Source organism: Notechis scutatus, chromosome 2, assembly GCF_049901735.1.
Source record: "Notechis scutatus isolate UNSWTSFEM ecotype Mainland chromosome 2, rNotScu1.2, whole genome shotgun sequence".
Lineage (NCBI taxonomy): Eukaryota > Metazoa > Chordata > Lepidosauria > Squamata > Elapidae > Notechis > Notechis scutatus.
This window is the reverse complement of record NC_142010.1, coordinates 74,574,862-74,719,040: the sequence shown is the minus strand read 5'-3', so window position 1 is coordinate 74,719,040 and position 144,179 is coordinate 74,574,862. Positions and strand designations below refer to the sequence as shown.

General features: G+C 36.4%; 1 long non-coding RNA gene across 1 annotated transcript; it reads left to right on the top strand.

Annotated features, from left to right (window-relative positions):
• Window positions 1–25,854: 25,854 nt before the first annotated feature.
• Window positions 25,855–119,544, top strand: LOC148132087 (uncharacterized). The gene is made up of 3 exons (XR_015747290.1): window positions 25,855–26,014; window positions 27,447–27,607; window positions 119,294–119,544. It is a non-coding gene; the product is annotated as an uncharacterized LOC148132087 (long non-coding RNA).
• The last annotated feature ends 24,635 nt before the right edge of the window (window positions 119,545–144,179 follow it).

The window sequence follows — 144,179 nt, the reverse complement described above, 5'->3', positions numbered from 1 at the left end:
GTAAACTGCTTAGAGAGGGCTGTAAAAGCACTGTGAAGCAGCATATAAGTCTAAGAGCTATTGCTATTTTATCCAGGAAGATCTATCCCCACTCTGACCCTTCAGATCTTCCAATGATGCAGCCATCACTACTATAATCAAAGTAAGTGATGGGCTGGTCATTAATGCATATTGTTTCTATTAAGGAAAAATAGAGAGCAATGCAAACACCCTTAACTGAGATGCTAATGTTTTCCTTCCTTTAGGCAGGAAATTCTAATTTTCAAATGTAATAGGTGAAAGATTAAATCTCCAAGATCTGTGTCACAACTGTTAATTGATCCTAGTCATACTAAGAAAGAAGTTCTAGTATGACAGTGATCTATCTGACTGTTGATGACAAAAGACTAATTCATGTGTGTATGAAGAGAAAGAGATCTTGTCTACCTGCTTGGTTCCTCTGCACCATCTGTCCATCCTTCCTTCCTTCCTTCCTTCCTTCTTTCCTTCCTTCCTTCCTTCCTTCCTTCCTTCCTTCCTTCCTTCCTTCCTTCCTTCCTTCCTTCCATCCATCCATCCATCCACCCCTCCATCTGGTAGCTGCCTGCCAGAATTTAGCATAATCTTTTGTTCCTCTATCTGCATAGCACCATCTTTTGATTCTGAAGAGATGAAACTCTGCTAGTCTTCCTTTGCTAGCTACCTTTTCCTGTGTGTCCATTTTGCCATGATGAGCTAGCAGAGCTGAAGAATGCAGTCTTCCAGTAAATAGGTATAATTTCTACTGTGCCAACTATCCTTCTCCTAAACTTTCACTGTCTGCCTGTTTATCTATTAGAATTTGCCATATATTTTTTTTGTTTCAGCCTCCCAACTTTAGTAGTATGGCACAGTGGTAGGATTCATTTTTTTTTACTACTGGTTCTGTGGGAGTGGCTAGGTGGGTATGGCCAGGTGGTTATGTGATTGGATGGGCATGGCTATGTGGTGTTTTTTTCCTTTTGTGCAGCACCACCCGCCTGCACTCCATTTTTTTGCTGCCGGGCCTCAGGAAAGCCTCCTGGTGAGGTAAGTACAACAGCAAGGGGACGGCCAGCTGTGCCACGTGATTTAGACTAGCTAGAAAGCAAGAAATTCAATGATTTCCTGCTTTCTAGCTAATCTAAATCGCATGGGACAGCTGATCATCAGAAATACTGGTTTGGCTGAACTGGTAGCATTTTTTTTACTACTGGTTCGCCCGAACTGGGTCGAACCGGTAGAATATTATCACTGGTATGGCACCTTTGCTAGTCCCCCATTACCCCACTGCCATTGCTTATCAATGCAGCCTCTCTTCAATTTACCCACCTGTTTTGCCCAGTACACTACCCAATTCTGACAGGCACTCTGTGCCATCCATCTCCCTCTGTTTACTCTACTAATTCTGCTGCTAACTTGCCTATCTCTTCTATTTGGCACAATTTTCCAACCCTGACTGGACAGCCCTTGTTTTCATCTAGCTGCCAAACCCAATGCTTACTTCTGCCCACCCACACTATTCTATAACCTGTCAGTATCTATTCTGATACTTTGGCACCATATTGCAAACTTCTTGCCCTGCCCATTTTTGCCAGTCTGTTAGGCAATCTGGCACCTCTCTGTAATAAAGATATAAGAGATAGACATCCTGTCAAAATAGGACTTCACTATTTTCCAGCAAACCTCAACCCTGAAGTTCAATTACATTGTAGTGGGATTTGCTGTTTGGCATTCTTCTGGGTTATTTTTAAAAAGGAAGTAAGCTATCAAACTTAAAGAGGGCTTGGCATCCAAAATAGCAAAGGCCAGAGGTAAGAAATGTACATATATCAATCTCTCATAGGAGCCATAAAAAACTGCTTACTGGCCCATTTGATTATTGTGTATGATCTGTCAATCATAAAACTTGTTATGGCTTGGGCTAAATTTAAATATCAATAGTGAATAAATAAGGAGGCACACATCGGGTAGAGGTAGAATTAGCAGAGGCAGAAAGTGGCATTTCCATCTTGGGATTGGTAACTAAAACAATGAATGGACTATAATCTACAAATGAAAGAATTATTACAATGATTTGGAGACAGAATCTTATCTCCCAAATGTGCACTGCTAAGAATGGCTGCAAATGTGGTCACAAGACTAAAAGAGGCCTGGGCTTTCTCAGCTTCAGCTTCCTTAGACATGGCTCACCATGTTCCTTTCTTGTCTCTTTCGCAAGTAGAATGTTACCCTTCTGTGCTGGTTGTGCCAATGAGTAGGAGTTCAATTCACATTATTGGAGCAAACTTTACATTTCAATTCTGCAGAATTGGGGTATCTTGAAATCTTTCAAACAATGAGTGGAAAATGCCAGGCTAACACAAGTGTTGGCCCTAACATGTTGCTACTTTTAAGAAGATGGTGTGCATGGAGAGACTGCAAATAGCACTTGCTATAGACCTATCTCTTTCTAGGCAGGCTCTGCCTGTCTTTAAATGTGCCAACCTATTAACTAATTGCAGCAGAAGCATTGCTCCCAAGCATAAAAAGCACTACTGTAATCTGAGAATTGCAATTGGCCCTGATCTTCTTAATTTTTCAAAAATCTTGAAATGTGCATTGCTTTTACATAGGCTTTGCTTTTAATTTTTAATTGATTTTTGTATGATTTATCAGTCTGTAAGTTGTTTATATATTTATTAGCCAAATACTTGATAAGATAAAAAGCAGACTATATAAATAAAGAAAATTAATCATTGCCATAGACTACTGCCAATAAATTACAACTCTGGCACAATTATGCCCTGCCCAGAAGAGGTGCAGCTTTATAAGATGAGATGAGCAGTACACAATCAAAATAAAATAAAATAATAAAAATTTCCAATCCAGCCTAGTAGCTCTCCTCACCACAAAGCCAGGGATGAAGGGGAGTGACATATAGAATGAAGAAGCTTGACAAACAATTTTGCCAACCTCTTGCAGTAAACTCAATGGGTCAGAACATAGTTTTGAAATTTTTATTTTTAAGTTATAGTAAGAACTTTACATTGTTCCAGCACAATTTCTCAACTGAGTTTTTTCGTTAGAAAATTGGGAAGCTGCTTTACTTTCTTTTCTTCATTTCTGCCATTTCTGCCTTAAAAGAAGTGAAGAGAAATGTTTCAAATATTTATTTTAGTAAAACCCTTGAAGAAACCCTTGGAGGTTTAATGTTCTTTGGAGTCTACCATTCCTGCTATTTCCATCTCGCTTAGCTCTAAAAATGACACATCACTAGGCATGTTGATACTTCTCCATTACCCACAGTAGTGGGTAAATCTTGTCAACGTAAAGCCTGAAATGTGGAGTGGCTCAATTTTTCAAGTTTTAAGTAATCAAATCAAATCAAATCATAACTTCGTTGAATCTCAAGTATCCAAATCAAATTAGCGTTGATTTGCACAGAGATATTATTTTGTTTCAATGATGAAAAATGGAAAGGGAAACTGGCAGAATCCTTATTGATATCAATTATTTTTATTACAGAATATTAAAATTGATGAAATTTAATACTTGTAAAGATCTCTTTGAAGTATTTTTATTGAAGGACTTTTCCAACAGAATTAAAAATGGTACAAATTTTGAATTAAAAAAAGAGAAGAATGTGAAAAAGATATTTTTAAAAAAGGAACATAATAAAAAAGGGATTCTGAAAAAACGGCTTTCCATCTTCTTCACAGCAGTTAGAGATACATTAAATGTTATCTCTCCCTCTCTAAAGTTACATCATGATTTTCTTCTTTCCATAGGCTTCCTTTTTAATCTTCAAACTCAAAAATCACGAGTTCATTTTTCTTTTCTTCCACAAAAAGTCCATAAGGTGTACCATCCGAAGGGACCTAATTCAAAAGCTCTGTCAAAGGAAACCACATATCCTTGAAGGTCTGTCAAAGCAATTGGTACTGTCTTACCCAGCAAGGGTGGAAGAGGTAAAGAAGCAGGGGAATCCATCAATCAGGTTTAGTAGTTGGACAGAACACCTAGTCAGTATCATTCCCTGACTGAAAACTAGACTGAAATCTGGATTGCCATGTTTTATGTGGACATCATTTCCAGTCAGTTTCAGCAGAGGAGATAAGCAGCTTTAAGCTGCCACATGAAAACATCCAATAAGGCTTGTTCATCCCTAGATATATGCTTCTCTATCACCTATTTGATGATTTCAGCCTATACAGCCAATAATATAAGATTTAGATACTCGAGCTTTTTTCCTCCTTTTTTGCCGTTAGTATATCTGTAATTGTGAAAGCATATTATGAGCACTTTAAATCTGCCATCCTCTCTGGTCTCCCATAATCCTCTCTATTGCCCCTGAACTCACTTTGAAACAAAGAATGGTGGGCAGCAGCCATCCATCGATTTATTTTCTAAGAATGGGACTGAAAGGCATTTTAGTATAAAATCTAGCCATGCTCTGCTTCAAATTTTAGAATACACTAGATAATGCATGACCCCTGGGATTATCATTTCAGCAATATTTCTGTCATGCCCCTGTTGGAGTCTGAATCCAAGGAGGAAGACGAACAGCTGACAAGGAGTGGGAGTGTGGCTCCATTGGCTGTGGAGGAAACTGGGGAAGGACAAAGCTGGGCAGAGCAGGGAGCAGATAGAACAAGGGAGTTCAGAGGAAGACCCAGGCCCACCCCTCTTCATCCTAGGGCACACAGGGAGGAATGGAAAAGAAGAGAGCAACGTGGATTGCGTGGCTTACGGGGGAGGAAAGGGCCCTGATTCCCTTCATTAGCCACACCAGGGAATGAGAGTTTAAAAGAAATGCATGCTAAGTGCAGCGGCTGCTGGGAGCAAACGTGAGTTTATCTTGTGTTGACTTTAGTTATCTGTATTCCTGGCATCTTCCCAGCATGTGGAGTTATTGCTGTGCCTTCACGTCTAGAATTCTTGCTCCTGCCCTGTTAAACTAATTACCTCATTTTGCCCTTGATTGGACTTATATTTACAGTTTTTGTTGACCACATTTTGAACTTGATTCTCTGCAGCCAATGGCTGTTCCTGGGAAAGTTTTTCTCCAGCCAGCAGGTAACCAGGACATTGGGGGCAAAGTTGGAGCTAATAAAGGGACTCCTACTGATTATCTGACTGTGTTGTGACTTTGTGCCACACCCCAGGTCATCACAATTTCCTTACCTTCCATAATGACAGAACTTCCAATCTACTTGAAAAGTTCTTAAAAATCCAGGGAGATATTCAGACTGGTATCTGCTTTGAAAGTAACCCATTTTGACATATATTGCACGAACATCAGGAGTTGATCACATGAAATGATTTATGGCATTTTGTATTATGTCATAAAAATTTTCATGATAACTTTTGGTCATAAAATTTGATACGTTTCCATTCCAGAGGAGTCATGGGTCCATATTTTAGATGTATTTTGTAAATTAGCCCATTTGAGGTATCTCAGTTCAAAATCTTTTGTCTTATGAAAATGTTTTGTCCTTTGCACTGTTTTGTCCAGTTAAAGGTTACAGTATGAGAGTTTTCATGGTATATAAATTAGCTTCCATAAGCTAATCTATATATTAGATTATGCAATCTATACTATAGATTATGCAACCAGTCAGCTGTTTTTCTTCTGTCTTTATAAAATGGAAAAATAAATGTCTTTTTATTCCTAAACAGATCTGTACCTTCTGTTTTCCAAGTAATATCTGTGATTAGGATAACTCAGCATGAAATCTATTATTGACTATATTGAACAAGTCCCTAGCATCTAATTGTTCTTTAACATAGGAGATATTTGATTAACGTTGAAGTTTGCAGTAAAAGATGTGTGTGTCAAATTCAGTATGGATTCACATCTCCATAGAGACAAACAAGTAAAGACCATGACCAGGAAACCTTTGCTAAGTCTCTCTGGTGCATCACGAGCCCCCATTGCCTTGAAATACCATTTGGAAACTACAATTGGTGCCAGGTGTAGCAGCCTACAGGTAGCCAATTGCTTAGTGAATGTTCAAAATTACAATGGCACTGCAAAAAGTTACCTGATCATTTTTTACACTTACAACCATTGCAGTATCCCCATCATCACGTGATCAATATTTGGACATTTGCTTCATAGTTATGTTGGTTTCATGTGATCACCTTTTGTGACCATCTGACAAATGGGGAAGCCAGATTCACTTCACAGCCTTAACATCTGCACTTATTCACTTAACAACTATGGCAAGAAAGGTCATAAAATGGGGCAAAACTCATTTAACAATTGTCCCACTTAGCAACAGAATTGTTGGACTCAATTGGGATCATAAGTCAAAAACTACCTGCACTTGCTAACTTTCAGTAAATGTCATGAACATATTATCATATGGATGGGATTAACATTAAAGAGAAAAAAATGGTAGTTCTCTGGTACCTTAGCTATGGAATTCCTCAAATGGTATTATCATTGAGAAAATCCTTTTCTTTCTACCACTTAAAAATACTCTCCAAAGCAAGTTCTGTCTGGGGAAATCTTTCATTAGCATTTTGTTTACGTAAAACTCTATTTTGCAAACAAATGATTGCTTTTTTTTCCCCCTCCATCATTTATAGCCATTAATGTAAACAAGCTTTTGAATTTAATTGGAACTCTGTTTTTGAAGAGTTAAACTTTTTCAGATCTGCCTTCTGTGCTATTTAAATTGCTGTGATAGATGCAGTCCATAAATCAGGCTTTGATAATATTTCCATATTGCCCTTGCATTTGTGAAATGCATGTAGTAGTTTTGATAGTTTGGTTTTAAGAATAGAAACAGTGCAATGCACTGATTAAGCTTTCAAGTTGGAACATGAAAAATCCAAGTTGAAATGCACCCATGGCCACAGAAGCTCACATCTTTCTCTACAGTCTACTTCACAGGGTTGATTTTGTGAGAAAAATAAGAGGGTTTATTTATTTATTTGGTGTATGATGATGGCACAGTTCACTTGGAAACTACAACATTAGTACATAGTACTTATTTGGCTGCTGAAGAGTGCTAGTTTAGTTTGTGCTCACCTGCTTATCCAGGTTGTGCCACAGGGAGTGAACTAGCTCTGTACCAGAAAGATGAGTGGCATCTTGCGGCAGCATCTGGGGCTTTCTCTCACTACTGATGTCTCCTCGCAGTTGGGCATCATATCTGGGAGATCCAACACCAGCAGCATGATGTCTCCTCGCAGTTGGGCATCATATCTGGGAGATCCAACACCAGCAGCAGTCCAACCATCTGCATGAAACTCCCACCACATTTCCCACCAAAGTGGTACCTAGTTATCTACTCACATGCTTTCGAACTGCTAGGAGGTCAGAATCTGGGGCAAGTGATGGAAGCTCACTCTGCCACATGCTGCAAGGACTCAAACTACTGGAGCAGGGACAATCTCCAACATCTTTAATAAGAAGAAGGAGCACTATTTATGCCACTAGGAGCAGGATATGAATCCATCAACCAGTAAAGTGAAGAATAAATCATTTATTACTTTCTGCCAGGGTGCGTTCCTCTGCAGTCCCATGATGTTTTTCAACTCTTTATTCTGATGAAAAGTAAAAAAATTAGCCTTTTTATCAATATCATCAGTTTGTGAGTAAGCCCATGCCAATAAAATTCTTCTTTAGTTCATGTACTAGGTAATGGAATATTTTTTCTTGAAATGGACTTTGTTTAATGACTCCCAATGTTAGTATGCTAGCCCTTACTCTGTTTCCAAAAGAATACTGAGCAACAGCAGAAACGCATACACTTTAGTGTGAGATTTTTCAGATATGATGGGTTACAGTTTTCATTGCCCCCAGCCAGCCTGATTAACATCTATAGTACATTGTGAAGCTCAAAACTTTAGTTCCTGCATTCTGAACACCTTCAGGGCTATATGAATATTTTTGTTCAAAACCTAAGTTTCATTCAAGGTTAAGGGGTGACTAGGGCCTACTGTCCTTGTGTTTACTGCTTAGGTTATGATGCTTCATGTTACAGTGAGTGGCTTCTATTAATCTTCTATAATAAACAAAAGTGATCCAGTTGGTACAATTCTCAGGTACTGTTTTCCAGGTCAAGTAACATTAATTACACTTTACTGTATATGCCATTGCCTCATTCTTATATCATTCTCCAACTACTTGATATAAATTACTACTATCAAATAATGTCATTGGAGTCTTTATTTTATTTTTTTGAGTTGCCTATCAAAGAAGTAGACCTTTCACCAAGAACCCTTTCAAAAGTCAGCTACTATTTTAATAAATGTACTTCATCTAAATTTTTTATTTGTGTTGTTTTTAAAGAGAAATCCTGTTTGTACCTTTTTTGATCCATGTTTTCTGTTTTAAAAAAAAATCACATAAAAATTTTAGGTGAAGTTTTAGATGGCCTTGTAGCTGACTTTTGCAAGGTTTCTTGATGAAAGCTCTGCTTATTTGATAGGCAACTCAAAAAAAAAAAAGAGACTGCTTTAAGAAATTAATTTTATTTTTCAATCAGTTTTATCAGAATGGGTTCTCCATTCATACTCTTCTATCTTTAAATATATATATATATATGAAAAGAAAGACATTTTTACTCACAAAACTAATTTCCCCTTTGTGAAAAACGGAGGTATGGAGATAAAATTCAAATTGTATCTGTGTTACGGCTAAAGATTCCATTTCCTATCCCTGAAAGTTTGTTCTAAATTTGTCTGGGGTTTGTCTACACATGAAAGCCTCACAATAACTAGCCATGAGAATAATGACTATAGGTAGTTTTCAACTTTCAATCATTTGTTTACTGACCATTTGAAGTTACAACAGCAGTAAAAAAAAGTGACATAGCCATTTTCTACACTTATGACTGTTGCAGCATCCCCGTCGTCATGCAATCAAAATTTGGGTGCTTGTAGCACTAGATGCTTGTAGTGTCCCAGGATCAAGTAATCACCTTTTGTGACCAACTGACAAGTAAACTTAACGGGGAAGCCAGATTCACTTACCAATGATATTACTAATTTAATAATAGCAGTAATTCACTTAACTATGGCAAGAAAGATCCTAAAATGGGGATCTTAAGCACTTAAATTTGGGGGTCAATTGTGGTCATACATTGGGGATTACCTGTATCTAGTCTCACCTGGATTTTTACAAGCAGCTCCTCTTCCTCTTCCCACTCTCCAAATTAGAATCAGTAGAACTCTTTATTGACCAAGTATTATTGGACACAGTCAAGGAATTTGTCTCTGGTGCATAAACTCTCAGTGTACATACAAGCAACAAGTGATAATCATAATTATAAAAATACAATCATCATAAATCATAGATACAACACACAGTGATAGTCATAGGATACTAAAGCAATCAACATAAATCATAACTGGATACTAAATAAAAGCAATTAACACAAATCATTTACAACACCAAGTTATAGTCATAAGAATCTAAGGAAATAGGTAATAGGACAGATGAGAAGGATAATAAGTAATACAACCCTACTAGGTGGTTTGACATCCCAGAGCATAGACAGTGTTGTGGGAATTAGGTGTTTAGCAGAGTGATAGCAATGGGGTAAACTGCCTTTGTTTCTGTTTGTTTTAGTGTGCAATGCCCTATAATATTGTCTTCAGGAAAGAAGTTGAAACAGTTTATGTCCAGGATGTGAGGGGTCTGTAGATATTACCATTTTGAGTTACTCCAATAAGAATGCATTGGTGTATCTCCTGCTATTATTCATAATATAAATACAGCAGACAAATCACTTGACAACATGAATGTTATTCTCAGTTATCACGGATCAATCCCATTATATCAAAGCAATTAAGACAATGAAAGCTGCACTAAAAATACAGATGCATTTAGTACATGTTGGCAGTTACTTTAATTTGTACTTTTCTCCTTATTTAATGTGGAATCAAGAAAAACCAGCCTGATTGTCTTGGGATTATTATTATTATTATGTTTTGCTTTACTTTAAGTTGTTTAACCTTGGATTCGTGCTTGGATCATATCAACAAATAATTCTTAAGGATAAAACAAGTTAACAAGTTGTCATCCCACGATAAATGAATGTCTCAACAGCCCTGAAATTCTTGTCTTGTATTTCAGTGAAGGAAATCACCCTGCATATTAATTGGATAAAGGTTTTTCCACCAAAACATGCCTTTTTCTTCAAAGTTTATGAAAAGGAAAGCAACAAATAAATCATTTTCCCACAGTTGTCACCTTGCACAGCAAACGCCAATGGAAGAGTTTATATATAGCTTAAACTGGTGCATTTCCTGTGAATAAAATATCAAATTCTTAAAATAAATGGGTTGTCCTTGACTCATTATTCAGTCCTGAGATGATTTATAAACCAATTATGTGAAGAGTTTTCTTCCTTTTCATCAACTTTATAAATTATAGGCCAATTATGTAAAGCGGGTGTTTTTATTTTTACTACTCAGTCACAAAATGACTAAGAATGTAGATTGTGTCTAAGAGCAGTTTACTCACACTAGCAAATGCTCGCATAGCAAGAACCACTTTGGATATTATTATTCTACTTTATCACCCTTGGTGACAAATATGGTCATGCAGTGGGCTTTCTGTACATCCAACATCTCAAAGATATACATATTAAAATAGATTTTTTCATCTCTGCGTGCACATTTTGTTAAGTATTATGTGCCTGTTTTTTTTAATCATGTAACCATTATGACCTCCATTGGTTGTTTACAATTTTATTTGGTTTTCACAGCTCATTTTGTGTCCTCATTCACTGGTTTAGAGAACAGCGCATATATCGATAGGAATGTGGGGTCAAATTTTATGTTTTATTTAGTTTATTGTAATTTCTTTGTTGTTGTGAGCTGCCCAGAGTCATTGAGTGTTAGGGTAGCTTACAAGTTTGATGCATTATTTTTATTATGCTTTAATATTACAGAGGTCATGGATGAGATTCTTACAGAACTGGGAACTGAGTTTTCTCAAAAGTCATTTAGGATCCATATTTAATCGTTAATTATAGTTGAACTGAATGAATGAGGGATGATTTTACTTCTTACATGATTTTAATTTCTGATATTCTTTAATTTAGAATGATTTATCTATATTTATCTATTAAAAGAATTGTGTCATTGACTACATATCTGGTTTATAATAGAATGGTAGGGTTAATGCAGTCTGCATTACAGATTTTTATTGTGCTACAATTTCTGATCAATAAAATAAGATCACATAGTTTATTATAGTATTTCTGTCAATGATGATAGATTATCATGAACTCTAAATTAAAACACAAATATCATGAGGTACAGAGCTGATATTGTTTGGAGTGGCATAAAATACCAGTAAATAAACAAATAAACAAAGTTTATGAATCTCTTGTACTGAACTTTTATATGTTGCTTCTCTCCATATCAGAATCTGAGCTTCAGGAAAGATTTATAAAACCAAATTTCCTCTTTTTTACTGTTGCAAATACTGTTGTATGTGAATATGTATAAGTGTATATGTGTAATTATTTTTGTGATTGGTCTTAAATAGGGAAAATATAAAGCAGAGATACTACCCTTTTATGATTGTGCATATGTCTGCAGACGGATTCTGTACTCTAAAGAAACATGTGCATTTTAAAAATACAGTTCTTGTAGATTTTGATAATTCCTAGCCTCTCTAGCAAAATATTTATTTTCTGGAGATTATCTTATAATTCCCAATATATATATTGTAGCAATATATAAATTTGTACCATTAGACGATACCTTCAGTTCAGGCGTGGGTTTTTACCAGTTCTGTCTCCCTCTGTAGAACCGGTAGCTCTGAAGAGCAGCAGACATAGAACCGGTTCTATGTCTGCTGATGTTTTTGCCCACCCGCCCATCTGGGCTCTTACCTGATCTTTATTTCCTGATTTTTCAACTTCAGCTGCCGAATGAGGCACAGCTGCAGTTAAAAAAGCAGGAAAAGAGGGCTGTTTCAAAGGCTGCTTCTCTGCATGCAGTGTGCTGATGACGATTTACAGGCACGCAGCTCGCAGTGTGTAGGGAAGCTCGTAAATCTCGAACCGGTAATTAACCCTGTCGTATCCCACCCCTGCTTCAGTTCCCTTCTAAAATCTTCTGGTGCACAAAATTATGACACAGTTGCCATAAATTATTTTCAGGTTGAAAATTAAAACCTATAATCAGGGGTGGGATTCAAATTTTTTAACATGATGCTGATGTCTCAAACCTGGGTTGCTGACTTTCCAGCTGACAAGCCCAGCGTCTTATCTGCTGAGCCACAGTGCCACCCATTTATATCTATAGCCAGTTACAAATGGGGCTGATTTAAGTGGCAAGCAAGTGCAAAACAGTCACCTCTGAAATGAGAAGATGGACAGAATTCCTTGCAACATCTGAATCATTTTAAATGAAGTGTCACAAACACAATCTTAGTTCAGATTTACCCCAAGCATTCCCATGCTACCCTGGAGAAGTTTCATCACTAATCTAAAGACCACCTTACAGACCAATATATTAACTCTTGCATCCTACCAACATGAGGCATACTGACACACAGTCAGAGTAATGCCTATATTTGAACCACATAACAAGTTTCAAGAGTGCAGATCACACATACTGAGTCCAAGTACATCGGAGGGGTACCTGTATAAACCACAAAGCTGACATTATCTGTAGTGTGTCAAGATCAGGCCTATTTGTCAAGATTAGGCAACATTGGCTAATTTTGTTTCCTCCTGCCCTGAATATAACTAACTTATAATAATATTTAGCACAGCATTGACTGGTTTAACTTATTTCCACCTACTGGCTGGCCCTGCTCATCCTATCCCATCCCTCCCAGGAATTTCCGTGCAATGCAGGTAAATGCAGGGCTCATGTGGAGGCTCTGGGAGGGGGGAAATGAGCCTTCCGTAAGTCCAGAAATGGGCCTGTTTCCAGCTTCCGGAGGGTCTCCAGAGCCCAGTGGAGGCTGTTTTTGCCCTCCCAGAGGCCCAGGGGAGGCCTCCGGACTCTTGGAAGGGTGAAAAATGGCCCTTTGGAAGTACTGAAAGTCATGAAACGGGCCTGTTTCCAGCTTCCGGTGGACCTCCAGAGCCCAAGGGAAGCGGTTTTCACCCTTCCAGAGGCCTGGGGGAGGCCTCTGGATCCATGGGAGGGCAAAAATGGCACACCGGAAGCCGTAAACAGGAAGTTACAGTAGGCCACACCCATCCAGCAACCAGGCAGTGTATCAGTTGCTGGGATTTTTGAGTCCCACCCCTGCAGAAATGGTGTAGGGTCTCCTGCTTGGGTGGGGGGGTTGGATTAGATGACCCAATTCTATTATTCTGTTCTGTTCTGAGTTAGGTAGCTCCTCAAGCCCTTATAAACAGAAGAACATCCCCTAAACTGACATCCCCTAAACTCCATTGAAGATGTTACCTAGCCTGATAATGAAATGTTCAGAAACCAACCCACAAGCTTGGAGAATAAACCTTCACCCTCAGTTAGGTAGCACTTTTTTAGATTGACAAATATCTGATGAAGCTGTATCTGATGAAATGTGTCAGTCAGATAAGGGGTTACTAAACTCTTGATTTTTGCCACCTTGTACTAATACTCTCCTTTTAAAAGTTGTCTCAAAGAACTCTCAAGCAAAAACAAGTTGTTTGAGTTGTCTCAGACAATTCTCAAGCAAGCTTCTTTCTGGAACTGAGGATCATAATCCAATCTATCAATCCATTTGTTTCAGTAGCCAGATTCTACTATTTTTGTTGGTGTACCTGCTGTTAGAAACAGGCTAAAAGTTATAGCAATTGCTAGTCTAATTCACATTCCACCTGTCCTTCATTCTCACACAATGTTGAGTCAACCTTAAAGCCATTAATATTAAATCATTTATTTAGGAACAGAAAGACGTCATTGTGTAATCATGATAGGTTTGTCAACAACATAGTAGGATATTAAACACTTTCCCCCTGCTGATAGCTGATAATGTCAATGTGTAAATGTTTTATAATTACCTTATGAAATATTCAGTGCTAATTTAATAACCTTACATTTGATGGGATTATAGTTTTCTGTGGGGAAACTGTATCAGTTTGGGATGCAGCTGCAAGTTATGAGAAAATGCTGAAATCGTTGATTTATTTGCCGTTGGACCAGAGACAGAAAGAATAATTAAATGAATTTTTAAAAAGCAGAAGAATATTCTACTTTGACTATTTTTAACCACTGAGATCGTGATTTATCATCCATCACAAAACAGGAAGAAAACTTCCCTATTTTGACTTCTGACACTGGTTTGAACAGAGCACCTTGTGAACATTCAACTTCTGCCTTTTTATTTTTGTGCAGTTCCTCTAGAATAGTCTAAAGCAAGATTCCCAAAATGGTTAATATTCATTCCTCAAAGGTTGATGGAACTATCCATTCTTTTTATTCTTGTTATTCTTGTTTATATCATTCATAGTACTATTCGTAGCTGGGTGGCCTTGGACCAGTAATTCTCTTTCAGCCCAATCCAGTTGTTGTTTGGTGAAATTAAGAGAAGGAAGGAGAATTAGGTATGTTTGCTGCATTGAATTACTTATAAAATAATAAAGGTGGGGGAAAATCTAATATAATCAAAGCTAAAGTAATAAAATAGAATAAATGTTTGGAGTTGCTGACCAACCCTAAAACCTCCTGAAGAGGTCAATAAGTTGAAGAGTGTGAGTCCCCTAGTTTGAAGTGTCATCACTCATAGTCCTAATGATTATTGTCCTTATGTCTTAATTTATTTGGAGAATGAAGAATTGAGAATACTGGAACAGTGGATTTTAGGAAAAGAGAATTAGTAGTAGCCCAGTACAACCTTTAGGAGAACACATTCTTGCCACTGTTCTTTTTTTTAACTGCACAAAGAGGTTAATGTGAAAAAATTGTGGTTAAAGCATAAAATCACCACAGGTAACAAAAATTGTATCTTTATATTCACTCCAACTCATGCTTTGGGCAATAGAGTGATGATAGTTTTCATATGTTATTCGGTAGGAAGAACTGAAAAGAAATGCACCAGTGAGTCATTTCTCCATTTAAAAATATATATATTTCGGCAAAAATCTGAGCAAAGGAAAATCTCTCTTGTGAAGCTCAACTGACTCCACACAAATCACACATCTCCCTGGAAACTGCAGTGAATGCTTTGCTGTTTAAGTGGGCTCTTTTTGGAAACAGAGAAACTACAAAATGGAGAATTTGCAAGCCTAGGGCTGGTCAGTAATTATGAAGTAACCCTCTCTCTTTTTTTATTAATTCTATTCCTGTGTTCCTTAGGTCATTCTGAAATAGAACAGAGTTACTTATTTAAATGGAAAAAACAACAACCCTTGAGTGAAACACACAAAGGCTCTTTAGAAAGATTGGTCCATGCAGAGGTGGGAAAAACTATTTGGACTTCACTCAAAGTCGCATAACATCCTGGCTTGCCCTATTGTATGGCTAAATAGATAAGAATGGTGCAATGCTACATTTCTGCTTCAAAATGAAAGGCATCTATTTAGCTATCCACTCTAGCTGTACACTCAAACTAATTTGTATGTTGTAAATGAAAAAAATAATAATTTCTGAGTCATCTTTTAGCCCAGAAAGAGGTCCCTTGGCAAATTACACTGTACAGTTTTAAACAATGTCTCAGCTGTAAACCCCAGCATGGTAGAATTTAGAGCTACTAAAAAATCATCTTTAACACAGAATATTAACAAACATTTTTACAGTACGGACCTGATCCCTAAGATTGTGCTTGCAATTGTTTGACAGGTTAAATCTAGCTGCTTGCCACTTTGGGGCCATTGAAGCATCCCAGTCCATCCTTCTTCAGTAGTAGATTCAGATAAATAATTTCAAGTGGGAATGTTTAGTAAATAAAATGCAATAATTCTTTCTTTCCTTTGTACTGGGAGATCTAATAGTGGCTTTGCCATTTAATTATTAAGGTCTTTGTACAGGCTTCTATTCTGTCCAGCTCTTATGATTCAATGAGTTTTGGAGAGAAAAAGAACTTGAAACATATAAAGTAAGAATCGTATCAAAAACATCTATTTCCTCTTCTCTCCCTCTCTCCCTCCCTCTCTCTTCCATGAGAAGAATTGACATGACACCAGAGGTGGTATTCAGCAGGTTCCGACCAGTTCTGGAGAACCGGTAGCGGAACTTTTGAGTAGTTCGGAGAACCGGCAAATACCACCTCTGACTGGCCCCACCCCCATCTATTCTCTTCCTCCTGAGTCCCAGCTGATCGGCTGGGTCTTCTTTTGTTGCCCTGCACAGGAGAACAGAGCTGGAAAGCAGGTTAGTGGAGTGGGGAGGGAATGGGATTTTGCAGTAACCTTCCCCCAAGAGTGGGGTGGGAATGAAGATTTTGCAGTATCCTTCCCCTGCCATGCCCACCAAGCCACACCCACCAAGTTATGACACACCCACCAAGCCATGCCCACAGAACTGGTAGTAAATTTTTTTGAATCCCCACCACTTGGATGTAAAGAATTTCATTAGCTCCTTCATGTCTACATTTAAAAGTGAACATTCCTAATGTGAAAGCTGGGCAATCATATTCATTGCCCCCCACCAAGATCTTAAATAAATATTTCACAGATTTACAGACCATAGATGATGAATGGCTGCCAGCCAAAATTCAAGTTCAAACCTTTATTGTCAGTGTGCAATATGTGTACAATGAAATTGAATGACCCTTCCAGAATTTGTGAATATCTTTGTTCATTAAGTGCATGGTCAAGAACTGTCGAATAATACATGTGAATATAAAACATAATATCTACATTCTCACACAAAAGAACAAAACTGGGGGCAGGCAAGGAGGAAAGAGGATCTGACTTGGATCTATAGTACAAGTCTGACCTCCGGTGGTGGATTTGTTTAAATGATGAGTACAATTCTATAGTTTGGAATTTTGATATTTTAAATACTTACTTGCCCTAAAGGAATAAAAGTCTAATAAAATGTCTGATGTTTTGCACTTTGACATCACTGTATAATTCTTGCATAATATAATTTGTCTTCATAACATTTTGGTTGTTAATTTCTAGAAAGTATCTAACATACAGCATAAAACTGATGCTGCTATCCCATGCCTGGTGGTGCATTCCTCTGTATCTCTTCATCTTAAATAATTTAAATGACTATGTTTCATCGTTTATATTGATTTCAAATAAATATTGTTTATCAATTAAATACAATCAAATAAATATAAATATGTTTGTGTGCATTTACCAACCAAAATTGGGATAGGCAAATCTGTTGTTAAGTGGTATGGTCATAAATTGAAACAGCACATAACCACAACAACTTACAATGTCAGTTCTAATTGCAACCATGAAGCAAATTACCCATGGTAATTAAGTGCAATATCATGTTAGTGCAGTCTGTGACTTCCTGCTGGCTTCCCCATTGACTTTGCTTATCAAAAAGCATCTGTGAAGGTTGCAAAAGGTGTCACAATCATGTGATTTCAGGATGCTATGACTATTGTACATGTGTGTTGGTTGCCAAAAGCCAAAATCATGATCACATGATTGTGGGGACACTGCAATGGCCATAGTGTCTAGGACTGGTTGTAAATCCCTTTTTTCAGTGCTGTGGTAACTTTGAACAGTCACTGAACAAGCAGTCAGTAAGCACACAAACACATACACACATGCACAATATCCAGGGGTGAGATTCTACCAGTTCGGATTGGTTCAGGAGAACTGGTAGTTCCAGTGAATATTTGGCCCCACCTACCCGCTCCTGCTCTTTCCTGTGCTTTATGTCGTTGTTTTAGAGCACAGCTGATTCGTGTGGTGGAGTGGTTTGCCATTCCTCAGTTGTTGTATTCACAGGGGCTGTAGTAGATGGTTAGTATTAGAGCTAAAAATGGGATTTTTAAAACATGGAGTGTGCGCTCAATGTGTGCACTCATTGAACCAGTTGTAACACTGGTTGAATCACACCACTGACAATATCTATATATGATGATGATGTGCCATCAAGTAATTTCCAACTCTTAGAGATCACAAAAATAGATTTCTCCATCGTGATCCATTTCTAGCTAGTCTTGTCAAGTCTCTTAATAGTGCACTCATTTCTATTGTAATTAAGTTCATACACCCTACTCCTGGTTGTCATCTTCTTCTCTTTTGTTCCTTTCCCATCATTAGAAACTTTTCCAGAGAGCAGGGGCTTTACATAACTTGCCTGAAGTAGGATAGTTTAAGCTTGGTCATTTGTTCTTTGAGTGAGAACTTTGGATTGATTTGTTGGATGATTTCTTGGCTGCCCATGATGTTCTCAAGGAGTCTTGGTGAGAACAAGGATTCAATTCAAAAGTTCAAACGTTCACTTCCATAGAATGCCATAGGGAATTTCATGATTCTGATCTTCACCCAAGCTCTCACATACACATACAGTACTTTCCAAATCTATGACTCTGCATCTGTGTTTGTGTGCATATATGTGTATAATATCTAGCTTATATAGGCCTTCCTGACTTTGAAGCAAGAACGGCTCATAGTACAATGTTGTATTAACCTCCTGTTACTTCATACAATAGTGTAGTAAGCTGAGGTATTGGGGATGATCAAAGGGGAAAATGATTAAACAAGGTCATGCCATCCTAACTCAATCTCCACCCTTCAGCATAATGTTTCATGACATATAAAAGGGGCAGAGTTTGTAATGATAGCTTCCAATCAGGGATGGGATACTACTGGTTCAGCCCAGTTCGGGTGAACTGGTAGCTCTGAAAATCAGGTAGCAAACTGGTAGCAAACTGGTTCACTCCGATGATCAGCTGTTGTGTCCACCTGCCCACTCCGGCTCTAGTCTGTGCTTTATTTCCGGGTTTTCCAGCTCAGCTGTTTCGTGCGGCATAGCCGATTGCCATGTGTCAGCTGTTTTACACACAGGGCTTGCAGCAGAAGGTGAGTTACAAACGCTGCATGCACAAAGCATGCACTCACCAAACTGGTTGTTACACCAGTTGAATCCCACCCTTGCTTCCAATCCTATGAAACCTCTGATAGTAGGTAGGAGAATGGGCTGTTTCATGAGTCATCAGTGACATACATTGAAAATGCCCTTGTGTGACCCTGGAAGGAGGCAAATTTAGCAAAAATTTGCATAAAAGTGTAAGACTGTCAGAAGCAGAATGAATAATGAAAATCCTTGTTATTGTGAGGAATCCATGGAGGAGAGATGGCTTATAAGAATGCATAATGCAAATAATTGAAGCGGTTGGATGTTGCTGAAGGAAGTGGGATCATTCTTCTGATTGCACGACTTTCAGGGATCTATAAAAGGAGAAAGTCCATTGATTGGAAGCACGGCATAAAGGCAAGTAGTGTTAACTTTATTCCTTTCTTTTCTCTGCAAACTTCTTAATGTAGTTCAAGGCCCTCGTTATCTACTGACTGGGACAGAATTTTGCAAGTGACCTTTTTATCTTTAACAGATATGAAATCTATTTACAATTAACTTAATGTGGAGTTCAGCATGGGAAGTGATAAAGAATTAGAAATAGCAAAGACCATTGCTAAGGAATGGATGAGCGTGTTGCAGGTCCCTTTTCAGTGGCATAGCCAGAGGTGCAAAAGAAATTTGTCATGAATTTCTTTTGATCCAAAATGCCATAATCTTCTAAAGTGATATATGTTGCAACACCACTCACTGTTGTTTTGAAACAACAGCAGAAACAAGCATATTTTCTATTTACGATAGAAAAAGAGACAGACAATCATATCATGACATTATACCAGACCATGGAATATTTTGTTCCTTTTTTTAAAAAAAGCTAATATACTTTATTTACCTGTTTTCAACAGTAGACATGCTTTACAGAATAAAAGAAAATGATCCATTGTGTGGCATTGCCAGGCTTTTAGTAAAGAATGTTTTGTTAAATAGAGGTAAGTGCATTTAGCTTTTGTTATTTTTATTTTTCTCATGGAATTTGCATGGAAAAACATTGGGTTAGATTTGAGGCACACGACCTGATAGAGAACAAATGCACTTTGTTCATTTAATCTGCTTTTATCATATAAACAAATTCCAAAGTGCAAGTCAATTCTTCTTCTGGCCAAAGATAATGTCCATAGGCTAACTTCAAAATTATGTTAACATTCTACACAAACTCCCTTACTCATCTATTACTCATGACATTTCAGATCCTTCTTTGCATTTTTTCATATATGGGAAACAGTGATCAATGGCCAGTTTCTTCGGCACCTGGAAAAATGGCTCAAAACAATTCAGAATAATTTACCTTTACAGTTTATGAATAGAATAGAATAGAATAGAATAGAATAGAATAGAATAGAATAGAATAGAATACTTTATTGGCCAAGTGTGATTGGACACACAAGGAATTTGTCTTGGTGTAAATGCTCTCACTGTACATAAAGAAAAGATACATTCGCCAGGAGCCGAGAATCATAAGGTACAGCACTTAATGATAGACATAGGGTACAATAAGCAATCAATCATACTAGGAAACAGTCAATATAAATCATAAGTATACAAGTGACAAAGTTACTGTTAGGGATAACATTGTTTTACCCTAACTGTTTTGGGTAAAGATAATAAAATGATGAATCATGGTTTGTCAGATAAAGTGTATGTGACTTTAAGCTAAAGGAATGTAATTAAGGGTGCAGCTGTAAAAGTACTATATAAGCAGCAAGGCACTCTCTGGCTCTTACTGGCTGGCTTATTGAAGACTGCATTCTTGCTGGATCGGGGAGGAGAAGAAGTGTTGGATTACTTTGAAGATATTTCTCAACGGAGAGAAGATAAGTTTTGGACAGATTTATTATATGTGTACTGACACTGGCTATTCGACACGGACTTTGCAATTAGAGTATCCTCGACAAGACTTGACTGAATTTGGTATATGACTAATGGACTGTTTATAATGACTATGCTATAATTCTTAAATGGAATAAACTATATTTTTGGTAGCACAAGCGTATCTGTATTTTTACTGCGTGTTAACTAAGAAAACTTATCTCACACATTTACCTGTCTTCCTATCTGACTTCGCTGCACATTCTGTTTAGTTTGTTTTTCCTTAACACCCGTTGGGGAATCCAGGCTTAACACTGGTTATGGGCCCAGAGAGACTGCAAAGTCAGTTTAACTAAGATAATAAACAGGTTTATGTAAAAAGTGAGATTTTGTGTTGTTACACATTACAGTAAACAGACAGCTGTGCTTTATCAATTATAGTTTTATATCCATATAGTGAAACATGGCACAAGTCAGTCTACAAAGTTTGTCCCTTATATCCAAGCTGGATGGAACAAACTATGTTTCATGGTCTATGAAATGTAGTCTACTTCTACGAAGAGAAGGTCTGTGGAACATAATAGAAAACCCACCAAACGTAGAAGAATGGGATCCTGAAGATGAGGAAGATAGTAAAAAGATAGAAGAATTTAAACAGAAAAATGAGCAAGCACTTTGCATCATAGGACTATCATTAACTGATCAGCAGCTTGTTCATATACGTGGAGAGCAAACAGCTGTTGGGTGTTGGCAAAAACTGAGGAGGATTTATGTTCGAGATAACGTTGGTGCTCACATAAATCTTACACGGAAGCTTTTCCGCACGTATCTTCAAAAGAATAGTGATATGCTGAGTCATTTGAACACTATGAAAAGCATTTTTCAAGAACTTCATGAGAAGGAATTAATTTTCTCTGAGCTACACCAGGTCTACATAATTCTATCTTCATTAGATGAAAGTTTTGATGACTACGTAACTTCCCTTGAAATATTGCCTAAAGAAAGCCTAACTTTAACTGATATCACTGGCAGATTGATTGAAGAGGCCAGAAGAAGACTTGAAAGAGATCAGTTAAGGAGGGAGCAACCTCAAAAGGAAAATAATGAATCTCCTACTGCATTCGCAATTAAAAGGTGTTTTAATTGTGGGAGGAGAGGACATTTTGCAAGATTTTGTAAGAAACCAAAGCGCCAGAATGCAAGCCAGAATGCTGTAAGCCATCAAAGAAGAAATAAGAATTATGAGTTAGCAATGTATAGTAATGGAGTTGTAAAAAATAATTTATGGGTGGTTGACAGTGGTGCGTCCCACTGTATTACAAATGATAACAAAAAATTTGTAAAAATGTCCATGAGTTCACAACATATCTCATTGGCAAACGGATGGAAAATGAAGGCAAAAGGTCAAGGTATAGCTCATTGTTCTAGTATAAATGAGAACATAAAAATGTTATATGTACCTCAACTTAAATTTAATTTGCTTTCAGTTAGAATGTTGGTTAAATTAGGATACATAGTTACCTTTAGGGGAGATACTTGTTTAATTGAAAAAGAAGGTAAGAAAATTACTGCATCTTTAAGAGGTGACTTATATGTGTTAAATGATAATGGTTTAAAGGTGGCTAACACGGTTTATGAAAATAAAAAACCTCATAATGAATGTATTCACTTGTTACACCGAAGGTTAGGTCATTTAAATTTTAAAATGATTAAGAGAACTGTTCAACTATCTAAAGGAATAAGTTTGAAACCTTGTAATAAGTATTTGCAATGTTCTGCTTGTAATCAAAACAAAAGCAAAGTTATACCGGCAAATAGAGTTGATGGATTTACTACCAAAGAGCCTTTAGAGGTAGTATTTGCCGATATAATAGGTCCTAAAAAGCCAAGTGTAGGTGGTGCTAGATACATATTAAGCATAATGGACCACTATTCTAGGTATGGTTTCTGTTTTTTAATGAAGAGAAAAACTGAAACGTATACAAATTTCTTTAATTGGTTAAAATTTGCAGAGAGGAAAACTAAAAAGAAATTAGTAACTCTTATAACAGATAATGGTACGGAATTTACAAATAATAAATTCCAGAGTAGACTTAGAATGGCAGGTATTCAACATAAAAAGTCTGCACCATATAGGCCTCAGCATAATGCATTTATAGAGAGACGAGGCCAAACACTGCAATCAATGGGAAGGACAATGTTATCTGATTCTGGATTACCTGACAATTTGTGGGGAGAAGCTATAATGTGTGGTAATCACATATTAAACAATGTTGTAAATTCAACAACAGGTGAATTACCATTCACTCTGTGGCATGGTAGGAAACCTGATTTGAGTTATATTCACACATTTGGTGCGCCAGCATGGGTGCATATCCCTACACAACTCAGGCACAAAGGACAACGTAGAGCAAAAAGATTAATTTTTGTTGGATATCAAGCAAACCATAGATCTTATAGATTCTGGGAACCAGGTACATCTAGAGTATACTGCAATGCTAGTGCACAATTCCTAGAACATATAGGATGGAATAGATTAGAACAGGATTCAGATAATGATGTTATTATAGAACACTACAAGAGGCAGAAAGAAAAGACTAGTTATAAGAAAAGTCCAATTAAAGAAGAAGTCCATGAAGAGCAAATAGAACCAGATCAAGAAGAAATAATTGATCAAGAAGAGATAGATAGTCAAGAACAGGAAATAAAAGAAAGTCCACCTGTAAGTCCAGTTATACCTAGACGCACAACGCGTATAACCAAACCACCTGATAGATATCAGGCCAGTATTGTTTGCCAAGTAAATAAAGTTCCTACTAGCATAGATGAACTTAAGATGTATCCTGCTAAGGATCAGGAGAATTGGCAAAAGGCAATGGAAAAAGAGTTAAATTCTTTAAAGGAAATGAAGGTTTATGAAGAAACCAAATTACCTCCAGGAGAAAAATCCATTGGGTGCAAATGGATATTTAAAGTAAAGACTGGAAATAATGGGAAAGTAACTTATAAGGCTAGATTAGTAGCACAAGGATTTAACCAAAATGTATTTGATTATGATGAGGTATTTGCACCAAATCTTAAGGCTACAACTTTAAGAGCAGCTTTAGTATGGGCAGCTAAGAATAATTATATAGTTAACCATTTAGACGTAGAAACTGCATATTTGCATGCACCATTGCAGCATACAATATATTTGAAAAAACCAGTTGGTATAAAAGATAATAAAGTAAATAGCAATGATTGTTGGAAACTCAAGAAGAGTTTATATGGATTGAAACAATCTGGCTATGAATGGAACCAATATATTGTGAAAGAATTAAACAATATAGGGTTTAAATCTGGTTTAGCAGATCCATGTATGTTTAAAAGAGAAAATAATGGAACGGTGTCATTATTGTTATTATTTACAGATGATATTGCTTTGATTACTAAGACCAATAATGAAGCTACTAAGATTATTTCATTATTAGCCAAAAGGATAATATTAAAGCATTTAGGTGAAATTAAAAAGTATCTAGGATTGACAATTAACAAAACCACAAAAGGATTTAAGATATCTCAAGAGGATAAAATTTGCCAATTAATTAAATTGTATAAAATGGAACTTTGTAAGCCTGCAAAGACTCCAATGTCAGGAAATTTGCAAAATTGATGCTCAAAGTCCCAAATTTGATAAGACCATATATCAATCTTTGATTGGTAGCTTATCATATATAAGCAATTGGTCAAGGCCAGATATAGCTTATAGTGTTAATCAGCTGGCACGATTTAATAATGATCCACATCAATGTCATTGGCAAGCATTAAAGAGAATTTTAAGATATCTTAAAGGAACAATGCACCATGCATTGTATCTAGAGCCAAAAGGTGATTTGAATCTTAGTGCCTATGCAGATGCAAGTTTTGCAACTGACATAAACACTAGAAAATCAACATCTGGGATGGCTATATTATTTGGTAAGACTTTAATAGGGTGGAGGTCAATCAGACAACAGCATATTAGCTTATCAACAATGGAAGCAGAATTTTCATGTCTGTCATTACTATGCACTGACTTAATTCTGTACAAACAGTTATTATTAGACATGGGTATAACTGTTAAAGATTCTATTATTGTGTACGAAGACAACCAGGCAGCTATACAATTAGCTACTAATATTGCTGTAAAGACTAGATCAAAGCATACTGATTTAAGATACTTAAATGTTAGAGAATCTGTGAAAAATGGTTTAATTAAACTTGAGTACTGCATGACGGAAGAAAATATTGCAGACCAGTTTACAAAAGCACAAGGTGTTGTAAAATTTAAAGAGAGTTGTGACAATTATGATTTGAAAGTGTAAATGGATATATTATTGTAATATTTATTATTATTACCCAAAAGGGGAGAATGTTAGGGATAACATTGTTTTACCCTAACTGTTTTGGGTAAAGATAATAAAATGATGAATCATGGTTTGTCAGATAAAGTGTATGTGACTTTAAGCTAAAGGAATGTAATTAAGGGTGCAGCTGTAAAAGTACTATATAAGCAGCAAGGCACTCTCTGGCTCTTACTGGCTGGCTTATTGAAGACTGCATTCTTGCTGGATCGGGGAGGAGAAGAAGTGTTGGATTACTTTGAAGATATTTCTCAACGGAGAGAAGATAAGTTTTGGACAGATTTATTATATGTGTACTGACACTGGCTATTCGACACGGACTTTGCAATTAGAGTATCCTCGACAAGACTTGACTGAATTTGGTATATGACTAATGGACTGTTTATAATGACTATGCTATAATTCTTAAATGGAATAAACTATATTTTTGGTAGCACAAGCGTATCTGTATTTTTACTGCGTGTTAACTAAGAAAACTTATCTCACACATTTACCTGTCTTCCTATCTGACTTCGCTGCACATTCTGTTTAGTTTGTTTTTCCTTAACACCCGTTGGGGAATCCAGGCTTAACAGTTACAGTCATACAGTCACTACTGGGAGGGGATGGGTGATAAGGAGTGATGACAAGATTAACAGTAATAGTAGTACAAACTTTGTAATAGTTGAACAGGGTTGAGGGAATTATTTGTTTAGCAGAGTGATGGCTTTTGGGGAAAAACTGTTCTTGTGTCTAGTTGTTCTGGTGTTCAGTGCTCTATAGCGTAGTTTTGAGGGTAGGAGTTGAAACAGTTTATGTCCGGAATGTGAGGGGTCTGTAAATATTTTCACAGCCCTCTTTTTGACTTGTGCAGTATACAGGTCCTCAATTGAAGGCAGGTTGGTAGTTCTGCAGTCCTAGTTACTCTCTGAAGTCTGTGTCTGTCCTGTTGGGTTGCAGAACCAAACCAGACAGTTATAGAGGTGCAGATGATAGACTCAATAATTCCTCTGTAGAACTGGATCAGCAACTCCTTGGGCAGTTTGAGCTTCCTGAGTTGGCACAGAAAGAACATTCTTTGTTGTGCTTTTTTGATGATGTTTTTGATGTTAGGTGTCCATTTTAGGTCATGTGATATAGTAGAACCTAGAAATTTGAAGGTCCCTACTGTTGATACTGTGTTGTCTAGTATTGTAAGAGGTGATAGTATGGGAGGGTTTCTTCTAAAGTCTACCACCATTTCTACGGTTTTGAGTGTGTTCAGTTCCAGATTGTTCCAGTTACACCACGAGGCAAATTGTATAACCTCCTGTTTGTATGTGGATTCGTCATTGTCTTGAATGAGACCAATCACTGTTGTGTCATCAGTAAACTTCAGTATTTTAACAGATGGATTGTTTGAGATGCAGTCATTGGTATATAGGGAGAAGAGAAATGGAGATAGCACACAACCTTGGGGGTCCTGTGCAGATTGTACAAATATCAGATGTGATTCTGCCTATCTTCACCTGCTGCTTCCTGTCTTCCTGTTAGGAAGCTTATGATCCACTTACAAGTGTGTTCAGGTACCGCTAGTTGGTTTAATTTACTTAGAAGAGTGTCTGGAATGATGGTATTGAATGCTGAACTGAAGTCTACAAAGAGGATCCTTGCGTAGATATTTGGAGATTCAAGGTGTTGTAGGATGTAATGCAGAGCCATGTGAACAGCATCATCTGTCGATCTATTTGCTGAGTATGCAAACTGCATGGGATCTAACAGTGGATCCGTGATGGTTTTCAGGTGGGACAGCACAAGCCTTTCAAAGATTTTCATAACTACAGATGTTAGATCAACTGGTCTGTAGTCATTCAGTTCCTTGATGGAGGGCTTCTTTGACACTGGGATGATGGTAGAACATTTGAAGCAGGAAGGAACATAGCACATCTCTGGTGATCTATTGAAGATTTGGGTGAAGATGGGGGCCAATTGGTCAGCACAGACTTTTAAGCAAGAAGGAGTTATCTTGTCTGGCCCTGGTGCTTTTCCTGGCTTCTGTCTGTGTTATAGATCTTGCACTTCTTTTTCTGTGATCACTAGGGGTTGTGAGCCCAACGGATTGTTGGGAGGCTTGTAGGAGGCTTGGCTGTTGTTAGTGTGTTTGAGATGTGGGTTGTGGAGATAGGTGGCTGTAGTTTATTTTCAAACCTGCAGTAAAACACATTCAGGTCATCTGCTAGTTGTTGATTTCCTTCTGCCTGGGAAGGAGGTTTGCTGAAGCCAGTGATGTTTTTAAGAGTTTTCCACATGTTTGCTTGTTCATTTGTTGAGAATTGATTCTTTGGCCTTCAGAGTGCTAATGACCAGATGTCTGCTAAGGAATATAAATCCTTTCATTCACCACCTCTCAGCCAGAACTAAAGAAGCTTCTTGGATGAGAAGTAAAATATTTTCAAGGAAAAAACAAAAAAAATTCAGTTGCTTTTTGAAAAGCACCTTTGGGACATAAAAAGGTAATGTACACTAGAATTAACAATCAGAATAGAAAATACATGCTTGCTATTTATTTGCATTTATTCAGCTGCCCATCTCATAAGAAACATCTCTGGATAGTGTACAACAATCCATTGTTAGTCAAGCAAAAATCACAAAGTTGCTATGCAAACTAAGAACAGCAAGCATTCTTATTTATCCCAGGAGGATTTATGAATGCTATTCTCTCATTATTCTCTCAAGAATAATGAATGGATAGGAACCATTATTTCTAGTTCAGCCTTAAAATTTGAAAAATTTGTTTCAGAATTTCAAAAAAGACTGAAAAGTCAGCCCTCCCTGATGAAACATCAGAATAATCAATATTTATAATCAATCATTGGAAGCCTCCTGAAGCTACTTTGAGGCCTCTGCAGAGTTGATAAAGTGGGTGCCAAGCCTACCTCCATAATAACTACATGCAAAGTAGGATTGCCTTTGGAACAATTTATTCTTGACTCTCTAACCCTTCCTCCTTCCTTCCCTCCCTCCCTCCCTCCCTCGCTCCCTCCCTCCTTTATCTCAATCATATCCTCCCCAATAGAAATTTGTATTTGACCAATTCCTTTTTAGAACTTATTTATTTATTTATTTATTTGTTTGTTTGTTTGTTTATTTATTTATTTATTTATTTAATTATTTGATTTGATTTGCCAATTGTTTACAAGATAATAAGTATAAGTGTATACATAGTTGTGAATACATGAAATGGGTACATATAAGAAAAATAAAAGAAGAATAAGAGAAACAATAGGACAGGGACGGTAGGCACGTTGGTGCGCTTTATGCACGCCCCTACAGACCTCTTAGGAAAGGGGTGAGGTCAATAGTAGACAGTCTAAGGTTAAAGTTTTTGGGGTTTGGGGAAGAAACTACAGAGTCGGGTGGAGTATTCCAGACATTGACCACTCTATTGCTGAAGTCGTATTTTCTGCAATCAAGTTTGGTGCGGTTAACTTTGAGTTTGTATCTATTGTGTGCTCTTGTGTTGTTATGGTTGAAGCTGAAGTATTCATTGACAGGTAGGACATTGCAATGTATGATTTTATATACCATGCTTAAATCAGACCGAAGACGGCATAATTCAAGGTTTTCTAGTTCTAGAATTTCAAGTCTGGTGGCATAAGGTATTCTACAACGAGTAGAGGAGTGGAGAACTCTTCTTGTGAAATATTTCTGGACTTTCTCAATTGTGCTAATATCAGATACGTAATGTGGGTTCCAGACTGATGAACTGTATTCGAGTATTGGTCTAGCAAATGTTTTGTATGCTCTGGTTAGTAGTGTGATATTACCAGAGAAAAAGCTACGTAGGATTAGGTTAACAACTCTTAATGCCTTTTTGGCTATGTAGTTGCAGTGGGCTCTAGCACTTAGATCATTAGAAGTGAGTATTCCAAGGTCCTTTACAGAGCTTGGGTCATCAACAAGATCTTGACTATTCAGCTTGTATTTTATTTTCTGATTTTTTTGCCAATATGTAAGACAGAGCATTTATTTGTTGAGATTTGAAGTTGCCATTTGTTTGACCATTCTGATACATAGTCAAGATCTTTTTGTAGGGTAGCAGTATTGTCTGTGGTATTGAACAGCTTTACATCATCAGCGAAAAGAACGCAATTGCTCTTAATATGATCACAGAGGTCATTTATGTAGAGTATGAAGAGAGTTGGTCCTAGAACACTGCCTTGGGGGACACCACTATTGATAGGTACAGAATTTGATAGGACGCTCCCAATTTTGACCATTTGTTGTCTGTTTGCCAGGAATGCTTCTATCCAGTTATTCAGTTGTCCAGAGATACCATAGGATTTTATTTTTAGGAGTAGTTTGTCGTGTACCACTGAATCAAAGGCTTTACAGAAGTCTATGTAGATTGCGTCTATTGCTTTGCCCTGGTCGAGTTGTGTCGTCCATATGTTTTTGCAGTGTAAGAGTTGCAGATTACAGGATAGTTTTTTTCTGAAACCAAATTGTTTATTGGAGAGTAGGTTGTTTGTCTCTAAGTGGAGGATGATGGATTGGTTAATAATTGATTCCATGACTTTACAGGTGACGCAGCATAAGGAGATTGGTCTGTAATTTTCAAGTAGGCTTGGGTCTCCCTTTTTGAAGATGGGGATGACTGTGGCTTGTGACCATAGGTTAGGCAAGGAGCTGGTCCTGAAAGATTTTTCAAAGATTATGCTTAGAGGTTTGGCTATGGCAGTGGATAGTTTTTTTAAGAAGTAGGCACATATTCCATCCGGTCCAATAGATAGAGATGGTTTTAGATTGCGTAGTGCTTTTTCAACATTGTCTTCTGTAAAATCGATATGTATTAGATCATTGTTGTTATCTGCTTCAGATATTAAGTTTTCTTTTTTGACTGCTTTCCAAGTTTCTTTTATCAACATCAGTTCAGTCTATTTTGTGTAATAGAAAGGTTGGCAATATGTATTAGTTGAACAAAGAATAAATACAAATAACAAAAGGGAAAAAAATTTTGAGGAGAGAATCAGAAAGGGAAAACTTTTAAACAGAGTGGGGGGACTGTCTTCAGAATTTCTTCAGTACAGGTACCAATATATAGAAAAGTAAGTTGTCAACTCATAAAATATTTTTCTGGTCTTTTTAGAGTTGCCAACGGAAAGGGAGGGGGGAGAAGTGCAGCAGTTTGCAAAACTGAAACTGCATTCCATAAATGTTTTCAAAGATAGTAACTAGGTGACTGAAGTTTCTGCCATGCAAAATTGTAACTGGAGAGCATGATTGATGACTCTTGGCTATGGATGTGTCCCACTGGAGAATATGAATTATGATACACCCAGGGAGTGGGGGGAAAACCAGGGTCAAGGGTGAGAATGAATTATGTGTCTCAGAGTCGGCTATATCCAGGCAGTGCTGGCATGTTAACTCCCAATAAATCCTTTTTAAGTTTTGGAAGTTTGGCTTGAGACTGATGATTTAAATGGTGGTAACTGCTGGAATCCTGACATGAGTCTTACTTTAAGCTAAAACAAAAACACAAAAACATCATTAAAAAATATACAGTAAAACGATCAAGATAACATTAAAATTATATATTACAAACATCTTGCTCTAGGTTTAAGCATAAAAATATAATTTTCACATCCAATAATTAAAATAAAAATACACAATATTTCTATAAGCATAGCAAATCTAATAGTTCAATCCTAAAATCAAAAGTTTATTACTATCTTTCTAAAGCAAATGTTCAAATGTTATCTCCAGATAGAAACAGAACTAGATAGGCATTTGTCTTTCATCAAACTAGTCAATTTTGCCGTCACTGACAATTCCCTGAATTTCAAAAATCCATTCTTCATCTGTGGGAAATTGTTTATACTCCCACCTCTGTGCATATAAAAAATCTTGCTGCCATTGTTGTATGTGTGAAACAAAATCCTATATTTTCTTTCAATCTTTTTATCCACAATACCTAAAAGAAAGCCTTCTAGGTTCAGTTTTACATTTTAATTTTTTTGAATCAAAGAACATGTTTGATCCCAATACTTCTTGGCAGTCTTACATGTCCACCAAAGATGAAAAAAGTTAACCTTTACATTGATTGATCATATTGATTTCTGTTGTGGTTCACCGGCAGCCAGTGCAGATGGCAGCAGAATTGGACAGTGGGGAAGAACGGGGACCAGTCAGGGAGTCTGGAAAGGACTTGGACGAGGGTCCTGCATCTGATGCAGAGATGGGGCCAGGACTATCTGGGAGTGGGGTGCTGCCTTCGAAGCCTTTGGAGTCTGGCAGCAGTGAGGCAGAGGACCCAGGGGGTCTGTTCCTAGTGTGCCTGTGCGCAGAGCTGCTAGAAGGCGAGAGCAGCTGAAACAAAAGGGGTGACTTGGGAGTAAGGCTGAGAGGTAATTGCCCTTCTCATAAGGTATAAGGCCAAGATGATGATACCTTTGCAGGAAGCAAAGTAGTTTGATCAGTTCAGAGTCATTCTGAAAGCTCTTTGTACTTCAGTTGGGGTTTTTTTGTACTTCGGTTGGTTTCTTTTCTAGTTCATTTGATACTTCTGTTTTTGGTAGCACTTCACAGAACTGAAAGGTGTGTGCTTATCTCAGGGGACTATTTGAGATTAATTCCGGCTGGGAATAAAAACAATTCCCAGCATTGCAATAAAATAAGTCTTGTTTTTAAAAGACGTGTGCGTAATTACGGTTTGGAAGCCTTGGTCAGAACAACTTCCAACACCTTTTAAATATTCATTTATACTGTATGTATGATGCAGTGGTTAACAAATTTGATTACAAAATAAGAGAAGCTAAATTCTAGTCTCACCTTGGATTATTTTGGGGGAGGGGGGGGCAGTGGTTTCTCACTCTAAGAAGGAATTACTGCCAAGTCATTTCTGAAAAACATTTCTTCTTTATGAGAGAATGAAACAGCTAGACATTCTCCATAATTCTGTCATATGACCTACATACAAACATACATATAGGAAGATCATCTTTTGAGAGATCAATATACTTTAAACAGAACTTCCAGATATGCTTATCTGAGACTCTTGATTAATTTTAAGGATAATTTAACTACAGGTAATTAGATATAACTTAAGATACAAAGTGTTACTTTTGTGTGCAGAGAAATCACTGAGCAGATTGCATCTCAAAATAATTGATTGCTTTTACTTAATTCAAATTAGTGCATAACTCATAGGAAGAAGGAGGAGGGAATCTAAAGTTCTCTTTCTTTAATGTGCTTTAGTGAATTCTCAAGTTTTATATCTTGCCACGTTGCAAATGAAAAAAATTTGAACTGGTTGACAAGATGCTTTTTGTCTTGCCATCATCTTGCCATGATTCTGCCTGTTTGATCCTGAAATACTCCCACGACATTCAACACCTATGTTTAGAAAAGAGCTCTTAGTAATCTGACTGTTCTGCTCTGCTGTTTGCAATAGGGCACTGTGCATCAGCATTTCGATAGGGATATTTCACTTGAACCTTCGTGGAAATGAAAAACCTTTTGATGATTTGCACAGGCCTAATAACCTGGCCACAGTGGTGGGATTCAACTTTTTTTTACTACCGGTTCTGTGGGCATGGCTTGGTGGGCAGGGTATGGCTTGGTGGGCATAGCTTGGTGGGTGTGGCAGGGGAAGGATACTGTAAAATTTCCATTCCCACCCCACTCCAGGGGGAAGGTTACCATTGGTTCTCTGAACTACTCAAAATTTCTACTACCGGTTCTCCAGAACTGGTCAGAACCTGCTGAATACCACCTCTGCTTGAAAGAAACAGAGAATATTATCAGCATGCAAGGATCTATATAGTAGTCAGGGAGACTACCTAGATCTTTATATTTTCATTTTATCATGATGTTACTTTTGTCCCTTATTATATTTCTTTCCAGAGAAAAGGGCATTTGTTAATTATATACAGGGTGAACAAAATTAAGGCCTCATAGACAATTATTTTAAAGGGTTGACATTGTCTTCTAAGCATTTCCTTACTTCTTTCAGGGATGGCCTTTGAATATTCCTAAATTCAACAACATTCCTATGGGGTAAATGTTAATTTATGAAACATATTGTAATGGACTTATGGGCATGGACTTTTGGAACACCCTGTATATATTCCCAATCTCTTGTTACCAAAAAGCAGTTGATGCCATAGAAATTAGGATATCAAAGTTCTGAGTCAGATAGCATGAACTCTCTGTGTTCAACAAATTGACAGCAAGATTATCTGGAGCCGGTGTAGAATAAAGCTTCACACAAGGTTTTAAACAATCAAAGTTGAGTGATGAAGCTCACAAGGTGACAGTTCTAGCATATCTCTGAGAGTAATCATGAGAAAGACTCCACCATCAAATTTATGTTTGATAACAGGTGGTTTTGTATAGCAGCAATAATACAGAGGGAAACCCTAACATTAGGAGTACCATTTTTATGTACTATAAAATGGCTAGCACTTATAAATGAAGGGAAATCAAGCTACTTAGGAAATAATATAATAATAGGAAGCATGTTACTTAAATTCGTCTACAGCTAAGAGTGTTGTAGATGGCTTTATAGCAGTGTTTCTCAATCATGTCAACTTTAAGATATGTGGACTTCAACTTCCAGAATTCCCTAGCCAGCATGATATGATATGATGAGGTTCACATATCTTAAAGTTGCAAGATTGAGAAATACTTATCTAAAATGCATGGTCCTTCATTATGCAGTTCCAGAGTGATTCAAATGAGAATCTGAACTACATTGTTTAGTGTTAACAGAGAAAAAGAGCTGAATTTAGAATTTTTAAAACCATAAAAATCTTATCAATAGAAGGGACAGATCAAGTAAGACATGAAAAGTAAGTATTTTAGATAAGAAAAGGAGATCAAGAGAGAGGAGATTATCCTATAGTTTTGCTAACTATATCTGTATTTATTACCCTTAATAGGTTTATAGTTTTATATAGTTAATAGGTTTATAGTTTCAGAAAATGGATATATGTAAATTTCCTTTAATGTTAGGAGGTGATTTGCTCCTTATTTGAAAGGTACACTGCACTGTTTTGTGTCACAAACTCTCTTCATTTAAACTGAACAAGAAATGCCTTATATTTTTATTCATTAATGAAAGGTCATCTGTTGTGAAAAGGTAGGACTCACTGCTTAGACAGTCGTATGCTGAATCAATGAGAAGAAAGTCCAGCAATATTCATGCCCACTTTTCTAGAGTAGCATTCAAAACATTAAACATTTTACATCATTTCAATTTAAATTGAGGAACTACTCATATCAGTTTTTAATTTGATTTTAAAGATTTGGAGCAACAGCAATAAAAAGAGAAGAGAAACTTCATGCCATCAAAAATATTGATCTCATTTATCACATTGGTTTCATTTATACTCATTATTTGAAAAACAAATAGACATTCTACAAAACATAATGTTGAGCCCTGATCTGGGGTTCACCATATTTGGGTCTGGACAGACCACAAAAACCTCGAGGCACTATCTCTGGCCTTGGAGCTTTGAGACATAACATCTTTATCAAGAAAAAGACACCTGGTTTTCAGTCCTTATGGAGCTCACTGGTCTAGCAAGTTTTCTTAATAAGTTGTGCTCCCTTTATAAGATATATTAAAGTGAAACATTAGCCTCCAGACCCTTACCATTTTTATTGCTTTTCTCTAAACTCTTTCTAAAGACCTCAGCATCTTTTTGTATTGTGGTGACCAGAATTGGGTGCAGTTTTCCAAGTGTGGCCTCACTAGTGCAATATCAAGTGTATACTATAAAGGCATCCTGTATATATTATACAGTATAATACCATTCCCCATACTCTTCCTCCTCCCATTGTTGTAAACCATTCTTCTACTTTGGAACTTGTGTTCCTGTAATAATTTGTTCCAAGTTTCTTTTGCTCCTTGTCATGTAGTCAAACCTTTAACTTTCCTATTGACTTTCACAGAATTCTCAAGTTCTCAACTGCCAGACTTTTGACTACCAATCATTCTTGCTTTCAAATTACACAACTTTCTGTAATAAAGATGCCAGTTACTTAATTTACCAGACAAGCAACCTCTGTTTGAACTCTTTAGGAGCTTTTATTGTTTTCTGTCTAAATAGCCAAATCTCATTTCAATCTCCGTTATTATCTGAAGATTAACAGCATGTCAGTAAAAGCTCTCAGATATATAATTGCCTTATTTTCTGTTTTCATCATTCTAAAGACTTGCATAGCAAGTTATCTATAAGCCCACAATAAGCACACAATCAACTACCATGCATAAAATCAAATACAATTATTTTTTGAAATTGCAGGCATTTCAGTAGCTTTTTAAATGTTTCTGTATACAATTCAAAGAGCTGTTCTTTTATTCTACAAAACCCTTCATGCCTTGAATCCTAAGAAGAAAAATTGGTAGAAAGAAGATATAGGACAATTTTTCTGACTGACAATATTCTATTGAATGTACTTAAGTGAATGAAAGAGACCACAGAGTTGCCTACATATTTATTTATAGAATAGAATACAATAGCAGAGTTGGAAGGGACCTTGGAGGTCTTCTAGTCCAACCTCCTGCCTAGTCAGGAAAGCCTACACCACTTCAGACAGATGGTTATCCAATCTCTTCTTAAAAACTTCCAGTGTTGGAGCATTCACAACTTCTGGAGGCAAGTTGTTCCACTGATTAATTGTTCTAACTGTCAGGAAATTTCTCCTTAGTTCTAAGTTGCTTCTCTCCTTGATTAGTTTCCACCCATTGCTTCTTGTCCTGCCCTATTCCATTCTATGTGACGGTAACTCACCCAAGCCTGGGAACACATCACATCTTGAATGCTTTGGAGAAGGCTGGAATAATCAGAGCCACCAAGTCTCAAGGTATGGTGTTCCAAAGGGCAGGCATTGTGACAGAAGAAAACTGACCTGACCAGAAGAGACAATATTTTGCTAATGACCCTTCACAACCTGGGACTCCACTGAAGCTAGTGATGAGGCAATCCTTATTCATAGGAATCAAACTTCCCAGCCAAGTATGCTAAAGTCCTGGCAGTCCAGAAGCTCAGTATTCAGATTCCTCAAGATGAAACAACCATCCAGGATTTGCAGCTTCCAAATGGCTTCCCGATTGACTTTGCTTGTGGAAAGCCACAGGTGGTCACAAGTTACTATCACATGACATATTTTCTAAATGACCTGCAAGTTTTGCCTTATGTTGGGAGTGGGGAGTGCCGGGAATGTAGTATTAAGTGATGTAGTCATGTGACTCATGCTCTATGATGGCATTGCTTATCAATGGAAATCCCAGGCTCCCCATTGTTGTTGCTAAGCAGGGACTACCTGTGTTAGAATTAAGTGAATGTGAAAGAGCACTGTATAAGAAAAAGCTCAACAGTTCTTAATTTCATTTTGTTAATAGTGCAATCTAACAATCTAAACAGATTATTGTTTCGCCATGGAGAAAATTTCTTAGTGCTTTCTTCATTATAAAAGTAAACATTCAGTAAGGAAGCCCAACGGGACAAGTTTGAAATGATTCTTTTCCTGGATGTTATTCCAAACTTTCAATAAATTGCTGAACTTTAAATAATAGATAATTTCTTGAGAACTGTTTATTCCTGTGTATATGAACCCAAATATATCTGTGCAGCTGCTGTGGAATATCTGACTCTTCTATTAAGGTGATGGAGGCAGCTTAATGCATTCTGACGTCAGTGTTAGGCAACTGGCTTGAGAGTGCAATTTGAAACATGGAGCAGATGTTAAAGCAACTTTTTAAACTCGCAACAGATAGAATCATTGTATTTCTGTTTGTAGATAATTTGATGGAGGTGAGTCAGGAGTAATTCATGGGATGCTCAAAAGGTCTCATGACTATAGATTACCAGCTTTTAATCATTGCAGAAAAAGGGACAGTGCTTCAAAACAAATCCATCTTCCTTTTCTTTCTGATTGAGAACTGGTTAAGCCAATTTTCCAGTTACATAACATTTTTACATGAAAATGCTAAGTAATAATTCATTTCCTACAATGGAGAATTCACTTTAATAGAGAGATCTCTTTCTTCCTTATTGAGGCAGCACTAATGGCAGCACTTTAAAGATGTTACTAGGCAACTTTAGATTAATGACAACATGAGAACATTGGAGAAAGGGTTGTAGGTAATAGGCGAGCTCATTTAAAGATTTTAACCTTTAGTATCATCTCAAAACAGGATGTAGCACTCATATAACATTTGTTGAAGTCCTTGAAGTTTCTGGATAAATTCACAAGTTTTATAAAAAACGGTTTCAAGCTGAGCTCTTATGGAAAAAGCCCCTGTTTAAGCTAAACAGTTGAAACATATCAAGATTTGCAGTTTTTGCCATCAGTTCATTAGGAAGGAGCTTTCTTATTATTATGGGTAGGTTTGTGCAAACTAATAAAGTCCCTGTTGAGAAGAGCTTATTGCTCTGACTAACAAGAATCTTGGATTGCAAAGAATTCAACAAAATGTATATCTATCTATCTATCTATCTATCTATCTATCTATCTATCTATCTATCTATCTATCTATCTATCTATCCATCTATCCATCCATCCATCCATCCATCCATCCATCCATCCATCCATCCATCCATCTATCTATCTATCTATCTATCTATCTATCTATCTATCTATCTATCTATCTATCTATCTATCTATCTATCTATCTCTATCTATCTATCTATCCATCCATCCATCCATCCATCCATCCATCCATCTCTCTCTCTATCTATCTATCTATCTATCTATCCATCCATCCATCCATCCATCCATCCATCCATCTATCTATCTATCTATCTATCTCTTCTATCTATCCATCCATCCATCCATCCATCCATCCATCCACCCACCTACCTACCTATCTATCTCTATCTATCTATCTATCTATCTATCTATCTATCTATCTATCTATCTATCTATCTATCTATCTATCTATCTATCTATCTATCTACCCATCCACCCACCCACCCACCCACCTACCTACCTACCTACCTACCTACCTACCTACCTACCTACTATCTCTGTCTAGCTATCTAGCTTCCTAGCTACCTAGCTACCCAGCTATCTTGCTATCTATCTCCTAGCTAAGTTGAAGTTGTTCTGATGTTTTTGTAAATTTTTCTTTGCTGTTACATGTTACATATTTTTGTATATTTATTTAAAAATCTTTTTTAAAAAAATTGTTAGCCCTCCAGTATTGTGTATTTGAAATGGGTGGCCATATAAAACTGCTAATTAAAATGAATATAATATTACAAGTTATATAAAACTGAAAGAAAAAAGATTAAGAGAAAGAAAAAGCAGATCTCCAAACTCAGTAATGATCATCTTCTTGGACATTGGCAAGAGAATATCAGTTCTACTAGGAAAAAAGTCACCTACTGCAGGGAGGGGATCTGCTGGACCAACAGACATGACTTTAAATGGAGCACTGATCTTCCTTGCCAGAACTGCTATTTGCTTCTGAAATAAGAGTTGTGAAATCTGGAGTATCCTTAGGTTACAAATCATCTCATTCCAGGAGATAGTAACCCATTCCATAACTGAAGACAGAATATCAATAGTTTTTCTTGACTTTTGATCTTTATCTACTTTGTCTTGGCCAGATTGAGTCTGAGACTGTTTTATTTCCTTCCAGCTCTTGTAGCCTCCAGACACCGAAAAAGCATCTTGACAATAGCAGAAGTAGCTTGAATGCATCTCTTGTTCTATTCAGGGCTGAGTTGTTACATTAATTATCTTCAAAACAAGCTCTCCATTTGCAAACTTCTTGCATTACACGTCATCCAGTTTCATGGAGACTACTTAGACCACAATAGATTTCATATGTATCCATGAACACTGAACAATAAGAAAGCTGAACAGCATAGAATTCAGTTCCAAATATATATAGTGATATTCTGTCTTCAATTATGGAATGGGTTACTATCTCCTGGACTGAGATGATTTGTAACCTAAGGATACCCCAGATTTCACAACACTTACCGTATTTGCCGGCATATAAGATGACTTTTTTGCCCTGAAAAACATGCCTCCAAGTGGGGGGGTCGTCTTATACGCCGGGTCGTCTTACACGCCGGCAAATAGTAATTGGGAAGCACTGCGGCTGCCCGTGGCCGAGGCACTTTTGCGCACCGTGGAAACGAATTCCGTGAAGCCGAAAGGAGCAGCCAGCCTTCAGGCCGATGTAGGAGGGCCTCTTTCTCCCAGCTCCCAAGGAAACGAGGCACCCAGCGGCCTCCGCTCGCACTGCCCGCGCTCCGCTCGCACCGCCCGGGCTCCGCTCGCACCACCTGGCCTCCGCTCGCACCGCCCGGCCTCCGCTCGCACCGCTCACACCGCCCGGCCTCCGCTCGCACCGCCCGGCCTCCGCTCGCACCGCCTGGCCTCCGCTCGCACCGCCCGGCCTCCGCTCGCACCGCCCGGCCTCCGCTCGCACCGCCCGGCCTCCGCTCGCACCGCCCGGCCTCCGCTCGCACCGCCCGGCCTCCGCCCGCACCGCCCGGCCTCCGCCCGCACCGCCCGGCCTCCGCCCGCACCGCCCGGCCTCCGCCCGCACCGCCCAGCCTCCGCTCAGGTATCTGGCTGGGGCTGTCAGGAGTTGTTACCGCTGGCGCGGCTTCGCGCGGCTCCAGTCCCGCGTTGCCTCGGGAAGGGAAAGGCAAAACCAGGAGCCGCTGCTGCCATTGCAAAGCGCCGCCGCGGCTCTTCCTTTTTGCCTTTCCCTTCCCGAGGCAATGCGGGACTGGAGCCACGCGGAGCCGCGCCAGAGGTAACAACTCCTGACAGCCCCAGCCGGATACCTGAGCGGAGCCCGGGCGGTGTGAGTGGAGGCCGCTGAGCGCCTTGTTTCCTTGGGAGCTGGGAGAAGGAGGCCCGCCTACATCGGCCTGAAGGCTGGCTGTTCCTTTCGGCTTCACGGGATTCGTTTCCATGGTGCACAAAAGTGCCTCAAAAAAAAGTGCAAAAGTGGAAGGTGTGCGGAAGAGGGGGTAGTCTTATACCGTGAGTATATAACAAACTCTATATTTTGAGTGGAAATGTTGGGGGGTCGACTGAACTTAGTGTATGACATATGGACTGTTTGACTATGCTATAACTCTTGCTGGAATAAAAACTATTTAACTTGCACAGTGTATCTGTCTTACTGAGTGTAAGCTACTACAACGTTTTGTCTCACATATCTGCCTGCCTGCTAGACTGCCGTTGCACGTTCTGCTAGGGTGTATATCCCTAACAATAGATATAGATATGGATATGGATAGAGATAGAGATAGAGATAGAGATAGATGGAAAAAGCTTAGATAGAACATTTATATAATCCCACTTAATCATACCATTCTGTGGTCTGGCATAGTCAAATCTGGTTATGACAAAAAATTCAAAAGTAGAATGTACCACCCACATGCCTCAGCACTTATGTATCAAGTATTTTTTCCTATTAGTTTTAATCTGTTTTCATCTGAATCACAAAAAGAACATGGAGGCAATAAGATAGTGAGTCATCATCAGGCAAAGTTCTTGCAGAACTATTAAACATCTCTCTCTTTTCCTTTACTTTCTCTTAAAACCACCCATGTATGCATGTAATTCCTTTTCAATGTTTTGCAATTTACAAAATTGCAGGAAAGAAGTAATAAATAGTAACCCAAAGAAATTGAAGAAATGAGATAAAAGAAACAAAAATAAAAGAAACATGGCTAGATATAGTTTATACCCACAGCATTTCAGATATCTTTCCTCACCTTTTTAGCTTTGCAAACCATCTTTGCTTCCACCACATACAAACAAAAAAAAACCCCACAATTTGATATATTACTTTTCAGTTCCATACTCCAGATTATATATTATATAGTCTATTCTAGCATTCATTACTTCACTTTCACAGCCAACACTATGTCACTGATAGCAATACAGTTTGGTGCTCTGTGAAGGTGCTGGTTTAGAAACCAGGAAATTGGGAGTTCTAGACTTATCTTAAGCATGAAAGCTGGCTAAGTGATTTTGGGCCAGTCACTCTTTCTCAGTACAATAAGGGCTGTTGTGGGAAAAATAGGAGGCAGAAGGAGTATTTATGTACATCTGCTACCTTGGATTACTTATAAAAGCAATAAAGGTGGGACAAAAATCTAATAAATAAAAAATGAATAACTAAACAAACCCACAGTCATATTTTCAACAAACATCACAACATCTCTAACATTACCACTAGAATTTCTTAAATGTTTCTCTATAAATAGATTAAACATGCAATGAGACAACAAGTATCCATGTTCACTTACTTCCATGCATACTTTACTTTTGGAATGTATTGCTCTTACTGCCCGCAGCGATCAACCTTCAACTTCATATCTGTGCAAAACATTCCATAATTCATTGCCTATTTTATGCCTTCTCTAAATCTCTAACAAATGTGCAACATTTTTTTTCCTTTTCACAATTCTGCTTTGGTCTGCATACTCCTTCCAAGAAGAAAGCCATGCTGGGGTCTCCATATTTACTCATTGTCACCCTTTGAGTTGGAATGATGCTCAGTGCAGTATCTTGTTAAGGCATGAATTATTTTTATACTCACTCTTGCTGTCTTTGTAATGAAGAACAGAAATCATATTCTTCCAGTTATCAGGTGCAGACGTAGTCTTCAAGCATATATTGTGCATGTTGCCTCTTCCCATGAGCAAACCACATCCATACTTTAATGTTTTTCAACTTACACAGTCCAGCCATTTTTCAACAATCCTAAAAAATAAATAACTTCATGAGTTCCTTCGTGTACTTTTCATAATAAACGCCTGTTAGGGATATACACCCTAGCAGAACCTGCACGGCAGTCAGGCAGGCAGGCAAATATGTGAGATAAACGTTCTTGTAGCTTACACTCAGTAAAACAGATACAATGTGCTAGTTAAATAGTTTATTCCAGTAAGATTTATAGCATAGTCAAACAGTCCATATATCATACACTAGTTCAGTCCGTCCGGGGATTATTCAGTTGCAAAGTCCAGTGTCGAAAAAGAGGTCAGTAAACTTACAAATATCAGTCCACTAATATATCTCTTCAGTAGTAGAGATATGAAGAAGTCAAACCTCCTTTCTTTCTTCAGCAACAGCAGAGAACACGCAGTTAACAATCCATCATCGTCAGCAAGCAATCCAGTAAGCCAGCAATCAATCAAGTTCTCTTGCTCCCTCTTATGGCGATTTACAGCCGCATCCAAAATTACATGCTTTGCAATTAAAGTGACACACTTAAACTCACTATCATAGTCTATATATATTATTTTACCCAAACTACGTTAGGTAACCTATGTTATTCCTAACAACGCCTCTATATATAACAAAAGTTTTGAAGCCTTGTTTTTGTAAAACTTCATCAGTTAGTCATTTGTTTATCTTTACATCACATTTGTACTGTTGGTAGCACCCTCATATCACAATTTCATTATTATTCTTTCTAGTGTTTATTTCTTCTTATGGTGAATACAAATGTGTTATTTAAAAAGTATGTCAGTTCACAGATAGTACATACCCTACTCATTAATAAATAATCATTAATCATCATAAATAATTATGATAAAATGTTCATCATTCAAGTCTCAGAGTTCTCAAGCTGACTTCTTTTTATTGAAATACATACAAAACAGAGGTGGTATTCAGCAGGTTCTGACCAGTTCTGGAGAACCAGTAGCACAAATTTTGAGTAGTTCAGAGAACTGGCAAATATCACCTCTGACTGGAGCTGGTATCCTTCCCCTGTCACGCCCACCAAGCCACGGCCACAGAACTGGTAGTAAAAAAATTTGAATCCCACCACTGATACAAAACTCAATCATGTGCATGCAATGCATCAAGACAAAATCTAGTGTGTGTACATATGTAAAAGTTGGGGTGTACGTGTGTGTGTGTTTGTATAAATAAGAACATTAACAACTTTATCAAAATCATTTAGCTGCCATAATTTCAGTTTTATATGCTTAATAAATGCCTATTTATCTAAATATATTATATTGTTCTTGGAGAATTGCCAGAGATTTCTAGAAGTGGTATATTTTGTTTTACAGAAGGAAAGTAAAAAGCATGTATTGATGAACTAAATAAATGAGTGAACAGAAAATCCATAATTAAGCTAATTGGAATTTTTATGTTCCTAAAAGTTGCTAAAATAATAAGCATAATATCTATACCACAGCAGTAGCAACAGCACCTCTTTCAGACTTTACTCTGCTAGTGTCAATGATTTTTTCTAAGAAAATACAATGTAGAATTCAACAAATTTTCTTTTTACTCTAAATACCAGATTGGCAATAGAAGTGATGAACTAGGTATCCTTCTTTTAAAAACATTTGATTGGAACAATGCTTTCTCCTCATTAATGTTTCTGGAACAACATTGCATCACAATGTTTCCATGTTTCCATGGCAACATAGCAATTTACTTGGTGATTGATTGCAATGTCTGTATTGCTCTCAAATTGCTGAAAAGACTTAGAAAAGATGCTCAACTTAGAAAAGATGTTGCTACTTTTATCTTGTGTGTGTGTATGTGTGTGTGTGTGTGTGTGTGTGTTCTACCATTGAAAACTGCACTGCATTTTTATTTCCACAAAACATTCTAATCTCAGTCTAATGTTAAATTTAGTGGAAAAGTTTCTAATAAATCATTCAAAGGAAATATTTTTATATTTATCAAATATTGTTTCAGTATTTTCAATCCTCAAAGAATAAGTTTGCTTGCTTCCTTGCTTGCCTTTTTATTCACAGCAAACACTTCTATGCTACTTTGGTTATATAACTCTGGGTGGCTTTTGAGTATACAGTACAGATTTTATATCTGGTCTACTTATAAATAACATATAATAATGACAGAAACAGATCAAATTTATGAACCAAATATGTAAATGGTGTTGGTTTTGAGTTGTAGTTCTAAGGTCCTTCCCTAAAAAAAGGCTTTATACTAAAATATTTCTAATAATGCTATTATTATTATTATTATTATTATTATTATTATTATTATTATTATTATTATTATTATTATTATTATTATTATTATGTTTATGTTTATGTTTATGTTTATGTTTATGTTTATTTTTTATTTTTTTAAATTTTTATTAGTTTTTAAAACAAACATAAACAAACAAAACATAAAAACATCAAGCCATCTTCCATATATATATACATACAGTGTGCCGGTTGGTTTACAAATTGTTTTGTGCTTCCATTTTGTAATCTTCAATTACAATTACATTGTATATAATCTCGTATTTTCAATCAAATATTAAATACATTAATATCATTATTAATCAATCATTTGACTATACTTTTATTCATTCATGTTTTACGAAATAATCATATTTTACTTAATTTGTTTTATGATAGTTCATATTATCATCCCAAATCTATCCTAGAATCGTTTTGTAGATATAATAAGAAAAGAATACATCTTTATATATTTATTATTTTCTAAAAGTCTACATATTTCATTACTATATTTTATTGTCTAACCATTGATAGAATAGATCCCAAATTTTATAAAATTATTTATCATCTTGTTCTCTAATTTCAAATGTCAATCTACTTATTTCAGCACATTCCAATATTTTCTTAATGATTTCCTCCTGTGATGGTGTTTTCTCATTTTTCCAGTTTTTACCAAATACAATCCTAACCACTGTTAATACATTTACAATAAGGTATTTCAAGTCTTTACTATATATTTCAGGTAAAATTCCCAATAAAAATATCTCTGGTTTCAAATCTATATGTTTTTTTGTCATTTTTTTTCCAACCATGTGTGGATTTTAGTCCAGTATTTTTTAGCATCCGCACAAGTCCACCACATATGGTAATATGAGCCAGGTGTCTGATGACATTTCCAACATTTTTCGGATTTATTCTTGAACATTCTTGCTATTCTTGTTGGGGAAAAATGCCACCTGTAAAACATCTTATACAAATTTTCTTTATATGCTGTTGACATTGTCATTTTATAATTTTGAGACCACAATTTTTGCCATTTCTCTAAATCAATCCCATATCCAAAATTCTTCCCCCAAGCAGTCATAGTTTCTTTAACTTGTTCTTCTTCTAGTTTAATTTCTAATAAATATCCATACAATTTTTTAATCACCTTTTCATCAGTACCTGTCAAAATCTTATCTAAGTCAGTCAGTTTATCATAGAAACCTTCCATTGTAGAATCTTTATCATACCTTGAATGTATTTGTGCATATGAAAACCAATTCATCTTTATACCTTGTTCCTCTAGTTTTTGTATAGATTTAAGTTCACCCTTTTAATTCAATATTTCACCATATCTAACTGTTTGTTCCTTTTTGTATATTATAGGATAAGAAAAAGCTTCAATAGTCGATAGCCAGACTGGAATTTTCAAATAACATTGTCTTTTAATCTTCTCCCAGTTTAACCACAGAGACTCCCGTATATAATATTTTCTAAAATACCCCTGTTTTTTAGTTCCTTTATACCATAAAAAAGCATGCCACCCCAACAACAGGTCATGTCCTTCTAATGTCAACAATCTAGTATTTCTTAATGTTATCCATTCCTTAACCCACATCAAATTTGTAGCTTGGTAATACAACTCCCAATTAGACAAACCAAATCCTCCTCTTATTCTAGCATCTTGCAAAAGTTTTAACTTTATTCTCACTTTCTTACCTTGCCATATATATTTCAACACAATTTTATTTAAATCTTCAAAGTAGTCTTTTCCAAGCCTAATTGGAATGGTTTGAAACAAATATAAAATTCTGGGTAATATATTCATCTTGATTGTTGATATTCTCCCTATTAATGACAGTTGTAAATTTTCCCATTTCGCCAAATCTAGCGCTATCTGCTGTTTAAGTTTGATATAATTATTCTCATTTAGTGTACTGCATCTTGCTGTCAAGTATATCCCCAAGTACTTGATCTTATTCGTGACCTGAATTTTCAATAGGTCTGCCAGTTCTTCCTTTTGTCCTGATAGCATATTCTTTGTCAAGATCTTTGTCTTATCTTTATTTATTTTCAAACCAGCCACCTTTCCATATGTCTCTATCTTTTCTATCAATTTTGATGCTGTTTCTAGTGGGTCTTCTAAGATGAAAACCAGATCATCTGCAAATGCTTGCAACTTAAATTCTTCCTTTTTAATTTTCATCCCTTTTATATTTTTTTCACCTCTAATATTTCTATTTAGCACTTCCAAAGTTAACACAAACAACAGAGGTGATAGTGGGCACCCTTGTCTTATTCCTTTTCTTATATCAATAGAGTCTGTCAGTTCTCCCTCTATCATTACCTTTGCCGTTTGCTTATAGTATATAGCTTCTATTGCTTGGATGAATTTTCTAGCAAAACCCATCTGTTCCAACAATAATAACATGAATCGCCAATTTACATTGTCAAATGACTTCTGTGCATCTAGAAATATCAGAGCCATTTGTTTTTCAGGATGTGCCTCGTAGTATTCCAAAGTGTCCAAAATTACTCTCATATTATCTTTAATTTGTCTCTTTGGCAAAAATCCATTTTGATCAGGATGGATAAAATTATTTAAATATTTTTAAGTCTTTCTGCCAATATTGAAGCAAAGATTTTATAGTCTGCATTTAGTAAAGAAATGGGTCTATAGTTCTTAATTTGTAATGAGTCAGCATCCTCTTTAGGAATAAGTGTAATATAGGTTTCTGACCATGATTTAGGTATCTTCTTTTTTAACATAACTTCATTCATAACTTCTAACAATGGAAGATTCAACAATTCTTCTGTTTTATAAATTCTGCCGGAAGTCCATCTGGGCTTGGTGCCTTTCCATTATTTTGCTTCTTGAGTGCTTCAGTTAACTCCATCATTGTTATATTGCTTTCTGACATTTTTCAGTCTCTTTAGGTATCTGAGGTAAATTAGCATTCTGTAAATACTGTTTAACTCTTCTCTCATCAATATTCTCTTGTGTATATAATTTCCCATAGATAGTCTCGAATGATTTTCTTGTTCTCTTTACTACCATAGCAAACTTGGCCTTGGTCATCTATTAATTGCAATATTTTCCTTGATCCTCTTTCTCAATTTATATGCTAACCATCTACTTGTTTGTTTGTGTCTTCAAAGTAGTTCTGTTTAGCACCTCTAATTTTCTTGCTAATTTTTCTTTTTCTATTTGACCCATTTTGTGTTTAATTATATCCATTTTGAACTTGATGTCCTTTTTCTGTGGCATTTTCTGTAGCTCTTTTTCAAGTCTTTTATATACTCATCTTCTAGGCTAGAAGCTAGCCTTTTTATAGTATTCCTTTTCCTTGTATAGTCTATTATCAAGCCTCTAGCATATGCCTTTATTGTGTCCCATACATTCTGAATTGATGTATCTTCTTTTTTATTTTCTCTAAAGAAAAAGGCCAATTCCTTCTCCATCCACTGTGTAAAGTCTTTTTCCTTTAAAATAGTATTATTTAACGTCCATCTAGATCTTCTTTTTTGTCCTTTCCATTTAATTGTCATTGGATTGTGATCTGCCCAAGTACTTGTTTCAATATTTATTTCTTGAATGTTAGGTATTAATTCTGTTGACATCCATATTATATCTATTCTGGACCATGATAAATGTCTATTTGAATAGAAAGTATATTGTTTAGTTTTAGCATTTCTTTCTCTCCATGTATCTTTTAAGTTTATTTCATCTACCATTTAAAAAAAAGATTTAGGGAGAGTCTTTCTGTTTTGCTTTGTTGTTTTCTGTGCTGTCAAATCCAATTTGTTATCTACAATTCCATTAAAATCTCCCATCATAACTATATTAGCATAGTCCAATTCAATTATTTTCATATGTAATTTTTTATAAAATTCTTCTTCATTATCATTCGGGGCATAGATTGCAATCAAGAGTGTTTTCGTATTATTGTCCATTATTTCCACCATTAGTATTCTTCCGTCATCATCAGTATAAATCAATTTCGCTGGGATGGTCTCTTTAATATAGAAAACCACTCCTCTTTTTTTGCATTGTGTCAAGGAAGTAAATATTTTCCCTAATTTTGGCTGTATCAACAATTGTTCATATTGCTTTTTAATATGTACTTCTTGTAGGCAGATTATATCAAATTTTAATTTCTCTAATTTATGGAAAGTTTTCCTTCTTTTAACGGCTGAATTAAGTCCATTTATATTAATTGTAATCATTTTTTTCTCTTCCATGGTTATATTTTATAATTAGGTTTGGCATCTTAGTTCATGGATCTTAGTTCATGTTGTTCTTTGGCTTCCTCCTTTCCACCTACTGCACCTTCTTCTTTTTCAGTCGTCATTTGGCAGTCCTCTTGGAATTCAATTAGTGAAATTTCTTTTTCTGCCTCTTCCTCTTTCCCTCTGAAAAATTCTGTGTAAAATGATTCAGCTTTTTCAATTGAGTCAATTCTATATCTCTGTTCTTGCCATGTGAACATTAAACCTTCTGGAATCAGCCATCTATAATTCACCTCTTTTTAAAGTAGCAATTTGGTCAAGAATCGGTATTCTCTTCTCATCTCTCTCACTCTTCTGGGTACTTGTTTCAAGACCACAATCTCCTTGTCTTTGTATTTCAATGTTTTCTCTCTTGCCACTTGCAATATTTGCGTTTTAATGGCTTTCTTTGTAAATCTGATGTGAACTTCTCTTGGTAAGCTATTTCTCTTTGCATATCTTGTGAAGACTCGATAAACCTCATCTATTCCATCATCATCTCTTTAGTTATTTCCAAAGCTTCAGCCAAAATTTCTATCATTATCTCAGCTAGGTTTTGTCCCCTTTCTTTCTCTATGTTTTGGAATCTGAGATAAAATTCTGATCTGTCCATCTCCCATCTCAGCATCCCACTTTTATCTTGTTCAACCACAGTTAATCTGCTATCAATGTCTCCAATCTTCTTATCTCTTTGTTTATCTTCTTCTTCAATTTTTTGGAATCTCTCATCATACTTCATCATCATTTGTTGAATGTTCTCCACCTGTTCTTTGTTCAATGTTCTCTGTTCTCTTTTCAATATTCTCTGTTCTTATTTGAATATTTTGAATTCCTTGCATAATCATCTGCAGGGTCACTTTTTCCTGTTCCTTTTCTTGCTCTAACATAGTCTGTATTGAACATTGTCCTCCAGATGGTGAAGAGGAAGAAGCAGAAGTTGAGGAACCAGGGGCTGTTAGTTTCCTACTCATTTCAAACAATTCAAAATCTTCAGATTCTTTTAGACCTTAATCCACTTATGAAATAACCAATTGCAATTCCAAATAAAAATGGTAGGAAAAAAGAAACCAAATAGTAGTGATAATAATAATAGTGATGATGATAAAATTTCTTCAGGTTCTTGTATACCTTAATCCCATCGATTGGCTAGATAGCAGTAAAAACTCAAAAATGGTAGGAAAAAAGCATAAACATACGCAAAAAAGAAAAAAAATGTTAAATCCTGAAAAAGGCAGAAAAGTAAAAGGTAAAAAACTAATAAGGAGGAAAAAAAAGTTCTTCAGGTTCTTCAACACCTTAATCCAATTAAGAGGTCTCAAATATAAAAGGATGCATAAGAGAGAAAAAAGGCCAGAAAAATAAACAAAAAAAAAAAAAAAAAAACAATATGGAAGGTAGATGGAAAGACAAAAATACCAGGAAGGGAGAGAGAAAAAAAGGCTACTCCCTTAAAAAGAAAGGGAAGGGAATCATTAATACTAAAGCTTTTCCTTTAAAATAAAAAGCAAACGTAGAAATGTAACTTCCAATGACAAGAAAACAAAAACAGAAACAAGTTCCAGAGAGCCAAAAATCTAAATAGCTATTACAAAAAGTAAACTGATGAGGAGGGGTAGCGCAGCTTAGAAAAAATAAAAAGAGCACATTGCACTTTGTTTAATTATCCAAGGCTCTTGTTATAACTCTCTTCTCCACAGACTTATCACCTTTTCTTTTCCTATAAGCTTCAATACCAGACTCCAGCTGTTGATAGAAACCCAGAAGAGCACTGCAATAATACTCTCCCATGCTCTTCTCTCTATCTTATCAAATAGCAATGTCCTTGAAAAGAAGTTTCAGTTCTTTCTCAGCTTTGTCTGGTCAAAAGAGAAATAGAATATTTCCAAGCCTCTAGTTGGCAGTGTAACAAAGTTTCTTTTGCTTTCACTTTCCCCCTCCTTTTCCAAGCAAAATATAATAAGAATTAATTAAAAAAAGAAAAAGATATTTAAAAAAAATAACTAAAAGGGAGTCTCTAGTCTAAAATATTATAAAATCAAAAAGGAGAAAAAAAATAGATGAAAGAAGAGAAAAAAACCAGTCCAGTTTCAAAATATAAGATCATGTGTAGAAAATCCAGCAATAAGAAAAAATAAAAATATTACTTTGACATTCCTGTTTAAAATCGCCGATTAATCACTTCTGTCAAAACTTTTACAGATTCTTTCTTTTCCTTAGGGTGTCCTTTCAAAACTTAGAATAAAGAAAAAGTTCTCACCAAACCGGCACACTCTCTCTTTCCATCCTCTTTCGTTTCGGAGCTGTCCCAACTTCAGCAGCTTTAATGGCTGCCTCTTTCCCGCTGGCAAAAAGAGCTTCTCCTGGATCTACCAGGGACTTTGCGGTATCCCTGGGATCAACAGGATGCGCTGTTTACATTCACCATTTCTTCGGGATGGTTTAGATCCAATTGGACCGTCCAGGAGCAAAGATATCGGCAGCGATCTCAGACCTCCAAGATCGCATGCCGTATTGTCGCGACGCCAGCTCCGCCCTCCATAATGCTGATATAGCAATAAACCAGATCCTTAAAGGCATACAAATAATGTCAAAGCCAATCCACTTAAATTCCATTTTAATAAGCATAACATAGACAAGTTAAGGCTAGTGACCAAAAAGATGGCAGCAAAGAAAATGCATAAACCCAAAGCAATGTTAGTCCAGTAATCTTTGACTGGCAGTTTTTAATGAGATGTTAAAACTCATTGGCTGGCTACTCATGTAAGTATCATAAAATGCATCGACCATTTAACCCAATTCCTGAGGACTTTTTATATCTGGAAATGAAGTGATAGCATTGTATAGTTTTTATTATACAATGCACCAATACAGAAGCACCAGAAAAGCCATCAGAGCTAAGCAGTTCACACACACAGTGCAATTAGGTGTATGGAAGCAAATTTGGCTTCAGTTTACAATTTGCTCCAGTGGGAAGATTTGAAGAACCAAAGCAACTCTTCAAAGCATTGCATAGTCTTGGTATTTGATAACATTCTCTGTGGGAGACCCATTTTGATGTAGTGGTTAAGGCATTAGGCTAGAAACTGGGAGACTGTGTGTTCTGGTCCTGCTTGAGGCCCAAAGCTAGCTGGGCTAGTCACTTTCTCTCAACCCTAAGAAGGAGAGAATGACAACCAGGGGTGGGATTCTGCCGGTTCGGAACAGTTCTATAGAACCGGTTGTTATGATTCTACACAGTTCAGAAAACCAGCAAATTGTGCCCCTGGCTGGCTCCGCCCCACTCCACCCACCCCTCCCCTCCCCTCCCCTCCCAGGCAGTCCTTATCGTGCATGCGCAACATCGTGTATATATGCCCTTGCCCCGCATCATTCTTAGGTATTATTTTCCCCTCTCGACAATCATGTTCTGATATCAGCTGTGCGCTGGGATCCCTCACTGGCTTCCCTGAGGCCCAGGAGGCAAAAAGGGGTGCGTGGATGGGTGGACAGGTGCTGTGCCCCCCGTGCCCTCCAGTGCTCCATTTTTTGCCTTCCTAGCCCCAGGGAAGCTTCCTGGAAACAAAAACGACCCCCCCCCCAGGAGGCTTATCTGAGGCCCAGAAGGCAAAAAAATGGAGGGGCTGCAAAAAACAGAAGCCACTCAGTCAGAAGGCCATGCCCACCTAGCCACGCCCACAGAACCGGTTGTTAAAAAAATTTGAATCCCACCCCTGACTTCTGAAAAACCTTGCAGGGATTTCTCTAGAGTCTAGACAGTCTCAGAACCATACATGATTAAATGGAAGGCAGAAAAAAAAAAAATACCTCAATTCTCTGTGGGCCACAACCACAAGATGTCACTATAGGACAAGTTGTTAACTTTCAGTGGCTTCAGTCTGACAGCAATAGACCATAACTGATGTGAAGGGAAGAATACAATGAAAACTGATGGGATGTAGGCATATTCTCCAAAGTCATCAGAAGATCTTTTAAAGAAAACGGAGCGTGGAACGTGATGGAGTGTGCGATTGTTTTCAGCAGCCAGCCTGCAGTATATGTTGCAGTTCCTGAACTGTCTATCTAGTTTTTAAAGATCATTGAAAATAGATTCCTATCATAATTGATCTTCTGGGAGACATGGAAGACTGACTACCTCTATGTAGCTGTTGTTGTGAGGAAAATAGGAGGACAAAAGTGTGTTGGATATGTTCACTGCCTTAGCTTATTTATAAAAATAAATAAAAATGGGATATAGATAGATAGATAGATAGATAGATAGATAGATAGATAGATAGATAGATAGATAGAGGTAGAGGTAGAGGTAGAGGTAGAGGTAGAGGTAGAGATAGAGATAATCTCTTGCTGTCTCTTCTAAAGCTGACTGTAATGAATTAATCAATCATTTCAAAGATTTAACTGATGATCAAGTTCAAATTATCGTATTTTGGACACATTATGTAAGGACATGTTCTCTTGAAAAGTCCATAGTATGTAAAAATATGGACGAAAGGGGATGACCAGCAGCATAGTAAATGGACTTGAATATAGCAGTGATGAGTTCATTGCTGAGTGATCTGAAGGTTCAGGCTGAGAATAAATCATTCCGGAGAAGAGACATTTATATGATTGTTAAAAATCAACCGTGGCATGATAGTATATGATCACTTAATGAAACAGTTAAGGCAGATCCTTTTAGGCCCCCATTGGTTATCTAATGTGGAGCCATTAAATCCTATTTAAGTGCAATTGGTCTTCTAGTTGTGCATTCACTATACTGTTCAGCTATCACAGAACTAAACTTGTCAGTTAGAATGTCACTTTGCTAAAACTGTGATAGATTATATCTACAATATTCTCCTTGTCCACTCAAATAGTTACCTTGTCAAGAAGGTAGAATTCTTTGCTATTGTCTCACATGGTGACACTGTTTTCAGGGACCTCTTTTATTATGTGTTCTGATCAGTGGTGGGATTCAATTTTTTTTACTACCGGTTCTGTGGGCGTGGCTGGGTGGGCATGGCAGGGGAAGGATATTGTAAAATCTCCAGTCAGAAGTGGTATTTTCTGGTTCTCGAAACTACTCAAAATTTCTGCTACCGGTTCTCCAGAACTGGCCAGAACCTGCTGAATACCACCTGTGGTTCTGTTGTCTTTCAGGTTAGTTCAATCATCTTTTTTTTTCCTGCTTAGATAAACCAGGGAACATATTTGTTCTTCTCCAGTCCTCTAAAATCCCCCAATATTCCAAGATTACTAAAGACAATTGACACAGGTCGACATTCTTTTCTGAAACTGGAAATGCTCAGGTGAGCAGATGTGATAGCGATTATAGAATCATGAGATTGGGTGTGCTTATTCCAGCCTTATTTCCACCCACAAGCCAAATAAGGCTCAGAGATGATTAGTAAGGATGGGAGAGATAAACCGTGTGTGTTCTAAAATTGTGCTCCCAATATTTTTTCTTTGTTGGATATTTGCAAACCTTCCAACACTAACTTTAGTGATGGCCATTTTGAGTTGAGTTCTCCTTTAGTAAAACATAATTCACCCAGCCATCAAACTTAGAACGTTTCACTTCGGGGCGGGGGACAATCTCCCCCCTTTTTCTTTATTATTTCAAATAATGCACTGTCAAGAAACCTTCAAGAAATTGGAATTTCAATAAAACATTTATTAGTGCAGTTTCTTATTCATTTATCAATATTGCAAGACAGCTATTCCAGGTCAAATCTATAAATAAGACTTATCAGCTCACAGACATTTCATTTCCTTCCTCAGTTTTAGTGAGCGTGGAATTCGTTCCTTGTTCTTCTAGACATCCGATTAGCTACTATGACCAAGGAGGTGCCTCTCCTAATTTAGCAGAGCTGTTTATATGTTTGTTGGTGTTGTTTTTGACAGCCCACATTGGGAAATTCAATTAGTAAATATTTTGATTTATCAATAATACTTCCAGAAAATATCTATCTCACGGAAGCACTGCTTTTCCTCCCACCACCATGGATAATGGTTCAGTTCTAGTTTTTTGTGCATTGTTAGTTTAGAATGAGGAGTTTCAATTACAGGTAGCCATTGACTTATGACCACAATTGAGCCCAAAATTTATGTTGCTAATGAGACAGTTGTTAATTGGGTTTCCCCCATTTTACAATCTTTCTTGCCACAGGTTAAGTTGTTAAGTTAGTAACCATTGTTAATTTAATCTGGCTTCCCCATTGATTTTGCTCCTCAGAACGTCACAAAAGATGATCACATGACTTCGAGACATTGCAACTGTCATAAATATGAACTAGTTGCCAAGCATCTGAATTTTGAACACGTGAGGATGCTGCAATGGTCATAAGTGTGAAAAGCAGTCATAAGTCACTTTTTTTTAGTGCTGTTGTGACTTTGAATGGTCACTAAGCAAACTGTGGTAAGTCGAGGACTACCTGTACATAACCAAAAATAGTTGTGTTTTTGAAGATCAGTTTCACTTAATTAGTATAAAAATGCAGTCAATAATCTGAAATTAATTACTACACCAACAGCTGGAAAGCAATTAACACTCAAACCTTCCTTTCAAACTTTTTAAAAATAGTCTTATTTTCTTCTCTCATATTCATTAATTAGGAATGTAACTGTAGGACAAATGCTGTCTTGTTGCTGAATTAACACATTGTCATCCACATTTCATTCAATTGTTTTCTCCAACATAGCAACGGATTACTATTTTGGGCAAATGAAGGCTTTGACTTGAATACCAATTCATTATTCCTCTCTTCCCTGCCTCCCAAGAAACAATGGATTGAAAAAAATTAGGTTTTTCAAGAAAAAAAAAGTTTTCTTTCAGTACATGCTTCATCCCTGGGGGGTGTTAAGAAAGGACTGGACAATCAGTTGTTTGAAATGGTATAAGGTCTCCAGCTTGAGCAGGGGGTTGGACTAGAAGACCTCCAAGGTCCCTTATTCTGATTGGGTTTGGTTCTCCATGATGTCAGGCTTAAATACTAATACATATGGCAAAGAGGAAGAACACAGATCATGGTAAAGAGATATTGTTAGGAATAACATAGGTTACCTAACGTAGTTTGGGTAAAATAATATATATAGACTATGATAGTGAGTTTAAGTGTGTGTCACTTTAACTGCAAAGCATGTAATTTTGGGTGCGGCTGTAAATCGCCATAAGAGGGAGCAAGAGAACTGGATTGATTGCTGGCTTACTGGATTGCTTGCTGACGATGATGGATTGTTAACTGCGTGTTCTCTGCTGTTGCGAAGGAAGAAAGGAGGTTTTACTTCTTCATATCTCTACTGCGAAGAGATATATTACTGGACTGATATTTGTAAGTTTACTGACCTCTTTTTCGACACTGGACTTTGCAACTGAATAATCCCCGGATGGACTGAACTAGTGTATGATATATGGACTGTTTGACTATGCTAAAAACTATTACTGGAATAAACTATTTAACTAGCACATTGTATCTGTTTTACTGAGTGTAAGCTACATAAACGTTTATCTCACATATTTGCCTGCCTGCCTGACTGCCGTGCAGGTTCTGCTAGGGTGTATATCCCTAACAGATATAATAAATCCATTTCAATTTTTGGTGAGTAAGAAGGGAGGAAGTTTAGCTTCTTTCTTAGTAATAACTTCCTGGGTCACCCAGTTGTACTGTTAACAATAGATTCGGTTTGAAACTTACATGGTCATTTGGGTTATCAAGTCAATTCTTCAGTGTAGGAAATAAATTAAAATAATCTTTACAAAGAAAAAACCAACCTTGGCTTGAACCAGTGATGAGATTCAAATAATTTAACAACCAGTTCTCTGCCCTAATGATTTCTTCCAACAACCAGTTTGCCAAACTGCTCAGCAAGTTAACAACTGGTTGTCCGGAAGTGGTGCAAACTGGCTGAATCCCTCCATTGGCTTGAACTCATCCAGTGAAAGTTAGGCCACCAATACATTCCACAGTTAACCTACTTTTCCTCTAAGGATTTTTTTATTCAGCTTTCAACAACAATGACAACCAAACCTACCTTTCTATAACTTAAGTCCATTGTTTCATGTCCTGCAAGGTGAACAGACATTAATATGTATGATTCTATGTGATAAGCTTTCTGAAATATACTTATCAACATTTTTCACTCATATATGGCATGTGTTTTGCACACACACACTCAGCCTTCTATCTTTTTCTCACTTCTAGGCTCTTGTCCGACTGTCCTTTTCTGCATCTCTTCTTTCTCTGAACCCTTCTTAAATTTTAGTAGCCAGAATAGGACACAGTACTGAAGAAGCATTTGAAACGGAAGATTTTTTTCAATTTGATTCTGTTAAAATCATTCTTTTATTTTCAGTCCATTTAAATAGGCTACCATGAACATTGTGTGTGTGTGTGTGTGTGTGTGTGTTTGCTTCTGGAGTACAGTCTCATCAAGTTTCTGTCATTTGCACATTTACTAGGTATTCATTCCACTTTTTCTTCCAATTATGAATAAACATTTTGAACCATAGAGGACTGAACTTTTGCACCATCCTTTTTTTTTTAAAACAAATTTTATTGATTTTAAAGACAAACAAACCATCATTAACCATTAAATACATAAAACCTCTTTCCATTATTAATTTTACAAGTCAAGTAAAATATTATTTTATACAACATAATTCTGTTTTACACCATTTCAATATGGACATATAGATATATCTAAACAAATTTCTCATTATTTCTCTTTTCGTATTCAATTTCATTATTATTATTATTATTATTATTATTATTTTCTATATTTATCCAGTTTATAATCATCATCTACATTTCTCTCTGACTTGATTACCACTATTCTCATCCAACATTCCTCCAAGGTTTTATTAATTCTCAAACAAAACATGAACACACAAAACACAAAAATATAAAACTTCTTTTAAGAAAGTAGTTTGGCCCCAGATTACCTCTCTTTGTATGGACTTCAATTAAATTCGTGCTCATCTTATATACCATTACCTATCTTATTTACCATTCTATATCTTCTATATAACTTCTCCCGCTTTTCACGCTTCTTATTTCTATTTTATTTAATTCATTTTAATTTAAATCATTGTATTTGTATTTTTTGCCCATTCTTTCCAAATTATCCATTTATCTCATTCCCTACAGTAAGAAAAAAAAAGGATTTCTCCTGAAATCACTGATCAGAGTGTGATGCCTTTCTATCCTCCCCTAAATTAATATTTAAAATAATGCCTAATACCCAATCTGATTCTGCTTAGTACATTCTACCTGCTAACCTTTAAAAAGAGAAAAAAATAATAATAAGTCCATAATAATTAATATAATTAAATAATAAATCTAAATGTTAAATCTTATAACATTCCAATTGTCTATTTCAAAGGACAAGTGCTACAATAATGAGTTTATAATAAAATCAAAACAATAGTCAATTAAACTTTTTAATTAAACTCAGTATTTTAAACATTCCTTTTAATATTTTGTTAAATTTTAAAATCTGTCATTACTAAACATTTCAATATTTTGGTCTTTTATTAATTCTTATAACATTCTAATTTCCTATTTCTAATACAAGTACTACAATACCATCTTATGTACCTTGCAGAATCTTCTTTTTTAAAGAAATTATACATTACCCTTTATCCCTAAAAAAAATTCCTTTTTTCCCATCTTGTTTCATACCTTTGTGGCTTTTTCCTCTCTTTTCCCTTCCTTTCTTATCCCACCTGGCCTTTTTACCCTCCCCTCTACTAACCTCCGCCTTTTTAGCTTCCCCTCTCTGTTGTATTCCTTTTTCCTTTTGCTTAGTAACATTGAGTTGATTTTGCATCTTATTTTTCTCTTTCTTAAGTGTTTTTTTAAGTCTTAAGTCCTTCATTTTCCTTCCTTTCTTTCTCTTTTCTCTCTTAATTAAATTTTTAGATTCATTGAAGATGGCGTCTTCTTCTTCTTCTTCTTCTTCTTCTTCTTCTTCTTCTTCTTCTTCTTCTTCTTCTTCTTCTTCTTCTTCTTCTTCTTCTTCTTCTTCTTCTTCTTCTTCTTCTATTTCCTCCATCTGTTGTTGTGTTTGCTGATAAATAGCAAGCGCCATTTCTAAAAAAAGGAAGGCTTCTTTCACAGCGTCCTTGCTTTCTTTCTTTATTTCTCCATATTCCTTTCTAAGTTCATCAACAGGTAAAGCCATTGTGAATCTTTTTTTTTTGTTCTTCTTAAAGCAACCAAGATGTTTCAAAAGTTAAAACAATTCCCCAAAATCCCAGAGACATCAATCAGTCCAGACAAAGCACAAAGTTCTCACTTTCTCTTTGGGGTGGTATCAGTAAAAAGGAAAAGAAAAAAAGCCCAATCTGTATTTTAGAGCCTTGTTACAATTAATTCTTAGTCTCAAAATCTTCAAGACATCTCCTCCAGCAAAATCTTAATATTTTTTTGTCCTCTCCCTTCCCACTTATAACAAGAAGCCAAGTTTTTACCTTTTATAAAAAACAACAGGTTTCTCAATGGCCATTTATTGATTCCATAGGGAAGGAGAGTAAACTTTCCATTTCAGCACCTCAATTTTGCCGCTTGAAATTCTCCTCTGGAAACAAAGTATCGTTCAAGAAGTCATATTTTTCAGGATTAGACGCCTCTTAAAATCCTGGGTCAGCCAAAAAACTTTCTCTGAAACTTTCTCCTCTCTTCCTCCTGCTCAGTCTTACCCAGCTGCCGGCTTCTTTGTGGCGGCCATTACAGACCGCCGCTCGACCGCCTTGAGAAAAGGGGGTTTTGCCGGCTGGAGAGGGGGTCTGCAACACCCCCAAACCCCTCACCAGCTCCCCCTATCTTCGGCTGCCTCTGCGGGGCAGCCTTAGCCTCCAGATCTGTCAGGATCGGAGGCACCAAGACGGCTAGCGCCGCAGGGATCGCGCAGGATCGCGAATCCCTGCCGCTGGCGAAGCCAACAAACCGGAAGTTCCTGAACTTTGCACCATCCTACTTGATATCTCACTCATGAGGTACCAATGATGAGTAATGATTTCTGAACCAGTTCTACCCATGGTTATTTCTGAACCAATTCTACTAATATTCAAGCCCATTTAAACCAATTTTGCTCATCTGGCTTGCTAATCAGAAGTGTCATGCTGAGTGCCTTGCTGAAGTCAGAATATAGATAATGTTGATACTATTCCTCAATCTTTAAAGGATGTTTTCTGATTAAATCAATGCCACAAATTTGTCTTGAGAAAGTATGATTGACAATACTTTCTTGACAATTAACTTTTGATAATTAGCACACTGTTTTAAAAAATGCTTTCAGGCCAATCTTTTTATGATTCTGTCTAGAATCCTTCAAGAAGTTGATACCAGCCTGAATAACTTGCAGCTTCTCTACCATGCTTTTCCTAATTTTTGAAGACAGACACATCATTTGCTCTCCCATACTCATCTGACACTTCATCTGCTCCACAATTTCTCAGTGATAATGTGTAAAGATTCAAGAGACAGTTAGCTAATTTGATCAGTATGCCAGTATTAAACTGATCTTGGAGATTTAAATTCATTCAGTGAAAATATTTATTTCTTCATTTATTTATCTATCTGTAGATTACATTTTTGAACTGCCCAATTCCCTCAAAGATGCTACTTGCTTTGATTTATCTTGTTTTCATACTTAAAACTGAACCAGAATAAGAATTGAGTAATTCTGCCTTTTGTTTGTAGCCAGTTATTAATTTCCCATTCTTCCTGAGCTCCTGGTGTGCTGATTTTATTATTTTCTTTTTAATTTGAATACCTCTGAAGAAGCTCTTTTTGTTAGTCTTAACATCTTTAACCAATTACTACTCATTTAAGATTTCCTGAAAATTTCTCTACAATTCCAAGGAGTATGTATGCATAAATCCTTATTATTCTGACTTATGAGGCTTTCTTCTGTCCTCAAATCTGCTTTTATATAAGCATATTGGTAATTTGATTCTCCTCTATTTCTCCTCTGATGTCTCTTGATTCTTGTTGCTACTGTTGCCTACTAAAAGAGCTTCTTTGTTTAACTGTCTTCTTTATGAAAAATCACTTCCATTATTAGCTTTTGTTGTTCTTTCTTTGCTTTGATGAATCTTCATCCTTTCTTGATTAACTGAAGCATAACCATTTGCTGTACCGCAAGGAAATGCTATAAGGTTGCAATTATTGAAAATATATCCCAAAATTTGCAATATATTGCAAATATATTTTAAAAAAAAAACCAGGTAAGAATTCAAACAAGTCACAAGCACTAAAATACCAACAAAAGATTCTTGTATTTTCATCTTTATTTTTACTTCTTAGCCAATCAGCAAAGTATACTGTCTCAACACACAGAAACATTTGTTACAGACTTTCTTTTAAATGTAATCTTTTGAATTCCACTGGCAAATTCACATTATTTTAGTAGATTTGCACCCTGTATCCTGGCTGCCTTATTTTTCTCTTCCTGTACCCATGCAAATATGTGTTTTCCTATGGCTATGTCCAGACCATATATGAATGACAATCTATAATATTTGCATTTTGCAAGAAAGATAATCCTTGACTAACTATCATTCTTTTAGTATCTGTTCGAAGTTAAAACAGCGCTGAAAAAAGTGACTTATGACTGTTTTTCACACTTAAGGCCTTTGCAGCATCCTTGTGGTCAAGTGATCAAAATCTGGAATCCTTGACATCTGACTCACATTTACGATGTTGCCATATCCCAGGCCCATGTGATAACTTTGTGACCTTCTGGCAAGTAAAGTCAATGCGGAAACCAGATTCACTACTAACTGTATTCCAACTTAACAAGAGAGGTCATAAAATGGGGGCAGAACTCATTTAACAACCATCTCGCTTAGTCGCAGAAATTTTGGGCTCAGTTGTGGTTGTAAGTCCAGGACTGCCTGTGTCCTCTGCCTTCACATTCCTCACTGGCTTCACATCGTGGATTGGGCTACTTGTTTCATTCCCATTTTCACTCCCACGGTGATCTTTTAAGACTACCTAAGGATGGCTTTTGTGTTGGATGATTAGAGTAGTCTGAAATTCCAGGGTTATTTCAGGACAGAGGAAGCTCAGTAAGAGACACATTAATTTCCCTAGGCTCAGCTAGAACAGGAGAATGAGTCCTATAAATGAGAGATTGCCAACATCTGGTCTATGACTTTTTCAAGTGAATCCAGATAAGTCATGGGCCTAAAATGATTCTCCTGTGAACTCTTGAGAGGTAATTTCATGTCTTACATCAATTGCCTAATGCATAATTTTAGGTTAAATGCAAGCGCCACGTAGAGGGATGGAAAGCAAAAGCATCTTGCAATGTTCTGCATTTGCAAGGAGTTGCAGTTAAATTTGAGCACAAATCTTGGAAAGGGACAATCCTCTGAGATAGTGAAACATTCAATTTCAGGGTGCTTTTAGAGATGAATAGGCCTTTAAAAATGTTTCAAAATCCCTCTGAAAAATTATAGCATTTTTCCAATCCTCCCCTGAAATAATAATTGGAAGCAAAAAATATGAAAACAGTGATTTCTGCTTGATAGGTTTCCCCCCATTCTTTATTAAAGGAACATGAGCAAGAAGTTACAAGCACATTGTGCTCGCTCTGGAAAGTAAACTGCAAAGATGATAATTACACATGGTAATGAAATTAAAGAGTTTGCTTTATGGTTTATTAGTAAAACAATGGACTCTACTCCGCATACAAAAATAGAACATATTTACTTAATAGACTTGCTCACCTCTTAGGAAATGCTTTGTAAATATTGTTTCTATTCCCAGAGACAACAATAGCTGTTACCCCAGCTATTTTTATGGACAGGGGCATGGCATTTCAAACATTTTGTCAGCTTCTGTCTATAGATTTGTTATTTGCTGAGAACAAAACTCCTTTAAACTCTGCAATTGTAGAGTTCCCTTGTGATTTAGACAAGGAGATTGGAGAAGAGCTGAGAAAGAATTATTGAGGAAGAACTTTGGGGAGAAAGTTATAATTGTTGGCTTTAATGGTAGATCTAAGGCTGTGCAGATCTTTAGGGAAGTGTTTCACTTACATGGAGTCCAGAAGAAAGCATTACTGTGAAGGTCTTTTGCAAACCAATATGGCAACTACATTTCTACGAATCTGGTAAATTGGCCACCCCCCCCCCTACTTCTTTTCCAACAAAGCTGCCTCTGTGTCTTGATGAGGCAATTTGCAATGTTTTTGTAGTACAAAGCAGCCTTGCACAGCTGGATCTTTTCTATTTTCTGGTCTAATCATATATATCGGTGCCCACATATGAGAAACAGAGTGGGGGGGAGAGGTGGTAGGGAGTGTGTGTGTGTGTGTGTGTGTGTGTGTGAGAGAGAGAGAGAGAGAGAGAGAGAGGGAGGGAGGGAGGGAGGGAGGGAGGGAGGGAGGGAGAGAGATTTACTTACTTCGTCTTTGTACTTTGTATTAGAAACTTCCTGTAAAACATTAATTTTGCTATGCCAGGAGTCTCAAGACACATTAAATGAGGGGCAACCTCAAGTAGGAGGATTCTAATTATGGTCATGGATACTAAAGGTGATGATGGAAACATTGACTCCACATAAATATATTGAATATATATCTAACTAATATATGGAGGCATTCTTCTGAAAATGATTGATGCAGATTGCCTTGCAAATCCTGTAAAGTATACAGGTCTGTGAAGGATTCAGTATATTGAATCTAAAATAATGTATCATTAAACCAATCTAATTTTCAAATCATGTTGAAGGTAATAAGAAGACCAAATCCTTTGATCCTTACAAGTTAACTGCTCCATTGTCTCACCCTGGATTTAATTGTACTTGGAGCCCTGTTACATTTTCTTACCTTACTCAGAGCCATTTGGAAGCTAGTTTGGTGTATTTTTAATTGTTGCTTTTGTGCTGTATTCTTTTTACAAACCTGTCCATACCAAGCTTAAGAATGAATTTCCCCTGCTTCAAACTTACTCTTTATATTAACTGAAATTAAATGCATTAATCGATATTTAGCCATAAATATACCTCCAAATTGTTGTGTGCCAATAATTTATATTACTTTTTACTCTCTTTTTTTTTGGCCATTCTTCCCATTTCGTAGAGGTTATAGGAGTGGAGATTCCACAATATGTTACAAATACATTCTAACCCAGGGATTCTCACATTCTTTCCTGGGCTCTCCTAAAATGACAGGTAAAAGTTGTGATCTTGTCATGAACAAAACAATGATTTATATAAGGTTAGCAGTGGGTAAGAAATAAATATACCATTTTTCTTTTTAATAATTAAAATTTGATTTCTATGTCAAAGGAATTCTCAATTTTTGGAGCTATCCAATCCAAAGGGCTCGTGGAAGCAAAGCAAGCACCAAGCCCATTGCAGGGAGATAGGAAAGCCTGTCCAAACTCACTCCCACTTCACAAGAGTGAAGTCTACAAATCATACAACTAACAAAACCTATTTTTTCTCCACCCTGGAAAAAGAACCACATTTGAAAAACTTGTATGAATAAACTTTAGGGGAGCGGTATATATATATATCTTTGGAGGAATGTCATTCCAAAGGACAGGATCTATGACAGAAAAGTCTACATCTTGACTCCCATCAGGTGGCATTACTTAATTGATAGGACTTGGAGCATGCCTACTTTGCTGGATCATACAAGGTTTGGCACCAATATGGAAGTTCCTTAAGTAACTAGGCCATATGCCATGAAGGGCATTGAATTTGATTGGGAAGCCTATTAGTAATTAGTGCAGCTCATAAATAATAAGTGTTTAAATGGACCTACAATGACAAACCCACAACTGACCAGCTTTCACATGGTTTTCAAAGTCAGTCCCATTTCTAGTAGATTGCAATCATTCAAATGAGAAGTAACCAAAGCATGAGTGCCAGATATGGCACAACTGGTCCACTAAATTAACTTGTGCAAAGGCCTTCTTGACTATAAAAAGGTAAAGGAATTCCTGTGGATTTTACTCCACTAGTCGTTGCCAACTATAAGGGACATGCTCATCTCCATTTGCTTCATTGAACAGCACTGTCTGAAGACTTTTCTGTGGTCATGTGGCCAGCAGACATCATGGAGTGCTGTTACCTTTGCACCAAAGTGGTACCTATTTATCTACTTGCATTTGCATGCTTTTGAACTACAGGTTGGCAGGGGCTGGGGGAAGGACGGGAGCAACACCTCATTGCATGGCACTTGGGTCTTGAACCTGAGCTTCTGGCTTTCTAGTCAACAAGCCTAGTGTCAACCACTGAGCCACTGCTTTGCCCCCTTCTTGACTATAGCTGCCACTTATTCCATGAGCAAGAGCTGTAAGGTCTAAGGAGACACCATATTGAGCACCAATCCCGAAGCACTTCTAGATATTTAAGAAAATAGAACCTAAGGAGCAGATATTTAATTTTTAATCATTATTAGTGTCATTTTTGTTAATTTATTATTATTATTATTATTATTATTATTATTATTATTATTATTATTATTATTATTATTATTATTATTATCCTGTTTTATTAAAACTTCCTTGAGTACATGCCAGATTAAAAAGAAAGCATCCAAAGAATTCCTAGGAATCCTCTATTGTTACATTAAGGGGCAATAGCAACAGCACTTGGACTTATATACTGCTACACAATGCTTTACAGCCTTATCTAAGCAGTTTACAGAGTCAGCCTATAGCTCCAACAATCTGGGTCCTCATTTTGAACAACCTTGGAAGGATGGAAGGCTGAGTCAACCTTGAGCCCGATCAGGATTGAACTCCAGGCTGTGGGGAGAGTCAGCTTGCAATACTGCATTCTAACCACTGTGCCTCCATGGTTCCTAAGATCCTAAGCCTAATGATGAACTTATATGATAAATATATTGCTTTTACTTTTATATGCTCAAATAGCCACACACAAATAGTCCTTGCTTAATGACAATTCATTTGGCAGCCTTTCAAAATTTTGACAGAATGAATGGCATTTACACCCAGTCTTTGATATTATGGCTACTGCAGTTCCTCCATGGTCCATGATCAAAATTCAGGCATTTGGAAATCCACCACCATTTACAACTACAATGTGTGCTTCAACTTTTCCCTACCCACCTATCTTCCCACATCTCTGCCTTTTGGGTTCCCCAGTGTTCCGCAGACCATTTCATCCCTGCTGCCCTGCATTTTGCCACTCCTTCTGCCTCACTCCCCTGCCCTCCGTCACCCCTGTAACCCTGCACCCCACCTCCTGCTGTCACACCATCTCACATTATGCTGTTTTCAGCCAGCCTGTGCTCTGCCATCCCTGCTGCCTTATGCCCCACCACTGCTACAGCCCTGTGCTCAGCCATCCCTGTTTCCCTGTACTCTGCCACTCCTCCTGCTGCTTTGTGCTCTGCCACCCTCACTTTCCTGCCCTTGGCCTCTCCTGCCATCCTGCACTCCACCATTCTTGCCACCCCTGTCACCCTGTGCTCTGCCACCCTTGCAATCCCTCCAGGACATTAGCTGTCTTCTTTTCCCTCGTTGCTGACAAGGCATGCCTGGTTTGTCCCTTTGCAAGGCAGCTGCTGGCCTCACAAGACCTTCTTCTTCCTGAAGTTGTTAGAGTAATAGTAAACGCATTACTATCAATAGTATATTAAAGCAGGGTCCCCAACCACCGGTCCGTGGACCGTACCGGTCTGTGGAACAAGTCCTACCGGGCCGCTGGCTTGCTGGGCCATCATCTTTTTGATGAAAAAGTGCTTCCGGTGAGCTTTTCCGGTAGAAAGCTCACCAGAAGCACTTTTTCATCAAAAAAATGGCGGCGCAGTCTCCGGTGAGCTTTTCTACCCAGAAAAGCTCACCGGAAGCTCTAGCGCCGCCATCTTTTTGATGAAAAAGTGCTTCCGGTGAGGTCACCGGAAGCACTTTTTCATCAAAAAGATGGCGGCGCCTAGCTAATGCCGGTACCGGGCCGCACCATAAAAAAGGTTGGGGATACCGGGCCGCGGCATAAAAAAGGTTGGGGGTCACTGTATTAAAGCACACATACACACTTAAAATGGGCACTGGAAGGAGAAATTTGCACTTGATTTAGAGCAATAGATTGTGCAGTATATTGTGTTCAGGGTTTCTCTCTGTGTCTTCAAAAAATTGACAAGAAATGAGACTTTAAGCTGTATGGACTAATTTCAGAATTCTTCTGTTTATTAGATAATTTTCAAAGCTATCCCTCCCCCTCTTTTTTCTATAATCATGATTATAGATTTCACTGAGTTATTCTGCCTTTGTGCAATTAGTTTGGCGTAATAACATTTAAAATGGGTGTTCACAAAGCACCATCTTATAGCAGATGGTAATATCTACATGACACTGAAAAAAACTAAGTGCGGTCTACCACACTTAAATGAAATAGCTTTGAGAAATCCCAAGGCTGTAGCTTAGACTGAGAAGTTGATAAAAATGTGATGCTATTAAGACTGGAACTTTAATTCAGGTCATGGCCCTTGCATTTTAAGAGATAAGCCTTATTTTGAGATGTGGAGTCACTAAGTTATCTCATTTTCTTGGAAAGAAAGGCATAGCATTTTGCTTGCACTGTGAACAAATTTATAAATAGAGTCTTTCCACGGTGCATCCATTGCTTGCTTGGCTTGAGTTCCTAGCGCAATCTCTAATGAAGAAATGAGGGCCAGAGCTCCGAGCTAAACATTGTTTCAATCTTAGTTAGGTCAGGGATCCCCAGCCCCTGGCCGCAGCCACTACTGGGCCTTGAGCTGTTTGGAACCAAGCTGCAGAAGTGATAACAGATAACAGATAATCAGAGTTGGAAGGGACCTTGTAGGTCATCTAGTCCAACCCCCCTGCCCAAGCGGGAGACCCTACACCATTTCTGACAAATGGCAGACCAATCTCTTCTTGAAAGTCTCAAGTGATGGCGCTTCCACAACTTTCAAGGGCAAGCTGTTCCATTGGTTGATTGTTCTCACTGTCAGAAAGTTTCTCCTTATTTCCAAGTTAAATCTCTCCTTGTTCAGTTTCCATCCATTATTCCTTGTCTGGCCTTAGGGTGCTTTGAAAAATAGCTTGACCCCTTCTTCCCTGTGGCAGCCCCTCAAATATTGGAAGACCTCTATCATGTCTCCCCGGTCCTTCTCTTTACTAAACTAGCCAAGCCCAGTTCCTGCAACCGTTTGTTGTATGTTTTAGTCTCCAGTCCCCTAATCATCCTGGTTGCTCTTCTCTGTACTTTTTCTAGAGTCTCAACATCTTTTTTATAATGTGGTGAGCAAAACTGAATGCAGTAGTCTAGGTGTGGTCTTACTAAGGATTTATAGAGTGGTATTAGTACTTCCTTGATCTTGACTGTATCCCTCTGTTAATACAACGTAGGATTGCATTAGCTTTTTTGGCTGCTGCTGCACACTGCTGGCTCATATTTAGCTGGTTGTCCACTAAGACTCCAAGATTCTTCTCACAGCTACTGCTATTGAGCCTGGTTTCACCCAGTCTATATGTGTACTTTTGGTTTTTCTTGCCTAAGCGTAGGACTTTACTTTTCTCTACATTGAATTTCATTTTGTTAGATATGGCCCAGTGTTCTAGTCTGTCAAGATCCAGATGGATCTTGAGCCTATCTTCTTGGGTGTTAGCTATTCATTCCAGCTTAGTATCATCTGCAAATTTGGTAAGTTCCCCTTCTATTCCCTCATCTAAGTCGTTAATGAAGATATTGAAGAGTACTGGGCCTAAGACGGAACCTTGTGGCACCCCACTGCTTAGTTCCCTCCATGTAGACTTAGACCCATTAAGGACTACTCGTTGAGTACGGTTTGCCAGCCAATTGTGAGTCCATCTAGTGGTGGTGCTATCTATTCCACTTTTTTCTAGCTTACTAAGAAGTAGGTTGTGGTCTACTTTGTCGAATGCTTTGCTGAAATCTAAATATATTATGTCCACAGTATTTTGCTGGTCTACTAATTTAGTCACTGTGTTGAAGAATGAAATAAGATTGGTTTGGCATGATCTGTTCTTAACAAACCCATGCTGACTGCAAGTTATTACTTTACTTGTTTCTAGATGTTGGCAGATCTGTTTTTTATTATCTTTTCCAGTATCTTCCCAGGTATTGATGTTAGGCTGATTGGTCTATAGTTTCCTGGGTCTGTTTTTTTTTTCTTTTTTGAAGATGGGAACCACGTCAGCTCTTTTCCAGTCCTCTAGTAGTTCCCCGGTGCTCCAGGATTTTTGAAAGATGTGGTGCAGTAGTTCTGAGATGACCTCTGCCAGCTCCTTTAAAACTCTGGGATGTAATCCATCAGGCCCCCATGATTTGTTTTCATCAAGATCAGACAGGTGTTCTCTTACTATTTTTTTGCTTATTTTAACTTTTATTTCTGGTCTGTCTTTTACAGTTATGTTTTTGGTGGGTTGAGCTATAGTTTCTTTTTGCATGAAGATGGATGCAAAGAATGAGGTAAGCAGTTCTGTTTTCTCTCTGTTGCCTGTTACTTCCTTGCCGTCTTCTCTCTTTAGTGGACCGACTGTTTCCTTGATTTTTTTCTTGTTATTTATATGTTGGAATAATCTTTTTTTTATTATCTTTGACTTTTGTTGCAAGTCTTTGTTCATTCTGAGCCTTTGCTATCCTGACTTCATCTTTGCACATTCTGGCTATCTGCCGATATTCTGCCTTAGTTGTACGTCCTTCGTTCCATTTTTTGTACTTGTCCCTTTTTTCTTTCAATTTGCCAGAGAGATCTTTGTGCAGCCAGGCTGGTTTCTTCTTGGATTTCTTGTTTTTCTTTCTCAGTGGTATTGTGCTGGTCTGGGCTTCTATGTTCATACTATTTAGAGTTTCCCAAGATTCTTGAGTTGTTTTACCCTTTAGGATTTTCATCCATGGAATCTTTCCCAAGTTCTCTCTGTGTTTATTGAAATCAGCTCTTTTAAAATGCAAGACTCTGGTGTCATTATATTATGTTGCTTGTGTTTGTGTTATGTTGAATTTTAGTATGACATGGTTACTCTCACCCAAGGTTCCTGCAGTTTCATCTCCCTCTATCGCTTCTTCTCTGTTTGTAAGAATTAAGTCCAGTATGGCTGTCCCTCTAGTTTCACCCTCTACCTTTTGGACAACAAAGTTGTCAGCTAGGTTGATTAGGAGCTTATTTGATTTCTCACTTGGTGCAGAATTAGTTTTCCAATTGATATTAGGATAATTGAAGTCTCCCATTACTATTGTTGTGTGTTTCCTGCATATGTTTGTTAGTTGGCTGGCAAAAAAAGACATCTATTTTTTCTGCTTGATTGGGTGGCCTATAATATACACCTATGGCCATGTCATTCTTTTTTTCTTTTATATTGACCCATGTGCATTCTAGGAGGTTTTCACCTTTGGTTTCATGCATTTCTGTAGCAATATAGTGGTCCTTTACATACAGTGCAACTCTACCTCCTTTTTATGGGGTCTGGGTTTGTTTGTTTTTATGAGCCAGTGTGTGCATGTGCACATCCCAACTTGCACAAGCAGCAGGCAAGCGCATGCACGTGTGCTCCATTTCTGTGAGGGCAGGCATGCATGCCCGTGGCACATGCAAATAGAGCTGTGCATGCATATGCTCTTGCCCACTGCTTGTGCAGAACATCCCCCCGCTGGGTGCAAAGCCAAAAGGTTGAGGAACTCTGATTTAGGTAATACATTTATGAGAAGGAGACATGATAGGGCCCCATCTACCTAATCATTTGACTTGGATCAGCTTTTCCACATTTTAACCAAAGCCAGCACTTAGGAACTTGTGGTACTCATATTTCTCCCAATTTCATAGGAGCACTTACACAAAAAGGCACCATCAGTACATTATGGAAGGAAACTAAAACATCCCTTTTTACATTATTGCTTTTCATGTTGTCTTTACAGCCCTGGAGACAGTCCAATTTAAAACTTCATTGGCATTACCTTTTTCTAAGAGTTTCCCTGTTTAAAAAAAAAAGATACTTTGGATAGGCTGCCATCAGCCTGGTTGAAGCTCTTGAGACCCTTGTTCAATCTTGTTGGTGAATTGTAAGATCTTGTGCCCTGGATTTCTCATTTCAGTAAAGCTTTTGGGAAATAAAAAAATATTCTGGATCTTCCTTCCCAAAGCCCAACATACAAATGTTGTACTTAAATTCAAGGAAAGATGATTCACCATGCATTGTTACACATGAAAAAGTTTCTTAGCAAGAACATTTCCTGCTAAGCTTCTGTTAAAAACAGAATTCTGGATATTAAAAAAAAATATGGTGGAAAAAGAAATACAAGAAAACCAAGAGAAGACAACAAACATAGACACAGAATTTCAAATAAACTCAGTACAGTTACCCTGTATTACTTCAAATAAATTAAGCTTGGATCAGCTTTAAAGTTCTTGAATCAGCATGAGAGTATCATGCAGAGAGGATGACTGGAGAAAGATTATTTATTGCTTCTTTTTCATTCTTCTGAGAATGCTTCAGTTGTGTGGAAGGTAAATGAAAACCAGCCTTACTGGGAAAACTGGCTGTTATTTTGCCCAATTAAGAAAATATTCGATCAATCATGCATTGTTCTAGCCAGCTAAGCAGAAATAATATACACCCACTTTCCTAACAATGCTTGGTAAAATTATATAGGCATTAATTTTTACCATCTGTGCCATTAAACAAATGGATTACATGGGAAAATATGTTTTTCTGGGGGAAGAACTCACTCTTTTCAGCATGGAGACACATTATCAAATGCTTTAGAGGGCACTGTTGTGTCATAACAAGAATGTAGGTTTGTTACCATAGGCATATATGAAATAATGGGTTTTAATGGTGATGTTGTGTGTCCATGTGTGTGTATGGGAGATGTGTGCACTTACATTTTTCAGTGATCACAATAGATACAGAACACTGAAAACTTGCACCATTTATTTATTTATTTATTTATTTTATTTGTCAATTGCTTACAAGATAATAGGTATAAGTAAAAACATAGCTATGAATACATGGATACATATAAGAAAAATAAAAAAATATATATAAAGGAAACAATAGGACAGGGACGTTAGGCACGTTGGTGCGCTTATGCACGCCCCCTACAGACCTCTTAGGAAAGGGTGAGGTCAATAGTAGACAGTCTAAGGTTAAAGTTTTTGGGGTTATTATATACTATACCTAGATCGGACCGAAGGCAGCATAGTTCTAGGTTTTCTAGGTCTAGAATTTCGAGTCTGGTGGCATAAGGTATTCTGCAATGAGTAGAGGAGTGGAGAACTCTTCTTGTGAAATATTTCTGGACTTTCTCAACTGTGTTAATATCAGATACATCATGTGGGTTCCAAACTGATGAGCTGTATTTGAGTATTGGTCTAGCAAATGTTTTGTATGCTCTAGTTATTAGTGTAATATTACCAGAGAAAAAGCTACGTAAGATTAGGTTAACAACTCTTATTGCCTTTTTGGCAATGTAGTTACAATGGGCTCTAGTACTTAGGTCATTTGAGATGAGTACTCCAAGATCCTTGACAGAGTTTGGATCATCAACAAGGTCTTGGCTATTCAGCCTGTATTTTATTTTTTGATTTTTTTGCCAATATGTAGGACAGAGCATTTATTTGTTGAGATTTGAAGTTGCCATTTTTTTTACCATTCTGATACATAGTCAAGGTCTTTTTAAAGGGTAGCAGTATTGTCTGTGGTGTTGAATAGTTTTACATCATCAGTGAAGAGAACACAGTTGCTCTTGATATGATCACAGAGGTCATTTATGTAGAGTATGAAGAGAGTTGGTCCTAGAACATTGACTTGGGAGACACCACTATTGACAGGTACAGAATTTGATAGGATGCTCCCAATTTTGACCATTTGTTGTCTGTTTGACAGGAAATGCTTCTATCCAGTTATGCAGGTGTCCAGAAATGCCATAAGATTTTAGTTTTAGGAGTAGTTTGTCATATACCACTGAATCAAAGACTTTACAGAAGTCTATGTAGATTGCATCTATTGCTTTGCCCCGATCGAGTTGTGTAGTTCATATGTTTTTGCAGTGTAAGAGTTTCAGATTACATGATAGTTTTTTCCTGAAATCAAATTGTTTATTGGACAGTAGGTTGTTTGTTTCTAAGTGGAGGATGATGGATTGGTTAATAATTGATTCCATGACTTTACAGGTGATGCAGCATAAAGAGATTGGTCTGTAATTTTCAACTAGGCTGGGGTCTCCCTTTTTGAAGATGGGGATGACTGTGGCTTGTGACCATAGTTTTGGCAAGGAGCTGGTCCTGAAATATTTTTCAAAGATTATGCTTAGAGGTTCGACTATGGCAGTGGGTAGCTTTTTAAAGAAGTAGGCATATATTCCATCCGGTCCAATAGATAGAGGTAGTTTTAGATTGCATAGTGCTTTTTCAACATTGTCTTCTGTAAAATCGATATGTATTAGATCATTGTTGTTGTCTGTGGTTCGACTAGGAAATGCTGGACATAATCCATTGCTGTTTACAAATATTGAGCCAAAGAATGTGTTAAAGAGGTTGGCTTTAATAGTGTCATCGTTGCAGTCTTTACCATTAGGTCCTTTCAGGGGTGGGATGGACCTTGAGTCTTTTAATTTGTTGTTTACAAAATTGTAGAAAGCGTGGGTGGAATTGGTGCGTAGAAGGTTTTCTTCTTGTTTAATGTGATAATTGGTGCATTCAGTTTTTATCTGGTGGCATAAATTTTTGTATCGGCTTTTGAAGTTGGCAACGTGACCAGATTTGTTTTTCTGCTAAAGTGATCTCTTTTTGGATTGATGCTTCCTTATTGTTTTGGGTAATTTGTGTTTTCTGGTTTTGGGAGTTGTTAATGGTACATATAGTTTGATGACTCTTTTGACTTCAAGTAAAAATATGTTGTAATGGTGTTCTACAGTATTGCATCCAGAGAATAGAAATTGCCAATCAAGGGATGAGAGATTGTTGTTTATAAGATCATAGTTGCCTTTTTTGAAGTTATAATTGGGGATTCCATCGTTGTGATGATTTTTATGTGGATGTATGTTGAGACAAAAGTCAATCATGTTGTGGTCACTGTTGGAAAAGGGTTCTTTAATTTGTATTCCGTAAATTGAATTCAAACTATTGGAGAAGATGAGATCGAGGCAGTTGTTAAGTCTAGTATTGTTGGTTACTACTTGTTCTAGTCCCAGATTTGTTACTGCATTGTAGAAGGTTGTATGTTCAGTTGTACATTCATTAAGGGTCCAGTTAATATGAGGTAGATTGAAGTCACCAAGAAAGATAAAAGCATGTGGGCAGGATGCTCTCCATGTTAGTGTATTTAGCTTGTTTGCATGTTCAATGTCATAATCAGGGGCTCTGTAACATAGTAAGAACCAAAATGTGATATTTAAGGACAGTTCACAGATGATGGTCTCAGGAATAGCAAGCTCCTGGGTAACTTGGATGGAATCATATAGAATCCCTTCATCAGAAGAAGCTCATATAATACTTAGATAATGGATTATTATTTAATATGTTGAAGAACTGAGATTTAATCCTCCTTTCATGGCTTTTGAAAGAGGCACATACTTTTTCAGTCTATATATAAGTCTTCACAATGAAAGGTAGATGAACTGGACTTAAATCTAGACTACCTAAGAAATCATTCTTCCCATTTTGAATCCCATTGAATCTTGAGATCTGCTGAAGAGATCCTTCTGATATATTTCCATGGAGAAAAGGGTGTGCATATACAGTAGAAGTAAATCTTCTTCAATTGTTTCTTTGTAAAATTACATTCTCTCTGCTTTTGGAATTAGGTGCCAGTTAGTTTTTCCGAATAGAAACTAGGTTTTCTTCATCATCTTAAATATTATTTTAGATGTGTTTACATTCATTATTTTTCATGTAAACTGTACTGAATGTTCTATTCATTTGGAAATAAAGAATAAAAATGCAACTCTAAAACTGATAAAGAGGAATATTTCTAATACTGAAATCATACCAAATCAAATACAGGTCTGATTAAGGTCATATTAATGACTGCAATAAAGACTGCAACAATGAAGCTGTTAAGGCCAAACAACCTACTCTCCAAAAAACAATTTGGGTTCAGGAAAAAAATTGTCTTGCAATCTTCAACTCCTACACTGCAAAAACATATGGACTACTCTACTTGATCAGGGTAAAGTTATAGATGCAATTTACATAGATTTCTGCAAAGCCTTTGATTCAGAGGTACATGGCAAACTACTGTTAAAACTAAACTCTTATGGCATTTCCGGATCCCTTCATAACTGTGTTGCTGTCAAACAGGCAACAAATAGTAAAAATAGCTAGCACTATATCAAACCCTGCTCCAGTTAACAGCAATGTCCCCCAAGGCAGCATTCTAGGACCCACACTCTTTATACTTTATATAAATGACCTTTGCGATCACCTTATAAGCAACTGCATCCTCTTCAGGGATGACGTAAAACTATTCAACACCACCGACAATGTTACTGTCCTTCAAAGCAACCTTGATTATGTGTGTGAATGGTCAAACAATTGGCAACTCAAATCTCGACCAACAAATAGTCTGTCCTATGCATTGGTAAAAAAAAATCAGCACACCAAATACAAACTAGGCAGATATGACCTCATTGATGATCCTCACTATGACAAGGACCTTGGAGTACTCATATCAAATTATCTAAGTGCCAGAGCTCACTGTAACAGCATTGCCAAAAAGGCATTAAGAGTTGTAAATCAAATCTAATGAAGCTTCTTCTCCAGAAATATCGAATTGCTAACTAGTGGATACAAAACTTTTGCTAGACCAATACTCGAATATAGCTCATCAGTCTGGAATCTGCACTGTATATTGGACATTAATGCAATTGAGTAAGTCCAGAAGTATTTTACGAGAAAAGTACTATACTCTTCTGCTCGCAACAGAATACCCTGTAACACCAGGCTTGAGATTTTGGGCTTGGACAACCATGAACTAAGCCACCTACAGTTAGACTTAAGCATAGCACACAAAATTATCTGCTACAATGTCCTACCAGTCAATGACTACTTCAGCTTCAACCACAACAATACAAGAGCACACAACAGATACAAACTCAATGTAAACCACTTTAAACTCGATTGCAGAAAGTACGACTTCAGCAACAGAGTGGTCAATGCCTGGAATGCACTACCTGACTCTGTTGTTACATCCTCTAACCCCCACTCCTTTAACCTCAAACTATCCATTATTGACCTCACCCCATTCCTAAGGGGTCTGTAAGAGGAATGCATAAGTGCACAATCATGCCTACCGTCCCTGCCCTATTGCTTTGTGCTGGCCCAGATGTTGGACCACATGGGCAAGAGATTTTGTATTGAACATTTTCCAATATATATCTACTTGGTGGTAACCTCTTGCCTAATACCTATTTCCTATATTCTTACTCATGGTTATACTTATACCTATTATCTTGTAAGCGATTGACAAATCAAATAAATAAAATAAATAATTACCACCTAGGATAGAATGTGGAATAGTAGCTAAAGAAAGAACTGTCCATGGTTCTGAATGAAATATCAACTAATTCACAATGTGCATCTTACTAAAATTACACTTCTTTTCATAGTCTTCCCTTCTTCCCCAAAATTTTACTATTGACTTGTTAGACACCATTGATCAGCATCCTGACTCATAATTTAGCAGCAAGCAGCAGTATAGAGGTACTTTAATAAATAAAACATTGCATTTAAGTTATTTTGATTTCAATTGTTATTTCTGTTTGTGTTACACTTTTTTTAAAATGCAAGCATTAACAGTCTATGCTGTTTCTCAATGCTATACAAGAGGATAAAAGCAAAATCTGTTTCACACAAAAATCAGACACCCCATTGAAGCTAACTAAATGCAGCTGAGATTGTAAATCAATACTTATTTTCTTCACCAGCACTAATACTTGCCTGGGAAATCAAGATAAAACACTGCATTAACAAGAAAGACTGAATACAGTAATAAATTTCTACAGATACAGAATCATCTTCTTCACAAAGGTACTGTAGGTAATGCTGTTGGAATTTCTGAGTCGCATATAGCTTTCTTGAATAGATATGGCTGGAGGACATTTCATTATTTCTTGAAGGGTTTTGTCATTAAAACACAGCAGTTTATGACTTTTGCTTCTCTTGTAAGTTATAAGCACCTATTTCATTTCATGTTCTCTAAAGTGTGCTACTTTCCCACATATAGACATGAGTTAAAGTTGAAAACAGGCATGAGTTAATGCTGCATATTTTAAAAAGTTCCAAAATGTGAAACAGTTGATTGTTTATTCATCAGAGATGCTGCAATAACTTTCTCCTGATGACTCATAGATAAGAAAGTCACAAATAGATAGTGGAAGTGGGATTTTCTACTTAATCAATTGTTTGAACTTTACTAATGAAATAATAAGCCTGGAGGAAGAGAGTATAAACATATGCTGTGTGCTAGCTGTTACAGTCATCAGTGATTGAGTTCAGTATATAGGATTAAGATGAACCTAATTTATTTCCTATTCCTCTTGCATACCAGTTTAGAAATAACTTATTGAATGATGGCTTTACATAACTATGAAAGAAAAAGGTTGGAGAAGATGGTCATGTATCTCTATGTGATTTCTCACATTCAAGAAAGCTCAAAGTGAAGCAGGCATAATTCAGCATAATGCCGAAATGGGGATTTGAATGTAGCCCAAATGCTGAATTTTTGCATTGTACATAGTCTTCCAAGCATCAAATCCTGAGATTCAGAGCTGGTTGAATGATATCAAAAGCAGGAATTTCAGGAGAGAAAGACCTTTTATTGTCTTTTGAAACTGACTGTAATGAAACCTTTCTCATTTTGCAGGAGCCAGTAAAAAGCTTAGTGACCCAGAAGCAGCATGTCCACTGGTCTTATTGAACTTATGGTCAGATGTGTTGGAGCATGTTTCTTCTTTCCTTTTGGCTGATTACTTCATTTTGAGAAATCCAAATTCTTTTACATGGCCTTATTTCCCACCTTTAAGAGAATCACTGAAAGTAAATTGATGTAAAGATAAATGCAGCTTGCACATTGGATATAACTGCAAATATTATCAGCAGTGAAATGTTCAACTGAAGAGCTTTTTACTGATTTTATATATTACTAGCTGATCTATGCTGCTGTCAATGATTGAATACTGCAGTTTCAGTAGGATTATTTTTTTCTAGGTAGCTTTACATATGGAGTTTTTGATTTTTTTTACCCGCAATGTTGGCTGTCATGAATTTATGTGCATGTTTTACCAAAACTCCTTTTTTAGGGGAAATAGAACAAAATTTCCATAGGTCTCTTAAAAGGAAAATATCAATAAAAGTGAAAAATATGGAAATACACTAAAAAAAAAACACCCAAACCTTATGTTCTTTTAAAAAAATTATGCAGACTTTTTTCAAAGCTAAAAAATTATCATGGTTTCAATGTGGTTTTAATATACCAGATTCAATTAATCACTGATTCAGTCTTTTCTTCATAGGTTTTCCCCTTAAACTTTATAATCCAAGTCACTTAAACTGGATTGTTGACTATTTCCTTAAGAGTTAAATATAATAAACTAGCAATTAAAAACCAAACTCTACTTACTCATCTGGATATAAAATACTCACTCCTCCAGGAAGGATGAAGCATTTTAACCAATGTTTGTCCAACTTGGCAATTTTAAGTTGGATGGACAAAAACTCCCAAAATTTCCCAGCTAGCATGCCAGTTCATGAATTCTGGAAGTTGAACAAGAGCCCCTTTAAGAGCAAGTGTTCCAAGTCATCAAATGCACATATAATGGAATTTTGAGATTCAAGCCTGCTTAGCTGAAGATTGAGGTTAGAACTTGGTTATTAATCTTTAATTACTGGATTAAATGCTATTATTTTTATCTGAACTGATTCCATCCCTTCTCCCTGATGAATTTGAATCCTCTTGCACTTAAGCAACATGTAAAAAGTTCTATCATGTGGTCTTTCCTTTGACTCTCTATATCCTCTTCATTTTATTCAGGCTAAGAGAATTGTTGAAGAAAGGCCTTTAGCTGCTGAAGTACTGAATAAAAGGCGACTTAACCTGATTTCTGTACAAACTCCATTTAACCATGTTAGGTAGTAACCAGTGCCAATTACATCAACTTGATCATTTCTCGAAACTAACAAACTTTTATTGAAGTCAAATATAGTAATCTATCCCAGCACTTTTACATGAGATTTTTTTTGAGAAAAGATGATTAGCCAAACCTACCTGATAGTTCAGTTGAATCTATTTTCCACATCCTGCTGCATTGTTCTTTTTCTATATTTGAAGAAAACTCATCCTCCTCTCTTGCTGCAGGCATCAAATAATCCTGAGGAACTTCATGTCAATTTACTCTTCTCAGACAAGAAAAGCATTGTTGTAGTGTAATTATTATAGCATAATCATTATATCATTATAATTATATTATAGTAAAATATAATTCATCTATGCAGAAGTATTATCTGCATAGCTGCTGTAGATGTGCACAAACAGTTGATTGTCACACATGACTGACATCCTCATGCCTGTAAATCTGCAATTCTGATTCTGTAAATCTGATTCTGAATGTGCTTTCTAGAATTGAAATACTGACTACCATTATTATAATATTTATTAATTAGTTTTAAGATTTTGGACTCTGGTATCACAGAATACATTCATACAAATACTTATCTTTTCAATTTCTGAGGGCTAGGTGAAGACTTATTTTTTTTTTCTCTTTCATCTTCTGTCTTTATTTTATATACCTTCTACTTCATTTGGTCAATGACCAAAATAAATTCTACCGATTGTATGGATTAATTAATTTTAATCTTTCCCTCATGCTTTTGAGATTGATACCTTAAGATCTCATGAGTAAAGTTAATCCACAAAATAAAGTCTTCACATTAGAAATAGTCTTTCTTACCCTGCATTTCAATGGATCAGTACATGAAAAAGAAGAGAAAAAATATTCATGTTATCTTGTTCGGGATGGAGTATATGGTAAGCCTATATAAATATACAAAAACAGAATATTAAATGAATCACACAACCTTTAAGATGCATTTCAAGGCATACATTGCCAAGTCTGGACAGGTTGTTCTTTTCATCTTAAAATGGTTAACGAGAGACCTAATTTCCCAATCTAACATCAGCCATTATTTAGTTACATTCAGTGGTGGGATTCAAATAATTGAACAACTGGTTTACCCAGGGTTAGGTTGGCTATCTTGAGAGCGTGGCCCATCCCAACCTCCAGTTCCACCACACATGCAGGATGAGCCTCCTATGGCAGCCAACCTGACCCTGAACTGGTTGTTAAATTACCGGTTGCTATCAAAGTGGATCCTGGAGACTGCACAGCAATGGAGAAATGGGCAACGGAGTGGCCGGCATGAGGGAATGAAGAGAGCAGGGAGAAGAAAGAGGGAAAGCGACCTCTCCTTCCCTTGACCCAGCCACTCCATTGCCTGTTTCTCCATTGCAGTGCAGTGCCTAGGATCCACTTTGATAGCGGGGTAAATGGGTGAGTAATTTAAGAACCAGTTCACCTGAGCTGGTGCGAACCAGCCAAATCCCACTACTGGTTACATTGGATTTTTGATCAATCAACACATCCCTAATTATTCACTTCTAAATTAAAAGGTCATATAATAGTGCATATACAAACAAATAAAGAAGTGGAGAGTAGGAGTCAGGAAGAACAACAGCTAAAGGAAAGAGAAATAGAACAAGAGGAAGGAGAACAGGAAAAAGTTGAAAGACAAAAAGAGAAGGAATAAGAACAAGACAAAAAGAGAAACAAAAAAACAAACAGGCATTAATAAATAATAAACACAAACTAAAATGGATGAAAAAATCAAATTAGTTTCTATAAATGTCAATGGCTTAAACTCACCAATTAAGAGGAAAAATATTAACTAAATTACAGAAACAAAATATAGACATTGTATGCCTTCAAGAAACACATATACATAAATATCAGAGCAAATTGAGAGAATCAACAAAATTGGGAGATTTATATCTATCTTTAGCTCAACAAAAAAAGGGGAATAGCAATATATATTAGAAAACACAATCAAAACAAGTTTATGCAGATGAGGAGGATAGAATTTTAATGTTAGAAGTATATGTAAATTAAAAAAAAATTGTTAACTGTCATATATGCACCAAATATGAAACAGGAAAAATTCTATGACAAATTCTATAAAAAAATTAATAGAACTGGAATATGAGAATATATGTTTGCTAGGTGACTTTAATGTGATATTGAATCAAGAAAAAGACTATAGGAATATGGATTAAAAAAAAGGAAAACATTACCAAAAATATTCTATCAAATGACAAATGAATTAGGATTACAGTTCGGTTAAGAATAAGAAACTACTGTATATAATACTTATATCTATATTCATATCTATCTATATTTATTTATATATTAAGTTGAAATTATATAATGAAAGAAATGTGTATATAGAAAGATGATAAGGAAATGTGAAAGATATCTTGATGTTGATATAATGATGTATAAAGTTTTATTTTATGTTTTTTAAATTTTGAAAACTAAATAAAATTTAATGAAAATAAATAAATAAATAAATAGTGCATATACAAAGTTCTAGGCAAGCATTCCCTTTAGGATTTTCTATCCTCTTTGTGATTCTACAAACAGGTCAAATGCTGCTTTCTTTTCTTAAAAAGATCTACTCTGAATAATGGTCCTTGTATCTATATCTAAATCAACCATATCCATATATCCATTTTGTAAAACACCACCTCTTTCTTGCTTCATTAGTTTCAAGTTGTTAACATCCCTGTGTACCAATTGAACCATGCTGTTGCTCTCATTACACCAATTTAAAGCCTCACAGATATTCTGATTTACACATTTCCCTGGAATTTGAAGGCTGGTTATTTCTTGCTTTTTTCAGAATGATGTTATCTCCCGTAAGATGAGGATGTGGGCTTCCAATTTGAAATCAGATTAATGCTTAGCTTTCTGGAAAGCCTTGGTTTTATTATTGCTATAAGCCACACAGGGTTATATTCTATAAAATGAGTGTAATATTGATATTTTACATAAATACACATATACACAGGAGGCAGAGGTGTTTGCATGTGAGAGACAGGATCACATGTCATGAGTTATTTGCACAATGAGACACATGGCTCACTGTGATTTTACTAGACATTAATAGTATTTTCCAGAAATATGGTTTTGTTTGGTTTCCTCCCCAGCAGAGAAAAGATACACCAATCTATTCATATTAGGGCCCATATGGAAGAACCAATGAAAGTCATTGGCAATCTGAATTTAAGACATATTTTGTATATGAGTCCTGCCACAGCAACTATCGGAAAAATAAACATAAAAACATAAAAACGCTCTTCCAGTTTGAGCTTCTTCGGCAACAGACCGAAACCTCATTTCTGCGAGGCTTCAATCTGTGCTCGCCGCTGGAGCACCCCGAGCCGGCTGGTTTCGGGGCTAAGCCAACCCGTAGAGGTGGTGAAGAAGGGGGAGACTGCCTGCAGGGTTGAGGAGAGCAACATCTCTCCTCCCCAGCTGGCCATTACTCCCTTTCCCAAAGGTGGTTGTAGCGGTGGTCAGAAATGGCCACCACAAAGAAGAACTTGACCGGAAATAATGTGCAGGAGGAAGATAAGAAGAGAAAGTTTTGGTTGACCGGGTCAAACAGCAAAAGCAACAAATAAGGTACACTGGAATTGAAACTATTAAAAAAAAATAACATTGTTCCATAAGAAGATTTTTAAGCTGTGAAGGAGAGAGAAAAGGGAAAAGATTTGCATTTTTTTTCTCCTTTTTCTATACTGACAGCTAAGAGACTTAAGCAAGAAATTGGAAAAAAATCCACTTTGACATTAATAGGCATTTAATGCTGAAAATAAAAAGTCAAAGGGATAATAAAGATTTCTGGATAATTAAAAGCTTTTGAAAACAGGAAAGGAGAGAAAAAGAATAAAAGGGCAGGATCTGGAAGGGAGGAGACTGCCTGGAATTAAAAAGAACTTACAGCAAAATCTCAACAAGACTTCCAAAAGATAAATTCTAACTGAAATATCGCAACAAAAACTCCAGGAAGAGAAAGTGGAAAAAGAAATAAGAAGATATAACTCAGGACTATTTGGATTACTTGATGATTTCTGGATTCTTGGTTATTGTGTTTGAATAACTAAAATCAATCGGCTTGTTGTTTAAAACTGTTTAAAATGGCTCCACTTTTAGAAGAACTGAAAATGGAACTTAAAAAGTACAAATAAGATGCACAAGAAAGGAGAGGTTATTTTGGCTTCATATTTCAGTTTTTAGAAATGGAGATTTGGAATTATGAGAAACAACAAGACATGACTGCAGAACAAGAAGATTGCGACAAAGAAGAAGCCATCTTTAATGAACAAGTAATCTTAGGTGGGGGGGGGGAGGAAAGGGGGGAAAGAGAATGGAAAGTTTAAGATTGGGAAAAACAACTCCCCCCAAAAATAGAGTGAAAAATAAATATAAAATCAGAAAGCAACAGAAGAGGGAAATGCAGAAGAGGGAATTAGAAGTAGAGAGACAAGGGGGTAAAAAGGGGAGGGAGAAGAAGAGAGGGAAGAAAGAAAGGAAAAGAAGTTATAAAGGACAGGAACAAAATATAGAGAAACAGGGCCTATTTAGAGATAATGGGTGAAAATTTAATGGAAAAGGGGATTCTGCAAAGGTACATAAGATAGTATTGTTATATTAGAAACAGAAATAATTTTAGAAAATATGAAACAATGTATGATTAAAATATCTGATAAAATAGCTATCGTAATTCAGTGGAATGCTTGTCAATAAATAAATGTAATAAAATGAATATTTAATGATTTATAAAACATATGTGAAGAGAAATAAGGGAAAATTAATTATGGAGATTATATGTGTTTTTAAGGAAGTATGATATTTAATTGAAAAGAAGTGTTAAAGATGTTAAGATTTTAATGATTATTAATGATAGAACTGAATTGGAATGGAATGAGGGTTTATAATTACATATATTTATAATCTTTTTTAAAAAAAGAATATAGTGTGTATTATAAGAATGTACCAAGCAGAATTCGATTGGAAGTTATGTATTATGTATTATATTGAAGGTCATAACCTTAAGGTATATATTGAAGTTTAAATAAGAGTTGAATGGATGTAATTAAAAGATATAAAGGTGTCATACTCCAATTAGTAACTACAGGGGAATATTTGTTTAATGAGAAAAGATAATATGAAATTGAAACAGAACAGACAAAGTATAAATATAATGATTTGAATTGAGATGAGATAATCAAAATAAAATTGAGAAAATTAAAAGTGGGGAAAAACTATATAGAAAATGTAGAATAGTATAAGATATGGAATAGAACACAAAAAGGAGCATGAAATTGAGTTTTGTGTCTGTATAAAGAAGTTCAACCCGGGACCATGCTATTTTCAAAAAAGATGTTTTACTTGTATTTTGTATGTGTGAAAACCCAAATAAAACTTTATTAAAAAGATAACATAAAAACATAAAAACAATCAGAATATACACTTTTAAGATATATATACTAGAATGCAAATAGAAAAGATATTAAATTTGGATGGACTCACTAATGCATTAAATATTTAATGGTTATTAATGATTACAATACACCTGAAATATTAAAAGGAGGAAGTATAGCTAGCTATTGCACCATTAAAATGCATTGAATCAATAGTCAAAACATTTTTTCCAAAAGAATGTTTCCTATAAACCACAAGTAACATTATGTAAATATTGTTGGTTACAAAATGTACAAAATATCAATCCAAAAATTCCTAAGAGCTGAAAAACAGTTAATAAGCATTTCCAAATGTGATTCGAAAAGAAAGTATGCAAATGTAGTGTAAGTAAAAGGCACCAATTGCCAATTTGAGCAAGATGGTTATTCCCTGGTTATTCCCAGAGCTATAATCTCACTAGAGACTTCTATGTTATGGTCACCTTATGAGAGCATCTCTCTGGAGCACTTGTGGGCAATTTCAAGTCCTCTCCTTGTCTGAAGAGAAATTATCCAAATGCCAGTAAACTTGCCAGCTCTTCATTCTGCCAGTCATTGGTACTGCTTTTCGGAGCTTTCTTCCACCCACCATTTCTTCTTCAAAGTCACTCTAGACTTTTCTATGTATAAAGGAAAGATAACAATCTTTGAATATAATTGTACCCCACTCCTCTCTTTTCTCTTGGGACTGTTGATTTAATCTTAATTTAATGGGATTAAAATTGCAGCAAGAACTGCAGTTTTATCTCTACCCAAAACACAGGCAGGGTAATTTATACCTTTACCGATGGCAATAAATACGTCCCTACTTACCTACAGATGTATTAGCCTTTGTTTCACAAAATTGCTACAGAGAACTTTGTGGTTAAATTTCATCTTGCGTTCATTACTGAAGATAAAACTGATTTCTATTAACTCCTTTTAAATTTGTACTTTTACTTGCCTTAAAGAAAAAAAAAGCTATATCAAAAGGAAGTCCTTTAATAATATCACAACTTGAGAAATACCATTTAGGCTCTTATCATTTCACCAAGTCATGTTCATATCTGTCAGATAAGACAATAAAAAGTCAAGATTTATTTGATATATAGCCTGGTTTTAATCCAGAATGTCAAGACAGTGGGCATAGCACACCCACTTCCAATTTATCTTGTAAAAACAACCCTGAGGCTGAGTGAAAATGTGACTGACTCAAAGTCACTCAGACAAATTCTATGGTTGAAGACAGATTACAGCCTGAGTCTTACCATGCTTCATCTTAACCTTAACTATAACCTACACTGACCTACACTTGGTCATTAGAAAAAACTTAGACATCCTTACAAAGAGCACATCCTACTAATATTTATTTAAGTGAAGTGTTAGACAATGAGAAAATAGGTAAGTAAGTAAAACACTCTGGACAAAGGTATTTATGGACATAATAACTACTTAAATTTGATTGCCAAGTCAAAATAATAATAGAGGGCTGAGTTTCAGTGATAAACAGCCCAGTGTTCAAATATTATAAATATTAGACCTGGGCAGAGATCGCCTTACCTTTTATCAGGGCTAGATTCAGAAACAAATGCTGATCCTCCTTTCACCACCACCCCTCTGTTCATTGTCCAAGCAGGGCTAGTATTTGGGAACATCAAAATATACAGAGTGAGACCAAACTTCATGGCTAGTGGGACACTTAGAACAGTTTATAATTCAAAAGATTTAAGCAAGATTTAGAAGGCAACAATCATAAAGCAAAAGCAATGAAAGGCTGATGTACCCGGATAGTCCTTCAGGAAGTCAGGACTCAAGGTCTCAAAGTAACTGGTTATCCTGAGATAATTATTGTTTTTTAGCCACAGGTATTGTAATATTCAGAGAGCATCATCCCAAACACTTGAGCCACTCTGCTGTAACACAATTGGCTCCCATTGAGTTTCATCTGACTTAAAGCCATCTAGGCACACAAGGCTGTTTTATAGAAGTCTATTCCCATTTTACCATCTCTGAATATGAATGCTTCTGTGTTTTCCTGCCTGCTGAACTGCTGCTGTTTACATGAGCTACTAGGTGGTTTCACTGGTTCATCTAGAACAGATTTCTGGGAAGAAAAAGATCTTGATTATGATTAGGTCCTGTACTAGAATCTGGCTTTAATTATACAGAGGAGGTCTGTGGAATTGCCAGACTTGTTTTCTTCTTAGAAGCTGTTCTCAAATGAGGCCATAAAAATAATTTGCAAAGCAGTGGATCTGAAGAGTGGCTAATGAGATGTAAAATTTCACAGAAATATATTGCTTGGGACTGGATGAATTAATGTAAACTTCTCTTCTTTGGATAAGAAAAACGATGTCCACCTGGCCCAGATGTTGGACCACATGGGCAAGAGGTTTTGTATTGAACATTTTCCAATATATATCCACTTGGTGGTAATCTCTCACTTCTTGTGACAGTTGGTAGCTATGCTCTGATAAGATCCCGCTGCTTACAGAAGCAAAAAAAAAAAAATAGACAGAAAAGGCCCTTGGCAGAACACAGCCATTCCTTTGGGAAAGCAGAAATTGGCTGCTCAGAGCGAGAAGGTATTGCATGGATAGAGATATGTCATGCCTGGTTTCAAAAGAAGATAGATAGCCAACATGCGAAGTGACTCAAACAATGCCTTTGTTGCACACTTTCCTGAAGTGCAATTTTGCAGCAAAAAACATAATAAAAACTAATCCACTTTCTATGATCCACAAAAGTTTATGAGCCTATCAGAAGTCACAGGAGTTTTGTTTGGTTTTATTTTATTTTCCTACATGGACAATTCACCTAAACGTATTGTGTATCTTTAGCAAAAAAAAAAATCCTCACTTTGTCTATGGAGATCCTCAATCATCCAGGTCATGGTTTTTGCAAAGGTGCTTTTCCAGTTGCCTTTTGGAAAAACACCTTTGGGATAGTCCCCAATTTATTCCATTTTAATTTTATTTTACTGTAGTATGCAAGGCTAACGTTAAGGGCAGTTTAGATATTCCGGGTTAGAATAATAGCTGTTTCTTTTTTAAAAAAAGAAAAGAAAAACTAGCTTCCAGATTCTTTTGAGAACTGCTTCTAACTAGATGGTCTCACTTCCTCCAAAACAAAAGAAATCCTTTGGAGAAAGTAGAAGTTCATATGAATATTTCCCTAGAACGTTTCTGTTCTGGAAAAATGCATTTAAAAACAAACAAACCCATCATGAGAAAGTTCCTTCTACTCTAATCTTTGGCATTCCTTTAAAAGTTAGTTTGATAGACAGAGTTATTGCAAGAAATACCTTCAGTACAAAATTATCCATTCAGTGGTCTATCTATGATGAATTCTAAATTGATCTTGCCGAAGTACTTCAAAACATCTCTTGATTTTTTGTCTTGAATGTTTTGACTAAGCAAACTCATGGATGGAGAGGACAGGATAGTTTACAGAATGTCCATCAATTAAAAACAACAACTAGAAAGCAGAGGTTGGTGACAACTATGTTTTTCACTGGATAGATTCCCCAAAAGATTTATCTCTATCACAGAGGGTAAGCAAACCAACTGTTTAAAAATCTTCCTACAATAAAACAAATTCATTTTAATCAATTTGAAATTATTCTTTTAATTAAAATAAATAAATGGGAAGCCACCCTGCAGCAAAGCACTAGTGGAAAAAATTAAATTGCACTTGTTTTGTGAATAAAGAAACCACCACGGTGAACAATTATGTGAGAATGTCCATAATATGCTTGCAAAATTCGGCCTATATTCCTACTCCAAGCTATCATATTACCTTTAACTATTTCTTCCTCTAATTCTATCTCTAATAAATAGTTATAAAATTCTGTTATACTTTTTTTTATCTGGGCCTAATAGAATTTTATCTAATTGTTGTGGTTTATTATAGATTCCGAAATCTTTCATATCCTGTCTATATCTATTCTGGACTTGGAGATATGCCCACCGGTCAATTCGTAACCCTTGTTCCTGAAGGTCTTGCCATAATTTCAAATTTCCTTGTATATCCAATTGATCTTTATACCTTAACATCTTATTAATATCCAAATTGTTTGGGTGAATCATCACCTCCATTGTTGAAATCCAGATCGGGACCTTTGAATAATATTTTTTCCTTATTTTATTCCAATTGGCCAATAGAGAATCTCTAACTAAATGTCTATGAAAATATTTTTGTTTGGTTTTCCCCATATCCCATAGGAAAGCATGCCACCCCCTCTGTATATCATCGCCTTCTAAAACTAGTATTCTTTTATTAGATAGATTCACCCATTCTTTCAGCCATACTAAGGAAGCTGCACAATGATATAACTCCCAATTTGGGAGGGCCATACCTCCCCTGCTCTTCATACCTTGCATTGCCTTTAGGTTTATTCTCAGGTTTTTTTTCCCTTGACAAATAAATTTTGCAATTGTCCTATTAAGTTCTGCAAAGTAGTTTTTATGTATTTTAATTGGTATTGACTGAAATAAATAGATGAATTTAGGGAGAATGGACATTTTGATAGTAGCAATCCTCCCTAATCATGAGAGTTGCAGTTTAACCCATATCCCTAGATCTTTTTTACCTGTTGTAATAATTTGTCATAGTTATTTTCCATTGTATAACATTGTGCCGTCAACCATATTCCTAAGTATTTAATTTTCTTTACCACTTGTAGTCCCATTGTCCCTTCTAGTTCTAATTTCTGTTTTTCTGTTAATTTTTTTGTTATTAATATCATTTTCTTTCTATTAATTTTAAGTCCTGCAACTATTCCAAATTGTTCTAACTCATTCATTAGTTTCTGTCCTTTTTCTATTGGGTCCTCAATGAAAAAAACCATGTCATCCACAAATGATTGCAATTTATACTCTTCTTTCTTAATCTTTAACCCCATTATTTCCGGATTCTGTCTGATTCGATTTAGTAATGTTTCCAAGGATAATATGAAGAGCAGGGGAGATAATGGACATCCCTGACTAATTCCCTTCTCTATTTTTACTGATCGGGTATATTCTCCATTTATTATAATATTCGCTGCACAACTTCCTTTTAAAGGCATCTAGTTTGATGGTAGATAACTTGACTAGCACATTTTTGAGGTCTTTAATTTAGCTATATAGCTATATTTAGCTTTATATACCATGCTTACTATTTCATTGAAAACCTCTTTCCTTTGATTGAACAATTGGAAGGAAAATCCATCTGGTTCAGTTCCAAGCTGGGAGAAAGACGCTGGAAATAAAATGGAGGCTGATTGGAAAGAATATCAATTTCTTGATGAACAAAACCACCAGGGTTTTTGGTTCTGGGTCAGCTGAACCACTAGCTAGATGAGTGGCAGGATTTTATACAAATCCTGAAATGCTGCTGCAGGGTGTGTGTGTGTGTGTGTGTGTGTGTGTGGTGCAGTGTCTGAAATACCCTTAGGAAATTGTGTAAGCTTCTGCTAAATGGTAGTGGGTTAATCCTAAATGTTCATGTCCTGTTCTTAGAATTTGGGTGAAGGAGAATGTAAAATTTTAATCCCATTGCTGGAGGTGAAGGTCTTTTGTTTCTGAATAGGCTGGCCCAATCTTTCTTTCTTTTTTTTAAATAAAAGTGTTATTTAAGTTTTCGCAAAACATACAAATACAAATAATTTTTTTTTTTTTTTGAGAACAGCGTGGCCCCGGGTTATCACTTCTCCATACAGACATAAACTCAATACATATTTATCTTATACATTCTAATCCATATCTTATAACTATTTTCATAATTTTTTCAATAGCTTTTCCCTTTCTTTACTTCCTATAGCCTTATTTTAAATTATCTCATTCCTTTCTCATTCCTTTCTTAATTCAATTACATATCTTTTTCTAATTTTTAAAATCTTTCTAGTCAATGTTTTTATGCTTTCGTCTGTCCTGTTTACAATTTCATATTATCTTTTCTCATAAAACAAATTTTCCCCTGTAATTACTAGACTGGAGTGTAACACCTTTGTATCTTTTTTCAAATCTTATTTAAAAATTTAAGTTACATCTTTACAGTTATAACATTCATTTTCTAACCTTTACTTTCTAACACATACCTATTTTCAATCAAATTTTGCTTGGTACATTCCCTTAAAATTCACACTAAATTCTTAAAAGAAAAAAGTATATATGTATATATATCTGTGTATATATGTATAACAATAGTAAATGGAATAATTATTCTATTCAAGTACAGCTCTGCCATTAATATTAATAACAATCTTTTACATTTCTATTTCTTTTAACAAACATTACCTAGTAATATCAGTTGTCTTTCATTTTAATCATCTATATTTCATATTTTATTTATTACTGTCTTTAAATAAAAAACCAAACAATAGTTATTAACAGTAGTCAATAAAGTTATTATTCTTATTCAAGTTCATCTTATCAACTGATAAAAATATTCCATGTTTCTTTTCATTTTTTAAAACATTCTTTTTAAATCATTGAGAGCCGTATTCTCTTTACAAACAAATATTCCACTACACATCAATAGGAATTTTTCTATCACTTTAATCATCTAACATATTATATAACAATGCTATCCCATGCACCTTTGCAGAATCCTCTCCTTAAGTTAAATTTTAACCGTTGTTTCTGTGTCTTTTAAATAGGTTTATACCTTTAATTCTTATACGTTTTTCCTGTACCTCTATATTTTGTTTTTGTCTTTTGTAGCTTCTTTTCCTTTCCCTCTTCCCTCTCTTCTTCTCACTCCCCTTTTTATTCCCTTTTCTATCTGATTCTCCCTTCTGTGATCCTCCCTTCTGCTTCTTCCTGATATTATGATTACTTTTCAAATTACTCTTTTTTTTGGTTGTTGCTTCAGTACTTAAGTTTTTAACTCCCTTTCCCCCCTTTCCCTTTTTTACCCCACTTAAAATTGCTTGGTCATTAAAGATGGCTTCTTCGTTGTCCCGCCCTTCTTGTTCTGCCAGCGTTTCTTGTTGTTTTTCATAGTTCAAGATCTCCATTTCTAAAAATTGAAATACAAAGCCAAAAGATCCTCTTCCGTCTTGTGCTTCTTCTTTTTGTTCTTTAAGTCTCATTTTAACTCTTCAAGGAGTGATGCCATTTAAAAAAAAAAATTAAACAACCCCCAATTGATTTTATTTTATTTCATTAGGATCCTCCATCCAAAGTTCCAGGAATCATCCAATAATCCAAAACTGTTTCTTGCTTCTTTTCTCACTTTCTCTTTCCAGGGGCTTTGTTCTCTTGTAACAAAGTTTCAGCTACAATGTATCTTTTACAAGCCTTGTTAAAATTCCACAGTCAATTTTTTTTAAGTTCCAGGTGGTCTCCTCCATTTTCCAGATTCTACCCTCTTTTTTCCATTTTCCCTCCACTGCTTTCTTTCTTTTTTTAAAGAAAGTTTTTAAATTATCCAAGAATCTTTATCCCTTTGACACTTTATTTTCAGCTAGAAATAGCCTATTAATGTCAAAGTGGATTAGTGGGTTCTTCTTTGAGGTGGCCATTTCTTTTTTTTTTTTTTTTAAACAAATTTTATTGATTTTCAAAAACAAACACAAACAAACAAAACATAAAACATAAAAACATAAAACATCTTTTTTGAAAGCGGCTTGATCCCGGGTTACATCTCTTCGTACAGACACAAATTCAAATTCATGCTCATTTTATATATCATTCCATATCTTATTAACATTCTACATTTTCTATATAGCTTCTCCCCTCTTTTAACTTTCTTACTTTTATTTTATTTATCTCATCTCAGTTCAGATCATTATGCTTATATTCTTTGTCTGTCCTGTTTCCAGCTGTCTATTATCTTTTCTCTTTAAACAAAATTTCTCCTCTAATCACTGATTGGAGTATGACGCCTTTATATCTTTCCCCTAAATTTATAACACTTAGTATAATACATAACTTCCATTTGGATTCTGCTTAGTACATTCTAAAGTTACACACTATATTTAAAAAAGAGAAAAAATATATAAATATATAATATAATTAAAACAACAGTCCGTACCAATTCAAATCTATCATTAATATTAATATTCATTTAAATCTTAAACATTTTACACATTACTTTTCAAATAAGTATCATACTTCTATGGGAACACTTATAAACTTTCCATAATTATCCCCCCCCACTTCACTTATATTTTAAAACATTGTGTCATTAAAATGTTCCCATTCCTTCCTAATTCAATTCTCTAATTTATTTCATTTCCTTGCTTTTGTTCACAAAAGTTTCACTGAATTACACTGAGTATTTTATCCCACTTTTTAATCACATGTTATTTCCAATTTTCTAACATTATTTCTAATACAAATATAACAATACAATCTTATGTACCTTTGCAGAATCACTTTTTCAGTTAAGTTTTTACCCATTATCTCTAAGTAAGTCCTGTTTCTTTACATCTTGCTCGACACCTTTGAAGCTTCTCATCCCTTCCTTCCTCCCTTGCTTCTTCTCTCTGCCCTTTTTACTCCCTTGTCTCTCCACCTCCATTTCCCACTTCTGTATTCCCCCTTTCTGTTGTTTTCTAACATTATATCCACTTTTCTCCTTATTTTTCCCTTTTTTGGTTGTTTTTTTAGATCTTAAAATCTCCATTTTCTTTTCCTCCTTTCCCCTTTCTTCCCCAAGTAAAGTTACTTGTTCGTTAAAGATGGCTTCTTCTTTGTCCCAATCCTCTTGTTGCGCAGTCCTTTCTTGTAGTTTCTCATAGGTACAGATCACCATTTCTAAGAATTGAAAAAGAGAGCCAAGAGAGCCCTTCCCTTCTTGTTCCTCTTCTTTGTATTTTTTAAATTCCATTTTCAGTTCATCCACAAGTGATGCCATTGTAAAAAAAATTTTTTTTCAAACAACCACCCAAGTGTTTTTAGTCATTCAAATATAATTTCCAAAAGTCCCAAAGTCACCAAACAATCCAAATACACACAAGCTGTTTCTTTTGACACTTTCTTCTTTTTTCACTTTCTCTTCCTGGGGTTACTGTTTAGTTACAAAATTCCAGTTAAAATGTATCTTTTAGAAGTCTTGTTAGTATTTAATCAGATTCTTTTAAGTTCTAGGCAGTCTCCTCCTTCTGAATCCTGCTCTTATTCTTTTCCTCTCCCTTCCCACTTACAGCAAGAAAAAAAAGTTTTGTTTTTTTTAGTGTTCAGAAATCCTTATTATCCCCTTGACATTTAATTATCCAGTTTAATTACCTATTGATGCCAAAGCAGGTTTTTCCAATTTCTCATTCATTTCTGTTCGCTGTCAACGTTAGGAAGGAGAGTGGAAAAAAAAAAACTTTCCCTTTTCACTTTCGTTCGCTGCTTCCGACTCTTCTTTGGGAGCGATGTATCTTTTGCAAAATTTAAATTCCAGGGTACCTTAGTTGTTGCTTTTTGTCCCGGTCAGCCAAAAACTTTCACTTCTTAACTTCCTCCTGCACTTTCTTTTCCGGCTGAGTGATTCTTTGAGGCAGCCATTTCTGACCGCCGCTCTTACCACCTTTGGAAAAGGGAGTTTAGCCAGCTGAGGAGGAGAGGTGCAGCTCCCCTCGACCCTGCCAGGTCTTCCCTGTCTTCACCACCTCTACGGGGTGGCTTAGCCCCGAAGCCGGCTGGCTCGGGGCACTCCAGTGGTGAGCGCAGGCAGAAACCGTGCACAATCGTGGATTCCTGCCTGCCCCGAAGCGCTGCAAACTGGAACTCTGTGGTGGCCATTTCTGACCACCACTGCAACTGCCTTTGGGAAAGGGAGTAATGGCCAGCCAAGGAGGAGAGATGCAGCTCTCCTCAACACCGCTGATGGCTCCCCCTTCTTCACCACCTCTACAGGGTGGCTTCAGCCTCAAGTCCGGGTGGCTCAGGGTGCTCCAGCGGCGAGCACAGATCAAAACCGCGGACAATCGCGATTTCGGTCTGTCACCAAAGAAGTCCAAACCAGAGGTCCTGGCCCAATCTTTCTTAATGGGTACAAAATATCTGCTGGGGGTTATTAAGAAATACTGAGTCTGCCTTCTAGTCTTTAAGAGCATGTTTCTCCATTTCTCTTTTAGGGAAATATAATATTCTGCCTTTTAATATTTCCCAAAATATTACATTCTTTGGGGGGGGGGGGGCTTCCCCCAGAACTTTGTAACATTTTAGGTTGTTTATAAAAGATACATAATTGAATCTGCAATATTCTAAACAACATTTTCCAAGCACCAAGGATGACACCCCATATTGACTTAACTGAAAAAAATGGAGCTAAACTCTTCATAAATCTGCATATGACTGAGTATAAAAAAGCTTATAGGCCCAGTCAATTCTACTTTGTCTTCCCTCCCACTACTTTTCATGTCCTCTAATGAAGGCTTAAGTTGTGTTGCACATTATTATAAGCGAGCACATATTCAAGAAGACATTATATACTTGTTTGGAATGAAATATAGAATACAAAATATAAACTGAGTAAATTTAGCAGTTTTTTCTTCTCTGGCTAACACCTTCCATGGGAAGTCTTCACTCAGTGACCATTTGTTCAGGATTGTTTAAAGATTGTTGGAAGAAATATCCTTCTGGGTTCAGTTCCAAGTGGGGAAAAAAGACACTGGAGGCCGTTTGGAAAGATGGTTTAATGGTGGACAGGATCACATGGCTTGGAGCTCCAAAGTGAAAAGGATGATCACATACTTCAAGATGTTGGGTGAAGGAAAAGAAAAAAAGGGGCAAGATGCTGAGAGACACTTAGTTATATACCCTCTGTTGGGCCCACCTTAGTGTTTCCTGTTCCTGTGGTAAGAAATGTATCCCATTGGCTACATTTCTTAGCTAACTTTGTAGGCTTTGTCTGGACCACATGGCTTCACCTGAGTGCTGGATCATCCCAGGCCATGTGGTAAAATGGGTAGAGGGCTTTGTTATGTAGAATACTCCCGCCCAGGCCTTAATGGCTCACCTATTAACAAAGGTGGGGGTGAGCTTCTGCTTCTGAGGGGAGTTTCTGCTTCTGAGTTTCTACTTCTCTTTTTAGGGGAAATATTCTGCTTTTTTAGTATATCCTAAAATATTTTATTTTCCTAGGAGTGGGGTGGGTTTTTAACTACCAACAGTTACGATGGCATTGAATGAGGACATTTGTGACAGGTCCTCAAAGTGGTAGCTACTGCAGCATCCCTGAGATCACATCATTGTGGGAACTTGGCAAGTGGTACACAATTAGGATAGTTTCAGGATCTTGCAGTCACATGACCATGATTTGTGACCTTCCCTGCTGACTTCCAATTAGAAAAATCAATGGGGAAGCTCACATGAAATCACAGGTCATGGTCTGGTGATACCTTGGTTAATGACCACTGGTGATTTGCTTAATGACCACAACTAGAAATGCTGGAACTGCCATTGTAAGTTGGTGGAGTTACATGACTTTTTATTTTATGACCACGTTGCTTAGCAACAGAGTTGCCAGTTCCAATTATGGTGCTAAACTGAGGATTCCCTGCATTGTATAATGGAAATAATCTTGGACTTCGATAGAAGAGTAGAAAACTTAATTCACATTTTTATACCTTCATGGATAAATCATTATTCTTTAAAGTGATTTTTAGTAGGTAAAGTGGCACAATCCCAGGATACTTCTCTTAAGTTGCTTGGAGAAAAATGCAGAGCAAAGGTGGAATGCAAAACGCGATGAATAAAACAAAAACCATGCAATTGAAGATATTCTTAATTATTCTTGTTAGTGATATCTCTCCCTCACTGTTCATTTTTGTGAAAAGCATCCCAAGTCAGCTTTCAAATTGAAACAAAATTGCCCCATGCTCCATAATTAAACATGCAAAAATACCTCGGTGCATACTTGCTTTCTATATCTTGAGAAAAATCATAAAAAAAAATCAATTTTGATTAAATATAGATTAAATCTATAAAAAAATAAATACTGTGTTGAATTAATAGAAGTTAAGTGATTAATAAGGTATGAACTAAAGGTTGTTTTTATGAGCCTTACATTCAGGTTTTAACATGCATTTTTAAAATTGGTGGATGTACATTAAAGTGATGAGTAAAAATGAGAAATTTATGCTTTTATTTATTTATTTATTTTATTATTATTATTATTATTATTATTATTATTATTATTATTATTATTATTATTATTATTATTATTATTATTTAATTATTTATTATTTCTGTTCTACGATTCATATGCATTATTACCAGAATATCATCCACTAAGTTCTTGTTTCTGATTATATTACATGTATATATATACATATATTACATTACTGATAAACTCTGCATTCATTGCCAGAAATGTAAGAGTACTCTATATGATTTTCATTATGTGTACTTTCACAGTGTTGGCACTAGATGACACTGTGCCTATCTGTAATCCCAGAATGAGTCAGAATTTTAGGAATCCATCAGCATGTACAAGAGTTATGTGTGAGAATACTGCACATCTCCACATGCTATTCTCATTACCACATCTTTTCCTTCTAGGTTATTTATTTGCAGAGTTCAATTTTCAATTCATATAAAAATGATTTCCTGGATAAATTGGCCTTCCTCCTTCCCTCCCTCCCTGCTTAGAAGCCAGTTTAACCATAGAGATTCTACACTAAGTACACTCAGATAACAGATAATCAGAGTTGGAAGGGACCTTGTAGGTCATCTAGTCCAACTCCCTGCCAAGCAGGAGACCCTACACCATTTCTGACAAATGGCAGTCCAATCTTTTCTTGAAGGTCTCAAGTGATGGTGCTCCCACAACTTCCGAGGGCAACTTCTGCTCCATTGGTTGATTGTTCTCACTGTCAGAAAGTTTTTCCTTATTTCCAGGTTAAATCTCTCCTTGTTCAGTTTCCATCCATTGTTCCTTGTCTGGCCTACACTCCACCCATAACAATAATTAAAACAATGCCTGCAGATTAAAACAATGAACTGCTGGGCTACACATCTGCTTTAGTGTCAGAACTGCCATCCTGCTACAACTGCCATGCTTCATCAGACACCAGCCTGCCACAGCCAATGGGGGGAGGGAGCTGCAGGGATATAGAGGGGAGAGAGGGATGAGGGGAATCAAAACTACTCTTGTGCAGTCCCACGGGAGATATTGGCTGTTTGAAGGTTGTTTGAATGTAATTGGACAGTCCATGATAACCAGATGGGGAGAAGGGAAAGGTAAGCCAGATGCTTCTGGTGTGAAACTTCAGATCCGGTTTTGCTACTCTGTAACCACTTGACTTTAATAAAGTGTACTTTCATTAACAATGGATTTGAGAGTCTTCTTTTTCTAATTGACCAAGTTGAGAGTCTGACATTTAGTTTCTGAAGGCCTTTTGCAGCCACCAGATCTTAATAACTTCCTTGAAATCTATGTTTTCCCCAATAATCTTATTAAACTGCACCAATATAAAGAGAAAAAATAAAAACAAATGCAATTTAAGAAAAATATAAATAAGAAAATTGGAAAAAAAGAAAAAGAAAACAGAATACACAAACCCACACACAGATAGATAGATATAGATAGATATAGATATATATCCCTCCTCCCTCCAGACAAGTATAAATAATTTGGGTCACTTAATATCTTCTCTAGTGCTTCAATTAAAAAGAACATTCTTCTTCCCATATCCCATCCTTTATCAGTAGTCAAATTACAAAAAATAAAATAAAAATTACATCATTTAATCCTAATCAGCAAAAGTCTATTAAGAACTATGAGAAATATTAACACATATATTTTAATCTTAATAAAAATCAATTTTATAATCCAGACTTATCCTTTTCTCTAAAAAATAAAACAGAAGAAATCTGTCTCCACTTATAAACAAATCTTTAAAGCCTCGTTTTACAATCCTGATAAAAAAGAAATCCCATTAACAATTACCAGAAGCCAAAAAAGCAAGAGTTGCCATGATTCCACACATTATTTTGTAAATTCAAAGTAAGAAGGCTTCCAAGTCACTCTTGTGATTTATTATTTGTATGTCTCCTTTGATTATTAAAATATCGACTGTTTTCAATTGTAAATCCATTTTGGCATCATTTTTCCAAATCACTCATATGCTCCAGTATTTTAAAGTTTATTTTCAGATGCACACTTCTTTCTATATCATTTTTATAATCCAACATTTTTTAAACTCTAGGTCCACATTTGGAAGGAAGAAAAAGGTGAAGGCAAGAGAATGGAAGGGAAGGGAAGGGAAGGGAAGGGAAGGGAAGGGAAGGGAAGGGAAGGAAAGGAAAGGAAAGGAAAGGAAAGGAAAGGAAAGGAAAGGAAAGGAAAGGAAAGGAAAGGAAAGGAAAGGAAAGGAAAGGAAAATTTTTGATGCTTCCTGCCAGTTTCCCAAAAAGAAATTCAATGGGGAGACTGGATCAACATTTTAGTCTCCCTTTTGCTGTTTTTCTTCCTCTTCTTCTTTTTAAATAAAGCTTCTCCTGTTAATCCTTACACATAGCTTCTTTTGTCCAGAGTGGAAGAAAAAAAAAACAACAACTCCCAGTGCAATGCAGCTTGTCCTTTGGAAAGTTCTTGATTCAAAAGAAATCAATAATAAGCAACTTCCTACACTAATTAAGAGAGGAAGTAGAAGAATTCAGTGTCTCTTTGAAAGGTGCAAGAATCTGTAAGGAATTAAACATGGCCAATCCTTGTCTTCTCCTTAATCTGGAGAGGAGTTCCAAAGAGTCAGTTCCTTCACTTGTTCCTATTTCAGTTATGTTTGTTGGCTCTGCAAAAAGCAGAGTCATGCCTACTGTCCCAGAACACTTGGCCTTCCTGAACTCTAAACATTTTGAAGATGTTCTAATCCTAGGGGGAAATGTTCCCTAGGAGAGGGGTTATGACCAATAAGTCTCATTATGTATACGTCCTAGGTCACGGCGATGCTGAAATTAAAATTTACAGCAATTACTGTAATCCCCAACTATGTATGAGTCAGTTTGTTATGTTTATAGAGCCAGTTTGGTCTATTGGTTAAGGCGCTAGGCTAGAAGCCAGCAATCTGTGAGTTCTAGTCCTCTGGTAGGCATGGGAAGCCTGCTGGATGACTTTGAGCCACTCACTCGCCCTCTCAACCCAACCCACCTCACACAGTTGTTGTTGTGGGAAAATAGGAAGAGGAAGGAATGTAATGTATGATCACTGCCTTATTAAGTAATAAAGTTAGGGTAAAAAAATCAAATAAATACATTTTATTTTTATTAAAGATTTTTTTTTTTAAAAAAAGGAAGATAAGGAAAGGAAAGGAAAGGAAAGGAAAGGAAAGGAAAGGAAAGGAAATGAGGATTTCTGATGCTCCCTGCCCGGAGTTGTGACAAATAAGTCCCATTTTCTCTTGGAGCAGAATGTTACTAATATATCATTTTACATATAAACTTTCATTATCTAAGGGCTTATTTTATTCAGGTATTCCATTGTTGGATGCTGCTCGAATAACCAAGAGGACTCATTTGCTATTATACTATAGTAGGATTAAACCTATTCCATGCAAACATCCCCATGTCTCCATGAAGCAATGGGATTGCCACTGCATTTAACAAATGTTCCAGTTAACTTTCAGCTCAACTGTTGCCTCAGAAGAAATTGCCAACAGGCTTGCAGTGTTTTTTCTGGAGCTGTGAAATAGGCAGGATGCTACTACCCCCACGGAACATTCAGGTCAACATTTCACTTTCCTCACATGGTCACCAAGCTTGTTCGTGTCATTTTTCTTGTAGAAGAAACTCAGTTTAATGATTTATAATTTTGATCGGATATAGCGATTGCAATTATATTTGTATGAATTAGATCAATGAAGCCAAGGAAAGCTGATTCAATAGTTCTAAAAGCAAAACTGAACAATCATTTATAGGGCAGTTTGTTAATGATTGCCCTGTTACCTATCACAATATAGTCGAGTTTATGCTATCGCTAGATTACAAAATTAATATGGTTTTATCTCAGTATTCTGAAATCGGAATGAAAAATCTAAGATAACATGATGCATGTACAGTATATTATATAAATATTCCCAATCATGTGGTATTGAACAAGTAAGGAATGTACAGTTGAAAATGCTGCTCGGTGTGAGAGTTATTGTATAGTTATTCCATTTTTTCCCATGTATGTTACAGCAAAAGGAAAAGCTGTCACATTTTTCATGTTGAATTAGGACTCAGTGCTGATTTGAAAACCTGTTACATCTTATCAATTTTGCATACTACCAACAAGCTTATTTTCAGAAGTTCTATATAATATATGAAATCAATTTATAAAATCTAATACCCTTCAGTACAGTCATGTGTTTGGAATGTATTGGTTAGAACAGAAATGTACTCCTTGCTTTCCTGCTATTGTTTGTTTCCAGGAAAGCATCAATTTAGCTAAACTCATTTGATAGTAACAACATATGACACTTTTCTTACAAACGTAGAAATTGATATTACTCCAAGTGCAGGCCCTAACAAATTGCACTTGCAAAGTTCACCTGCCACAGTAGAACTTAGTCACTTTGACTGCCTCTTCCTCCATCCTCCTGTGCAATATTATTTCCCTATGCAGAATATTATGCACAAACAACAGTATTATGCACAGTTGAAACATTTCCAGAGAATTCAGGAAGATCATGGATGGAATCCAACAGCATGTATGCTTGCTTTCCATGCCACATCTTTTTTTTCTTTTAATGACCCTGTATTTTCTTGCACTGGGGTGGAGTCACGGTAGCTGAATATAGCTTGAGCATTTATTGATCAGATGCTCTTTCTGACCCCTACATGGAGTTTGCAGGAGATAATTATTCATCGTCTCTAGAGAGAGAAATATCTGCCACAATCTAGGATCAAATTCACAGCCTCCTGATTGTGCGGTGAGAGCTCCATCTCTAGGCCATCACACCACTCTCACATCACATCTTGCACTCTACAGAAAGGATCAAGGGACCTGAAGAGACCAGAAGGAAGAAAAACAATTCTATGACCAAAACTCTTTCACCAGTTTCTGTGAATTTTATCTATATCCTATTATTTCTTTTTCAAAATGTTTCATTCTCTCCATCTTCTCAGAAAGAGGTGTAACTGTGCTTTTTCTTCTTCTTTTAATCTCATGACACCTTCAATAAGCCTTCATGTACCAAACTCACTGGCTGTTTATCAGGACCTTGCTGGTTGTTTCAGATTACTAGCCAGTGAATTCACCAAAAAATATCAATTTTTTCTAAGTTTTTTTTTTAAAGCTAGTGATGGAGTTTCAAGATCTTCAAGCAAATACTCCAAGCCAAGAGAACTGTGAATCTTAAACCCAACAAGATTTACCAACCATATCTACTGGCTCATTAAGTTGGATAAAGGTGTTTTGTTGCTGGGAATATGGGCAGTGGAAATAAAAGCATTGCCAGCAGCTTTTCAAAGGTCAATTCAGAATTTCTTAGGCATTTCCAACCACCTCCCAAGTTATTTACATCAGTATCTATTTCTATTCTGTAGTCTAGAAGAAAGCCATTCCTTTTGCAACAACAGAAAAAGCAAGCACCGTGGCTAGAATTGTAGCAAGGGTGATTTATTTCCCTATTTGCCGTATGCCTTCAGCTTGTGTTTAACACAATCCTGTCTCTGCCTTGGTCATGTTTCTTCAGAAAGAGGTTCTTTGCCGTAGGCCTTGCTTCAGCTTGTACATTTGTTGCTGCTCTCCTGTGTCAACAAGACTCCTGTTCAGCATTCAGCTCACCATATCCAAATGCTGGGAAACACACAAGGGGGTTCAAGTTACTTCTTTCAGTAGTTGCCTGAACCTCCCAGCAATGCCTCTGGCATTTTCCTTCTGTCTCTGAATCAAGCTGATCATAATGTTGTGGTGGTGTTATGTTCTCCAAATGTAGATAGATGGATCTGGAAATGAGATGCCATTTCGTCAGCGATGTTCAGATTATATTGAAAAACTTTTGTTCCTCTATTTAAAATAAACACGGAGCTGCACCATTAGCTGAGATACTCATTAAATAACCAGCTAGTAAGGCTTCCACCACCCAATTACAGCAGAATTTTTTGATTCTGCAGAAACTGTTACCCTCTCCATGCATGGGGTGAAGGCAAAGATCAGTAGCCAGGGACTTCTGGCTCTTCAAAGGTCATAAGAAGGAGTTAATGTTAATGAATTGCTGAGAAAAAATAGAGGAAGTAGTGAATAAGAGACATGTCCATGTGAGACATGTGAGATAGACAGTGTAGAAATCTGATGAATGAATAAATAAATAAAACAGAAGTTGTATAATTAAATTCTCTTCCCCAACTCATAGTTCAACCATTTACCTTCTCACCTTTATTCATAATAGCATGGTTCTAGTCCTTCTGTATGCTAAATTTCCATTAATTCTCCATTTCTACGATGTTACAAGCTACACGGAAGGAAAAGAGCAGTTGAGATCATTTCAATTCAGGGATACTGCTGTTAAAGCTGCTGGCAATTTTCTTCATTTTGCCTCATTTCCAGGAAGTTATTTGTATAAATATATGGGTTTAAAACTAGAGATTGTTTTTTTTAAAAAAAGACTTCTTCTAACTCAAGAATATATAGCAACATCACTAGACTTATATATCGCTTCACAGTACCTTACAGCCCTCTCTAAGTGGTTTACAGAGTCAGCACAATATTGTCCCCAACAATCTGAGTCTTCATTTTACCCACCTCAGAAAGATGGAAGGCTGAATCCACCTTGAGCTGGTGAGACTCAAACTGCCAAATTGCTGGCAACCAGTAATCAGCACAAGTAGCCTGCAGTACTGCATTCTAACCACTGAGCCACTGCAGCTCTTATAGTTAGACAAAACTGGATTTGATAAGCATAAAGTAAGAATAATTATTTTAAACTATCAGATCTGTGTAGCAAAAGATCTAGGCAATCGCAGCAAAAAGAATAGAATAGAATAGAATAGAATAGAATAGAATAGAATAGAATAGAATAGAATAGAACAGAACAGAACAGAACAGAACAGAACAGAACAGAACAGAATAAAATAGAATAGAATAGAATAGAATAGAATAGAATAGAATAGAATAGAATAGAATAGAATAGAATAGAATAGAAAAAAATAGAATAGAATAGAATAAAATAGAACAGAACAGAAGTCTTAATTGGCCAAGTATGATTGGACACACATTTATCTTTGATGCATATGCTCTCAGTGTACATAAAAATACATTCATCAAGAATAATAAGATACAATCTTATGGTTCTCCAGATTGTTGTGTTCACCATTTCATTCAGAGAATGAATCATTTCAGTTCCCATTATGTACTCTATACAGAATCATTATTGTCACTGGTATGCTATCTGCAGCTAAACATGGTGGAAGGTTAAAAGAAAAATTGATGGTTATGGAGAGGAATTCCACCAGGAAAATGATAGGAAAGGAGATTCCCCAAGGTTTTTGCATGGATCCCACCAGAAATGAATTTAGCTATTTTGCTTCCAAAGAATCTACAACAGAATGCACATTAGCACCAAGTGTAATATTTGTTCATCTGTGGCAAGATTGGACCTATATTTTTCAAGATAAAAGGGTCATTGTCTTCATTTTCTTTAGCATTTAAAATGTCTCCTGGTGTCCTTGTATTTTGGACTTTTGACCGATACGTTGTTTCTTCCCACTACTTCTTGGGAAATGTTCTCACAGATTCTATACTATTTTATCCCACAGAATGATGATTAATTCTTTTTTTTTTTTTTTTGTAAAAAAAATTATTTGGGTTTTCAAAAAAACCATATTAAAAAATAAAACATCTTTTTTTAGAGAACATGTTTCAAGGTTGTCTCATCTCAATACATATATAATCTTAATTACATACTCATTTTTCTATATTTAATTTCATATCTTATCACTACTTTATAGATTTCATTATTTTTTTTCTGCATTTGCTTTCTTCCGCTTTATTTTACAACTTCTCATTCATTTCTAATTTTATTACATATCCTTTTCCAAATTTCCATATCTTCACAGTAATTATACTTATACTTTTATCTGTCCTGTTTACCATTTCATTGTGTATTCTTTTTTTCCATCAGGAATGATGATTAATTCTTTATGCACGAAAAGCCATTCATTTCAAAATGATTCCATTTAAGCACCTGATTGCATGGAGTGAAAAATATAATTTTCTTGTAATACATTGGTCTGCTATTTTATTAGTGTCTATACAGACAACCTGTTCTTCTAAATGGTGTTAGACATTACTGGGGAGATAGACAGATAGATAGATAGATAGATAGATAGATAGATAGATAGATAGATAGATAGATAGATAGATAGATAGATAGATAGATAGATAGATAGATAAAGATAAAGATAAAGATAAAGATAAAGATAAAGATATATGGATATATGGATATATGGATATATGGATATATGGATATATGGATAAATATATCTTCCCCTTTGTTTGCCTAGAAATAAATGTGTTTTGCGGAATATAATTATTAATGCTCAACTTACCCCAAAGCACAGTACATTCATTTAAAATGTAGATGAGCTGCCACTTGATTATGTCATTTCCACAGACTTTTAGTCTTTTACTCTGAAAGGACTTTCACACTATTTATTTTTCTTGTTGCAAAAAAGATGCCATTAAGTAGGTTTAACACATTCTTTCTAATTTCTTTAAGGCTTGATTAAATCCCTCTTGTCTCATAGAAGTGGAATGAGAAGGGATTCACACACACACACACACACACACACGCACACACATACACACACAAAAATACTGAGTGTCCTAATTTGCCTAAGAATAACTCTTGTGACATTCTAATAGATGTAGGTAATATTAAATCTTGAGAATATCGTTACTGTGAAATAATGAACAAGTTAACTTAATTCACATTTTATCTTGTGCAGTAATAAAAATTCATAGCCAGCATAGGAAAGATCTCTGAATGCTTTGTCCGTGGCATAAATTATGCTTCAGCTGGTATTTTCAGAAGAAGAGGGCAGCTATTATTCCTTTTCATAAGATTTGGAATAATTGAATATTTGCAACAGCAGTAATTCATGAGTTCAGACTGCCATTTTCATCTTGAAATTTGAAACAGAAACAGTTTTGCAAAGTTCTGCTCACTATTTATGCCATTTAAATGACTCTCAACAGCAATATTACTCAGGTTCGAGTGGATTAAATATAGTTTAGTAAGGTTTTTACAAAATGGAAGTATTTTGCATGTATCTTTAATATATCAGTAGTACCAAATCCATATGTTTTTGAACCCTAAAGAGAAACCCAAGTCCAAGTCAGGTCTATGTAGTATTCTTAGCTTATTAACGGTATTGTAAAGATAGATAGATAGATAGATAGATAGATAGATAGATAGATAGATAGATAGATAGATAGATAGATAGATAGATAGATAGATAGATGGTATTCAGCTTTGTTCAGGTATTTTCCCACGTCATTATAGTTGTGCTTTTAAAGTTGTAGCAACGTTTCAGCAGAATCTCATCTGCCATCATCAGGCTTCTGTATAGTGTTTGTCTGTGAGTCAGCCTTGCATAGCCATTCCTGTTTTAAATTTGGGGCCAGCGTACTGCTGTGCCAGAATGGTTTTTTCTTCATCCTGATTGGTTGGGAGTCTTGGTCTGTGTTTATTGGTTTTAGAGTTTGCTGTGTTCTGCTTGATTGGTGTTTCTAATATCTTCTGTCTGTTTTGTAGCTTTTTTTTTCTCGATTGGCTGGCAACATTGTGTTTCCTGTATTGGAGGCCTTTAGTGTAGCTTGGCTCTGAGTAAACAGGCGGCTATCATTTATTAGGAAGCTAGGTTTCATCTGGGTGCCTGGTTGGGGTGTGTTTGAGCTGGAGGTATCGGTTTTCTGTTTGTGCCCAGGTGTTTGCCTGGCTTGTGGTGTGGAGATTTTTTTGTTTGTGAGTCCAGGCTTCCAGATAATTGACAGTCTGGTAGAGTCATCTCTTCTATTCATGCTTTCAGGTCTTTTTTCAATCTCTATGGCTTCTCTGATAAATGTTGGTACAACTTTAAAAACACGTCATTTCTCACAATGACGTGAGAAAATACCCGAACAAAGCTGAATACCATACATATAAATACCCGTGAAAACTTAAGAAACACACACACATATATATAACATATTTATATGGTCTAAATCTTTAGAAGGCATGACAAATATGTGAAAAAGGGATTCACTCTATATTCATTAGTCTCTCTCCATTTCATTTCATTTGATGCAACAGAGTTAGGCTGTTTCTTCTCTGTCAAGTGAAAGCAATGCGTAGTTGATAGGAATCAAGTTAGTGAAGCAGAACTAGGTAATTATTCCTGCTAGAAGAAAAATAAGAGGTCATTGTTCCTTTGCACCATGATGCTAAATGTTAAATGTTACCTGCCAGTCTTCCAACTACAGCTGATTATCCATTTGTCAGCTCTAATAACAATAATTCTTTTTCCATCACACTGGCCTTTCAGTCCAATAGAACCAATCAACTTTTGTGCAAGGTACAATTTCTTATGATATATAGAAATAATGGCTAAACTTCCATTTTTAAAATATCTATGACTTCCACCATCAAGTTGGGTAACTCACCCAAAATGTAAGTGAACTAATATACAGCTGACACTTTGGTTTGATAGCTATTGAACATGAAATGTTTTAACTGAGCAGACGTTGCAAGGATGAACTTAAGAGAAGTGGTTTCTAATAATGACCACTCGTCACCTCTAAAAATGGAAACTTCAGCTTCTTCTGGAACTTTTGAAAGACCATCTTTTGTCCACTGAATTATACAACACATTCAGGTGTAGACATTTTGGGAAGTGAACTAACATTTAAAGAAATTCTCTCATTGTGGGTCTCTTCTAACAATAAATATTTCTTCAATCCTCTTTGCCTCTGCAGGTAAGAAAAGCCTTGTCTTAACTCAGAACCTAAACACTTAATGCCTGGGTAGGAGAATCCAGGAACTCCCAGGACTGTAGGAAAAATGGGGAAATTGTAAGACATCCTAGAGGAAAGCAATTGGAAGCCATTTCTGTAATGTTGCCAGATAAACTGCACAGATGTGTCCGGTGAAATCACCAGGATTCATGTTCAGTTAGAAGGATTCATGGTTAGAAGGATTCATGGTTAGAAGGATTCATGGTTTATCACACTTTTAAAGTATAGTTACTATGTTTGACAAGTTTCACAAGAATATTAGTTTCCTGATTCCTCTATCCCTAAAAAACTGAAAACCAAATGTAGTGTTTTACTAATATCAGGATTACTTAAAAAAAAAAAACACACATTCTTGTTTATTTGTACATAATTATTTTTCATTTCTGAGAATATAGGCAAGTGCTTATATATGCCTGACATCCAGTCTTGAAAAGATTCAGCCAATTTAACTTCCTCTTTTTATTTAGTTACATTTTTATTTTATCTTTCCTCTTACAAACTAAAAAAACATATATGACTTTCCAAAAAGGTACATATTTCCATAAGTCTGTGAGAAATTAGGCTGGGACATACTAATTGTCCTTACAGAGATCCTCATTTCATGGTTGATTGTGGATTTAAATCTGAATCTACTCAGTCCCAGTCAACTTTCTAAGCCATTTTTCCCTAGTTTGATGTCCTCTAAGCCTTGCTTGCTGTAACATTCCAAAGGAGACATAAGATCTCTGATGGATACCAAAGGGAGAAAGATTTCTTTCTGCTGTTAGAGGAAGGAGCCTTCAAGGCATTTCTCTGTGATGCAGGAAAAAGGAATGCTGAATTCCTTAGTTCTTAGATTAGTCTATGTCACCTCAACTTCATAAAAGGACAAGGATATGAAGAATAATTTAGTAGGTCTATGAAACATACAGAAACGTAAAATCTAAATGCCACTGAAAAATGGCAGGATAAAAACACAGTTATGTTTCTCTACAAAGACTAAGGTATTAAGGAGATGAGAGGTCATTTCCTTGTGTGAAATATTACTCTTTAAATAGATAATAAACTGAAATGGGTAATGTAAAATGGGAGATGAGAAATTGCTTGTTCTACTTGAAGTAGATGATAATTTCCAGTACTGATTTTGCCACTGCAAACCTCTACTTTTACACCTTTTGAAAATTGTAGATATTACAGGCAGATAAAAAAACTGTAATCAGGATAAGACAAAATACATCAATTGCAGACATAATCTGCCCAAAGACTAAGGCTGAAGTTTGTACAAATATTGCATGAGTATGCTGTGAACTTTACATCTGAGAAGTGAAGAATGAAAATTGACTGGGAAATCTCTATAGTTACTTTTCTGTACTGCATCAGCTAAGCAACTGTAAGAGCCATTTTCTCTGGAGAATGTGGTTACACTGTAATGCAGAGAAAATAAATGCACACTTGATTACAATAAATCCACAAAATTTAAGCACACAGTTCTGCACCTGTTCCATTGATTTCAACTGGACTTCTTTTAACACTGACTGAATTGAGTCTGAAATGTGTAACTATTTTGGGGGTGCATTTCCACATTCTTTCATATGCTTGTTGTCAGATGTTACTTTTGAGTAGACATTAATGCTTATTGTTGCCTGGTATAAGAAGATATAGCAGTCATAAAAACATTTCTTTGTTATGATAGAATTAGCTCAGAAAAAGGAGAAGCAATTAAGAATTCTAAACGAATATCCACCATTCAGGTTTTACTTTTTCTTCCAAGTGCAACATTCTAAAGAAGTGGAGAAAGAAACTTCATCAGCGTATGGCATTTTTCTGAGCATGCAATGAAAAAGTTATTTGTAAATCAGATTTCATCAGTTCCAATTTCAAAAAACAGGTGAAGTTTTATGGTGGAGGCAAGGATGAAATATGAGAGTTGGTAACTCTCCACTAGTTCCAGAACATATGTATATATGAATATGTATGTATGTATGTATGTATGTATGTATGTATGTATGTATGTACACACATACAAACACACACATTAATTTATGGAACTGGAGTAAGGACTGAATAGTGCATTATGTTGTGCTTTGATGCAAGCCTGTTAATTTTGTGACAGCCACAGCAGGAATGACATAATGATTAACAGGTTTGGTTTGTCTAGGATATGAAATAGGTTGGAAGACAGGAAATACTCACAACAAAAGGCACATTTACAATGTGCCAATGCGGTAATTGCTGAAATCTAAAGCCAGAAACATATGAGCCCCAAACTGTTTTTCTTTAAAAAACAAAAAAACAAAAATAGTCAGATGCCATGTTATGGTTTAAAATACTGTAGAACAAAAATAAAGTTCTATTGATTTTAATCTGAAGGAAAAAAACTCTCAAATGTTGATGGAACCTTTATCATTTCAATGGCAGGGCTAAATGATTGAAAAGGCATACTCGGTGTAACAATGCCTTGAGTTTCTAAGCAAATAGAGTGGAAATTGAGATAGCCTACTTCCAATCAATGTTGATAATATTGAATTTGCTAGACTAGTGACTTAGTTCAATTCAAGGCAGTGCTTGCATTCCAAATTATTTTCACAAGGGAAAATGTAAGCATTCAGAGGGCCTCCAAAATTAAAGCTCTAACCCTGACTTTTGGTTCTTGCTAAAAATGGCTAAATAAGACAGACTTACCTTGCAAAATCAGCACTGGGAGAAATACCCTGATGTATATAGCTATAGCATTGGCCAAGAGGCAATGATATGCAGAGAGTGGCATCCAGTTAATCTGTTCAATGGCTTCATTGGGTATGACTGATAATGATATTGGCAAATGGAGGCAAACACATCTCTTATTTGTCTCAGTAGACACTGGACACTTTGGTCAGACAGTGCTGATAGTAGTGCCTCTCATCCACCCTCATCATTTTCTCTCTTTCAATTCAGATAGTGGTTCTTATTTTGCATTTCAGTTGGCTAAACACCTTTGTTAAAGCTTCAATGAATGTAGCTTCATGGTTGTAACTATGCACATGACTGCAATTATCCTCATCATACTAAACCGGAAATACAATGCTATGTGCTGCTGTTCACAATATATCAACCAATCACTCAATCATTTACTCACTCAATATTTGTTGCAGTTATAGACCAACATAATATAGGCGCACATTATGAGGATACAGACCCTGAATGACAGGCATTTCTAAAATTCTAACTATGATACAGGGACTGTTCTTCCCTGAACTAGACTAGTTGCAATTAGCTATTTGGAAATTTTCACCAGTCTAGCTGCAGTTGCTACTGCTACTTTTTTTTTTTTTTACTCATCCCTTCACAGATTTTTTTTAATCTACTGCTGGTAGGGCTATTGCTACTATATGAGTGAGGAAGAAAATTTCTCTCAGCTTCCCCCACTCCAATTTTATAGGCCAGTCTAAGAGAGAGGCAACAAATACTGAAGTTAGAACATTAATTATATATGATAGAACTATAAGAACCCTTTTCTTACAGCAGAATTTCTGACAAATCCCAGGACAGGACAGATTTTATGATATCAGGGTGATGCAATTAGCAAGCAATGGTTTCAAGGTCATAGAAAAGCAACAATAGAAAAGTGCAGTAGAAGACGTGAGAATATTTGTTCCATGTTGTTTAGAATGGATAAACCTTTCTTGAATTGACCACACTTAAATTTTTTCTTTCTAATAATGTTTATTGAAAGTTTCAAAAAAATATTTGGAGGAGAGGGCGGAGCTTGCGTTGCAGCGGTACAGCATGCGATCTATAAGCTCTAAGATCACTGCTGATATCTCCATTGCAGGACGGTCCCTGTTAGGAATAACATGGTTACCTAACTTAGTTTGGGTAAAATAATATATATAGACTATAATAGTATTTGTCACTTTAAATGCAAAGCAAATGTAATTTTGGGTGCGGTTGTAAAATCACCATAAGAGGGAGCAAGAGAGCTCACTGTTTACTGGCTTTTACTGGATTGCTGACAATGATGGATTGATGGTGATAACTGCGTTTTTTCCCTGCTATTGCTGAACGAAGAAAAGAGGTTTGATTTTCTTCATATCTCTACTGCAAAAAGAGATATATTACTGGACTGATTATTTGTAAGTTTACTGACCTCTTTTTCGACACTGGACTTTGCTAATGGATAATCCCCGGACGGACTGAACTAAGTGTATGATATATGGACTGTTTGACTATGCATATAAATCTTACTGGAATAAACTATTTAACTAGCACATTGTATCTGTTTTACTGAGTGTAAACTACAACAACGTTTATCTCACATATCTGCCTGACTGACTGACTACCGTTGCACGTTCTGCTAGGGTGTATATCCCTAATAGTCCCAACGGACCTAAAACGTCCCGTAGAGACGGTGACAGAGAAGGGCACATCCTGTCGATCCCAGGGACATCGCAAAGATGCAGGAGAAGCCCTTTTTTCCTGCAGTGGAGAGGCAGCCATTAAAGCTGCTGAAGCTGGGACAGCTCTGGAACGGAAAAAAGCTGTAAAGAAAGTGTGTCAGTTTGGTGAGATAATTTTCTACTTATTTTTTTTCTGGAGAGAACACCCTAAAAGACTAAAAATTAAATTTAAAAGTGAAGATAAAAGTGCTTAAGTGGCGAGATTAAGCACAAATTAAACCTGAAGGTTTTTTTCTTTCTTCTTATTGGAACTTTAGATTTTGTTAAAACTTTTCAACTTTTCAACTGGACTGGTCTTTCCTTTTTAATTTTATTTTTTTCCTTTTAAAATAACTCTTTGGAAAAGCTTTTTTTTCTCTTGTTTTTTCTTTTTAATAATTTTAGATTCTTTTTAAATTTTTTATTCCTGATTTTAATATTAGAGGGGAAGGGAAAGGAAAGGGAAATAAGTAGCGCTGCCACTTGGAGGCTTGGATACATTGTTTTTCTTTCTTTCTTTTTTGTTGATACATTTGCTGTTATGTTCAAGGACTCTGTGCTTTTCATTGAAAAGATAGTGGGAAGAGCATGTAGATTGTTTGCAGGTGCTCTTCTGTGGAACTACTGATAGCTGGAGTCTGGATTTGAAATTGAAGAAAGAAGATTGAAGTGACCTTGAAAAGAGAACTGAAAATTTTGTTTTTTGATTTAGTAAAGAGCCTTGAACATAGAGTGGCAGTACTTTGCTTATTGACAGAATTGCATTTTCTCTTTCCTTTTTTTTCTATTCCCCCCCCCACAGTTGGATTTTTATATTTGGACTTGAGTCCTTTGATGCAAGAATAAGACTACTTTTTTTCGCCCTCCCTCCTCCCTTTGTTTTACCTTTTTAGCAAGGGGAATATACAGATTTCTGTCTTTTTAAATTTTTTCCTAATTTTTTTTATTTTTCATCCTTTTTCCATTTTATATTTTTTCCCCTTTTTTCCTACATAATTGGAACTAATTGGATTAAGATATTCAAGTGTCTGAAGAATTTTTCCCTTCCCTTTTTTATTTTTATCTTTTGCTTTTATTTTTTATTCTTTATTGGAGTGGCAGTTGGCTGCTCTTGCTTTTTCTTCTCAATTTTCCTGTTAAGTATTCTAAGATGAGCAGAAAGATACAAGCCTCAGCTTCTTCAATTCCAACTTCTTCCTCCTCACCATCTGGAGGACAACGATCAATACAGGTGATGTTACAACAAGAGAAGGAGAAAGAAGTAACACTGCAGATGATTATGCAAGGAATTCAAAAGATACAAGTGAAAACAGATAATATTGAAAAGAGAATGGAGAATATTGAGCAAAGAACTGAAAAGACAGATGAGAAAATTGAAAATATTCAACAGATGATGATGCAATATGAGGACAGAATCAAGAAAATTGAAGAACAAGATGTACAAAGAGATAAGAAGATTGGAGATATGATTGAGTGAAGTGGAAAGAGACAAGGGCAGATCTCTGCAATCATTGAGATGGGAAATTGATAGATCAGAATTCTATCTTAGATTTCAAAATATAGAAGAAGAAAAGGGTGAAAACCTTGCTGAAATGATGACAGAAATCCTGACAGAAGCATTAGAGGCAACTAAAGAGGAGATGATGGATGGAATGGACGAGGTTTTTCATGTTTACACAAGATATGTGATGAGAAATAAACTGCCAAGAGAAGTTCATATCAGATTTACTAAGAAAATAATAAAATCACAAATACTGCAGGCGGCAAGAGAAAAAACACTAAAGTACAAAGATAAAGAAATAGTGGTACTGAAACAGGTACCGAGAAGAGTGAGAGAGATAAGAAGAAAATATTTATTTTTGACCAAAGAGTTACTTAAGAGAGGAATAAATTACAGATGGCTGATACCTGAAGGTCTCATGTTTACCTGGCAGGAACAAAGACACAGAATTGATACAGTTGAAAAAGCGGAGTTATTCTATCTGGAATATTTTAGAGGAAGGGAGGAAGATACAAGAAAAGAAGAGTCATTAATTGAATTTCAAGAGGAATGTACAGCAATAATTGAAAAAGAAGAAGGAGCCGTAGGTGGTGTACCCTGAGAACAATGACAACCAAGATCTACTAGATCAACAAATCCGTCTTATAAAGTCTAAAATGGATGAGAGAAAACTGATTACAATTAATATAAATGGGCTTAATTCAGCTATTAAAAGAAGAAAAGTATTTCATAAGTTAGAGAAATTAGAATTTGATATAATCTGCCTACAAGAAGAATATATTGGAAAACAACATGATTATATATTGAAACAACAAAAATTAGGGAAATTATTTACAGTGTTGACACACTGTAAAAAGAGAGAAGTGGTGTTATACATTAGAGATACAATCCCTGCGGAACAAATATATACAGATGATGATGGAAGGATTTTGATGGTGGAGATAATGGACAATAATCTAAAGACACTTTTAATAGCAATTTATGCCCCAAATGATAATCAAGAAGATTTTTACAGGAAATTACATAAGAAAATAATTGAACTGGACTATGCTAATATCTGTCTGATGGGAGATTTCAATGGAATAATAAATGACAAATTGGATTATAAAACACACACACACACACACACACACACACACACACACAAAAACAGCAAAGAAAACTAGGAAGACATTGCCAAAATCCTTCTTTCAAATGGTAGATGAGATAAACTTAAAAGATGCATGGAGAGAGAGAAATGCGGAAAATAAACAATATACCTTTTATTCAAATAGACATGCATCATGGTCTAGAATAGATATGATATAGATATCAACAGAATTGCTTTCTAACATACAAGACATTGAAATAGAAGCAAGTAGCTGGGCAGATCACAATCCAATAACACTTGTATAGAAAGGACAAAAAAGGAGATTAGATGGACTTTAAATAATACAATATTAAAGGAAAAAGACTTTAAACAGAAAATTGAGAGAGAATTGACTTTTTTCTTTAAAGAAAATACAAAAGAGGATACATCATTACAGAACCTCTGGGACACGATGAAGGCTTATACAAGAGGTTTGATAATGGACTATACAAGGAAATGAAACAGAAAACAGAAAAAAATCCTTAAAATATTGGAAGATGACTACAAGAAATTGGAAAAAGAACTACAGAAATCACCACAAAAAAAGGACATTAAAATTAAAATGGACATAACTAAGCATAAAATGGGGCTAATGGAAAAAATAGAAATAGCACAAAAAATAAAAAATGCTAAGCAGAACTATTTTGAAGATGCAAACAAACCAGGCAGATGGCTAGTATATAAATTGAGAAAGGAAAGAGACTAGAGAAGAATAAATCAATTCATAAATGAACAAGGACATGTATTTTATGGAAATGCAGAGAAGAAAAATATTATTCAAGATTACTATGGAAAACTGTACCATCAAGAGGATGTTCAGGAAGAAAGAATTCAACAATACTTACAGGAAGCAAATTTGCCCCAGATACCTAAAGATATTGAAACAATGTTAGAAAGTAATATAACAATGATGGAATTAACAGAAGCTTTAAAAAAGCAAAACTTTGGAAAAGCACCAGGTCCAGATGGTTTGTCAGTAGAATTTTATAAGACATTCCAGGAAACATTGAATCTTCACTTATTAGAAATTATGAATGAAGTTATGACAAAGAAGAGAATATCCGAAACATGGTCAGAAGCATATATCACACTTGTACTGAAGGAGGACACAGACCCACAGCAAGTTAAAAATTACAGTCCTATATCACTATTAAATTCAGATTATAAAATTTTTGCTTCAATTCTGGCAGAAAGACTGAAAAGATACTTAAACAATTTTATTCATCCTGATCAAAATGGATTTCTGCCGAAGAAACAGATTAAAGATAATATGAGAATAATTTTAGATACACTGGAATACTATGAGGCACATCCTGAAAAACAAATGGCTCTGATGTTTATAGATGCACAAAAAAAGCCTTTGATAATGTGAATTGACATTTTATGCTGTTACAGTTGGACCAAATGGGCTTTGGTAAAAAATTTACTCAAGCCATCGAAATGATATATCATAAACAAACTGCAAAGGTTATGATAAATGGAGAGTTAACAGACTTTATAGATACAAGAAAAGGGACCAGACAAGGCTGTCCACTGTCGCCTCTGTTACTTGTGTTAACACTGGAAGTGCTGAATAGGAACATCAGAGAAGAAAAGGAAATAAAAGGAATGAAAATTTAAAAAGAAGAGTATAAATTACAAGCTTTCGCAGATGACCTGGTATTTATATTAGAGGATCCATTGGAGTCTGCACCTAAACTGATATAAAAGATAGAAGAGTATGGGAAAGTAGCAGGTTTGAAAATAAATAAAGATAAAACAAAGATTTTAGCAAAGAACATGTTAGTAAGACGAAAGAAAGAATTGAAGGAAGTTTTGGGGTTCCAGGTCACAAACAAGGTTAAGTATTTAGGGATACATATAACACCAAGATGTAGCACACTTAAGGAGGACAATTATCTAAAACTTAAACAACAGATTGCAACAGATTTGATAATTTACAATTATCACTGATTGGGAGAATATCTACAATTAAGATGAATGTATTGCCTAGAATCTTATACTTATTCCAGACAATTCCAATCAGATTAGGGAAAGAATTTTTTGAAGATTTAAACAAAATAGTACTAAAATACATTTGGCAGGCGAAGAAAGCAAGAATAAAACTTAAATTGCTGCTACAAGATGCAAGAATAAGAGGAGGATTTGCTTTGCCCAATTGGGAATTATACTACCAAGCGACGAGTCTGATGTGGGTAAAGGAGTGGATAACACTAAGGAATACTAGACTTTTGAATTTAGAAGGACATGACCTGCTGTTAGGGTGGCATGCCTTCCTCTGGTATAAGGGAACTAAAATGCAGGGGTATTTTAGAAGACATTATATTCGAGAAGCATTGTTTCTAAACTGGGAGAAGATAAAAGAGCAATATTATTTAAAAATTCTACTACTATTGAAGCTTTTTCCTATCCAATAATATATAAAAAGGAACAAATAGTTAGATATGCTGAGATATTGAATGAAAAGCGTGAACTTAAATCTTTGCAAGTGTTGGAAGAACAAGGTGTAAAAATGAATTGGTTTTCATATTTGCAAATACAATCTAGATTTGATAAAGATGTTAAAACAGAAGGTATCTATGATTAGTTGACTGATTTAGATAAAAATTTGACAGGTACTGATGAAAAAGTAATAAAAAAAACTTTATGGACATTTGCTAGAGTTTAAATTAGAGGAAGAACAAGTAAAAGAAACAATAATTGTGTGGAGGAAAAATTTCGGATATGGGATTGATTTAGATAAATGTCAAAAATTGTGGTCTCAAAATTCTAAAATGACAATGTCAACTGCACATAAAGAAAATTTGTATAAGATGTTTTACAGGTGGCACTTACCCCCGACGAGAATTGCGAGGATGTTCAAGAATAAATCGAATAAATGTTGGAAATGTCATCAGATACCTGGTTCATATTACCACATGTGGTGGACATTCTCGGATGCAAAAAGATATTGGATTATAATCCACACATGGTTGGAAAAAATGACAAAACAACACATAGACTTTAAACCTGAGATATTTTTATTGGGAATTATACCAGAAATATATTGTAAAGAATTGAAATATTTGATTGTAAATGTTTTAACAGCAGCTAGAATTGTATTTACTAAGAATTGGAAAAATGAAAAAATACCTATGCAGGAGGAAATTATTAAGAAAATCATGGACTGTGCCGAAATGAGTAAATTGATATTTGAAATTAGAGAACAAGAGGATAAACAATTTTATATGATATGAGATTTATTTTATCAATGGTTAGATAAAAAAACATGGTAAAGAAATAGATTAGTAAGCCTTACAATAAAAGTTAATAGACTGATAAAGAATACAATATAAAATGTATAACCATTGGATGAATGTATAAGATTAAATCATAATGAAAATTAGAATATCTCATATAAAATGATGGAAAAATAGTCAAATGAATGTTTAATAATTGATATTATATAAGCACAAGCTAGACCGATAAGGTGAGAATTTATATAACTTGTGAGTAATGGTAAAAAAAAGGATAGCACAAAAGATTGTAACCAACTGACACACTGTATGTATATAATTGAAAGAGGGCTTTATGTTTTTATGTTTTGTTCGTATGTTTGTTGTAAAAAATAAAAACTTTGTAAAAAAAAAGTTTCAAAAAAATATTTTAAGAAAGAGAAACATGTTCTCACATTTTTGCAATGTTTTCATCGCAGTGTACATTTCTATAAGTGCCAATTAAAGTCATTTGCTACAAGTAAATCTATAACTTGTTTCCTAAATCCTTATTTATGTTATTATTACATTTATAATACAATATGTATTTAATTATATTACTTTGCATATATACATAGCTATATATACATTTATCCTTATTTCCATTTTCCTTTGTTGTTTGTTTAATCTATTTCACTAGACATCTTTACTTCCTTTTTATACAACCATTTGTAACATATATTCCAAGTTGTAAAAAACTCCCCCTCTTCCTTGTTTTTTAGTAACATGGTTAGTCTAACCATTTCTGCACATTGGTGGATTTTATTAGTTATTGCCAGGTCCGTGAACACACTTAACTTTTTTATGGGTGGTGATGGTAGTGGAAGAAATTGATGGACTCAAGACCATAAGGCAGGAAAGGCCACATACAGACTTTATATCAGAGGTGGGTATTCAGCAGGTTCTGACCAGTTCTGGAGAACCAGTAGCAGAAATTTTGAGTAGTTCGGAAAACCTGCAAATGCCACCTCTGACTGGAGCTTTTATAGTATCCTTCCCCTGCCACGTCCACCAAGCCAAACCCACAGAACCGGTGGTAAAAAAAATTGAATCCCACCACTGCTTTATATTTCTTTCCACAGCAGGAAATGATGCCACATACTTTCATGAAAGGTACTGTTAGAATGGCCATATAGCTAAAGCAGATTGTGAGGATTGTAAAATGAGGGGGTTTGAGGTAGCTGCCTACAATCCTGGATGGGAATCTCAAAATAATTATATCTGATTCATAAATGGTAGAGTTTCCCTAGTTCTTTGGCAGAGAGGCAGGGGTGGGATACGACAGGGTTAACTACTGGTTCGGTGATTTATTATGTGCTTCCCTGCATGCTGCACATGCACGCCTGTAAATCGTCACCAGCACGCTGCGTGAAGAGAAGCAGCCTTTGAAACAGCCCTCTTTTCCTGCTTTTTTTAAACTGCAGCTGTTCCTCGCATGGCAGCTGAAATTGAAAAATCAGGAAATAAACGTCAGGTAAGATTCCGGGTGAGCGGGTGGGCAAAAACATCAGCAGACATAGAACCAGTTCTATGTCTGCTGCTCTTCAGAGCCACCAGTTCTACAGAGGTGGACAGAACCGGTAGAAACCCACCCCTGCAGAGAGGTTTATCTCCTTACTTCTAATTGGGGAAGCCAGTTGTTCAGCTTCATAAGATATGACTTATATTACGGATGAAAGTGGGACATGAAATAACAAAACAATGCAATATTTCATCATGGAACACTACCTTTTAATCATGAAGAGGTTAACAGGCAATGACAAAAATATGGCCCATCCCATTACTAATTACTCTTCAAGCCAGGTGAGACCATAGGCATGTGTCAGGATAATGCCATTCCCTAAGAGCAATTTGAAAAAAAAAAGTACTTCAAAAACATTCCTGTCACAAAGAAAACTCAGCAGTGAAATAGGTAGGGAGGAACATCATCTGGACATTCAGAAATAAATGAAAGAAATGCTATTAATATTGGAGAAATATAAGCTGGCATGGAATAAAAGTTGACACTGCAGATGAAAAGCCCAAGTTGTTTCACCAAGTTGTTTTCCAGCAAATTAAATACAAGGTAGAAGAAGGGCACATTTTATTTAATCTGTTATTATAATTTGTATGTTAACTGTGAAGCAGTTTCAGCAGGACACTATATTTTTTGCCAGAACAAGTAGATGTTGTGATTTATCTCACTGTGAGAAGTATGAATTTAAGCTGTAATCTTTACAGCAGCTATTGTACTTACAATTTGGAGACTCATCAAAATGTTTTATTAATCTCTCCTGCAGCAATCCTGTAAGCCAGCAATGTTTTCAAACTTTTGAAGACTGAGGATCCTTCGAACATTGGGCGACAAGGGCCACAAGACCAGCAGAATCAGAGCCAAATGTTACACATAAAAAAGGCAATCCCGTTGTTCTCCTCCTTATTTGTGTTTTGCATTTATGCAACTTAAATTTAATCTGAGACATTAAGAACAGCAATACAGAAACTACAAAAAGGAATAACAATTGTGAAAAGAATAAAACATACTGTCTGACATTGTCACTCTCCTCAATTAAATAACGTATGCAACGAAATTTCATTTTAATGTATGCCGATTAGTGTACATTCAAAGAGACAATAAGGTTATTCTATTCTATTCTATTCTATTCTATTCTATTCTATTCTATTCTATTCTATTCTATTCTATTCTATTCTATTCTATTCTAGGGTGTGATTTAACCAGTGTAACAACCGGTTTGCTTTGTGCATACAAAAGGTTTGCTATTGACCTTCTCCTGCAATCTCCCTGTGTGTTAAACAGCTGATGCACCACAATCCGCTGTGCCACACGAAGCAGCTGAGCTTGAAAACCAGGAAATAAAAGTTAGAATAGAGCCAGGGCAGGTGGGTGGGCCCAACAGCTGATCATAGGAGTGAACTGGTTCGCTCACAGATGATCCTTGGAGCTACTGGTTCAAACCAGGATGAACCAATAGAATCCCACCCTCTATTCTATTCTATTCTATTCTATTCTATTCTATTCTATTCTATTCTATTCTATTCTACTCTACTCTACTCTACTCTACTCTACTCTACTGTACTCTACTCTACTCAGAATTATTGTTGAAGATTCATCTACCTTTCCTTCAGCAACTCCCCTTCTGTTTCATCCTTTGATAAAGAAACCATTTATTTCTTAGGTTGCTTAAACTTTGCTTCTGCCAACCAAATTATTGCCTGTTGTTTCATCTATTAAGACTGAGTCTTCCAGCAGAAAATTTGGCTTCCAGGATTAGGCAATATGTTACAGAGACACCAGTACACCTAGCAGCTGTCTTCCCATTGTCTGCAGCAAGGATAGAAATTTTGGCTGGTATCTTCATGGTAATAAAGAGCATTCCTAAAGTAGGCTATGGCAATGGTGCTAGCCACATCAATGATAGTGGCAGTAAAACTAGGCCAAGCCCAAATCATATATAGATTAAATGACTTGTATTTTTACTTGAATATGTCTAAGTCATTTGTTCTGATTGAAAAACCCTTCATTCCAATTTGCTTAGCTTTGATCAGATCTAAATGAAAGTACTACATACAGCAGCTGTCAAAAAAAAAAAAAAAAAAAGGAGAGGGAGAGTTTGTTGTTTATGTAAACTGCCAGGTTGGCAAGAGAAATGAGAAATATTTTTGGATTGATGGATCTGCCTTCAGATCATAATGGCTCTTGGGATCAAATCACAACTGGTTGTCCCAATCATAGCATCTTAAAAGAGGCGAAGAGAGCTTTGAAGAAAAAGAAATTATTAAACTGTTTTCTACACCATAATATTTCCCAATCATTTTGGTTGCACACAATGTTTTGTGAGCTGTAAGAACAACTATGTCAGGTAGTAGAAAAGATGTAGAATTTTTTTATTTGACTTTTATGATTCCCAGAATTAGTCTCTACATAACTGACAAGATTTTCAGAAGTGATTTGCCATTGTCTTCTTCATAGGGCATTAAAAAAAATCTAGGTTAACAGGAATCTTTTTCCCCTAATGGAAAGCCATGGGGAATTATTATTCTAGATTTCACTTCAGCCCTGTATTGGTGAAGGGACAATTTTATTATAAATCCTCATCCTTTCTATCTGTACGCAGGCTTATATGCTCTTTGAAATTTGTTACAATTTGTCCTCTCCACAAAGTGATTTTTCAGTTCTGGACACACACCCCACCCACCCACAAAAAGGCTTAAAATGTATCTTAAACTCCTTCGTACTAACATCTATGAAATTTGGCAGGCCTCTTCTCTTTTTACAGTGTTCTAATTTTCATCAGATGTTATTCAGTTCCAATGAATGAAAAAACAAAAAAAATATACAATCCATTTATGCTTTACTAAATAATGAGAATTAAGAGCTTCTGCTCTGGGGATCAAGCCAGATCTGTCTAATTTGGAAACCAGACACAGCAGATTTACTCTTCATTTTCCTTCAACCTTCACTGCATATCAGATGGTTTCTGCAGAGGCTCGGTAAAATGTTACCAGACAGCAGATATGGGAGAGTTTTGCTACCAAGGATGTCCTGCCATGGGGCTGTTTGTTCCTATGAGTTACAAATTTTCAAAAGCTGGGATAAAGGAGATATCTGTACTACTTTCTTGTGAGGTAGCAGCAGAAGGTTATTTTTCTAAGGCTCTTAAGTAAACTGATTGCAAGAGTAAGATTTTGAATAATTTCACCATCCCCTTTGCATGTTGCAAAGTTAAGGATAAAGTTTTAACAACTGAAGTGGAAGGCACTGAAAGGAGCTTGGTTTTATTCATTTGTTTGTTTGTTTGTCAAATTTATATAACTACCCATCTCACAAAGAGTATTTTGGATGGTATACAGGGGTGGGATTTGGTGGTTTGCCAAACCATGCAGAATCTTAGCTAGAGGATCGTCCAAACCTGTGCAAACCCATAGCAGTCCACCTCTGTCATAGTGAATTCACCTAACACAGAAATGGAGTAAAGGAGTTCAAGCAAGGAAATTCCTATGCAGCAGTGAGACTGTACAAAACTGGATATGTGTAACTGAGGGTTGGACTGTGAAGTTATTGATGCTTTCTAAGCTTGGCTGTTTGCTTCTAAATTGCTTGCAGCTGGATGCTTGCAACTTGCTTGCAGCTTATAATTTATTTGACACTTGAAGAGAACACCAAGGACTCCACAACAGCAACAATTCCAACTGATCCCTACAGACCAATGTATTAAACATAACCTTACATCCAGTGATCTCTGATGCAGTGCTTCTGAAAGCCATAAGAGATTCCTGGATGACAACCACTACACCTTCAGCCCTGTCCTAGAGATATACCCCAGTTAGGCATATCTCCAAAAAGCTACCTCCCTTCTATTCCCAGCCAGGTTTGGTAATAAATGCTAAACATGAATGATGGAGGCCTTATTAAGACAACCTGGCATTTAGAAGGAACAGCTGAAAGCAAAGGACTCTGAATGTCTAAAGTGATCAAGGAGGCTGAATGCAAAACCAGTATAAAACACTGTTTTGCTTTTCCCGTGAATAGAATGACTCACTCCCTGTATCCCACCATATCTCCACATGCAGTCACCATCATAATTGGCTTACCTCCATTCCTTCAATGACAGCCAGATCTCAAAATGAAGGGCCTCCAAATTCCTAAGATCAGGAATGTCTATTGTCCTTCAACCATCCCTGGGAGGGGAAGCCAGACCCCAATGCACTTTAACTTCAGTAGCTTTCAGGATCATAAGGATATCCAGCAACCACCTCCACACTCCACTACAATAAACTCATACACACTAATACTCACAGGTACTCTCCCCTTCTGTTCCCATCCAAAACAATGATTCAATAACATCCTTCAACACACCAGGACAATCCATCCGTGGCTCCCACCCCAGCATCCTATTATGCTGGATTCTTGTCTTTTGCCTTTGTGATTTAAATGTTTGGAAGTATCAATATAAAGTCACTGAATTAACTGCAATGCTCTCCACCCTTTCATTACAAAATAGACGAAGATGGGGAAGGAGAGCTGCTGAAGCATTGCTAAGTTTCTGAAAGAAGAGGCATCAATGAAAAAAGCTACCCATAATCCAAACTTACTGGAAACTTCACCCTCAATTTGAATAGTGGAATATTCACTACTCCACTATTCAATGATGAAGAAACTATTCAATGCTGAAGAAATTCATCATCATCACCACCATCATACCTTTGCTCATACAATAGCATATTAAGAAACTCAGGAGTTGTCCTTGGATTGTTCTGTCTTGGATATGTTTGCATGTGGATAATTGCACTGGCACTCCTGTGCTGGAACACAGGGGATTTATTTAAATTAGAATTCATAGGCAAGAAATGAGTCAGATTTTTCATTTGACAGTAGCAGGTTCTCTCCTAGTGACTGATAGCATCTTCCAACCATCATTGTGCTGAAATAACTATAAACTATAATGATGACCGATCCTACATCAGCTCAGTTATAGCTGGGTAATTCTAGAAGTTGCTAAGTGATTAAAAGGGATCCTGCCAGAAACTATCTAACCTATTGTATGTTCAATTATACAATATTTCTGATAAAAGTTACAAAAAGGGGGATCCATAGAATTTTTGATGAAAGGACACATTAAAAAGTATAATTTAAGTTTTTAAACAATTTACCTGATTGCTTGGCTTCTTTATCCAGCTGTCTGCTAGAAGCTACAATGATGTCATTTATGTTATGACATCATTGCCCAATAATGTAAATAGTTCAATTTCTACAATTATGCCATTTCCACAATAACCTTCTGAGCAACATATTGTGACTTGTGCCCTCTCTTGTCCCCCATGTAGATGTCAATGTCCTTGGATTTGGGGAACAGAACAAGAAGCAAGCAGGCTCTGTGGGGGGGGGGGGAGAGGGAGAGAGAGAGGGAGAGAGATTTCCTTCAGACTGTTTGTGAGCATTTGAGTAATTAGAAACAAAGGTGGAGTGGAGTGGCAGTAACCTGCCTTTTGTGCCTTCCTAGACACATGGAGTTAGGTAAAATTTATCTTCCCAAACCTGATGTCCTTCAGATTTAAGGGCATGGAGGTTGGAGAATTATGACATTGCTTTAATTCATCTACTATCTCATCTGCAGCAAAGTTCTCATTTCTATCCTTGAGAATTGTGGAGAGAGGAGGGGGAGTGGGAGGAGGGGATGGCATCATGCCTTTCCTTCTTATGCCATCCTCTCACCTTATACATGCTAAAAAAATGAGACCTATCCCCACAAAATAACAAGATTAGTACATCTCTGACAGAAAGCGATGCATTTGTCTATGAGGAGATTGCAGAGGCCTGTTGCCAGGCAACACAGACCAGAGCCAACTAAACAAAGAGAAATATGTAGGGGGTTGTGTAAGACTACTGTAAGTGGAGTCACTTTGCCGCACTGGCAGAAGAAAAAAAAAAACCAGGCCGGTTTTCAATGGGGCTAAAGAGTTTCCACAGCTATCTATGGGTACAGAACAGTGTTTCCCAACCATGACAATTTTAAGATTTGTGGAACTAAATTCCCAGAATTCCCTAGGCTGAAGTCCCAATATTTCAAAATTACAAAGATTTAGAACCTCTGACATAAAGAAGAAACTTGGATGCTTTGACATCCTAGATCAGGTTTCCAGTCCATTAGCTTTACAGTTTGGCTTTATTTTTTGTTCTTGTTTGGATCTGACATTGGAAAGCCCAAACTGAGGGCTTGTTATGAAGAACAAGGGCTGTGATCCAGTCCAAGCAGATTTCAGATTCAAAATAGTCGCCTAAACTGGGGAGTTTAGGCTGAAGTCCAGTCTCATCTATAGCACCTTATTAAGTAATTCTGGGCAGCTTTTAGACAACCTACTTCATATTATGGAGGGGAAATGTGATGCCTTATTTCCTCAACAAAATGTGGAGTATAAAGCTAAAAAAATGAGTATGTTGCAGAGTACTTGTTTTAGTAGAATAGTACATTCTACTAGTTTGGTTGTTGTAGAGTTTTCCCCATCTTCAGGGAGATGTTAGGGATCAGCTTTTCAATCACATTGAAAAGGAACATAGACTTTGTACTTCAACACATGTGGAAGACAACAGTTTAGAAAATATGAGAACAATATGACATTATTTTTTCTTTTGCTTATGAATAAACAAAACCTCCAGCTGTTATTGTCCTTGGCACTGATTTGGCTTGCTGGAAATTGCAACTCAGCAACATCTGAATTCTTTGGATAAAAGATACTGATAGAAATTAATTTGCATTTTTAAAGCAACAACTTTAACATTAAGATGGCTAGCACTGATTTTGTATCCAGAAGTTAAGCTCAGCTTAGTGTATCATTTAAGATTTATATATAGATTTATATATAGCTTTATTAATGTTCATCTAATAAAACTACACCATGATACAAAAATGATATCTGATGATTTCTCTATCTTCCTCATTGCCATCATTAATGCCTAAACAACTTGATAATCTAAAATGAATCTGTTGGTTAGAAAAAGAACCAAAGCATGGAAAAAGTATAATTAGACTAGGATTTTCCCTCCCAAAGAAAAGTCCTGAGGCTGCACCAACTAATGCCAACTAGTGGCAATTAGCTACCATAGTGTTGTGAGCTCACTATGTAGCAGCTATCTATTTCTAAATAATGAATGCTAAGACAACTTTATGAGAAATCAATTGTTAATTGTCTAATTTCATTAGTTATTATTCATTGAAGGACCTAGTAGGCATTGCCTCAGACCTAATCATGCACTTCTGTTGTGAAACAAAGACATTTCAGTGGTTGGAAACACAAACCCTACTTAGGCATCAGTTCAGAGGAACTGTTATTTTTTCCTTTTTTGAATTGCTAGTGTCAATACTGCATTTGAAGTTCCATTCAGTTTCAGAAGCAGATTGCCATTTAGAATAGACCAAACTGTGCTAAGTGAACTGACCAGCAGGTCATATGGATCTATGATTGATTAAGTTAGATTCTTTTAAAAGATAAACAAAACAAAATAAAATTCTATTCAGACACTTGTTTCTGAAATGTTCTGCTGTTTGTTTGGATGTGGCGTCTGAATCCAGCTGACAGGATGAATTGAATCAGCCACTCAATCTGGCAATCAGCATAAATCCATCAAATGACAGCTAAACAACCTTAATTCACACTAGAAAAATGTGGTGGCATTGTTCTACATATGGTTAGTACCCCAGATATGCCTCAACTGCCTTTGTGTAAAATGCCAAAGTGCTTTTATGATGTGAGAATCATTTATTCAAATGATACTTTCCCCAGCTGGATACAGTGACTCTCATACAAATAGAACTGAAGAATATTAATGGCTGAGCAATTATATTTTTTTTGAAAACCAACAAACTGTTAGGATATTTGACAAGCTGCAGCAAAAAACCAAACCTAGTAAATTGGAAATTCTTGCTAAACAATCATATTATTGGATTAGTTCTTTTATTGATCATGTTGTATTTTTCCACAAGCTCATATACGTATTTTCAACAAAATCCACTTAATGCCTCCCAGAGCTACTTTTCAGAGTGAAATGGGTAACAGGTAAATTTAATAAATATATTAAATTTAAAATAAATATACTACTTATCTGGGCATTATTATGAAGCTTGCTTTCTCTCTTCCTTGTCTGGTTTTTATTACTGAAATATGAATAATCTTTATTATGCAGGACTGCATCAAACAAGGTGCAACAGAATAATAGAGTTGGAAGGGATCCTGGAAGTTTTCTAGTCCAACCCCTTGTTCATGTAGGAAACCCTATACTATTTCAGACAATGGCCATCCAATTTCTTCTTAAAATCCTCCAATGATGCAACACTCACTTCTGGAGGCAAGATGTTCCACTGATTAATTGTTCTGTCAGGAAATTTCTCCTTAGTTCTAGGTTGCTTCTCTCCTTGATTAGTTTCCATCCATTGCTTCTTGTTCTGCCTTCAGATGTTTTGGAGAATAGGTTGATCTTCTCTCCTTGGTGGCAGCCCCTTAAGATATTGGAACACTGTTATCATGTCAACCCTAATCTTTATTTTCATTAAACTAAACATAAACAATTCATGCGGCCATCCATTTAGCCTCCACTTTCCTAATTATCTTTTTAGCTCTTCTGTGCACTCCTTCTAGAGTGTCAACATCTTTTTTATATCTGGCAACCCAGTGGCAGGTTAATGTTCACTGGTGCCCTAAGCACTGATAAATCCCTTCCTTTGTACATACTGTACAAATGAAGCCAAGAGTAGGCTACATAAAAATTTTTGTGGTGCCCCCTTTGGGCCTGGTGCCCTAAGCACATGCTTAGTCTGCTTAATGGTTAATACACCACTGTGGCAACCAAAAGAGACCAGGTAGAGCACTGCAGGACTCTCATGGTTGATTGTCTTTTAGGCCTGTTCCCCTTCTTTTCTCCTACTGCTATCTCAGGGCTGTCAAACTTGCAGCCCACAGGCCAGATGTGTCATGTGCTGGCCATGCCCCCACCCAGTTTAGTGAAGAGGGGAAAAGTCCCAATATGTCACATGATGCCGCCATGATGACCCGAGTTTGACACCTCTGTGCTATCTGATCACCTGTCACCATTAAGCATACAAACAATAACACGACTTCCGGTTTGAGTCCCTTCACTGACAGACTGAAACCGCAATCATGCACGGTTTCGACCCGTGCTCGCCGCCAGAGCGCCCCGAGCCAGCTGGTTTTGGGGCTAAGCCAACCCGTAGAGGTGGTGAAGAGGGGGGGAGACTGCCAGCAGGGTTGAGGAGAGCCGCATCTCTCCTCCTCAGCTGGCCATTACTCCCTTTCCCGAAGGCGATTGCAGCGATGGTTAGAAATGGCCACCTCAAAGAAGAACTCGACCATAAAAGAATGTGCAGGAGGAAGATAAGAAGAAAAAGTCTTGGTTGACCGGGTTAAACTGCAAAAGCAACAACGCAAGGTACCCTGGAATTTAAACTATATAAAAAAATAATATTGTTCCCAAAGAAGATTTTGAAGCAGCAAAGGAGAGAGGAAAGGGAAAGGATTTGGTTTTTTTTCTTCCCTTCCCTATACTAAGAGACTTAAGCAAGAAATTGAAAAAAAAATCCACTTTGGCATCAATAGGCATTTAAGCTGAAAATAAAATGTCAAAAGGGATAATAAAGATTTCTGGATACTTAAAAGCTTTTAAAAGCAGGAAAGGAGAGTAAAAAAATAAAAGGGCAGGATCTGGAAAAATGGAGGAGACTGCCTGGAATTAAAATGAATTTACAGTGAAATCTCAACAAGATTCCTAAAAGATACATTTTAACTGAAACTTGGCAACAAAATAATAGAACCCCAGGAAGAGAAAGTGGAAAACAGAAGCAAGAAGATATAACTTTGGATTATTTGGATTACTTGGTGATCTTTGGATTTTTGGTTATTGCATTTAAACTAAAATCAATTGGGTGGTTTTTTAAACGTGTCTAAAATGGCACCACTTTGAGAAGAACTGAAAATGGAACTTAAAAAGTATAAAGAAGATGCACAAGAAGAGAGAGGTTCTTTTGGCTTCATATTTCAACTCTTAGAAATGGAGATATGAGAAACAACAAGAATCGCTTGCAGAACAAGAAGACTGGGACAAGGAAGGAGCCATTTTCAATGATCAAGTAATTTTATGTGGGGGGAAAAAGGAAAGCGGGGAAAGAGAATGAAAAGTTTAAGATTTGAAAAAACAACCAAAAAGAAAAATAATACTTTGAAAAATGTATAACATTAGAAAGCAACAGAAGAGGGGATTACAGAAGAGATAATTAGAAGTAGAGAGACAAGAGGGTAAAAAGGGGAGCGAGAAGAAGAGGGGGAAGAAGGAAAGGAAAAGAAGTTATAAAAGACAGAAACAAGATATAGAGAAACAGGGAAAAGGTATAAGAATTGAAAGTATAAGCCTGTTTAGAGATGATGGGTGAAAACTTAATTGTAAAAGGGATTCTGCAAAGGTACATAAGATAGTATTGTTATATTACAAATAGAAATAATTTTAGGAAATATGATTAAAATGATGGATAAAATATTTATCATAATCTAGTGGAATGTTTGTTAATAAATAAATGGAATAAAATGAATGAGAGAATTAAATTAGGAAAGGATGGGAACATTTTAATTATTATTAATGATTTATAAAATATAAGTCAAGAGAAATATGGGGAAAAAAGAATTAATTATGGAAAGTTTATAAGTGTTCCTAAGGAAGTATGATATTTAATTGAAAAGAAATGGTAAAGATGTGAAGATTTTAATTAATATTAATAATAGAATTGAATTGGAATGGAATGGGTGCTTTATTTACATATATATATAATCTTTTTTTAAGAATATAGTGTGTATTTTAAGAATGTACCAAGCAGAATTTAATTGGAAGTTATGTATTATATTGAATGTTATCATCTTAAAGGTATACATTGAAGCTTAAATAAGAGTTGAATGGATAAAATTAAAAGATATAAAGGTGTCATACTCCAATTAGTAACTACAGGGGGAAATTTGTTTAAAGAGAAAAGATAATATGAAATTGAAACAGGACAGACAAAAGTATAAATATAATGATTTGAATTGAGATAATCAAAATAAAGTTGAGAAAATGAAAAGAGGGGAAAAACTATGTAGAAAATGTCAAACAGTAATAAGATATGGAATAGAACACAAAAATGAACATGAAATTGAGTTTGTGTCTGTATGAAGAAGTGATAACCCGGGACCATGCTATTTTCAAAAAAAGATGTTTTATTTGTATTATGTTATTTTTTTGTGAAAACCCAAATAAAATTTTCAAAAAAACCAATAACATACAAACAATAACAAATGTGAAATAAAGAAGCTGTATATTCCAATCAACCTGCCTCTGCCTCTCTTAGTTAGAAGCTGTGGCTAGAAAATCAAGAGAAGTTACGGATATCAGTAAAGAAACAGCCCCCCTATTCAGAGTGGGATCACTGTACTTAACCCAAAGGTCCTTCACAAAGTACAGTCATGTGAGTTATCAGTTCAACAGTGCAACAGAACAATGCTTGAAAAACAACACCAATGGGACAATGCAAAATGAAAATTCTAGACATATCCCTGCCTGCAGAGGAATTCAGGACTTAGGGCCAATCAGGCTTCAGCTTCTTTTCTTTCTACTGCATCATATTGTGTTTGTCTAAACCAATCAGAGCTATTCAGGGAAGCTGTTCAGGAAGTTGTGAAAGAGAATATCTTCCACAACAGCAAGAAAGGAAGGAGGAGGAGGATGCTATATATATTTGTCAAGAGAAAGGACCATTAGAAACTCACATGCATTAACTGTCGATGACTTTAAAGACATTACTTTATACGTGTCCAAAATCAAGGAGAATTACAACAAAAAGCTAGTTGAAAGATCATATGGATTTGCCTAATATTCATTGATGCACATTTGGGAATAGTTTCAAACATTTAAAAAACATTCCTACCAAATTGAGAAAAAGTAGGATAAGATTGCTGAATTCTTGCAAAGTCTCCTATCTAGGTAGAAGGACAGGTAACTTTATATCCTAATAGCAGATCAGACTATAGAAAGAAAAATAAAGGTTTTTATTAGTGCTGTGTAAAACTTCAAAGAGGTGTTTTACTTTTATGAAGCTTTGAAAGAAGTATTCCATGAAGACTGATTTGCATAGTCCTCTCTCTTCTGAGAATGATCCAAGGTTTGAGATTCCACTCAGAGTCCCTTTCAGCCTTCTCTGGCAGATCTGACACCACAAGAAAGCTGAAAGTAGCCTTCTTCTACAGCCCTGGTTGAACCACTTCCAGATTGTATGTTTTTGGTACATGTCTGAGGATCACCAACAGAATACCAAGAAAGAGGTCACCTTGGCAGTTCCTATTAAGCTATTTGAAGGCTAATTGACTTCTATCCATAATACCTTCTCCGGAAACTTGGGCCAGAAGTGGATCCAGCCTACCTATTTTTATTTATTTTTAAATATCCTTTTCAGCTTTGCAAACCACACTGTGGTTTTATGTAATGGTGAACTGTAATGGTGAACTGAATATATCTCTGCCCAAATAGGTAGTAAAATAACTATGGTAGAATAGGTTACGAAGTTGATCTACAAATAGGGAGAGCCAGGATGAAGTCCATCTTCAGCCATGGAAACTCACGTGGCTAGCTTCCTTTTCTGAAAAACAATTTCTTTTTCTTCCCAGTCTGCAGTTCTGGTAGGAGAGACTATTCCATCCAAGTACTTATCAGGCCCATCCCTGCTTAGCCATACAAAGTTGGTCAGATGCTGTCGCCTTTTGTAACTCACTGCAGTCTAAAATTCTTAGCAAAGTTCTAATTTAGGAGCCGTGATGGTGTAGTGGTTAGAATGCAGTACTGCAAGCTACTTATGCTGACTGCTGGCTGCAGTTCGGCAGTTCATTTCTCACCGGCTCAAGGTTGACTCAGCCTTCCATCCTTCTGAGATGAGGACCCAGGTTGCTGCTGACTCTGAAAAACTACTTAGAGAGGGCTGTAAAGCACTGTGAAGCTGTCTAAGTGCTATTGATGCAAGGAATGAAGATGGGTATCTGTTTGAGTTGCTGATCTCCAGAAATTGTATATGCAATATATACACCATCTTTCAAGTCACATAAGTCACATAAGAAATAAACTCTTCCAGTAAAAAGAGAAATGTTTGAATTAAAAATGTATGTATCATGTATTCACAACTATGTATACACTTATACTTATTATCTTGTAAACAATTGGCAAATCAAATAAATAAATAAATAAATAAAAAGTTAAAAATAATTTTAGATATTGCTTCTCTTAGCTTGAGTTATTCCTGAACAACAGCTGTGCTCTCCAACATCTTGACTCTAGATTCCAGAATCTACATCCCAGAATCCATTCCTAAAGACAACTGCCTCATTTTGCCTAGCAGCATTGCTGGGCCTGTAAGATCATGCAATATATACAAAGCTTACTGTGTGTTCTGTCAGATATAAAGAAATGTATTCATGTCGAAAAAAACATGGGTATAAGTCTCATCTAGATCTCTCTCCTCAGGAAAGTTTTGGACTGAAAAACTTTTATAGGAAAGATGGAGGAAGGAACAAACTTTATATATTCGACCTCAGATAGCTTTTGAGGCTACATACATATAATGAAGCACATCAAGAAGGTATCTTTCTTTACTTGAAACTATTTTCCTTATATTCCATTTGTATTAGTTGTACATTTTTTATATTAAAAAAAAGCCATATGGACAGATGGCAACCATACAAAACTGTTTCACTTTTTTGTCTAAAATTCTTTTATGCTGCATAGCATATTAGAAGCTTTTGTTAAATTAAAAACATATTTATGGTTGCTTCAAAATAAATCTTCACAATTTACAGGGTTCTATAAAATAATAGCAATGATATATTTTTGAAACTCACAATCTTTGCTCTGCATTAATATTTTATGCTGGTAGATTAGACCTTTTCTTGCAATAAGAACTCTTCCAGTAAAAAGAGAAATGTTTGAATTAAAAATGAATGTATCATTTAGCAAAGTCCCCAAGAGGATAACTTTTTCCCCTCCTACTACACCCATTCTTTCTTCTAATCCTTTGTCATCTTTTTAGTCCTACTACACTTTTTTCAACTCTAGATGCAACGTGTTAGAATTTGAAACCTCTCAAAATGGTTGAGGAATAGCAGATTTTATGTAGTCATACAGAAAAAAATTATGTGTTTTCCATTATTGTGTTATATAATGTATGCTCATTGTCTTCCTTGTTATTCCTAGATGTTTTGGAAAAAATATTTGGACACATTATGCAAAGATGTATCTGTTCCAGAAGTCTATAACACTATGAAAGGCAGAACAAAAGAGAAGAAAAAAATGACTAGATAGATAGATTTAATTGCAAGGCAATGGATGCACCTTTGGAAGACATTAATAGCCCAGGTCAGGGGACAAATTCTGGTGATGTGTTATGGATATAGCTGCTAAGAGTTTATACTACTTGGGGACACATAAAGTAAAAAAGAGTTGAATGATTCCTACCTTACTTCTAAAAATTTTGGACTTTAACCTCTAATTCTTGGCATTAAATATCATTTTCTTTTTTGAATTTAAGCCTCCCACAGTCATTGACTGAGATGGGCAGCTATAAAAATGAAATAAATAAATAAAAAATCTGTCTGAATCTTGCTTCTTTGATTGTGCTCTGCAGTTAAAGGCTTTGAAAGCAATCCAGATTTTAATTGATGTTGTGGCTTTTTGCCAAAGTATAGGGGTCTGAACATTGATAGAGAAGTAAGTTTGTCTGTTACAAGCTGCTTCAATCACAATTGATTCAAAATGGGATATACTTGACATGTAGCAAGGGTTAAAACAATACAATGACAACAATTACTCATTATTAATCTTATTGTACCAGGGAAAACATTGTATACAATTATAAATTACAGTGACATTATATCCACGTCAGTCTACAAGGGCTTCCTGGAGCAATCATGTCTTCCCAAATTCCCAAAAGATTGGGGCTGTTGCAATCCCTTGGGATTTAAAAGATAAAATGTCATTTTGTTCCAGGGACACAATTATGATGCTGGGCACAGCTAGCTTGGAAAAAAGTAATATCATTGGCCTTTCCTTGACTCTTCCTATTGTTTCCATCCATAATTAACACATTTAATCAATTAAATTATAATAGATTTAATTCATTAACTTAAAATTAAATTACACAATTGCTTATGCCAAAGCATTTAATTTAAGGATGGAAACCATTCCTCTTCTAGTTTTAGTGTGATTCATGGTAATAGATCACTAGCAAGAAATTTCTTCCCACTCCAATGACATGCTTCATTGAAAATTTCATTGATTATTATAATTCGCTTGATTTCAGGGTATTGTTGGAAAGGCTCGGATGGCCTGCTACTTCTAAAAAATGCAGTTATCTGACAGTTAATTTAGTGATCTGAGATAGCTTGAAAATGAATAATAGTTTCTTGAGTTGGGGGAAAAGGTTGACTGGCCACTAACTTTCAATTGGAATAAGAATGACTGATTCCCCCCCCCCCACCCCCCGCAACTAAATATAATAATTAATTTACTCAAAGAAATGGGAGACTGGGGAATAAAGTGCATCTTATATACGTCTAGTTTTTCTTCAGATCATACAAGTGCATCTCATTCCCCATTTAAGAGCTGATAGCGACTCCATGAACTAGGCTGGGCAGATTGATCTGCCTTGAGAATGCTCTTTATTTCCTCACAACAGTAAAGTGCCTCAGGGAGACAAGTTACTGTGCCTCTACAAACTGACCAGGCAACTCTAAGGAACACAACTATTGGAGGAAAATCAGAGGCACAACTGACTAGAATAAGGATGTTATGGGCTTCAACCATGTGCATAGACCACACTCGCAGTTCAGTCCAGAGTAACAAAGCCATTAACATTTTGTAGGACTATTAAAGCTAATATATTTATTGTGAAATACACATTCATGAACAAAGCTACATTATCAGACAGTGTGTCAAAATTCAAAAGAATGTTTTTTGTTTATTGTTCTATAAAATAATGTGACTTCCTAACATTGGAAGCAACTCTGTGATTCTTCCCAATTTTGGTCATTTTAAAAATATCAGAGGATCAGAGGTCTCAAATAATAATAATAATAATAATAATAATAATAATAATAATAATAATAATAATAATAATAATAATAATAATACCACCATAAGAGAATTTTCAAGGATCATCTTTACGCTTCATCCCAGATCTCAGAAAAAACAAATGTTGCATTATTTTTGGGGATGAGTAGGTGAGCAGGGAGACAAAACCTAGATGTCACAAATAATCTTGTGGAATATTTATTTGTAGAATATTTATTTACCTCTGGTTCAGCAGGCACACATATAGAGAAAGATTTACTGCATATTTTAGATTTAAAACAGAGCTGGCAAATATTGTAATATAAAAATGAAACATATTTGGGGAAAAGAGCATAGCAAGAAGAGTGTAAGGCATCCAGAAAGTATCCATGATATCAATCACTCCGAGGCATCTCTCTCCAAGGCTGAATTTATTAGAAACAGATCTGGCATGTCAAATGCAATTTCCCAAGTGAAATTATTTTCACGCCATACACAGAATCCACCTTCTCTCCCCCCTTATCTCCTCCCACTTCTACACTTCATAAATCACAAGCACCAATTAATTGCCACTGGAATTACTTAATACGACATACAGAATAACCTTGAACATTTCAATTCCTCCAACTCTCTAAAAGGAAAAAGAATGTGGCAGCTGAATTTTAAAGCTGACAGGCATCCCCCCTTGAAAACTCCTCCTCCTAAAAGAAAGGGAAAAACCCAGATACAGGGGTTAACACATTTTCCTTAACCCCCTCCCCCCCCATGAGGACCCTTTGATTTGTGGGGAAAATCCTCATGGAATTGGTTAACCAATTGATCAGCATGAACATCCCAGCTCTTTACCCAACTAGCATCCAAGAGAGGTATCCTTTCCATAAGACCAAATATTGCAATTGGCCACGGTGTAATCTAGAATTGAGAATTTTTTGAATTTCATAATGTGTTTCCCCCTGTACCATTAACACTTTAGGGGGAGTAAATGTGGGGTTTTTAGGAATCCGAAGTGGCCTCCCAGCCAGGAGTCGTGGCTACACTTTAGTACCAGTAGTCTTAGGGTTGTTGGTACATAAAGCTTAGTCCCTTTCCAAGCTAGTCCATCATTCATTGTCAACTCAGATTGATGGACCAGGAACCAAGGGTCGGTCAATAGGGCCGTTTTCAATTATGTAGTCAGCTTATCTTCCAGGTGTTTGGGGTTGCGGTTGGCTTGGGCGTTAGTGGTCACTTGACCTGCTGATTGAGCTTCTGAAATTAAGGCTTGTACTATTTCCTCTTGGTGGCTGTCAAACTGAGGTTTTCTGGACAGACCATCCGCCAGTATGTTTTTCCCTCCGGGGATATATTTAATGTTAAAGTTGAATCGCTTGAAATATTGGGCCCAGCGGACTTGTTTGGGCGATAATCTCCTAGAGGTCTTTAGAGCCTCGAGGTTCTTATGATCAGTCCATACCTCAAAGGCCTCAGGCACCCCTTCTAGAAAATGCCTCCAAGTCAACAAAGCCTATCATATGGTGAATGCTTCTTTCTCCCAGACCGCCCACCTTTGCTCTGTGTCTGTCAGCTTTTTAGACACATAAATGCAAGGCATCAGTCGGCCTTGAGAGTCCTTTTGCAGCAAAACAGCTGCCACCGATACATCATTTGCATCCATTTAGACAATAAAAGTCACATCTGGGTGCTGGAGCAGGGGCTCAGCTGCAAAAAGGTGTTTTAAGGCCTTGAACGCTTTCTGACAGTCCATAGTCCAAGCCAGGGGTTGACTTGGCTTTGTTTTGGTGGATGATGGGCCCGTTTTTAACAGCTCGGTCAATGGGAGGGCAACTTCAGCAAAGGACAGAATGAATTGTCTATTGAAGTTGGCAAACCCCAAGAAACTTTGAAGTTGTTTGGGGGTTCTGGGGGGTTGCCAGTACAGCACCGCTTTCACCTTTCTGGGGTCCATTTCAATCCCCAGGTTGGATATTCGGTAGCCTAAGTAGTCTAACAACTCTTTGTGAAATTCACATTTTGAGAGTTTCACATATAATTTGGCAGCTAGAAGTTTTTCTAGAACTTGTCGGATTATTTGAACATGTTCTTCCATGGTTTTGCTGAAGATAAGGATGTCATTCAGGTATACAAGGACCCCCTGGTAAAGGTGCATGTGTAGCACCTCATTGATGAGCTGCATAAACACTGCAGGAGCCTCCTGAAGTCTGAAAGGCATGACTTTTAATTGGAAGCTACCCAGATGGCAGTTAAAATCAGTTTTCCACTCATCTCCCTCTTTGATGCGGACCCGGTAGTAAGCTTCCCTGAGATCTAGCTTCGTGAATATCTTGCCCTTCAACAGGTGCTTCAATAAATCCTCCATAAGAGGGAGAGGGTACGTGTTTTTGAATGCATACGCCATTCACACCTCTAAAGTCAACACACAATCTCAATCCGCCATCTTTCTCCTTGAACAACACGGGGGCAGCTAGTCTTGATTTGGCAGGCTCAATAAAACCTCATTCCAAATTGCTGTTGATGTATTTCCTTAATTCAGTCATTTCAGCAGGCGTCATGGAATATATCTTTGGTTTTGGTAATTTCGCCCCGGGCTCTAATTCTATTGGGCAATCAGTGGCTCGATGGGGAGGTAAGACATTACACTCTTCTTCCCTGAATGCTTCAGCCAAGTCTTTGTATTGGTCAGGTACCTGGGAGTTATCTGGGAGAAGGTGGGATGCCATGGATGCTGGCTTAGGCTCTGGGTTCAAGCTGACCGGTGTCTTTGTAGTGGGTGGAAGAGGGGGCAATGGGGCTGCTCCAATGAGGATTTTTCAGAATCCATCCTCCCATTTGATCATCGGGGCCCATTTGTCTAGCCAAGCAAGTCCCAGTATGATTGATTCTGACATCTTGGGAGCCACTATGAAGCGTATGAGTTTGCAATGGGGCCCTAATTCCATCTTGATCAATTCAGTCATCTGAGTGGCTGCCCCCCCAATTAAGGTTCCATCCACTTGCTCAAATCTGATTGCAACCCTTCTAAAGTCCCAAATAAATTCTGACAAGGGTCGCTTGCCTTGCCTCATAAGGTTAGTCCTTATGCCCAATTGTTCAACAATGGGGAGTCCGATAAGGCATCTAGAACACCCAGTATCAATGACAGCTTCTAACTCCCTGGCCTTCCCCGTTTTTGGTACCACTAACTTGGCCTTGACTGTAAAAGGTATGATGGGATCACTCACCATTGGGTCATTTTCACAGGTCGGGTTCTCGGGGACGTGGTGGCGGTCTGGTGGTCCGCTGCTCCCATCTGTGCAGAGGAGTCTTTCCTGGATGTGTTTGGTGAACCCACCCCTGGCCGGAGGTCTTTCTTGATTCTTCCGACCTCAAACAGCTGGATTAGACTTTGATTGCAGAGCTTGTGGTACAGGAGCAGAGGCCAGGCAGTCTGCTGCTCTATTGCTGGCTTGACCACATCGGTAACATTTCAGCACCCTGGGAAGTTGGGTACAAGCAGGTTTAGCTGATCTGGTCGGCGGTCTCCTAGCCACAATTCTCTTAGGCAGGGCTGCTGGAAGGGGTTTCCTGTGTGGGTTGATGCTGCGATCTAAGCTGAGGGATGTGACATACCATGATTGTAAGGTCTCTGGGATTCCCTAATTTCACAGGCCTTCTTTACTTCTGGATCAATGGCATTTTTAAAATAGTGTATTCTTTCAGGCCAATCCATGAGGTGGCTTGCAACCCTTCTAAAGTCCCAAATAAATTCTGACAAGGGTCGCTTGCCTTGCCTCATTTCCATTAACTTCACTTCATTCTCTGCTACCCTGTCTGGATTTTCAAATCTGAGTCTTAATAATTGAATAAATCCATTTACATCGCGTAATTCAGGGGCTTGTTCGTTGTGTAGTTGGGCCATCCAGTCTGAAGCATCCCCTTCATTCATCCCATTTGTTATGGCCATAACCAAATCGCTCTCTGTGGTGTATTGATCTCCAAATTGTTCTATATGGGATCGGATTCGAGTGAGGAAGTAATTGAAATGTTCATGGCAGCCATCAAATGGTATTTGGTCTGGCCTGGGTCATGGTTGCGGAGGTGGCACAGGCCAGGCCCCTGTAGGTTGTACTGGAATGAAAGAAACCGGCCTGGTGGCATACATAGGCCAGGTAGGACCCCTGTATACTGGCTGGGTGGTGCCTCTGTGGAATGGGGTCCCTGTGGCCTCGCTGCCAGTTGGGGCTGCATTTGTGGTGGCCAGGAGGAAGATGGGTGTGGCCTGGTTCCCTGGTTGGATGGAGGGGAAGTGGCTGCTGTCTGTTGTCTGGGCAACCCTCTTCAGACCAGGGCTGGGTTAGTACAGGCTGCCATTGGCATTGAATCCACCCCTGGCCTGGATAAAATCCCATCCTGGAGGGATACTCTTTGCAGGGGGCAAAATTCCCTCTGGAAAATGAGGGGATTGCTTCAAAGTCTGCAACATACCTCTGTCAGTTGATGCGTCTTTCTGGCTTCCTCCAACTGGCATCTGTATAGTCTCCTCCCTCCAATCAGACAGAATAGCAACCTGCCTGGGACTTGAAAAATATTTCTTTTCAACCAGCTGGGTTACCTCTGGGTTATAACAACTTCTTGAGTTGAAACACTTCAGTATAGCTCCCAAACCTCTTTCCTCTACTGTCATTCTGGAAGCATCCATCATCTCCTCCAAACAAAGGCTTGCAGATTCAATTAATGTTCTGGAGGGAGGGTCCCCATACTCTCCCCCCTGCATAGCTCCAACTTTGGCTGATTACTGATAATTCTCCATCTCAGGAAAAAGAACTCCGGGTATCAGCCAAGCCCTTTTTATTAAAAAAAAAAAAAAATTGACTTGGGAAATAAATGTAAGGCATCCAGAAAGTATCCATAATATCAATCACTCTGAGACATCTCTCTCCAAGGTTGAATTTATTAGAAACAGATCTGGCATGTCAAAGGCAATTTCCCAAGTGAAATTATTTTTGCGCCTTACACAGAATTCACCTTCTCTCCTCCCTTCTCTCCTCCCACTTCTACACTTCATAAATCACGAGCACCAATTAACTGCCACTGGAATTACTTAATAGGACATACAGAATAACCTTGAACTTTTCAACTCCTCCAACTCTCTAAAAGGGAAAAAAATGTGGCAGATGAATTTTAAAGCTGACAAAGAGAACCTGTCATCACTTATAATTTCAAAAACAAATAAACAAGCTTGTCTGTTTTATATTTTATGAAGTAAACCAAATTGAGTTTTAGATCTGAATATGCAGTATTTATAGTTTTCTCTTTGCCTTCTAAAGGAAAATTGGGAATTAGACAGTGTACAAATTTAATAAATAAATAAATGTGATATCTGAAGATTTGATGTTTCTAGGAAAACCCAGACAAAGGACAATGTTTACAGAAGTCCAAAGTCATTACCTTAGCAGTTATTTTGACTAGTGTCTGGAATGTGATATCCGTCATTTCTGATGGCAATAATCCGGTCAAAAATCTGTTTAGCATTTGAAAATTCCTTCCTCCTTGAAAATTTTTCGGATTGAAATATTGCTCCTTAGCAAACAAAAATACAAACCAAGACTATGAAGGGATTCCCTGGTCAGTAAACTCATCTGGTTGGATATATACACATTTGGAGAAGATATAGTGGTTAATGAAAGATGGCTATAATAAACTCTATCCTTAAAATATCATAATTCACTGAGTCAACTCTTAACATGTTTGGAAGAATTGCCATCTACTTAATAGCTGACCCTTTCTTCTTCCAGAAAAGTTTAAAAACTTTTCATCTGGTTGGGTATATACACATCTGGAGAAAGTAATCACACAGCAGGTACCATAAATGGCATTTATGGCAACATTGATCTAGATCAGGGGTCCCCAACCACCGGGCCCCGGACTAGTACCGGTCCGTGGATCATTTTGTACCGGCCCACCTATTTTGCTTGGGCGCCGCCATCTTGTTTTGATGGCGCTTGAGAAAGTGCTTCCGAGTGAGCTTGTCGGTCATCAGTTGGAAAGTGGCGTTTGGGTGCTGAAGGAATCCTTGCGCCTTAGTTTCATCGAAGGGGGGGGGGCGGCTTCAAACGAAGAGCCGTCCCGATGGCGGTAGAGTCTCATGTTACTCAGGAGGAGATTAAGAAAGAGCCCGAAAAGCCCATCGACCATGAGAAGGTACAAAGGAGGAGTTGAAGGTGGCGGGGAGAAGCAGGGGACGGCTGGCTGGCCGGTCGCTTGGCTCGCCTTGCCTTGGTCGTGCGTGCTGATGCCGGTACCGGTCCGTGGATCATTTTGTACATTTTGTACCGGGCCGTGGTACAAAAAAGGTTGGGGGCCACTGATCTAGATTATAAAAGAGCAAGTTTTTTCCTCCTTCAGGCTCAAAAACATAGGTCATTTTTCCCCCCACCCATGCTGCTAAATAAAAACCATAGGAATGAAAAACTGCATAGAAATGGTGGAATCTTTTCCTGTCTTAAGATTGGATGCAACTAACCAACTAGGAGGCTGGATGGCAATTTCTGTCTTGCTACTTAAGTTCTGATCATTGATAGTAATAGTAATAGCAATAGCACTTTGACTTATATGCCGCTTTATAGTGTTTTACCGCCCTCTCTCTAAGCGGTTTACAGAGTCAGCATATTGCCCCCAACAATCTGGGTCCTCATTTTACCCACCTCGGAAGCATGAAAGGCCGAGTCCACCTACAGCCTGGTGAGATTTGATCTGCCAAATTGCAGGCAGCTGGCTGCAGCAGAAGTAGCTTGCAGTACTGCATTCTAACAGTTGTGCCAACTGATAAATAGGATAGGGTGGCTATTGGGCCCCTGTTGGTTTTTTGGGTGGGAGGTTGGGGTTGTTATATATTTTTTCTTTCTGGATGTTCAAGTTTTCAAAGACCTTTTTGTTTTTATTTTATTTTATCTTATTAAATAATCTGCCCAGATTCATCTGGAAATGGGAGGTCTCTAAATTCAATAAAATAAACAAACAAAATGTAAACTTGCAAAATATGATTTGTAGGTGACTTTACCAAAATTGGGATGACAGCTAATATTGTTTTGGAAGCAGGAACATAAAAAGTTGCAATGTTCAGTATAAGTGAAGGAATCAACTTCCGTTTGTTTAAGATATGGGTTATCATAAATCATATTTAGAAATGTCATGCATTAAACCTGAGACCTTTTTCATGCAAAACATGATCTGCCACTGAGATATTGAAAAGCTCATATCAGATTCACAGTACGAGACCCAGTGTAAGCTGTTCTGAGATTGTGTCTACCGAGTAATGGCGTCTGAATGCCTGAACTGATGCATGTAGATTGGGGTGGACACAGAATCTCATTTGACATTTCAAAACAGGAAACAAATGGGCACAGGGAGAGGTAGGGAGAAATGCCAGCTTGATTCGTAATGTGTTCAAACATTAGGAGCTGGAGAAGTTTACATAATGGGGAAAGTTTTTAGAAATTATATGAGCAAGCAACTAAACCAATATGTCTTCAGACTGCAAATTAAAGAATTGATTGACTATGTGCCATCATGTGAATAGACTAGGCTAGACTAGAATACTTTATTTGGCCAAGTGTAATTAGACACACAAGGAATTTGTCTCCGGTGGAGTTGTCAATGTACATGCAAAGCAACAGGGTAATAATAATCATAATAATGATACCAATAAGAGCGGGTAGCAGAGAAGATGAGAAGGATGATAATACTAAAGCCAAAACAATATGGGTGAATACACTTAGACATAAGACAGTATAGTGGGGATTAGGTGTTGGTGTCAACTCCCAATGACCACATAGAAAATAATTTTCCAATTGAAGTATCTGCTCATATATCAAATGATTATAAAAGCCCTTCATAACATTGGCATACATGTTTTCATATGTGCACAAGTTTTCTTTCTTTTTCTGTTTCAAATGAGTGACCTCTCAGCCAGTCCCATGCTTTATTATGCAGTGATACAGACCATTGCTGTGAAAGTGGAAAAGACATTTCCTTTTACCAGAAAACACTCCTTGGACACAAAGAGCTTCATCCACTCAGATTCAGACAGAAAGTTTGCAGCCATGGTTTTGTGTGAGTTTCAAGTTATTGTGTAACTTTTCCATTAGAGAAATTGCAGGTTTCACTCCCATTTCACCTGAATTCCTTCTATCTGGTATAAATATTTGTGTTCCATGCAGCATCTAGAACCACATCAGGTGTGTGTGTGTGTGTGTGTGTGTATGTGTGTGTGTGAGAGAGAGAGAGAGAGAGGGGGGGGGAACAATCATTTGACAGTCATTTAGGATTATTTTACCAAACTGAGACGCGAACTGTGCATTTTGGTTTTTGTGTAAATCCAGAAGGTGCAAATCAGTAGCACTAATGTGTTGTTCTCTGTTGAGGTGGGAATGGGGATTCTTTCCTATTGGTAAAAGAAATTCAATTCTCCTCAGCTGCTATGTGCACTTTATTTTTTTATCATTATGGAAATTTGTTTTAATTTATTTTATGATTGTTCATTTCTCAGAGTCACTTTGCTAAGAAGGGTGACCATATAAATCAAATCACTCATTCACTCAATCACATTAGCAGAATATTTCTTTTGATACGGCAGTTCTTGGCATGGAGTGCAAGAGCATTTGTATACCATTTAAGACCTAATTTTGATTCTCTACTCAAAATGAAATAAGCAAAGTCTAAATTAGGACAGCTGAAGAATTGTAAATCTTTCAGACTTTGAAGATTACCTTGAGATAAATATCAGTAAGTCGGAGTATTTTTTTTTAAATAAAGTTTTATTTGGGTTTTCACACATACAAAATACAAGTAAAACATCTTTTTTGAAAATAGCATGGTCCCGGGTTGAACTTCTTTATACAGACACAAAACTCAATTTCATGCTCCTTTTTGTGTTCTATTCCATATCTTATACTATTCTACATTTTCTATATAGTTTTTCCCCTCTTTTAATTTTCTCAATTTTATTTTGATTATCTCATCTCAATTCAAATCATTATATTTATACTTTTGTCTGTCCTGTTTCAATTTCATATTATCTTTTCTCATTAAACAAATTTTCCCCTGTAGTTACTAATTGGAGTATGACACCTTTATATCTTTTAATTTTATCCATTCAACTCTTATTTAAACTTCAATATATACCTTAAGGTAATGACCTTCAATTTAATACATAATACATAACTTCCAATCAAATTCTGCTTGGTACATTCTTATAATACACACTATATTCTTTTTTAAAAAAAGATTATAAATATATGTAATTATAAACCCTCATTCCATTCCAATTCAGTTCTATCATTAATAATCATTAAAATCTTAACATCTTTAACACTTCTTTTCAATTAAATATCATACTTCCTTAAAAACACATATAATCTCCATAATTAATTTTTCCCTTATTTCTCTTCACATATGTTTTATAAATCATTAAATATTCATTTTGTTACATTTATTTATTGACAAGCATTCCACTGAATTACGATAGCTATTTTATCAGATATTTTAATCATACATTGTTTCATATTTTC